Source organism: Hakea prostrata, chromosome 10, assembly GCF_041222555.1.
Source record: "Hakea prostrata isolate BN-2017 chromosome 10, UWA_Hpros_2, whole genome shotgun sequence".
Taxonomy (NCBI): domain Eukaryota; kingdom Viridiplantae; phylum Streptophyta; class Magnoliopsida; order Proteales; family Proteaceae; genus Hakea; species Hakea prostrata.
This window is the reverse complement of record NC_142609.1, coordinates 42,224,814-42,365,023: the sequence shown is the minus strand read 5'-3', so window position 1 is coordinate 42,365,023 and position 140,210 is coordinate 42,224,814. Positions and strand designations below refer to the sequence as shown.

General features: G+C 38.6%; 9 protein-coding genes and 1 pseudogene across 14 annotated transcripts in view; 8 read left to right on the top strand and 2 right to left on the bottom strand.

The window, feature by feature from the left end:
• Window positions 1-2,268: 2,268 nt before the first annotated feature.
• On the bottom strand, window positions 2,269-5,655 carry LOC149003127 (two-component response regulator-like APRR9). 2 transcript variants are annotated; one of them, XM_089138905.1, is made up of 5 exons: window positions 5,264-5,349; window positions 4,207-5,076; window positions 3,946-4,100; window positions 3,385-3,495; window positions 2,269-3,003 (listed from the first exon to the last, which is right to left on the bottom strand). In XM_089138905.1, exons 2-5 carry the CDS (start codon window positions 4,508-4,510, stop codon window positions 2,710-2,712), a joined length of 864 nt encoding a protein of 287 aa, XP_088995031.1. In that variant the 5' UTR covers window positions 4,511-5,076; window positions 5,264-5,349; the 3' UTR covers window positions 2,269-2,709. The 2 variants fall into 2 exon arrangements, with proteins under 2 accessions (XP_088995031.1, XP_088995030.1); XM_089138904.1 differs by having other exon boundaries at window positions 2,271-3,003; window positions 4,207-4,368; window positions 5,264-5,655.
• Window positions 5,656-16,618: 10,963 nt separating this feature from the next.
• LOC149003126 (two-component response regulator-like APRR9) lies at window positions 16,619-52,438 on the bottom strand. 4 transcript variants are annotated; one of them, XM_089137078.1, is made up of 8 exons: window positions 51,832-52,438; window positions 34,103-34,264; window positions 33,862-34,016; window positions 33,224-33,334; window positions 28,119-28,269; window positions 27,554-28,004; window positions 17,684-18,161; window positions 16,619-17,425 (listed from the first exon to the last, which is right to left on the bottom strand). In XM_089137078.1, exons 1-8 carry the CDS (start codon window positions 52,106-52,108, stop codon window positions 17,318-17,320), a joined length of 1,893 nt encoding a protein of 630 aa, XP_088993204.1. In that variant the 5' UTR covers window positions 52,109-52,438; the 3' UTR covers window positions 16,619-17,317. The 4 variants fall into 4 exon arrangements, with proteins under 4 accessions (XP_088993204.1, XP_088993205.1, XP_088993206.1 ...); XM_089137079.1 differs by having other exon boundaries at window positions 17,684-18,131; XM_089137080.1 differs by lacking the exon at window positions 51,832-52,438 and adding an exon at window positions 49,660-50,345 and having other exon boundaries at window positions 16,620-17,425.
• A 6,459-nt stretch (window positions 52,439-58,897) lies between these two features.
• LOC149003125 (exocyst complex component EXO70A1-like) lies at window positions 58,898-79,246 on the top strand. Its single transcript, XM_089136179.1, has 12 exons — window positions 58,898-59,164; window positions 59,350-59,445; window positions 61,379-61,584; window positions 63,219-63,479; window positions 65,658-65,796; window positions 65,876-66,088; window positions 73,750-73,955; window positions 75,575-75,775; window positions 75,865-75,964; window positions 78,491-78,603; window positions 78,682-78,828; window positions 78,945-79,246. The coding sequence occupies exons 1-12, from the start codon at window positions 59,024-59,026 to the stop codon at window positions 79,060-79,062; spliced, it is 1,941 nt and encodes a 646-aa protein (XP_088992305.1). The 5' UTR covers window positions 58,898-59,023; the 3' UTR covers window positions 79,063-79,246.
• Window positions 79,247-79,912: 666 nt separating this feature from the next.
• LOC149003124 (uncharacterized) lies at window positions 79,913-80,686 on the top strand. The gene has a single exon (XM_089138805.1). The coding sequence runs from the start codon at window positions 79,913-79,915 to the stop codon at window positions 80,684-80,686; it is 774 nt and encodes a 257-aa protein (XP_088994931.1).
• Window positions 80,687-88,375: 7,689 nt separating this feature from the next.
• On the top strand, window positions 88,376-89,041 carry LOC149003123 (uncharacterized). The gene has a single exon (XM_089138804.1). The coding sequence runs from the start codon at window positions 88,376-88,378 to the stop codon at window positions 89,039-89,041; it is 666 nt and encodes a 221-aa protein (XP_088994930.1).
• Window positions 89,042-95,153: 6,112 nt separating this feature from the next.
• On the top strand, window positions 95,154-102,324 carry LOC149003122 (NDR1/HIN1-like protein 10). The gene is made up of 2 exons (XM_089136757.1): window positions 95,154-96,011; window positions 100,522-102,324. Exon 1 carries the CDS (start codon window positions 95,200-95,202, stop codon window positions 95,980-95,982), a length of 783 nt encoding a protein of 260 aa, XP_088992883.1. The 5' UTR covers window positions 95,154-95,199; the 3' UTR covers window positions 95,983-96,011; window positions 100,522-102,324.
• A 7,245-nt stretch (window positions 102,325-109,569) lies between these two features.
• LOC149003121 (NDR1/HIN1-like protein 1 pseudogene) lies at window positions 109,570-110,744 on the top strand (annotated as a pseudogene).
• A 6,827-nt stretch (window positions 110,745-117,571) lies between these two features.
• On the top strand, window positions 117,572-118,667 carry LOC149003120 (NDR1/HIN1-like protein 10). The gene has a single exon (XM_089137866.1). The coding sequence runs from the start codon at window positions 117,788-117,790 to the stop codon at window positions 118,457-118,459; it is 672 nt and encodes a 223-aa protein (XP_088993992.1). The 5' UTR covers window positions 117,572-117,787; the 3' UTR covers window positions 118,460-118,667.
• Window positions 118,668-121,394: 2,727 nt separating this feature from the next.
• Window positions 121,395-126,362, top strand: LOC149003119 (Nuclear transport factor 2 (NTF2) family protein). 2 transcript variants are annotated; one of them, XM_089138349.1, is made up of 7 exons: window positions 121,395-121,516; window positions 121,609-121,743; window positions 122,112-122,195; window positions 123,034-123,073; window positions 123,965-124,033; window positions 124,158-124,267; window positions 125,787-126,362. In XM_089138349.1, exons 2-7 carry the CDS (start codon window positions 121,649-121,651, stop codon window positions 125,917-125,919), a joined length of 531 nt encoding a protein of 176 aa, XP_088994475.1. In that variant the 5' UTR covers window positions 121,395-121,516; window positions 121,609-121,648; the 3' UTR covers window positions 125,920-126,362. The 2 variants fall into 2 exon arrangements, with proteins under 2 accessions (XP_088994475.1, XP_088994474.1); XM_089138348.1 differs by having other exon boundaries at window positions 121,396-121,521; window positions 125,787-126,360.
• Window positions 126,363-134,360: 7,998 nt separating this feature from the next.
• Window positions 134,361-140,210, top strand: part of LOC149003118 (5'-3' exoribonuclease 3-like) — an 8,798-nt gene continuing 2,948 nt past the window's right edge. Inside the window, exons 1-13 of the mRNA XM_089137878.1 lie at window positions 134,361-134,907; window positions 135,169-135,274; window positions 135,367-135,443; window positions 135,527-135,718; window positions 135,921-136,040; window positions 136,135-136,197; window positions 136,303-136,488; window positions 136,601-136,765; window positions 136,878-136,955; window positions 137,041-137,202; window positions 137,301-137,396; window positions 137,735-137,830; window positions 138,026-138,121. Coding sequence (XP_088994004.1) covers window positions 134,725-134,907; window positions 135,169-135,274; window positions 135,367-135,443; window positions 135,527-135,718; window positions 135,921-136,040; window positions 136,135-136,197; window positions 136,303-136,488; window positions 136,601-136,765; window positions 136,878-136,955; window positions 137,041-137,202; window positions 137,301-137,396; window positions 137,735-137,830; window positions 138,026-138,121 — 1,620 coding nt within the window. The 5' untranslated portion in view covers window positions 134,361-134,724. The remainder of the gene's footprint in view (window positions 134,908-135,168; window positions 135,275-135,366; window positions 135,444-135,526; window positions 135,719-135,920; window positions 136,041-136,134; window positions 136,198-136,302; window positions 136,489-136,600; window positions 136,766-136,877; window positions 136,956-137,040; window positions 137,203-137,300; window positions 137,397-137,734; window positions 137,831-138,025; window positions 138,122-140,210) is intronic.

Sequence of the window (140,210 nt, the reverse complement as noted above, 5' to 3'; positions counted from 1 at the left end):
AATTGGGTTTAGCCCAAAAAGAAAAAAAAAATATTCACAGGCTTCAGATCTGCAAGTATCTGCAATCCTGAAGCTTCAAGAAGACAATTTACTATTACTGTGAGCATATCTCCTTGGGTAAAACCACCAACTTTGCTCCAAAGTCAGTACCATTTTGTAAAAGACAAGAATACAGTCTTCTCCATCCTTCTCCTTGACTCCATGTCCTGCAATCCAAAGCTCATGATTATATGATGAGTTCCATTGAACAGGGGATGGAAAGTTATGTAATTCTAGAGTCACATTTAGGCTTGGAAAGCATGTAGGGTTGAACAGCCAGTAGTTTATAGTTATCATAACAGATAGTGGGATTACACCTGGCTTATTTAATTTTAATTTCTTCCTATATTTGCCAGATACAGTAACAAGTAATCACAAAAACAGAGGAAAACCAGTTTGGCAAACGCTTTTTCCATCCCAAAGACTTAGACACCTTGATACAAAGTTTCAGCAAAGAGGGAGCAGACGAGTATTCTGTTCTAAGTCCTAGAGGGCCTGAAGCCCAGATATGTTTGGTACAGATGCCAAGAAGTCTCTTCAACTTTCTTGCAGAATGGACATAATGAAGAAGAGTAACTCCACTTACTGATGATACTGTTAGTGGAGATACCTTGATGAATGAGTTTCCAAAAAAAAAAATTTATACCTGGGCAAAATTTTCAGTTTCCAGAGTAAGTACCACCATTTTCTTTTGGTTCGATAGAACATAAGAATTAACAATCTTTATATACGCATTCTGGGTAGAAAATTTACCATTTGGGCAGAGATTACATTTCCAACTGTTTGCAGAATCCGAGATATGGATAGAAAAGATGATTTTCCGACAAGGTGGGAAGGTAAAACATCAGATAATTTAGGAATTACACTGTCCAATGCAAGATTGCAAGGTAGTGTTTTGTTTATTAGAATTGAGTTTCCTTTTTAATTTAGGACTTTGTAATTGGCTAGTTAAAGCCTATATAAACCCATCATGGAGAATAGTATTCAGGGTTATTAAATTTTCCTGTCACAAATAGGCTGCTGCCTTCTTCTCCTGTCTGTAAGTTCCCTTGCTGTTTGTTTGGTATTTCAAGTATAAATAAGCTGATAAGCTCCTTAGTGTTTCATGTCCAAGCTGCTGGAGTTTCTTTGGTGTTTAAAGTCCAACAAGCCTGTTAGAGTTTTGGTGTTTAAAGTCCAATCCTCTGAATTGGTGGTAAAATCAGTCTACAGCAGAATCTGTCCTAAAAGTCTCTGGAGAAGCTATTCTTGATAAAGAGATAAAACCCAGATCCCTTTCAATTTTCTGATTATTTTGTTTCCCTTGAATTTGAGCAGATCAAGAAGCCCCTGAAATCAAGAACTTAGATCTTCAAACAATTCCCCCACCAGCTAGCACCAAAACTTTAACCATCATTATCATTTTCATTTTCATTCACTCCCTCGATCCAAGAAACAGCCACATTGGACCATTAAATAAAACCATGAAATCCAGCCCTTTCTTCTGGCAAGTACCTAATTTCCAACCTAGAGATACTTCGATCCAACCATCATAAACCTCCAAAATTGTGACCCCATATATCATGTACTACTCCCTTATTTAATACAACCCCATTTAACCACTCTAACCTTGGTTCTTGTGTACTCCAAAAAACTGGTCTACACTGCAACACCATAAAACCCTGTGGTGTTCCATAAACTTACCTTCTAATAGTAAGTTACTTCCAAAGATTGAAACACCATTTCTCTCAACCATCCCTAGCACCCCTAAAATCTTGGAGCAAACATAAAATAGATTTTTATTTGTAGGAGCCGCTGCTGCATGCTGCCAAGTGTTAGGATTTAGCCAACTATTCAAAAATAAATCGGATGATTGTAAGAGAAACTGCAGAAGTATATATGTAAATACAAAATTTTATTTTCATATTTGAAGGTTTAAAACTTTTGAAATTTACAAAATCAAGTCCCTAACTTTACAAGACTCAATCCCCAAAATCAAGCCCTAACTTTAGACTCAATCCCCAAATTTCCCAAACCCTATGTGCTCTTCCACTCCTCCAGAAAACCCAAAACCCAAAAACAGATACCCCACATCAACTACTCTACACAAATCCCAACACCATAAATCAAAACATACCTTCAGTTCGAGTTAGCTCTTATACAGATCTTGGCAATAGGCCCTTAATCCTATTGAGGCTACATCATACCCTCCCCTTAATTGCTAGCTTTTACTCACTTCCCCTATAGAAACTACAACCCACAAACATGAGTTTAAAGCAAGGATTTTTTTCTTTTTTCAAATAGGGTTGAAGATATATTAGTTTTCATATAAGTCATTCTTAAATAAGATGGAATAATGTGTTTCATTAGCTTATAAGTAGAAACCCTCATGGATGCTAAAGCCATTTTGTCTGTTCCACTGTTAGTCTAGGATCAAATATTTACTTTTCAATCTTTGACCAAACCAATTGTTCCAAAACACAATTAGGTTCATGAAAAATATTAATGAATATAGAAAAATGTAGTTGATGCTTCCTTTAGCACATGAAGGAGTCAAATGTCCTAACTGTACAATCTTCAGGAAATAAACAGTATCCTTGTCAAGAACTGGATATCCATTGATGCCCATATTTCCATTCCAGGGTTTATTCTTTTATTGGTATTTTCTCACTACCTTGCAGCAGACACTATTTATTTACAATTTGAAATCTTTGATAGGACAAAGATTGGGGGTTCATCTTGATATAATTTGGAGGAGATTGCTGTTCTGGAGATGGAAACATCTAGGTTCTCTCTCGGTGGAAGCAATCCAGTTTCCAGCCCTTTTGGCAAACAGAAAGAACTACCCTTTGCTTTGTTGTTGTCATTGGACACATTGCATTGAAGCTTTGTTGATTCGAAGTCAATTTCTTGATTTTCACTTTCAAGATTCTCCTTTAGCTTCAATGAACCTCCATCTTTTACTTCTGTACCACCAGATGATCTCTGCATATATTGATCACAAAGAAGTTCATCCAAAAACATAAGTGATCAAATTATATTAAAATTCATTAGAACGTCGGACTAAAACTACATATAAACTTTGCCTTTTGCAAACTGCCTCAACTTTCAGATCATATCTATTTTATCAAGTACGTATTAATCATTGGACTTGAAATTTTCATAACTACTGGATCAGTTGATTGAAAGAGCGATGATCAAATGTTATTGACAATTTACAGTTCAAATTCCGAAGTTTTGGACTCAGGATCTAAACACCGCAGACCCATGACCTGTACACCCATTCCAATTGTTAAAGCATGCACAACAATAAAAAAAATTTCAAATAAATACAATTGTCTTACAACAACACATAAGGATGTTTACCTGAGAATCACTTTCTTGATCAGAACCATCACTTGTTCCAGATCCCGTACGAGCATCTGAACTTTCATGATTGATAGCAGGGATATTGTCAGACACAGTCTCAAGTGTAGCCTGATTCAAATTCATATTTTCAGATCCAAGCCCAGAACTATTAGATTGCCAATAAATATTCTTCTGTTGTTAATTAAATGTAGATGAATTACCATAATGCTTGAAAACTAGAGTAACACATGCAGATATTCATCGAATTATGCAGTACAGAAGCTTAATCTATTAGAGAGGCTCAACTGGTATATGAAATACTCCAAGGTCCCATAGTGTCTGAGATATTAGATTAGGCAGAAGTGGCTCCTTGTTTGGCTCTTTGGGTGTCTACAGAGGTATCCATACCTCTACCATAGTGGGTCTAACAACTCAATATAAAACTAGGCTATCCTACCAAAAGCCTAAGCTATCAGGTGGAGAGAAACCCAACTGGTATTTGAAGCCACCCAAGGTCCTATATTTATGTAGGTGTGAACAGTTCCCAACAGTTAATTGATAAGGGGAAAAATTACATACATGATACTTCCTCCAGACATGCTGCCATAAGTTTCTTAGTTCATTATTTCTAACAGGCTTCGTTAGGAAGTCTGCAGCACCCTTTAGCATGCATTTTAACACTATGCCGAGGGAGTCGCGAGAAGAAATCAGTAAGGAATTGTGAGAAGCCATCACTGTGAGAAACAAGTAAAAAGAGTTAATTACAAGCCAAATTAGTTTTACATCTCTATAACTCTTTGTTTTTTTTTGGGGGAGGTCAAATACTTCTCTTTTACTTACTGACTACAGGAACATTTTTGCATATCTGGTTGCTCATAATCTTGGAAAGAAGACAGAACCCGGACAGAGAAGGCAAATCCATTTCGGTTAAGACGAGATCAAAATCCTGGGATTTCCTCTTCAGGACGTCCCAAGCTTTACGTCCGTCTGCAAATGCAGAAACTGTTTTAAGCCAGAAACAGATCCAATCAGCAGGGAATTTTTTTGGCCAAAACAGAAAAAAACTAGCCATATGTTCATGAAAGGAAACAGAAAGAAGTTGAAAGATACCGTTCACCGTCCAAATGATTTTTAAAATTTTCATCCAACCGTTTAACAGGTTGATTGAGAACCCTTGACGGAATTTCTAGTATTAAAAAGAAGCACTGGTTCTTAAAAAAAAAAACATCCACGTGTCGTCTGGATTGAAGAAAAACCCATCTGTCGAATTGACGGAGCTTTTACCAGAAAAAAGAGAACGAATTGACGGAGGGATTGGGGAAGAGAAAATCGAAGGGCAACCCTTCAACGGACGCAGGAAACATTGAAGGAGGAAGACAGAGACAGAGGAGAGGAGAGGCAAAACCAGGACCAGAGAACGAGTGCAGTTGCAGGTTGAGGGAGAAAGAGAGAGAGACAGACACTTGCAGACATTTCGTACATGGTGATGGTGAATCTGATTTGTGGTGCTATCAGGGGGACTCCGAATCTCTGGCGTAAATGTAAACAAAAATGAGAAGAAACAAGGAAGAAGGGGATGAGAGTCATGAGAATTGTTTTAAGTTTTCATGGAATTGATTCTCTAAGTCGATCCAATCAATTAAGTAGATCGCTTTGAAGTTATCGACCAATTCCACGAGCAGCATCTCAATCTGGATTTGGTTTCGAATCCTGCCAAAAAAAAAAAGAAGAAAAAAAAACTAAAACCAAGATCAAACAGTACTTGTCCAATCTTTATAATCAGTCGTAATTATTAGTAGGCTCGAGAGAAGAAATCGTAAAAGTTAAAGTTATCGAAACAGAATCATTGTTTCTACAGAATCGAAACTGAAACTGAAACTGATGGATAGAGTTAAACCTTGGTAGCTACATTTTCTGAGCAGAGCAGTAAGAACAAGCCTAGTACAGTCGTCGTTCTCGACGAGCAAAACCGTAAGGAGCCTCCGAGATAGAAATCGATCCCATCGTATCACCTGCTCCTCCCCTCCTCTTATTCTCACCAGCTTCCCAAGCTTGGAAGACGACGATGCAACCGAATCATTCACCCTCAGAACCGAAAATACAGGTCTCTTCTGTGCCTTCATCTTCTTCTTCGGCAGTAACGATCTTCCATGTCCTCCAGCGATTCTCTTTCCTCTTGCTGCTGCTGCTGCTTGCTCGCTTCCATATTCTCCAGCGATTCTTCGTTCGTCTTGCTGATGCATGCCTCGCTTCTCGTTCCTGCTCCCATCAAACTCTACTGTTATTTATAACCTCATGAAGGAGAGAATAAATGAATCTGGATCCTCACTCATCCCGTCGGGTAGCACAGAGGGCTCCCCGACCGGGTTTCCCACCACACATTACGGTGGGGGCCTACAGATGAAATTTAAAATTTTCTTTTTTGTTTTTTTCAAAAAGTGTTTTTCACTGTAGGCCCTACTGTTTTGTGTGGCCGGAACCCATCGGGGGAGCTGATCCGGACTCAGAATAAATAGTGAAAAGAGGCGAAAATAAATAAAAATGGAACCATGAAAGAATAAATTGGGAGAAATTTTTATTTTTTTCGGTACAACCAAACGGGGTCACATACCCCAAGAAAATGAAAAACTAAGACAGAGAAGAAACAAGACCTGCCTGAAAGATCTCCTCTGGCTCTAGGGAGCATTATGAAAGAAAGTTCAAGCAGTCGAAATACTTTAGACATCCAATTGACAGCCTTATTCGCATCACGCCCCACGTTAATACATTTGATGCAATCCATACCACCAAGAAAATGACCAATCTCATCTTATAAGCCTGCCAACCTTGCCAACAAGCTAATTGTCTTGAAGAGTCAAATAACTCCTTTTTGCTGCCAACCACAAACCCTTATAAATTTCCTTCAATCTCTGCTTCAATCACACTGCTAGCGAAAACATGTCGAACAAAACCCCCCCTAAACACACCCTTCGAGTTGCAAAAACACCACCAATCTTCACGTCTACATCCCCAAGGGACATCGCAGCATCGACGTTAACCTTTGTCCACCCAGTTGGAGGTGGTCGCCTCTTCGCCACCCATTGACATCAACCTTTGTCCCCATGGGAAGAAATTTTAGAGATTATGACTTAGTTTCTAATCAGCCCCTATGTAGGTCCACCTCAGAATTCTTCTGAGGAGGTAGTCAAGGTACGCATAAGCTGGCCCAAACTAACCCCAAATTTGGAAAGATTTATTTTTATTTTCATGGAATGGGCAAGTTTATATAGAAAAATTTACACTAGGGTCCCTTTAGTAGGCCTTAAATTTGAGTTTTTAGTAGTCAATGCCATGTGATGGTGTTAGTTTCAGCTGATCTAAATATATTTTAGCGGGTAAAGGGAGCCAACCCAATTTTAGGCCCTATTAAAGGGACCCTAATGTAAATTTCTCATATACCACCAGAGAGAGTTCAATTCTAATCTCTTCACTAAGAGGTGTTAGTCATTACAAATTAAATCAACCCTTTAATGATATATTAAACTTTTATTTGCTTGCATTTAACACGAATGGTACCAGAAATTTTCAAATTAGATTAATTTTGGTAATAAACTACTCGGTTTCACTCTCACCGACTATCACATTCTCCTACGTCCAAACCATAACTAAATTGTCTTATGAATTACGTTCAATGTTTGTTGGAGTTATGTTTTTCTCTCTCTTTATGTGAGCTTAATTCCAAAAGTATACGTACAAGTATCATTCATTTGGGCTCAATTTCAGTGTTGTGCAATTAATGCGTAGCACTGGGCTGTCTACTGTCGGGTTCAAAGTGGTGGTTGAAATTCAATGTCGACCACCAGTTTTGCTTTTTTTTCTTTTGCAAGATTCTCCATCCATCATGAGAATTCCTTCACTATTAGCAATTTAGTGCTATGCATTAATTTTAAATGTAGCAACTCTGTCACATGGATATTAAGTTGACAATATCAAATGCCAACTTTAATCGTATATCTTTTCTATGTGGTTGTCGTTTATCTATGTCTTTTGAAGATCCCCAAAAATTGTTAAATCTTGCTTTGATTTCGATTTTTCATGATGCATTGGGTACCATTTGCTTTGAGAATTAAACAAAATTTTAACCTAATTCCTAGCCAATCTCCCACAACATGTTCCACCACACACTATTGAAATGGGCACTGATGAATATAAAAATTCATATGGTTTCAAATTAATAGTATGGGATTGATTTATTTGCCTTCAATTTTCTTAAGAAAAAAATTGCAATTGATATGAAACTTAGACCATATGATAACATAACATAAAATACCATGAACATAAAGAAAGGGTGTGGACCAGAAATTTTGTTTGAATTCTAAGAACATCATCTCATTAGCAGGCAAAGATACATTATGCATCTCATGGTTTTTTGAGTTCTTTCTTTTTCTTTTTTGACAAAAAAGTTTGGACTTTTTCATGGGAAGCATCATGTTAACTGCTAATTATTATACTAATCCTCGAGTATCAAACCCAAGTGGATCATTAGCAACTGGTCATAATCATTCTGCCTAATTTGTTACCCAACTTCTTGAACTATATCACTTCGTTTTTAGAACAAAAGCCAATAATTGGTACTAGGTTAAATTGTTGACAATTCAATTGTTAAGGCTAACCTAAACCAAGGAATCCATGAATTTTTTTTTTTTGGATACTTAGATGAAGCATTTGTGGCCACAACATATGGTAGGTACAAGGTTTGGTCAGCCAAATTTATTTGGTGCCACAACATGGTAGATACCGGCCCATGTTGAAAAATGTTGGCAAGAGAAAGTGTTGGGTATTGGCCTAATTTCCCTTACTAGATGGTGCATCACAGTGTGCTACACTAGTATTATGCTCAAGCTAAGATAGAACATGGCAAAATGGTAGTGTTCCCATGGGTGGGTAATAGGTATTCCCTCTTCAATTGTCAAACTTCCCCATCCCACCCCAAGTCTGAGTGTTGCGTTTAGACCTTCTTCACGTCAGTCGGATACTTGGACGACATCTTGAAGGCTTCTCCAACTCAATATGAGTAGGTGTGATGCTTGTATTCACAAAGGAAATTAGAGCGTCCGACCTTGTGTTTCTCAGGGAACCGCCTCCGACACCCAAGTTAGTCTAGGCAACAGTAGAAGGCTTTGAGAGGGTTCTCAAAGTGTAGAGAATGACAGTAAGTTGAATCTCGTACCTTGCCCATCTTCGGATGGAGGTTATATAGTGGTTACCTAGAGGCAGCCCCCTCCGTCAATTTCGCCCATTTAGTTGAAGAGTGGGCTAGTTGCCTTAGGAAGCATGTTCCTTTCTTAGTGGGATTAATGGAGCCGTTACTCCATCATCCACTTCCCCACATTTCAAAATGGGTACGATGGGTGGTTATCTCTAGCTGACCCTTTTGACTTGGTCGTCTTCAACGTTCCTCTTGGACTTAGCACTGGGCGTTCGCTTATTGCTCGAGCCTATCTCGACTGAATCTTGAAGGATCCCTTAGGGAAGGAGTTCTTCAACTCCCCGAGGGGGTGTATGTGGTTCTCCACGAGGGGTTCTTCAACTCCCAGAGGGTGTGTGTGTGTGTGATTCTCCACGAGGGGTTCTCGAGTTGCATATCCTCCACAACAGAGCCCCTCATTCCATGCGATCGGCTTCTCGAATGTGTGGAATGCTTTTCTTACATCACTTTTGATTCAAGCTTTTATCCAGAGACCCTCGGTTAGATGTTACCCAATAGACCCAAAAGTACTTTCTCCAAAAGCCATCTTCAAACGTTATGATTCTTAATTCGTAACCGTTACATTGATTCATTGTAAAGTTTCTTCGTTATGACTTGTGGTAGCCCAAAGGTTGTTTGATCTCAACCGGCGCATCCCTTGACACTTAGCTGTTAGATCACAACCTCTCCTCTTCTTGCCTTCACTATAAATAGCAGTGTTAGCGTCTGTCATTTTCGTTTGAAGCATTTGTTGCTCCGAGTCTCTTCAGTTGCCCGATTGACTTCATTCTCTTCAACTAGCTCGCCAATTAGTAAATCTTCTTTCCTTCCTTCTTTGATTTCCTTTCGCTTGGATTTGTTTGAATTCCAATTGTCTCTAGACTATCTCGTCGAGCCAAGAAGCCCCCAGCTGGGTTCTCTAAGAGATGCTTTTGCCTCTATTTAGGGTGTTATGCTCTTCGAGCCGTTCAACCCACTTGACCCTCAACTATATCGAGCCTCTTGAAGAAGAAGAAGTTGGAGATAGCTTCGAGAAGAAGACTTAAATAGTTCAGGAGACTCCAAATATTGATCGAGAAGCAAACGTGGTTGAGGTGATCCTTCGTCTGCTCGAGAAACAAGATTCTCCTCAAAATTAGACTTCAAGATCGATCTGTTTCGTTGATCTCTTGAAGAAAAACTTGTTTTGTTTCCTTGCTTTCTTTTTTGTAATTTCGGTCATCACGCCCAAATGCTTTGAAGTAAATGAAAAATTCTTTTTTGATGATGCTACCTTTCAATGTTGTGTGATAAATGGCTAACACTGAGGCATTATGGTTATTCAATTGTCAACGCCTTCCCTGAGTTACTCCCCGAGCATAATGCCTTAGTTTTTCATGTTCAAATGCTTCACTTGATTGAAGACTTCAACACTTATGTTCATCGTCCTTTTGAAGAGGTGGTTAGGAAGAATGCTCTTGGGTTCTTCAATCTCTTGAAGGAAGAACTCTCTCGGGTTCAAGAACTCTCTTGGGTTCTTCGATCACTTGAAGAAGCGCTAATCCATTCTTCATGCGGATACTTCACTATAAATCTCTTCATGGGAGAGTAAATATTGGAGGTGGAAATGCATATTTTATTGAAAATCAAATGGCTGCATGGTTTGCAAAGCAAGTACTACACATCTTGATTAATTATACTGATAGAATTTTTGAAGATTCGTGGAATTCAAAGATCGGTCTATTGGTTTTCCTGTGGCTGAACTCTTGAGCTTGTAAGTCCCTTGTTTTGCCTCCTTCTCGACGACATATGGCCCTTCCCAAGTGTGTGAGAGCTTTCCTTGGTTTCTTGGGTCAAAGGCTGCCACTTTGCGAAGCACTAAGTCACCTGGATGATACCTCCTGTTCTTCACCCGAGTATTGAAGTACCCGGCTACTCGACTTTGGTATCTTTGCATAGCTTCTTCATCTTGATCGTCTCGAACATCTATGGTCATTTTATTGCCCGCCCTCTCGGACCTCTTCTTTTGCTTGAGATAATTAACATAACATAGCCTTGAGACTTTTTGATCGGATGAGCACTCCCTGACTCCTGCTACTATTGGGAACTTCAATTTCATATGCCTTGAAGAGACCATTGCCCCCAAGGCACTTAGAGTTGGTCTATCAAGTATAACGTTGTATGCTGAGAGATCTCGAATGACCATGAAGGTCGATTGGATAACGGCATCCCGAGGTGATATCCCGATCCTCAAATCCAATTGGATAGTGCCTTTGGATATGGTTGAGGACCTGGCAAACCCATATAAATGAGTCCCACATGGAGTCATCATCTCATCTTGAAGCTTGAGCTTCTTAAATGCCTCGTACAACAGGAGGTCAGTTGAAGATCCCGTGTCTACAAGGACTCGGTAAACTTCTCGATTTGCCAACTTCACTTTGATGACTATAGCGTCATCATGAGGGGTAGTTATTCCCTTGAAATCTTCATCCGTGAAAGTTATTGGATTTGGACATCGGTCACTTTTTATTTTTCTAGATTGCATTGATCCTATGAACCACACTCTTTTGTTTAGCCTTCTTGATTGACTCTTCACTTGGATTTCCCAACACAACATAAATGGGAGTCCCTTCATGATGGTCTTGCTTCTTCTTGGGAAGCTTCTCCACACGCTCTGGGCTCTTCAACCTTGGTCTTTTGCGTACTCTTGCTGGAGATTTCTCTCGATCTTGTCTCGCTCTTTGAAGGTACTTCTCAAGATGGCCCGCTTGGATGAGTTTCTTGATCTCAATCTTGAGATTTCTACACTCATCCGTGTGGTGGCCGTAATCCTTGTGAAAACTGTAATATCCAGCCCTATTCTAACCTTGACCTTGACCCGGATCCACTATTGTATTCAGGTTCGAGGACCCGAAGCGGTGGAAGAAGAGATTTATGGACCATTCTGATTGATGATCATGATTCGGAGACCGAGCCCATGGACATTGACAATGATACCCCTTGCTTAAATGCATTGTCAGTGTTTAAGGAAAGTTTGCGCATCAGAGAAGATTAATATGGTTGATGTACCAAATGACCTCCTGTGCACAATCCGAAGGTATTCCCCAAAACTAGACTTCTTGATTGAATTGTGGAAGAAAACCTCACTCAATTTGACCTTGTATAGCCTTTCAAATCCCTACTTGAAGTTGCTGTTCTAAACCTGAGTTTTCTGCTTTGAAAACATTTTGGTCGATACCATCGACCAAGGACCATCGACCAAAATGTCCCAGTCTGCCAAGTTAATGATTCCATGGAATATTCCTTTTCTATTTAATATGACCTCGAGCCTTGAGCCTTTTGCAATCATTTTTCTCACCTGGGAACGTGGGGAGAGCTTCCCAAAGCAGCTCCTTGGTTAGTGTGAAGGGTATCTCATCAAAGACACTTAGTTTATCATTGATTCTTGCCTTCATCTTCTACACTAAGGTATGATTCTTCATTCCACTCTCTATCCTACCATTTCCTATTCTTTCCTATTGTCATCTTGCTGATGGGACATTTGGAATGGTGCTGCAACCTTGCAACCACCACTCCAAGTGCCTACTCATGCTCAATCCATGATTCCCTTAGCCATTCATTGATGCTAATGCTTATATCTCATGCCTAGCATATGTATTCCATGATTTACCTATTAACATCATACCATTTGATATCAAACTGAGCTATAGAGTATATTATGTTCATGTTTAACATTGCCATATGATTCCAATCGGATTTCTATTAGTCCCTCTAGCTATTGCATGCTATTCCTAATCAATGCAATCAATTCCAACTCATGCCATGATGTTATCACTTGAACTTGATAGCTCAAATTGGGGCTTTTTAATTAGACCATTGGATTGGGTTAATTCCTTGATTTATAGTGTCCTACTACTGTGGTTAAGTATGCCTCCAAGTTTCAGATTGATCCGAACACCGGAAGACTCATTTCGGACCAAAATCCCCAAAATCCACTATTCTGCCCGAGGATTATTTTGGTCGATCATTTTGGTCGATACCATCGACCAAAAACCATCGACCAAAGTTGTTGCTGACAGCAACCTTGGTCAGTTTTGACTTAAATGACATCCGATCTTCCCGACTTCTTTTCTAACTTATTATTGATGTTTGTTTAGGGCCTTAACACTTCTATTGGACTATTCTTGGTATTCTCAATTCATCATCAACTCATCCAAGGTAAGGATGGTTATATCCATAAACATATAAGTCATCAAATATTGAACTATGCTTTGTTCAAAGAATGAAATCCCTAAATTCTTTCAATCATTATGATATTGATACATATGTGTTAGAACAGTAACATTTAAATCTTAATACATTTGTTGTGTTACTCTATCATTTTGATTTGCTTATGTTTATAATGATTCGTTTCAATATCATGATTTGAGTACTATTATGAATATGCATTGGATGCATGAGAAATGATGAGATCTGATGTGTGATTGCTTATGTATGACTTGGGATTGGAGGGTGTCCTACTGACACTTCTGTCCTTGGGCATCGGAGGGAATAGTATGGAATGTTCTCCGATGATGCCTATCGACACTCTCCCGAGTTATTGGATGACATACATAGGAGTAGATGACTTGCATTGGGCTAGGCTTTACTGTGACATGCGCCAGTACTTGACCAAATGGTGATGTGAGAGAGCGGTGACCGATTCCCCTTACCATGGTTTTTGATGACTTTACCGATCTTCCCCGGGCATTCCCAAGATATGGAAATGGGAGAGTGACTGACGACCCGTGGGAAGTACGGTGCTATGACTTAAAGCATGTCTACCTTAGAGACCAACATTCATAGAGTCGGGCTCATATCTCGCATCATATGTTCCATATCACATTGCATTATTATATGTTCGAATGTGTATGATTTCTAATTATGGAATAACTTCCTTCTTTGAGTTCTTCGAACTCATTTCTTTTGTGCAAATGTTTTAGATTACATTCCAGTGACCGAAGATTACGATGGCACCTCCTATGAGGCGAACTATGATTCCACATACTACCCTCCGGGTAGTGGCGTCGGTGAGGATTCGTATATTGGAGTCGAGGAGGATTATTATTCGCACCGGGGTTAGCCCCACGGTTGTGCGGGAGCGGCAGCTGCGGGTTTACTTCATCCGTCTTGTTGAGGAGACTACCATTAGTATATAAGAAACCCTAGCATAGTGCCCCATTCCCCTGGTGTATTTGTGGAACCTTAGATTTTGTAATTAACTTGTCTTGAATTATTCCGGTGATACTTGGATATGTAACTAACTTGATTTAATACTTTTCCGCTGCTCTGAGAGGGTGACTACCATACCTTCTCACCCTTTATGACTTTGATCATACCTTATTTATTATCTATATTCCGCACTCTGATTTAGTTAATCTTGTCTTATTCATGAAACTTGATATTAGTTGTTTTTACCATTGATTATTACTGTTCATGATTGTGTTACCGTGTATGTGGGAGGCATGGACCTCAGATCATTGATCCTTGGACTGTGGATCACATCCCGGGTATTCCAAATGGGGTACCGGCTGGGTGGATGTGACAAAAACGACAATACTTAGTCATGTTCCTCCCTTCCGGACGGGAGCTTGCTCGACCACTTCAAGGGGTCCTTATCTCGAATTTACATTAAGATTTTTGACCTCCTAGTATTTAGAGGTGTATAGTCCTTGTCGGCAAGGCTACCCTTCCAATGTACTCCTTTGTCATTCTTCCTACGAATATTCGAGGTTTGACCTCGTTCTCCATAATTCTTCTCCTCCTTCTCTCCTTTTGTGGATTCTTCTCGGGCTTCAATAACCTCTGCAACCGTTGCTTGTTTTTGACATTTCTTGAGAAGGGCTCCATAAGTCTTGGGCTTGTCTTGAAGTAAAACCTTTAGCAAGCGTCGTTGGGTTATCCCACTCCATAACGCGTTGTACGCCACCATATCATCCAGCTCTTCGACTTCAATAGCCACTTTATCAAATTTCAAAGAGATAGTCTCGAACAGACTCATTCCGCCTTTGTTTGATGGCAAAGAGGCTATCCGTCGTTTTCTTACTCCCAATGCAACTTCGGAACCGGGCAATGAACTTCTTCCCAAGTTCTCTAAAGTTTTGGATAGATCTTGGCCTTAGGCTAGTAAACCACTTTATTGTCAGGCCCTTGAGAGAAGTCGGAAAATTCGGCATAGTAACTCATCCTCTCTCCCAAACATCGCCATGACTGACTTGAAATAGCTAATGTGCTCGCGAGGATTAGACTTGCCTTCAAAAGGAATGAACGTTGGCATAATGAAATTGAGTGGAAGAGGTGCTCTCATGACTTCTTCAGAAAAGGGCTCTCTATCGACCACATCATAGTTGTCATCTTGGTCCCGATCGTCAAGCTTCCTCTCCAAGTTTTTCAATCTCCTTCCGAGACCATGTGCATCTTGACGTCCTCCTTGTGGAGACCGAATACTTCGAAGATCTGAATATTGGGAGGTAGGCAAGTGAGAGGATCGTGTTTGGCTGGTTGACCCTCTCAGGTTACCCGACCTTACGTCCCTCCTTCCTTGGCTTTTGCCCTTTTATTCATGAACTCTTTCATCTGGGCGTCTCCTTGGTAAGTCTTGGGTCTGCCTAATCTCGATCAAATGATTGAATACACTTCCCCAAGTTTGATTTCCTTGGGGAGGTGGTTCTTCAATATGAACTCATTGATTTCTTTTTCCAACACGCTCGTTCGATTGCCTAGGCCTCCTTCAATTTTTCCCTTCTCAAACCTCATTCTTTGGACGTTGTCTAGCCAAGTATGTTGAGTGGCTTCATGCATTCTTCCTTCTTGAGTATTTTGAGTGGGTCATTGTGGCACCTCAACTTGATGAACTAAGCCTCGAACAACTCTTGGAGTTCCAACATTTGTTGTTGCACTTCCCTTTGCATATTTTGTAGATCGGCTCTTGTTGTTGGAGTTGGGGGTTGGTTCAAACCTCCTTCTCCAAATGGAGTTGGTATGATTCTTGAAGGAACCTCTCGGAATCCCCTCTTGATTTTGTTGATTAGGAGAAAGGGGAACCTACTCTTGAACACCTTGATTGTGCCCTCGTTCTCCATCACCCTTTCTCTTCCTCGAGTAGTAACTTGATTGGAATTCAAAACAGCATGGTTGGTGGTGCGTCTCACCATGACTCTTTTGTAACATTTCCCACAAACGGCGCCAATTTGTTGTGTCTAGACCTTCTTCACGTCAGCCGGGTAGTTGGAAGACCTCTTGAAGGATTCTCCAACTCAATATGAGTAGGTGTGATGCCTGCACTCACAAAGAAAATTAGAGCGGGCCAACCTCGTGTTGTCGAGGGACCGCCTCCAACGCCCTAGTTAGTCTAGGCAACAATAGAAGGCTTTGAGAGGTTCTCAAAGAGTAGAGAATGATAGTAAGTTGAATCTCGTACCTTGCCCATCTTCAGATGGAGGTTATATAGTGGTTACCTAGAGGCGGCCTCTCCGTCGATTTCGCCATTTAGTTGAAGAGTGGGCGAGTTGCCTTAAGAAGCACATTCCTTTCTTAGTGGGATTAATGGAGCCGTTACTCCATCATCCACTTCCCCCACGTTTTGGAGTGGGTATAATGGGTGGTTATCTCCAACTGACCCTTTTGACTTGGTCGTCTTCAACATTCCTCTTGGACTTAGCACTAGGTGTTCGCTTATTGCTTGTGCCTATCTCGAGTGAATCTCGAGGGATCCCTTAGGGAAGGAGTTCTTCAACTCCCCAAGGGAGTGTGCGTGATTCTTCAAGAGGGGTTCTTCAACTCCCAGAGGGGGTGTGTGTGATTCTCTACGAGGGGTTCTCGGGTTGCATACCCTCCACAACACTGAGTGTTTTTTTTCTTTCTCTTGGGTAGTTAATTAACTAAATAATTACGAGAAAGTTGTTTGAAGTGATACAATCACGTTCAACGGAAGCTTGTAAAGGTCTTCATACAAAAAAATGATTTAATCGAAATTGAATGAACTAAAATAACTAAGAACAAACCTAAGATACATTAAGAGAAGTGATGAGAAATGATATGCATTAGACTTTGTATCTAATATGGCTTCAGACAGAGCAGATTGAAAGGCAAGAATGCAACTGTATTCTTGTAATAGGGAGAATCAGAGGTTTCAAACTTAGAAACTTCTTAGGCCTCAAGTTTTGTTGCATGAGCCTCAAGCCAACTGCCAACAGTTACCTTATTATGAATGTTGTAATGCATAATCCATTATTGGAAATGTATGTGGTAGGTTAGAGAAGGATTCCTTAATATCACCATAGGATCAGTGTTGCAGGGACATCAAGCTAGCAACTCATCCACTATAAGGGCTAAGAAAATCTTAATTTTATCCAGAAAGGCTTTAAGGCCTGATACCATGCCTTTTTATGAAAATAATACAACAATTATTCAAATTATAAACCCCTCAGCCCCACCCCAGTGCTAAAAACTCCTACACTGTAAGGGCTAGAAATTATTATTAGCACATAAAGGTTTTATGGACTCATACCATGCCTGTCATGAATACAACACAATAACCATTGGATTCTAAAAACCCCATCCCGGAAGGCTAGCAATCCAGCATTGTAATGGCTACAAAGTATTAATTTGATATAGAAAGTTTCAAGGACTCACACCATGCCTTTCATTTTTCTATCTTGGATATCCAATCTCTCACAATATTTCAAATCCAGTAAATGGCTTCACTCAATCATCCATACCCGAATCATCTGGCTTGGTGACTGCTTGATGCACAAATCTCCCTTTCAAACGTGGGCGTTGCTCTGCCAGCTTCTTTCTACCATAATATCTAACCTGACAACCGAAAAATAATTCAAATTCAATAGCTGAAGACAACTTGTTAAACAAAACACAGAGAAGAGTAGGTGAATGGTATCACATAATCACAACCATTGTTTAAACTAGGCTCAACTGATGGCTGATGCAACCATCGTCATGTAGGGGCTAACTTCTACCAAAAGTCAGTAAAATACCAAGACTAATTCCATGAAACATTGTGGAATGAACATAGTCCTTCATTTAAAGTGCAATCAGAATATGTTTGTAAGTCACCTTTTCCCCCAAAAATCTATTCTTGCGTTTCAAGCGGAATCTGGTCAATGCAGCTTCACGTCGTGTACACCTATGGTTCAAACCTGTTCCCTTAATGTTTTGTAAACCATCTCTATTCCCACCATTAAGAGCGGTTCCTGTTTCAGTTGCACTTGTACCATCATTGCAGCCATTGCTCCCACTAGTATCAGTAACATGCAAGTTACATTTGCCAATTTGATCAACTCTCTCATAAGAAGTAGAGACCATCTCTGCAGGGTACGAAGATTTGATATTGACTTTCTGATCCTCCATTACCTGCTTCAACTGATGCGATTGGTGGTTCTCAACACAGTTAGAAGAATTTATGTGGTAGTTTGCACTATCAGAATCACCTACTCTCATGCATAAACTGACAGCAGAAGACCCTGATATTGGACATGAAACAGGGATTTTTCCAACATCGTACCTGTGAAAGAGTGAGGGAATAGATAATATACTAGAAGAGGAAGGGTCAGAAAGAAGGTCATGAAATTCTAATCCACAAACATAAATTTTAAAAAAGAATCCCCCTCTTCCTTTCGAGAGGTGAATATAGATAAGCTGTCATAATAAGTTAATCTTGAAAAAGAGAAATGGAATAATGCATTTCATGAGATTATAATAAGAAAGCAACACAGGTGTGGTACCTTGATAAATGCTAAATCATTTTGTCCGTTTGCGCTATTAATCTAGGATCGAATATTTACCATCAAACCTTCAACCAAGCAAATAATTCAAAAGACTAATGTTTGGATTCATGAAAAATATTAATGAATCAAATGTATACCATTAACTTCGACCAAGCCAATAATTCCAAAGAGAAATATTTGGATTCATGAAAAATATTAATGAATATAGAGAAATTTAGTTTTGCAAACAGAGAATCAAATGTTTGGTAAGTACTATATGAATCAGCTTGATGGCACTACCATGTCAAGAAAGAAAAAAAACCCAGAGATTCCCATTCTTCCAGATGTCTGAGGTTTCACAACATATGTAGTTGTTACAAAAGCACTATTCATTGCGCACATTTTCTTTTAGTGCTATTCCACCACTACTTTGCAGGATGTTATAAGACCCTGTTTATCAATGATTTTGGTCTTTGATAGCACAAAGATAGTTCTCAGGTTTATTTGAATTAAATTAACGAGAATTCACTGTTTAAACATTAGGAATTTTTCTCTTGAAGAAAATTATCCAATTTCTACTTTGAAGGACTCACTATGTTTTGAGTGCAAACTTGGACTCCTGGGCTCTTCGCAATTAGGAAATATTTTATAGGCTCATCCTGTCAATGTTCTTTTTTCTATTGATAAGACCCAAAATCTTCACCCTGTGCTCATTTTCTATTGGACAACCCCCAAAATCATCAATAGAATGTGGAACATTCATGGAGGAAAAATGTTATATTGTCATTCTGTTTTTCATGTCCCAATATAGTTATCACTGTGGTCACTGGTCATGCAGGAAAATTATCTCCTAATCTGCACGGTAGATCCTGGAACACACAATTGGGGTATGGCATGTATCCTTCTGCTTCAATCATTGTAGTCAAGCCTTGTAACATATAATAAAGGTAACTAATAACTAATACACCAAGGCTGAGTGCGATGAGCTCCGACGTCTCCCCCCCCCTCCTCCAGCCTCCATCCATCCCTCCTCCCCCTTCTGCCCCCTACAGCATCGTCCCACCTGTGATCTCCCCCTCCACAGAACCTTCTGATCCTGCTATCCCTTGCTCCCTTGCGTCCCTCCTGAAAGCCTGGAACTCCCTGTTTAAACCCTCCCACTCACCAATCCCTTCTCTACCTTCTCACGGCTGCAGCCTCTCATTCATCCCCCCCACTCCCTCCCCTAACTCACCCCCCCTGGTTCACTGCCCTTCTGAAGCCACTACCGATAGCATTAATCTTTGGAATCTCGCTGTGTTCGGTCCATTTCTTGGCACTTGCCCCCCCCCTTGGTATTGTTAAAACATCGCTAACTAAGCAATGGCGCGCTCAAGGATCAATGGAAACTCACCTGATCGATGCCAATACCTTCCTGTTCAAGTTCGCCTCTCCCTCTTGCAAGGCTAAATCCATTGAAGGATCTCCATGGTTCGTTGGTAAGTCTCCCATCTTCATCAAGTCCTGGGAACGTTCTTTGCCTCTTTCTAGGGTCGACTTCAACTCTATTCCCCTCTGGCTCAACCTCCCTGGGCTTCCTTTGGATTTCTGGAATCAAGAATGCCTTAGTAGAATCGGCTTTGCCATCGGACGGCCCCTCTGTTCTGACTTGAAAACTACAAATTTGGAGCGTCCCTCGTATGCTAGAATTTGCGTTGAAGTTTCTGCAACCAAACCCCTCCCCCCTCATATCATCATCGAAGACAACAATGGGTTGCATTACAACCAAATTATAGCATATGACTGGATCCCTGAAAGATGCAATGCCTGTGCCTCCTTTGGTTATATGATGTAACCTCCTGCAAATCTGGTTTTTCCACTGTCAACACTTCGGATGGAATTTTGCCCCTGCCAAACTCTGTGAATCCTCGGCTTCCCGGTGAAATTTGCTCCTCTCTGCCGCCTGAAGATAAAATGGAAGAAGTGCTCTCTAATCCGGCTCAAATCCCTCTGATTGATGCGCTGGAAAAAGTCTCGGTGACGGTCTTCCTTGCCGTTTTAGCTCCGGCCTCTGTTCCGACGAAAACCTACTGGAGAAACCAGAAAAAAAGAAAAAAAATCGAAGCTCTCCTGGTTCTACTCCGCTGGCCCCTCTGACTCTGTTCTCTGCAAACCCTGCTCCTCAAGGGAACGACGTTGCTCTCTCTGACAAGGACTTGCCAAAAGCTCCATCTCTTCACACCGTCGGCTCTGTTGACGAAGCTTCAGCCTCCAGGTCATCGCGAAATCAGGTTCCTTTCATCCCTGCCAACCGCGAAAGCCCTGGTGTAGCATCCTTTCAGCTTTCACCCCCCTCCTGCAACCGAAAAGCTGAGCCCTCCATTACCGCTTCAGCCTTTGTCAAACCTTTGAATCTTGCTCCTCCCCTGCTAACGGCTCTGGTTCCGTCTCCCAGTCTCCATCCTTTTAAAACCCTAGACGATAAGGATGCAGTGGGCCCCACCGACTTTTTAAAACCCCCTTCATCCTCATTGCCTTCTCTCACCACCTCCCCTCTTAATCCATCACCTCATGGGCCTATTTCTCAAGCCCATCTGCCACCTTAAACCCTTTAGAAATTTTAAAACCTTTAAATCATTCTAACCATCTTGGCCCAAACCACCGACAGCCCACTAAACCCATAAAAAAAGCCAACCCATCTAAAGCCTTTGACCCAACCCACAACCCCCAACAGCCTTCTAAACCCATCAAGAAAGCCAACCCATCTAAAGCTTTCGTCCCAAACCACAGCCCCCCTTCGCTGCCCTGCAAATATACATCCCCTGTCCTCCAGTGCCCTCTGAACCAAACTCCCCCAACCCCTGTTTCCCCTACCATCCTCCGTGAGCTCTCCCCAAACGAACACTCTAGTTACCCCCTTTGTCCCTTCTCTCCCAATTCTAACTCCTCAATAGACCCAAACCTATTTGAAACTCCCTCCCCCCTACATTCTTTATTGTGTGAGACTCCCCCTGCTTGGTCAACTGTGCCCCAGTACACCGCTTCTCACGCTGCCCTTTTGCCCTCAAGCAACTCAAATAGTTTTTCCCCTCCCCAACAGTAGCCATGTCCATGTCCAATATTATTATTTGGAATGTAAGGGGTTTAAATGCCCTTTCTAAGCAAACTGATGTGAAATCCTTTATTCGTGAATCCAAAGCCTCTTTTTGTGCCCTCATTGAGACCCATATTCAAAATGATAATGCCCTTCGGATTGCCAAGGCTATTGCCCCATCTTGGTCCTTCCTCTCCAATGCTAACCTTGCCCCCAATAGCTGCATTTGGATCCTTTGGGATCCATCTAAGTTCAAATTTCCCTTCTTTCCTCGTCCTCTCAATTCATGCACCTTCAGCTCATCTCTCCCTCTTCGTCCTTCCCCCTCCTTCTCACCATTATCTATGGCTTTAACCGGCCATCTGACCGCTCTCCTCTTTGGGATGATCTTCGTTCTCTTGCTCCTACTGCTGAGGGCCTCCCTTGGGGTATAGGGGGTGATTTTAATATCGTTCGATTCTCGCATGAAAGGGTTGGCGGAAACCTTCCTGACCCTACGGCTGCGGATGACTTTAATTCTTGCCTTGAGGATACTGGTCTCTCCGATCTTCGTTGGTCTGGCCACTTTCACACCTGGCAAAACCGGCGGATTGGGGAAGCTTGTATCTCCTCCAAGCTAGATCGTTTCCTTGTTAATGAGCCCTGGCTCTCCGCCTTCCCTGCTTCCCATGCCCTTTTCTCCCCTCCCGTCTCTCTTGACCACTCTCCCTGCACCCTCCATATTCTTGACCTCCCCTCCTTTGGCCCAAGCCTTTCAAATTCTTCGATATGTGGGCCTCCAGCCCTTCTTTTCTCCCTATGGTCATCGAGGCTTGGAATCAGCCGACCCATTGTACCTCTCTCCCCTTGATTGCCCTGGCTCGCAAGCTCAGGAACACAATGCTTGCCCTCCGATCCTGGAACTCTTGCACATTTGGAAATATCTCCTCCCAAGTCTCCTCTTGCCGTTCAGACCTCTCTAGAATCCAGCTCCTTCTCCAAGGGGATCCCTCAAACATATCTCTTGCTGAGGAAGAGCAAGTGCTCTCCCTTGCACTCTCTTCCCTTTCCTCCCAAGAGGAATGTTTTCTTCGGCAAAAAGTAAGAATCAAATGGCTTGAACTTGGGGACGCAAACACTGCATACTTCCACTGCTCCCTCAAGGGCCGTTTGAACTACAACTCCATTCCTGGATCACTGATCTCCCTAGTATTAGGAATGAAGTTGTCTCTTTCTTTTCCTGCCTTCTCTCTCCGCCTTCCCTCCCTCCCTCCTCGGCCTCCCATCCAATCCTCGCTCCTTAACAAGTTTGTCTCTCCCTCTAATTTGGATTCTCTCCGCTCTATCCCCTCCTGTGAGGAGATCCTCCTTGCTATCCGCTCTCACAAGGCTAATTGAGCCCCTAGCCCGGATGGTTTCAGTATGGGATTCTTCCTGTCTACCTAAGACTTCATTGTGGAGGATCTTGTCCACGCCATCCGGAGCTTTTTTCTCAATCCCTCTCAGCTCTCCTCCATTAACCAAACTTTCCTCTGCCTCATTCCCAAGAAGCCTGGAGCCACCTCTCTTTCTGATTTCCGCCCCATTTCCCTCTCCAATGTCATCTACAAATTCATTTCCAAAATCCTTGCTAATCGAATCAAGAAGGTTATTCCCTCTCTTGTAAGCCCTAACCAATCTGCATTTATTTCGGGCCGAAGCATCTCGGACAATATTCTCCTTTGCGCGGAAATCGTTCGGGGTTTTGAAAGATCTTCTCACTCCCCGGCTGCTCTTTTGAAAGTGGACCTTCACAAAGCCTTCGATTCTATCCGTTGGGATTTCATTAGCGAGGTCCTCTTTGCTATGGGTTTCCCTTCGACTTTTATCCACTAGATTGAGATCTGTATCTCCACCCCCTTCTTCTCCATCATCACAAATGGCTCCCATGCTGGCTTCTTCCCCTCTAGGGTGGAAATCCGCCAAGACTACCCTCTTTCTCCTTACCTGTTTACCCTGGCTCTTGAGGTCCTCTCCCGTATCCTCCAATCTAACACGGATCAGCTCCTCATCTCTCCCATCCACAAATGCCGATCCACTAATCTTACCCACCTCGCCTTTGCGGATGATCTCATGATCTTCTCCAAAGCTGACCATCAATCCATCTCCACCATTCTTTCCTCCCTATCCTTCTTTGAATCTCTTTCTGGCCTCCGTGTCAACCTCAGCAAATCCACTCTCTTTCTCTCTGGTGTTCCGGATTCTACCAGAGCCTCTCTTTTGTAGCTCTCAGGTTTCAATCCTGGCTCCTTCCCTGTGACCTACCTTGGTCTCCCCCTCATCCTCGACGGGCTCACTCGCCATCATTGCTCCCCCATGCTTGATCATATTAGGAAAAAGCTCCAACTCTGGAAAGGTAAGCTTTTATCCTTTGCTGGGAGAGTGGTGCTCATTCAATATGTCCTCCAATCTTCTTATCTTTATTGGAGTGACATCTTTTCCTTCCCCAAATCCATTATCCAGTCCATGGAGTCCCTCTTTTGTGCTTTTCTCTGAAAAGGCCAAGAAGTCTCCAGATGCCTTCATCCCATCTCTTGGGCCGCGATCTATCGTCCCAAAGCTGAGGGTGCCTAGGTATCCGTCACATCCTTGATGTTAACTCAGCCTGCCTCCTCAAGCTCATTTGGAAGATTGCTACCAAGCATGACTCCATCTGGGTCTTTGGGTCTATTCCTACATTCTCAAACAAGACTCCTTTTGGACAGCTTCTTGTCCCTCTAATCCTTCTTGGATTTGGAAGAAGTTACTTCTCCTCCGGCCCCGTGCTCTCTCTGCCATTTCTATCCAAGTCTCGACTGGCTCTTCCACCCTTTTCTGGCTTGACCCTTGGCATCCGATGGGCATTCTTTTCACTCTTCTTGCTCCCCGCTCAATCTATGAGACCCACATCCCTAAAACTGCCACCCTTGACACCTTCATCTCCCTCCGGGCCTGGTCCCCTCTCCCCCACCCCAATCTCACACGTCTAGAGCTCTCTCCCCCCTATCCTGAACCTCCCCCGTGATACTACCATTTGGTCCCCCTCGCCGTCCAAATCCTTCACCACTTCCTCAGCATGGAGCCTTCTCCGATGTCCCCACCCCCTTGTCCCCTGGTCCCATTTGGTTTGGTTCAAAGGTCACATCCCCTGCCATTCTCTCACCCTTTGGAGAGCTCTTAACCTTGCTCTCCCTATCCAATCTTTCCTCATTAGCCACCACATCCCCGCCAACCCTAGTTGTACCCTTTGCTAGAGTGGTTCTGAGGACATTGACCACCTTTTCTTCTCCTGCCCCTTCTCCCGCCCCCTTTGGGATAGAGTCCTTGCATCCATTTGGCCCCGCTCGAGACGCTCATACGGGTTTGTTTGTGATTGGTCTTGGATCTCTAGGAACTTTTCCGGTAACTCTATTTGCGATCGCCTTGGCAAGTTAGTCTTCAGTGCCGCCATCCACCACATTTGGTGGGAGCGCAACCTGCGAAGATGGACTCCTAAATCTCGCTCCTTAGATTTGATTTGGAAAGCCATCTTCGTTGATGTTTCTTCTAGATTGCTCTCCCTTCCCCATCCCCCTGTTGCCGACAACCCCAGAAATAGGTTAATTGTTAGTTTCTGGGGCCTCAGCTGCACTCTCACCCCCTCTTCTTGAGCTCCTTGCTCCTCCCCCCCCCCCCTCTTTCTCTTTCCCGCTTTGTATTTTCTCTTGTTGATCTGCCTGTTGCTTTAATATATTAGTTATTCATCCAAAAAAAAAAAACCATATTGCAGGATCACTTGCGCTCCTTCACGAGCTAAGGTATCTATGGGGTATGTTTGAGGACGTTGATTTTAGTATTATGTTCTGGTTATTAGCAGAACACAATCTAGGCTCCCTCCATAGAGTATTTATTTGTTTCATACTGGAAAATCAACTTTTATCTATTAAGACTTGTTCTATATCTACATAACAAGGAAGCATATAGACGAATGGGACATTGTGTAAAGTATCAAGCAATATGTTGAAGGTGACATCTTCCATGTGTAGGTATTCTATGATTAACCAACACAAAACCAAAATTAAGGGCCTTAAAATAACATTCAAAGAAATAATTGCAAGTTATTTTCCACATTTTTGTAGTAATAATCAGTTTCTTTCCAACATGCTGCATACTTGAAGAATCAAATCTCCATCTCAAGGTTGAGTTTCAACTGTTTATAGGAGCCCATAATTGGTTCGTCCCTTACACAGCACTTGGATCTCGTCTATAAACCATATATCACAAGTAGAGCCTTAGTATATATCATGTAATCTCAAGTAATAGAATCCTTTTGGAAAGTCTTAGTTGATGATAAGAGTCCTCCATGTGTAGAAGTCAACTGTTTTGTAAGTTTATATCAATCTTTACCGTCGTAGATTAAATTAAAATGGAATAATCAATCACAAATTCCTTGAGTTGACACTTCTCGAGCATATGACTTCATAGCACTTCTTTGTGGATGACTGGATTCTACATGATAGCCAATATAGACTACCGTTGTACCTCCCAAATTCTTATTAATAATAATTTCTTCATAATTACAGTTAGGGGAAGGTATTCACCCAGTAGAGATTTTCCAATCAACTCCATCATATAGGGGATACAAGGAGGTCTTTTTTTTTTTTTTTTTTTGGGTCATTCCATATTGACATTTATGCCAATCTGACTGCAACCTATACAACCAACTGTTCTCATTTTCCAACCCTGTCTAGGCTGTCATACCACTTTCAGTATTACAAATAAGACTCCTAGCTTCACCTATGCCTAGTGAATGCCACTTGGAAGTATTCATGTTGGTTCATGTGATTAAGACCATAAAATAAATTTTGGTCAAAATTGTCGAAATTTCAACCAAAATGCCTACATTTTTGAAAACCGAAATGAAATTCCAATTATTTTGAAAAAGTTATAGGTTTCGACCGAAATTTCGGAGATTTCGACCATTTCAATATTCCAAATTGTTTTCCCTCAGTTTTTATTGATTTTTATCCCATTTTCACCTAATTTCCACGACTCCTTTGCCTTCAAGCACCTCTTTTGCTCATCTTGTAACTCCAAACACCTCCTAAGCCACAACAGCTACAAAGGAAACTCTGGCAGCAATAGAATGTGAAGCATGACCCATAGCAACAATTCCAAACTTCCTTTTTTTTTTTTTTTTGTTCATGCCTTAAACGATTTTGTATTGCCTTGAAATTAATATATATTTAGCCTAAGACAATGATCTATGATTGTGTTTTGTTAAACTTATTTTTTATAATTTGCTACCATTTTTTTCTATTTTTTTATTTTAATAATTATTTTCTAAATTATGTATTTTGAAAAAAATACATGTATATATGATATATGGGCTTCAACATAATATATGTAAGACACTATCACTTGATCTAGTTGGTCATTTTATTTTGTTGACTTGTTATATATGTAACCATTCTATCAAACAATTTATGCATGTTAATGATTCTATGACTGTATGCAATACAGTTACTTGTCAAGACTAGTCATTTGTTAGTATACTCAAATGATAAATCTTCAGTGGTTTTTTTTGGCAAAATACTAGTTCCATTGTGTTTATTATGCTTTAAATAGGTAGGAGGCAATAACTTAGATGAAATGGACGTCATATAAGGCCCGAAACCTAGGGTCGAAATTTAAAAAAAACTCATATGTTTCAACCGAAATTTCGGTCAGAACTAAAAATTTTTGGCCCAATTCGGTCGAAACCTAAGAATTTCGGCATTTTCTTGGGTTGAAATCCTAGTTTCAACCGAAATTTGTTCCTTAATTAAGACATGCATCCATCTAAGTGGTAAAATTATTGCTCAAAAGGAGTAAAGTAAGTGATTCAAGCACCTTCAAATGCATGTAGGCTAGCTTATGAAGATTTAAACACTCACAATTATAGTTATATAGGTCCATTTTACATGTTGCTAAAATGAGAATTGCCCATGGTCAAAGTGAACACTGGAATCAGGACCTATCCACAAGAGGATTTAAGCATTTTGGTATCCTACTTTTCCCATTACAAAGGAAGATAAAAAGGGAAGAGAAGTATAAAGTCATAAAACCAAATAAATTAGTTAGACCTACAGGCTGAGCAGTTATGGTGATTATTAAGCAAAGGAAACATACCTCGAAAAATCTGATGCACGAGAACAACTCAATGCATTTTTCTCCTGAAAAACTTCATCATCACTGAATCTAAGCTGTGGTCCCCATAAAGAAAGCTCAAGCAATTGTGAGGAACCAGAATCAAGTGTGCTTCTCCTTATAACTGAAGGCTTCTCATTTTCACATATGATATCTTCTGCATGATCCTTGTTTTCCATGATGGGACACTTGCTCTGTTTAGTGATTGTTGCCCCAATGAAATCAATGATTTCTTTTGAAGGTTCATTTGTTCCCCCAATTCGATCAATATGCTCAGAGTCAAGACTGGCATCCTCCTTACTACCGGAAGAAAATCGGATTTCTGTGCTACATGGTGATCCTTTATAGAAACCATTGGGCTTCAAAATATTTGGGGCTAAACCTGGCACTCGAATTGATAGAGACAAATTGATTTCTTCCCCTGCTGCCTCCGCTGCATAATCGAGTTTACTATATAAATGGCAATATTTGTTGGCCTTGAACCAGAATGCAGTTGTGGTAAACAAATTAACTACCATACTGCAATTGTGCAAATAGGAAGCACTACCTTTTGCTTTGCCCTTGTCATTAAACACATAGCATTCAGGCTCTGTTGATTCACAGTCAAATTGTTGGACATAATTTTCATTTTCACTTTCAGGATTCTCCTTTAGCTTCAGTCCACCTCCATTTTTCACTTCTGTATCACAATAAGATCTCTGCATAAAACCAAAAAGAAGGTTAGAGATTGAGAGGTGAGTGACCCCCCTCCCCTCCCGCCCCCACCCCCCCGGCGACCACCACCACCTCCTCTCCAGCCACCCTCTCTGCTGCCATTCCCCCTCCATCTAACCCTGCACAACCTTCCCATCCACTTCCCTGGTCCTCTGTTTGCTTCCACCACCCAAAATCCTCATGCTGGCCTTCCCCTTCACCTAATCCCCCCCTCTCTGGTCAATGACCAACCCATGGTTTCCTGTCCGGCAGGTGTGCTTTGAGATTTAGTCTCTCTATGGAGGCAAGGTTATTAAAGCGGCAAAGCAACCAAAGCGATTGGGGCTACATATTGGCGATTAGGCGACTAAGCAACGCTTAGGCAGCAATAAAGCGACCAAAGTGGTTTAGTCAATATTTTTAATATAACTACTTTTTAATACAAATACCTTTTATAATAAACTAAAGTACTAAACAAACATTCAACAATCACATTCATAAAAATAAAAATAAAAAAACATTCAAGAATCACAATTATGAAAAATTATCCAAAAAAAGATTAAAAACATAACTTCATCTCATCAAGCGTCATAAGATTCATAACAATAATTATGCAGTATATACTATATCAATATTCAATGCGAAAAATGAAAATAAAAGTAGTAATTTTACATTCTTACTTACCTCTATGATAGTGTGACGCCAAATAAGTGTCTTGTACTCTTGTGCATAGATCATTAATCAGAATTGATGTATCCATTTTTCCCTTCTTTTAACTAAACAGTGCCGACATGATAAATTAAAAGATCTCATTATTCCGATTTCCAAGTCATTGTTTATTTAATGATTCATTGATTATCAATGTTGAATATGGCTCATGCTTCACATTCTATTGCCGACAGGCACTTTGGGCCTCGGAGTTCATTTGCAAATTGGGCCTCAATTCCGAAATGGCTCACATATTTAAATTTATATACAACATTGTAGAATAAATTATGATAAAATAATAATAATAATAATAATATGCACAAATTACAAAATGTAAAAAAAGCAGTTACTTTAGCATCTAGGCGGCAATATGGCGCAAAAGGCGGCAAAGCGGTGGTGCCTAAGCAAAAAAGCGGCAAGAAATCAGACCGTTAGTTAAGCGGCAATGATTTAAGCGGTTAAAAAACAGCTTTGCCGCCTAGGCAGCCGTTTAGGCGCTCCTAGGCGGACGCTTTGATAACCATAATGGAGCAACTGCATTGTTGGCCATTTCCTTTGCTCTTGGCCCCCATACCATGTCATCAAGTCTTCCTTGACCAAGCAATGGAAACCTTCCTCTTGTATCACAGTTTTTTTTTGTTCAGATTCTCTGTTGAAGAGGATAAGAGAAAGGTCCTTGAAGGAGGCTGCGGATGACTGGATGATGGGGAAGAAAACTGTATTCCTCCAACAATGGCACTGTGAGCTGCAGCTCACCAAGGAGGACTTCTCCTCACCTCTTTGGGTTTCTCTCCCTGGGCTTCCCCTTTAGTATTGGTGCTCCAAGAGATTGAGCCTAGTGGGTTCTGCTCTTGGTACCCCCCCCCCACTTTTTTTAGATTCAAGAATGCAAGCGAAAGATCGCCTAACCTTCGCGGTCTGTATTGAGGTCCTAACAAACAAGCCCCCTTCCTTCTATAATTTTTGTCAAGGAAGTGAGCAGTTTCACCTTCACGCCTACGACTAAGGGGGCCCTCATTATTTGCTCTACTATACTTTCGGCCATCCTCCTTACGTGGTGAAGCCCCTATGATTTCATCACAGGGGAGGTCAAGACAAGGTTTTTACCCAACCTCGCCTCTGCCTTCCCCTGCACATCTTCAACAGGCTTTACCTGCTTGATCCTGAAGCCCTTGCTTCTACAGAAAGCTCTCCTCAGCCCCTAGCTTCAATTGCCCCCTCGGCCTCTCGCTTCTTCTGAACTTGTTCTCCCCTACCTTCACCGTTGTTGGCGTCGGCCTAAGACATTTTCCAGATCTCTGTCTATACCTCCTGCCATCGTTGGCTTTACCCCCGCTTCCCTGGCTATCCTTGCCATCCTAGCTATCCCTTCATTAGACTACCCAAGTTCCTTCACCTTTGCAACCTCACCAGCTTGTCATTTCCTCTTTTGCAATACAATCCTCTGCTATTGCTGATTCCGCAGTCCCTCTCTCCTCTTTTATCCCCACTATCCCGTCTCTCTCCCCTTTGCTTGTTCACGTAGGCCAGCTGGAGCCATTCCTTGAACTGTCCACTCTCCAACGTTTCTCTCCTATGATTGGGTTGGGCCCAGCCCACCATCTCTCCCCCCCCCTTTTCTTGAACTTAACCCCTTTGTTTCCTCCCCATCCCACCCATCCCTTAATCCCCCCCCCCCCAATTGCATTTTAGATTGTAGGTGATGATGAAGACACTTCTAACACTTACACCCCCTCTCCGCCGCTTCGGGCTAATAAGCAAAGCATCCATTTCACTAAAGGATGTCACCACCTTGGTGATGACTTCATTTTTGAGCTTAAGTCCTCTAAGAAGAAGAAGAAGAAAAATAATAGGAAGCATTAGGTTTGGTTCTTGTTTTTGCCTTGACCCTCTGGTCTCGGCTTTTAGCGTATTGCTTTTTACCCACTGTGCTATTGCTTTGGGCCTTGTCAGGTTTGGTAACTTCGCACCTTGACAAATTCATTAACCAAAAGGGAAAAGGGGGGGGGGATCTACATAAATGATCATGGCCACATTTAAAAAAAAAAAGCTCACTCAAAAATTTAAATCATCAAATAGTTTTTTATATAGAAATCCGATCTTTTAGACTATAAACTACATATAATTTTTTCCTTTTACGAACCACATCAACATTAGACTTAATTATATTTTATCAAGGCTGTGTTGATCATCAGACTTGGAAACAGCATTTCCTGCACAATGGTTAAAACATGCTATTGCAACATGTTGGCTGCAGATTCAAAACTCATAAACAGCCTATCCTATGAAGCAGGTGGTAAAGCTCCATATATTAGCACCTCCAGACCCTGAAATAGCAGGACCTCATGCACCTGAATCCTTTTTTCTTTTTTTGGGAAGGGGTGCCAACTGGTTGTGCAGCACGACATGTACCTGCACACAGACCCTCCTGTGCTCACATGACCGGCATGTCCCATGTATTTTCCACCTTTTTGGGGGGCACACCAGTCACTGACAAAATGGCTGTGTCTGGGCACATGTACACACCATGTCAGTCGACTGGTTAGTATTCTTTCCCCTTTTTTATCATTGAACTTGAAATTTACATTAGGGGCGGGCCTTGATGCAACGGCTGGTGGACCATAGTTGCAGCCCCGAGGTCAAGGCATCGAAAGTCTCGCAGCAAAAATTGCTGGGGTAAGTGATGTGAACCAGAATCAAGGCCGAAATAGGGCCTAGAGTAGAACTACCATGCCCTACGACCCTCTAGTACCAGCATGTGTATTTTGGTAATTTTTCACTTTTTCAGTTGAGTCAACTTAGGGTTTCATTAGGACCAGTATGTTTGTGGGACCTTAGAACTATTTTTATTTTTGAAATTGAAGAGTCCTTTTTAGGTCAGGATTCCTTAGTTTGTAAGGGAGTCCCCTAGTCTTGTTCCACTTCTTGTAAGGATTACAAATCTACTCTTAGATTTCAGTATGGATACTTTTTATAGAGTGAAACATGAAAGAAACCTTGTGTGAGTACGAGTCATTAGTCTAAGTAGGAGTCTTAGCTTGATTTGCTTTCCAAATTTGAGTCCTAGCATGAGTTCCTTATAAAGGCTATAAATAAGCCTCTCTATAATGTAATATGCAAATTATGATTAACGAAAATAAAACTAACATTTGAGGGGTAAAGCCTGGACTCCTGGGTTCCCTAAGGAGGAACTTGCGGCAGCTTTAGAGAGAGAATTTCTGCAGAATTTGAAGAAGCCCTCGCATCCTTGCAACCTCCAAGTAAGTACAAGACCCCCAATCCCCAGCCTACCCTTCCTTCTTCTCCCATCGCAGGCCCTACCACATCCCCCTAACCCTAATTCTGCAATTCCAAACACCCCCTCCCAAACCCTTTCAGCCCCTATTTCCCTCCGTCAATCCTAATCCCTTAACTGCCTACCTACCCCAATCCTAGGCGACTAATCCCAGCCCCTCTCTTCTTCTTCCTCTTTCAAAGCTTGTGGCACTTCTGGAAATTCCAGAATTTAAAAAACCAGAAGACCTAACCTAAACCCTAGGCATCCCCTAATTCTCTTCAACCATTCATCAAAACCCAAAGCCCTTCTAGAATTAACTTCGCTCAACCCAAAACCTAACCCTAGTTCAAATTTTCAAACCCTAGAAACCCTAGATTCTCAAAAACCCTAATTCCGAAAATCTTGGCCTTTGAATTTCTGTCTGAAAATAAAATCAAAGCAAAGGAACAACATTGGAATTAAAAACCCTAGCCGAATATAATCCTACCCCTTTCCCAACCCTAGAACACCTTAACCAGCCTATTTCCTTCAACCACAGGGTACTCTAAAGTCTAAACCCTAATTGACAGCTGATTCACTTGAAGAGGAACTTGCGGGTGGACCTAGACCTAGGGGTTTCATCTATTTAACCCTTGATCCTGGTTCACATCAGTAAGACTGTGCAGGAAAATTGCCCCACACTCCCCAACTCTGCTTGTGCAAAAGCCTTTGGCTCTGGGTTGCCTTTTTTGAACTTGAATTTTATGTGACTTATCAACCATACAAGTATAATAGCAAATATCAAATATAATTAGCAGTTTCTTATAACTATTGAAAATTTTTGTCAAGGATCTAAACACTGCCAATTGGTAACGTGTATAACCAACCCATTAATTAAAGCATTCTGACCAATTAAGGAACTCAAATAAAGCCACCAAATCTTTCAAAATACAAGTGTCAAGCTTGAGAAATGCTTGAGGATGCTTATGGGTTACCTGAGAATCACTTTCTTCATCAGAATTATCTCCAGTCCTAGATCCCATCCTAGAACTTGAAATTCCACAATCGATAGCGGCAACATTGTCAGACACAGTCTCAAGTGTAGCCTGATTCAGATTCATTTTTCAGATCCAAACCCATAATTGATTGCAAAAAAATATTTATCTCTAGTTACTTAGAAATACCAAGATTGACTACCACAACCATGAAAGGAAGGGGGGGGGGGAGAAAAACAGTGCTTCTAGAGGAAGGGTTTTGGTGGGGCTAGGCCGCTAGGGGGTGAGAGGTGAAAGAATTAATAACAGAAAACAGAATATTGAATTATGAAATCCAAAAGCTTAAGCTGTCATATGGAGAGCCCAACCAGCTCATGACCCATTCCAAGGTCCCACAGTATGAGGTAATTAAATAAGGCAAAGTGGCTCATGTTTGGCTCTTTGGATGGCCGTAAGTAGACGGGCCATATAATGGGTCTGCTTGGCTCTGGTATAATATTGGATTATCCAACCCAAAAGCTTGAGCTATAGGTGGAGATGCCCAACTGGTATATTTAGCCTTCCAAGGTCCTAAAGGTAGTGGATGTGGAATAATGAAAAATTCCCAACTATTTATTAGTAAGGGATAAAAGACATACACAATACTTCCTCCAGACATGCTGCCATAAGTTTCTTAGTTCATTATTTCTAACTGGCTTTGTTAGGAAGTCTGCTGCACCCTTCAGCATGCATCTTAACACCACGCCAAGGGAATCATGAGAAGACATAACTGCAGCATCATGAGAAGCCATCACTGTGGAGACACAAATGAAAAGTCACAAATCCAAAAAGAAGGTAACACTAAGACAAACAAATTTTACTTCTATTTGTTTTACTTACTGACTACAGGAATATTTTTGCATCTCTCATTGTTCATTATCCTGGAAAGAAGATCGAACCCTGAGAGACAAGGAATCACCACTTCAGTTAAGACAATATCCACTTTGTGGTCTTTCTCCTTCAGGGCCTCCCAAGCTTTACGGCCGTCTGCAACTGCAGAAACTGTTCAAGCATCAAACAGAATACCAAATCAGTAGGGGGGGGGGGGGGGGGAACCATTAGGTTGTTACAGAGTTTGCTGGTCTAAAACCCCAAAATAATCATTAAGTGCATGAACCAGATCCAGCCATCTCAATATGTAATGTCTAATCCAACTTGTAGAGTGAGGATATCAACCTTAAACTCTAGACTGCAAACACAGTAGAGCTTAGAGTCATTTTGGATCCACAAAAGAATTACCCGGACGTCCCAAAAGTTGGAGCCACAGACAGTTTTCTCTTTGGGCCCCTAGTGTCCAGATGAGCTAAATCCAAGTTGTTTTGGATTAATCTCTGGTATTATTCTTTATACTGAGACATACAGTGAAGACACTAAAGTGGAGAAGCGCCAGGCCCAGGTGAAAAGAGGCCCGGGTGAACAATCCTAAGCAGAGCTGTGCTGACTTCGAAACTATGAAAACCCCATTGTGGAGAGAGGAGGTCCACTTGGGCCTAAGGTGATCACAAAACCCATTCAAATAATTGGTTCTTGTTATTTTCAGATATTCGGTTTCATTTCTGATCCTTATTGGGTTCTATGAGTTTTCAGTCCCTACATAATGCTTGTGGGATCAGACAGAAAGAAAAAGAAAAAAAAAAGAGGATCTCCTCGGCTAGAACAAAGTATGAGTTGGAGGACAAGGGAAGGAGAAGAAAGAGAAAAGAGAGATCCCAAACAAGAAGCAGCAGCAGCTAGGCATATTTTTAAGGCTGGGGTTGGTAGAATTAGGAATAAGTCTTTCAAACAAGATCAACAATGGAGAAACAGATAATGTTGGTGAGGTTTCATGGCTGTAGTTGTCTTAATCTTGATGTGGAGTTAAGGAGACACAGAAGTTCTTGGAAATGGAGGGAAAGAAGGGATTGAACCTGGGATTGGATTGAAATAGAAATTGGAGGTGACTAGAAAAAGAGGGATGAGGAAGCTGCCAGATACGGAGATACCTAGATGGGGAGCCTCGCAGATGGTTGGATTGAGTGGACATGAAGTGAAGAACAGTAGAAGCTGTCAGTTCAGCCTTGGCAAGGATCTATGATTGATCTCACCTTAAAACCTTGGTTTCTTCAATCTTGGACCTTCTGTGACCAAATTAACAAACCAGAATTGCAGCGGTAAATTCTCATAAGAGGAACTCAAAATCCATAAGAGATTAGTTATTCATACTGTTTACGCTCCCATCAAACTAGAGGCTTATTTATAATAAAATTTAAGTCCAGTCCGGATTGGAATAGGACTAACAAAACAGACTAATTAGGAATCTATACAGCAGCTAAGTAGGTCTCAAAATCGATCTTTACACGGACCGTGGACCCAATTAGTGGGCTCCTTCATTGAAATAAAACTGACTTAAAGAAACCCAATTATAAAAGGACTAGACTGCCCTTATGGTTGGGTAGAATTGCTAAACCACCCCTGCCCCAAGTGAATTTCCACACAGTAAAGAGAAAAACGAAGTACGGAATGTAACCCAATTATTGGGGTGCTGCTGGGGAGCAACTCTAGGTGCTTCTTTTGGCTTTATCCCTCCGCATGGTATGGGTCTTGGCTGTGCTACTGATGGCTGTATCTTGTGGCTCTATCCATGCTTAAACAGTCCTTAAGTGATGTCAGCTACCCCAGTTAACCAAAGATACAGAATTCCCTTGACCCCAGAACCACATGAAGCAAAGCTGGTGCTGCAGGGAAAATGAAGGTTAGGAACACAACAGGGTGATAAGTGCCTGAGCAGGGTGTCTAAAGGAAGAAAAATGGTAAAAGTGGTCTGTTGAGGATAGCAATTATGTGAGATATAACATGCTGATATTATCAGTTAGCAGGAATCAACCAATCCATTGGATTAAGATATGTTTTTTCATAAAAGAAGACTGATGTAAACTCCAACCCCCCCCCCCCTAATAGAAGCCATAGGCAAGCTGCCATTTTCTTGTGCACCCTAGGAGTATTTTGGTCATTTTCTTAAATTATAACCACTTTTAGTTTAATAAGTCTTCCTTAAGTAGGGTTCTTTCTAACTAAAAGAGTCCTACTTAAGTTGCTAGTAGTCTTTTATTGTTTAATTTCAGATTGTAGTTAGCAAACAGGAGATTGAGTTTTTTTTTTTTTTTTTTTTTTTGAAATAAATAGAAGGTTGATTCCAAGTTTAAGCTGTAGGTCTTTCTAGAGTAGAACTCCCTAGCATTGAGCTCTACTTGGAGTCTTTTATTGTTGGCTATGAACTTAAAGCCTTGGAATGTAGCAATCAGTTTATGAAATGAATAAAATTGCTGAGAATTCCTGGCCAAGGAAGTTTGAATATGTTTTTTTTTTTTGATAAATAAATAATATATTAAAAGAACAGACAAGCAAATACAAGCCCGAAAATCGCACAACTAAAGAGCACAGACGAAGCTACATGGGACAGGCCCCAAAGAAAAAAGGCCGAACCGAGGCCCAAAAAAAACTATTTTGCAACATTTTTCTTTTTCTTCTTGCGCTTGGAGGACTTGAGACCGACCAGGAAGTCTTCACCGAACGAGTTGTGCCCTTTGAGAGGATGATTACTCCTTCTACACTTGACGCGATCAATATCATGCACAGGAGGGGAGAGGGGAGAGTGGAGAGCTAGAATCGTGCTCAATAGGGATTGAGTCACAATTCAGAGGAGTAGAAGTGAAATTGTCAACAGGAGACCGGGATGAGGGGATGGAGGGGGAAGGGAGAGAGGTGGAGAGAGATTCAATGGATGGGCTAGGGGGAGGGGAAACAGGATCGGGAGGGTTACCTTGGATAGGGGAGGGGTGATGGGTTGAGGGAGAACAAACGGGATTTAGAACATTTGGAATAGGGCTGGAGGGCTTGCAGAGGTTGGGCTGGGTTTGGGTTAAGGACTGGGCTTCAGTACTGTGGATAGTGGGCTTAAGAGATGGGCTAGAGATAAATCCTCTATTAAAAGAGATAGATGGGCCAAGCAGGATGGGATTGATGTGGGAATAAGGAGAAGGGCCCAAAATAGAAGATGGGCCAGGAGAAGTGGGCTTGGGGCGAGAATAGAGAAGAGCCACTTTAGAGTTTGGGATTGAGAGAGGGTAAAAAGGGGAATTGAGAGGTAAAGGAATTAACATTAGGGTTAGAGAGGGAGGCCGATGGATATTGCAGAGAGGCAGCAGCGAGAATCTTGGCGGAGCTTACGGCGGCAGGAGCCTCTGATAGGCTATCGGTGTCGTGATCAACGGGGTTCTGAATGCCTTTTCTAGTTTCAAATGGTTCAGGCGAAACTCGGGCAGAGTGCAGCAGATCGTCGGAGATGGAAGCAGGCGGAGATTTAACAGATCCTTGAGATGCATTAGGAATCTCCATCATGGCTACAGAGTGATCAGGGAGTAAACTATTGCAGCAGGTATGGATTAGAACCTCCGGAGGAGAGTCGCAAATCACCCGCGAAAGAGATTTGGGGATTTTCCGTCTTCTACTGTAGGTGTTTGCTATCACCGGCGGATTAACCGTCACCGGAGAAGAAGCAAATGGCCCAGCAGTAGCAACAGGATCATCGATTGTGATTTTTTCCAAGGCATCAATCGTGGTTAGAGGAAGAACACTGTCACACTAAACAGCAGGATGAGAATGATCGCTTGGAAGGATCTCTTCAGTAGACATTCAAACAACCTGGACAAGGTTGCGAAGGACATTGCAGAGATGATCGGAAGAAGGAGAGGAGCAACATTTATCTTCATGTCCACATGAAGAACAAAGAGAGCAGCGAGGGGGAACCCAACAGTACAGTATAAGCTGTTCATAACGCAGGCCATGATCATCAGTGATGGTAATAGTCAACGGGAGGGGGCTTGGAGCAGAGAAATCTACACAAGACGTGCGTAGGAGAGCTTTTCCATCGAGAGGGTTTTGGCATCGGTTCGCAGAGGCTTTCCAATTGCAGAGCCAATGAGGCTGAGACAGTCGCTGTTCCAAAATTCAAGAGGGAGCCTAGGGAGGCAGATCCACAGGGTAAAGAGCTGAAATCGATCCTACTGAAAGGTGAGGAGGGCGACCAAGGTTTAGTGAAGATTTGAGACCTTCCAACTGACCAAGGTGAACCATCCAAAGCACGAGCTTGGCATTCCAAAGAGTAGAAATTGAAGAGAAAAGTGCTAGAATCTGATAAGCCCCTTATAACTCACCTCTACAATAGGAAGCATAAGGAAGGAAGCAGGGGATCAACACCAATAGAGAACAGGGGGGACCAACCAGCAGGGGACAAATGGCATAGTACTACTAGGAGCCTCCACGTGGCAGTAAAGGATAGGTGAGCAGTGAGAGTCTGTTAGGAAGGTAGAGAATAAGAGAGGGCAAGGGAGGAGGGGAAAAGAGAGGAGAAAATAGGTGTAGCAAGCAAAGCTTGCGGGGGAGAGGGAAGACCTCTGGGAATGGTCTAGCCATAGTATAGCTTCTGGTTTATATGAGTTTTATTCGGAGTTCAGTAGCTTCTAGCCATGGGGATGAACTTGTTCATCAGAGTCTATCTAGTCTTTTCTTTAATTCAGAAGTTGTAATCGGTTAGAAGGAGCAGTTTGTAATCATCCCTTATACACATATCAAAGAGGCTTTAATCGAAATCATCTGTTATCTTATTTTCATTCTATAGTTACTGCAGTTCCGAGTTCATAGTTCTCTGCCATTAATTCTTTGCAAGCCACAGCAGTAACAGATTAATGGGAGCTTAGAGAGGGTCCTAACAGAATCTAGCAGGTATGTCTCCATGAGACCATTGGCTCTCCATTGTTTAGCAAGTTCGAATATGTTGGTGTAGGGTTTACAAGGAGGGAAACCTTGCAGTAGCTGTGAGGGCATGGTTTGAGATCTCGCTGAGATCTTGCAAGATATCTTGTTTTTATAAGAAGGCAAGACAAGATGAAGGGTGAGATTCTTACACCTCGCTCAAGATCTCGCTGTCTTGCCAAAGTTCTCCCCAGATCTAGCCATAGCTCCCTAGTCCCTAGAACTCTCAACTTTCACTGGATTTTTTACATATTTTAGCTGGATTTTCACTTGCAACTACTTTTAGCACACCTACAACACCAAAAGGAAGATCAATCATTCTATGCTTGTCTTATGAACTTATGAGTTATGACTTATATAGAACTTCTAATGGTTGTATAATTTTATTATTCTATTATCGAGTGTTGAGATTATGATACTCATATTATTTTATGTATTTGAAACACTAGCTTTTCATTTATCTGCCTTAAAGGTTCAATATTACATGTTGTATAAGCTTGCATTCCCAATCCTGCATCATTTCAATTTCAAACTTACTATCGACTTAGACCTCATATTTAGGGTTGTTTTCTCACAAATCCAAGGCCACCAGCGTGTTCTGAAGGCCTAAATTAGACTAATTACCAAGTTTGAGCCCAATGTGGACCCTAAAACCCACCGAGATGGGCCATCAAGTTGGCCAAAAAATAAGACCATACCTCGACTGAGACCTCAGTATTTGTAAGGGGCAAGATCTTGCCCAAGAGCGAGATCTTGAACCATGTTTGAGGGTTCATCTTCTTCATTGATTCTTCTTCAGCAACAACAGCAGCAATATCCTTCTTCACATTCTCCTTGAAGAACAGCAAGTGTCCTATTCCCAGCCACGAACCAACCCTAAGCCTTCCCCTAACCCTGCGGCAATTTTCTGGAACCTTCTATTGCTGTAATTCCTGAAAACCACAGTCCCCCTCCTCTAAGACCTAACTCCCTATAGGAATAGCCTTCCTCTACACATTCTTGTGTTTTTGAAAAGTTTAACGTGCTTACATCAGCACTTTACTGTAATTTTCCAATGGCAAGGGATGGCATTGATATGTGTTTCCCCTATAGGGGGCCTAACTGATAAACTGGGTAACTCAAGTAGTGGCATTAATTTTAAGGGGTAACTCAAGGGTTGGCGCTGAAGCTTTCCCTATTGAATATCCAAAAATTTGACAGTCATGCAGGTTACTGCAATATTGATCGCAAATTGTGACAGAGGTAGACGTATGGAGGACAACATGGTGGTGGGTGATGGTTGAAATTGCACTGGAGACGATATTTTGAACCAAAAATTAATCATGTGAACATTAAGAGTTACTCTTTCCACCACAATTTCTCCCGTGTTCTCCAAAGGGAGAGTTTCCGAATAACTGACTCATTCACACGAAGAAAAAAAAACCTTTGACAGTAAACTGCTTAATTTTATTCTTCTCTTTTTTTCAATCAATAGAGAAACATAAGTGTTATTATTATTTTCTTTTTGCCATGACGTGGAACACCCTAACAGGCCAGTACAAAAACCACAGTTCGATGAACCCCACTTGATGTGAACCGGATCCAAGACCACATAAAGAAGGCCCAGGGAGGCTACCAGTAGCCTATTGTCCTGGCAGCAACCTACAGAACTTCACCCAGCATAGTGGTATTTCGGTCATTTTGGGTCCCCTAGTCAAACTCAATCTGACCTAGTTTGATTCAAAGCCCTGTTAGGATTTTAGATCTATTTTTAATTTTTATAAAAGAGTCCTAGTCTAGTCAGGAGTCCAAATTAAAGAAGGATTTATTTAGCTGAATCCAGTACGTTTGTGGGATCCTAGATCAACTTTTATCTTGAGTCTTTATTTGTCAAGTTATTGAAAAGTTCTAGTTAGGTTGGGATTTCCCTAGTTATAGTCTACTTCCTACAAGGATCCTGTATCCACTTTTATTTTTCAATTTGGATCATCCTGAAGTAAGATATGATAAAGTCAATGTTAGAGTGTGAGTCCTTAGTCCAAGTAGGAGTCCTAGTTTGATTTGTTAAGTTCTATTGAGAGTGTTTCTAAAAGCTATAAATAAGCCTCTCTAGACTGTAAAAAAGCAAATTGTGTTATAAATAAAATTTGAGAATCGAAGGAGCAAAGAGCCAGAAGTTGTGGGTTTCCATGGAGGGAACTTGCGGTTGTTATTGAGAGAGACTCTTCTACAGAAATTTGATGAGCAAGCTTCCATCCTCTTCCTCAAGTAAGTACCAAGGCCCAGCCCCACCCCTGCCCTCCCCCTATGGGCAGTCCCCTTCCCCATCCCTCCCAAACCCTAAAATCTGCTGTTACAGCCCCCTCCCCCATCGCATAGCATCCCCCCCTACCCCTACCCCGTGGCCGCAACCCTACCCCTCCCTCATCCCTATTTCATTAACCCCTCCCTCCCCAACTCTAGTTCAACATTCCCAAACTCTCTCTTCTTTCTTTTCTTCTTCTTCTTTTCCCTTCTAGCTTGCAGCATCCTAGGAAACCCAGAAAACCTAAAAACCAGAATTTACCTTAACACTCAAGCTCCTAGAATTCCCTAACCCCTTACCCAATCCACACCTTCTTTAGGAATCAAGTCCCCCTCCATCTCCCCTACCTTCGGTTCCCCATTCCAGCCTTTTCCCCATTCTTAAAATACTAGAAAAGCCCTGTTACAACCACTTCACTCGAACCCTGGGAACCTAGCCCTAATCTCAACCAAGCCCTCAAACCACTCATCCAAACCCTAAACCGTTTTAGAATAACCTTTCTTAAAAGCTAATTGACACTCAACCCTAACCCTGATTGATGCAGAATTGAAGATATAAGAAAGAAAAAGTCCAATGGGTCAGGCCCATCAAAAGCCTAAGGATATGACCCAAAACAGCCCATGGCTTTCATGGGCTAAGACTGTTTTAGTTGGTTAAAGTTAGCCCACATGTTATGACCTTCATGGGCTACACTGAAGCCCAAGTCTAGCTCTTAAAGTCAATAAAAAAGGACTTTGCTTTGAAAATAAAAAGAACTCATTGTCAAAGAAGTTTTCCTTTGTCAAGAATTAGGTAGTGGTTGAGTTATTAATAGGTAGGTGTCAGCTAGTGGTTGGATGTTATATTTAATGTTAATCTCTTTTAAAATGTTATATAAAGAGACTTATGTAAGAGGACGGAAGACATGCTCATCATTTGAAATCAAGATTGCTTTGTTAGCTCTTCTTTTCTATGGAGATGCCTTGCGTTTGATCAATATAGATTGGTGTTCAATCCAATCGATCCACCTTGCAGTGTGATGTCCGGGTGTTATTTTGCTATCCTTGTCGTTCTTCTCTGCTATATCATTTCCTCATTTTCTCCATTTAGTTCTAATTCTTCTATTTCAGTTACTACCCTTAACTTGAAGTATAAATATGTCCCTGTCATTCTAATGTTGTCCTAGAATTATCATTGTGATATCACTCTAAATATCAGCTTTGGTTCAATTCTGATTTTTGTATTATCCTTAACTCATTGAATCTGAAACTAATTTCCTGTGAAAAGATCCTACTGGCTACTATTTTGATTATTTCAAATCCAGTACTACATTACTAACCCTTGCTCAAACCCCATAAACCTAAAATTTAAGAAACCCTAATTTTCTAAACCCTAGAGTTGGAATTCAGTTTTGAAATTAGAAATACAGCAAGGTTTCAGGCTTGAATTTCTAAACCCTAGCTGAAGCCCTCCCTTTGTTGAACCCTAACTACAAGAAAACAGCCCTATTCCCTCAACTGTAGGGTATTACACGCCCTAGCTTACTGCTAAGTCACTTGAAGGGGATCCTGAGGGTGAACTGGACCTAGAGCTTGCATCAAATCAAGTCAACCCCAGATCCTGGTTCACATCACCAACGAGGAGATTCTCAAGGTTCAAACTGACGACCTCATGTCATTGCACATAAATCTTTTACCAACCAAACCATACCTTGGATATCCAGATCAGGGTCGAAAGGACCAACAAATGGCCAATACATATGTTCAATTCCAGAGATTAGGGAAATGAAATATACCATATTAGGGCCCCAAAAAGATATTTATGAAATAGGTTCAACATGTCTCCAACCAAATGGAATACATGCCTTCTCTCACTATTTGAAAAATTGTAGAGTGCAAAACTAGAAAGGGGGGGGGGGAAAAAAAAGGAGGAAATATGTTCTTTCTGCTTATGTATCTTTCTTTGAGTCAACACCATATTCTGATGATGTTTCTATTTCCATCCTTGATAATGATGTCTCTATCACTATTATTTAGAATACCATACCACAGGATATTGTTCGTCTATGAATTCCAGATAATCAGACAGATGCATCAATAGTGTACCAGACACTACACCAACAAAATGCTGCCCCTCCTACTACCACACCTTCGCCAAAGCCTTCTTCCTCTCCAGATCTGATGGTAAGTCCTCCCCCTCCTCCGTCCGACCTTGATGTTTCGGTCGCCCTTCAAAAAGGCACTCAAAGTTGTGTTCAGTATCTTGTGTATAACTTTGTGTCTCATGCAAACTTATCATCCACTTTCCATGTTTGTTTATCTACCACTGAAAGTTACCCTCTTCCTAAGACAGTTGTAAAAACCTTGTCCAGTAAAGAATGGACAGCTGCAATGGTGGAACAGTTGTTTGCTTTACATGACATTCGTACTTGGGATATAATGCCTTTGCCACCTAGGAAGAAGGCCATTGGGTGCCAATGAGTGTTTGTTGTGAAAGTCAACCCCAATCGGAGTCTTACTCGTTTAAAGGCTAGACTCATGGCAAAGGGTGTGTTCCCAACTTTATGGTGTGGACTACTTAGAAACCTTTACCCCATTGCTAAAGTGACCTCCATCAAGATCTTGATTTTTCTGGTTGTTGAGTTTCATTGGCCCTTATATTAACTTGATATGAAAAATGCTTTCCTTAATGGTGACCTCCATGAGAAAATCTATATGGAGCAACTTTTTGGGTTCGTCGCTCAAGGGGAGAGTGGTATGATTTGTCGTCTTAAGAATTCTTTGACAGTCTGAAACAATCGCCTCGGGCATGGTTTGGGCAGTTCACCTATGTTGTGCTTGACTTTGGGCTTCCTCGTGGAGACAATGACCATTTAGTATTTTTTTGGCCGCTCTAGTACTGGAAGTGTGTTTCTTACTGCCTATGTCGATGACATTATTATTACTAGAGATGATTCTACAAGGATTGATAAACTAAAGATGTATTCGCAACAACAATTCCAGACTAAAGACCTGGGGAGAATGAAGTACCTTTTGAGTATAAAAGTTGCTCAATCTAAGAAAGGGATCACAAAAAAAGCATGTGACTAATTTGTTGACAAAGACTGGGATGCTTGGTTCTAAACCTTCAAATACCCCAATGGATCAAAATGTGAAACTTATGCCAAAAGAAGGAGATGCTCTTGATGATCCAGAGAGATATCAAAGGCTTGTTGGAAAACTAAATTATCTAACTGTGACTTGACCCGGCCCTTCCACTCAGTGCTGTGAGTCAATTTCTGTCTACTCCTCAGACATCTCATCGGGATGCAGTTCTATGGATACAAAGGTATCTTAAAAAGGCTCTTGGTTGTGGACCACTTTACATATATAAGGGTCATAGATGAGTTAAAGGTTTCTATAATGCAGATGGGGCTGGATCACCAATCGATAGAAGGTCCACCGCAAGCTACTATAGTGGTAACCTTGTTTTTTGGAAGTGTAAGAAACATACCGTTGTGACTAGATCAAGTGCAGAGTCTGAGTATAGAGTAATAGCACAAGTTACTTGTGAGTTAATGTGGATTAGACAAGTGTTAAGGGAGCTAGGCTTTAATGATTGTTCATTTATGACAATATGGTGTGATGATCAGGCGACTATCCCCATAGCTACTAATCCTGTGTTTCATGAGCATACAAAACATATTTGAAGTTGATTACACTTTGTTCATGAGAAGCTCCAACAAGTGTAGATTTCTTCAAAGCATCTCTGTACAGCAGAACAGTTGGTTCATTTACTCACAGTCGTTAAAGGCTACTAGAGTTGATTATATTTGTAACAAGCTGGGCATGTTTAATCTATTTGCTCCATCCATCTTGAGGGGGAGTGTTAGAGGAGAAAGTGGAAAAGGAAAGAAAGAAAGAAGGAAAAAAGAATCACAAGCATGCTTGGGAATGGGAGTTTCCTTAGTTTTGTCTATCTCCAACCCTGGTTTCCTTGTTTCCTATTGTGAGCTGTAATGTATCTGCTTATATAAATAAAAGGTATTGGTTGTTGAAGGCTTACACGCATAAAGCCTCCAAGCCAAATCTGAAATCCCTTCTTCTTCTATCGCCTTCCTCTGGTTCTCTCCTACTTTCTTTGATTCTCTTCTCTGTTACTTCTTCTCTTTCACAAGAATAAAGGGAATTTCCCTGTTACACCACCCACTTGGCAAATAACCTGGAAACTTAAGCTCCATCAGAAGTCAAGCCCTTCACTGCTAAAAAACAGTCTTACCATGGGTGATGAAAAACAAAAATTCAACCAAAACCTTAGTCTATGTCCTTTCTACAAAAATAATTAAAAAAAAAAAAAAAAACCAGAAGAACCATTGAAACACTATAGTATGCCATTCTAACTTGTGATCCCCAAAAGGCTTTGGTCCACTGGTACCCCCCCCCAGCTTACAAAAGGAGAAACTCCAGGGCCTAGACCTCCCGACTGTACTCACAGACTTGCTCTTTGAACCAAACTCACCTAATCACGAGTCAAACAGATTCCTTTGCATCTTTGGCATCAGAGCATACTTCCTGTGTTTACATTTGAATTCTAAGAATGTTACATAACCACACAGTTCCACCACTCCATCTACCCCCCCCCCCATCAAATTAAACTGGGAGGAATCACTTGATTCCACTGATGAGCCCACACCTGCCTTGGGCTACCAAAACCAACCAATCTTTAACCCCATTATTTATAGCTTACTTCTTAGATCAAGGATCTGCTAACTCTAGTCCCATCATATAAAATTGGAGCTTTCACCACAATAGCAAGACTAGTGGCTGGGGATATCTAATTATTCACAAATATAATACTATAATGCCTATTTGCATTGCTCTCTCAAAGCGAGGAACAACTTCAATTCCATCACCCTCCTCCACCACCCTGATCGTCCTCTACCTCCTCTATTTCAAGATCAAATACAAAGCCATCCATCATTTGAAAAGTCTTTTCAGACCCCCATTTGTATCCTCCCTGCCCTCATCAATAAATTCATCTCCTCCTCCCACTAGGATTTCGTCCAATCTATACCTTCAGAGGATGAAATCTTCTCTGCTACCTGTTCACACAAATCCAATTGAGACCCAGGCATTGATGGCTTTAGTAAGGAGTTCTTCTTCTCCTGCTAGGACCTCATTAAAGATGACCTAGCCAAAGCCGTCAAAAGATTTTTCCTCAACCCAGAAAAACTTAGCCACATTAAACCTCTCTTTGTCTCTTCCCTATCTGTGCCGGTGCCTCCAAGATGTCAAATTCTAGACCTATCCTCCTATACAAACTGTTCTACAAATTCATTGCCAAATTCTTGCCAATCGTCTCCAATAGGTGATCCCAAGCCTTGTCAGCCACAAACAATTCACCTCCATCTCCAACTGCAACATACGAACAACATCCTCCTCTGATTGAAAACTGTCCGAGGATTTGATCGTAAGCACAACTCTTATGCTGTGCTTCACAAAATCAACATCCATAAAGCCTTTAACGGGACTTCCTCATTGATGTGCTCAATCAAATGCACCTCGGTTTCTCCCATTGGATCCATAACTGTATCTCTTACCCTTCTCTCCATTCTTGCGAATGGTTCCCGTGTTGGATTCTTCTACTCTCAAGTATCTCAAGTGAACGTTGGCCAACGCTACCCACCCTCACCTTACCTCTTCTCCATAGCCCTCAAGTACTCTCCTATAGCATCCAATCCAAAACTAACCAACATCTCATCTCCCCCTTTCTAAATGCAAATCCTCAAACGTCACTCATCTGCCTTTTGCAGATGACCTCATAATCTTCTCCAAAGCCAAGACCTCCTCATATCCAATATCATGTCCTCCCTCCAACTTTTCAAATCTCTCTCCTACCTACAAATCAACCTCCACAAATCTTAACTTTTCCTCTGCAGTATCTCTAATACCATCTCTTCCTCTCTTCTCCTCCTAGATTCACCTTAAACTCCCTCCAGTCAAACATTTTGTCAATGCTTAACCTCATGTCTAAGTAACTTCAGAAAGGCAAGTTCTATCCTATATCAAAAGAATTAAGATGATTAGATCAAACCTCCAATCTTCCTACATTTATTGATGTGGACTTTTTGCCCTTCGTAAATCCACAATCCAATCCATAGAATCCCTTATCTGGAGCTTCCTTTGGAAAGGTGAAAAATCCTCCAAATTCCTGTCTGTCTAGCTATTCCAACATCTGTAGATCAAAGGTTGAAGGAGGCCTCAGTATTTGTAGGATCAAAGATAATAACATCGTCAGTCTCCTGAAACTCATTTGGAAAAATTTTTCTAAAGAGAATTCCATCTAGGTCAACTGTGTATATTCCTATCTCCTCAAGAATGACTCCATCTAGATTGTCCCCCACCTCCCAACTCCCTCCTGGACCTAGTAATCCATCTCTCCCTCTGTCGTCGCTCTTTGCACCTCATACTTTATTGGCAACAACTCCAAGAACTCCTTTTGGCTTAATCTTTGGGACCCGCTTGGGATCGTCTACTTGGCACTTGGTGCTAGAGCAGTCTATTCCTCTGGTATCCCAAAAGACCCCCCCCCATTCTCCATCATCAATGAAGTCTAGTCCCCCTCCCCAAAAAAAAAAGCTCAACCCACTTTGGCCCCTTCTCCAAACCCTCCCTCCCTTACTCCTTACCCTAACAAACTTCTCTAGCTCCCATCCAAAATTGGCTTGTTTATCCATAGCCTCCAACCTAGAATCACATCTACACCCCCCTAATGTCTTTTTGGATAACCCATGTGGTTCAAAAGTCACACCCCTCACCTGGCCTTCACTATCTAAAGAGCCCTTTCCCTCTGCCTTCCACCCAATCCCTTCTCATTAGCTACTGCATCCAAGCTGCCCCCTCTTGCATCTTTTACCCGGAGACAAAAGATAATCCCACATGTTCTTGCCTCTTTTTTAATAAATCTAGTTGCACTTGCATCCATTTAGCCTTGTAGCAGATGCTCCCAACCCTTTGAGACCAGGTGCCAATGACTTACCTCTACTTTGGAGGCTTCTCAGTTGCTAACATCATCAGAAAGCTAACGGTTGGTGCTTGTATTGCTAATATTTGTAGGGAACAAGGTATTTGTAGATGGACTGCTGACCACATTTGGAAGGCAATATGCAAGAGTGCTAGCTCCAAACTCTCTCTCCTTGTGCCAAAAGCATTAATAGACTCCCTCAAGGAATAAGCCCTTGGATGTTACCAGGGCTTAGATAGTTCTTTGTTGACTCCTCCTAGGCACACTTAGCCTTGGGTGGTCCCCCCCCCCCTCTTTCTCCCCCTTGTATTTCTTCCTTTCAGGCTGTTTATCATATTTTTTGTTCACCCAAAAAGAAAACATTACAGCCTCTTGTATAAACTATGGTGGCATACGAGATGCACAAGAAGCAGGGGTTCGAGGCATGAAGGATGGTTGGAAGAAGCATGGCCATTACCACAGGGGTGCAAATCCAGTCATGTGTGTGAGAAAAAATAGAGCAAAAGCACACATAGAAGACAAGATTTTACGGGTTGCACCCGAAGGCTACATCCACAGTCAAGCAGATATGGTTTTACGCTATGAAGAAAAAGATGAACAGAGGTACAGCCTAGCCATTTTTCTACCCCTCTCAATCACGTTAATAGACTATAAATACTTATAGGTGAAAAACCCTACTTCAATGGAAAATTACCAAAATGGCCCTTGCACCCAAAAAAGCTCAAATAAAGCAACATAGAACCTCCAGAATGGTTTGGGGCCCATAACAAGTCCTTTGAACAACTTGAAATTCTGAACAAGACTGACATACTTGGCGATGGCCAACGTTGGAAAAAAATAAAATAAAATATGCGGGCAAATTTAGGCACCAAAATAGCCCTAGAATATTTTACATGGTGAAAATTGGTATACTTGGCGATGGCCAACATTGGAAAAAAATAAAATAAAACATGCGGGCAAATTTAGGCACCAAAATAGCCCTAGAATATTTCACATGGTGAAAATTGGTCATCACCACAACAATGTGGAATAACTCGATGGAGATCACCTATTGGATCAAAAATGTAGAAAAGCACCCTTGGCAATCACACCTTTCCACCTTCTTTGATATCTAAATTTCCTATAATCTTTTAGAACACAATAGTATTAAGAAATAGAAAAGGGATAGCTCCCGCCCATAATCTAGCATTTCTCAAGAGATCACCGTATTTTATCTAAACGGACGGAAGACTATACAGCTATCGCATTCCTTTAATATATACTGCTATGTAGTAAAAATATAAAAAAGTAAGGGAAATTTCCAAGAGCACTTCCTGAGTTTATTAATCTAAAAAAAGCATACCTCAATTTTGCCGAGTCTGTATTCTTCTTCTTCTCAGCTGCTGCAACACCTGCTTGACTTGTGCTCTTATTCAACAATAATTTCCAACATACAATGCAAGAAATAGGTTTTTGTCAAACAATTCACCAAGATTCCAGTTTTTCTTGCGACCATATGATTCCGGGGTAAGGCTGTCGCTGTTGTGGTCTTGAGTTGTGGTCTTGAGAAGTAGGATGTTAGAGTTACTGTGGTCAGTGATCCTAGCATACAAAATGTAGAAAGTGTTCTCCCAATTTCCCGGGAAAACTGCACAGCATTAGTCTGCCCCAATTTCTTAGTTTCTCTCACTGAACTTCTCTTCAACAGCCGCAAGTCCAAATCCAAATCATCGAGTCCAAGATAATTCAAAAATGGCGTTTGGTGTAACCTAGAAGGATCGATTTTTGTACAGTTCTTTACAACACTGATGCCCACGATCAGCGACCTTTGATATGTTGAGGAAAAAGCCTCTCGCTTCCTCCTAAAAGAGAAGTGGAGACGAAAATGTGTAATCCATGAGAATGCAAACGAAGTTGCGTTTCCTTCCTGAATATTCACAACTAGATGCTTCAATCGAGCATTTCTAATCGCCATTGACAGACGAGAAGATTCTTGAAATTTGAAACTGAGAAACTCAGACCTAAATGATGTCACCGGAGTGCGTCCGGTTTCTATACAAATTGGGGAAGACGGTTAACGGTTAACCAACCTATCTGTTACCGTTTGAAACTTTTTCGAAACTAAGGTGTTCTTTTATATTTCGATTACTATAAGGGGACACGTGAAATTTTCCCTGATATGGTAATATGGATGCGTATCCATATTTGATACAATCAACAAGAAAACGTAGAAGACATTTTTTCCCTTGGGCCATCACACGCCAACCTATAAAGGCTATAATAGCGGCTTCAAGGTAATCCCTAGCCAAGTGAATCTTCTCATTTCGTAATCATTGTACTTTCCAGGCTATCTATCGAGATCTACTATTGCAAGTGAACCTCGTAAGGTTTTCTTTAGGAGTGTTTCGATAGATTGTTCTTCTGCATAGAGAAACGGTTAGATTGTTCTTCTGCATAGAGAAGCGATAACCACTTCTACTGAAATCCACCAGATATTGCATAAAGAGAAAAAAGGAGGTGGGTTACCAGGAAAGAATTTGGTGATTTAGGCAATTGGATCTCAGTTTTCGTGAAGTTTGGCGATTCGCTTGTAATTCAACAATTTGCCGAAAATCAACGATTTTTCGACAATTTTTAGAAAATATCCCCTCCTCTTTATTTTGCTACGCACCAAACCAAGCCAATTTCGCCAAGTTTTGGCCTAAATCACCAAAACTTCCTATTATGGTCTACCCTCACACATGGGTATGTTTTCCCCCTCCCTTTCTTTTTCATTTTTCTAACCACCAAACAGAGCAAATTTCGGCAAGTTTTGGTTCACCAAAACTTCCTACTATGATCCACCCTCACACATGGGTATGTTTTCACCCCCCCCCCCCGCCTCCCCAATTCTTTTTTATTTTGCTACCCACCAAACCAAGCAAATTTCGCCAAGTTTTGGCCTAAATCGCCAAAACTTCCTACCATGGTCCACCCTCACACATGAGCCCACCCATGTACCATAGGCTTGTATCAGACCCATTGCGAGAGTGAGATGATAGGTAGACATTCCACCTAAGTGGAAAGAATCTCGACTCATACTTGTCTCTATTGAGTTATACTAAAATACATCCATTAGTATATATACGATACAAACGATACGATATTTGAATACTGCTACTTTAAAATTGGATTGAAGAGATGAAAACCTAGGTGGTGACTCAACATTGTTGCGTGCAATACTAATGGAAAACCCAGCGGTCAACCACGAGGGAGAAGGGGAGCAACACTTCGAGGATTTGGATTTCCACCACCTAACTTTATGACTCACGCACACGCATCTCGGCCAACCTATTGTCAGGTGCTAGGTGGGCTGTGAGACGAAATTCTAGGTGCAGATGAAGCGGATAGCGAGAACAAGAATTGAAAGCTTTTGAAACAGGAGCAGGAGCAGTTAAAAAAAAAAAAAGAAGAAACAGAAACAGAAACCCTAAACCCTAAAAAGAAAGAAAGAAGAAACAGAAACAATTGATAGATAGTTTTACGCAGAGCTGACCTTGGTAGCTACATTTTCTGAGCAAAGCAGTAACAAGAAGCCTGGTGGACTCATCGTTCTCGACGAGCAAAACAGTGAGGAGCCTCCTTGACAGAAACCGATCCCAGTGTATCGGTTGCTCCTCTCGTCTTTTTCTGCCTACCTGCTTCGAAGACGACGACGACGACGACGACTTCATCTCTTGAACCGTAAGTGCAGTAGTTGAAATTCCATGTCTCTGTTTCTCACCTTCTTCGTCGACACTACTGTTCTCTCCTTTCTTCCGGCGGTTCTTCATTGCTCACTTGCTGCAGCTCCCAGTACCCCAGCCTATATTCTTGTTGGCCAACAGCGTTCTCTCTTCTTTTCCGGGGGTTCTCCCTTGAGCTCTTAGCGTAGTTTCCACCCCATGATGATCTCTTTTATAGAACCATCGCCGGATTCCACTTCCTAGGCTATTGTTTCTCCATAGACATTCATTGTTTGGAAACCTAACATGTATCTGAAATTCGGTAAGTATCAAAATGGATTTGGATTTACTCCCATCATCTCCCAACCTTCACCCAATTTTGTCTCACACTCATCTGCCAACTTCTTGTCAGGTGGGTTCTGGGATAAAGTTTTGGTTGCAGAATGCATTGCAGTAGGCGGAGAGATTTGAATTTTTTTTTTTGGATATTTGAAATCTTCCCTTCTAACAAAAGTATGATTTTTTTTTTTTTTTGGAAGCTAAGGTTCATCTGGGCCAGTTTGTTCGCACCTTGATTACATTCTCGGGAGAGCCACTATTTGCAAGGGTCAAACCCACGACCTCTCCACTAAAAAGCATGAATCTCTAATAAGAGAAAGCAACACCTTCCTAATTTTATGAACAATTATACTAACCAGCTAGTTAGATTCAAACCGATGGACCATTGGTCACTTGTAGCAATCATAACTCTAATCCTCTATTCAAAATGAAATCTTAACCCCTAATCATTTTGCCAGATTTTTTTATCGAACTCTTTTCTTTTTTTTTTTGAAGAAACTATAATTTATTTTTATAGATGAAAAAACACAATGCATACATTATTTTATTAGTTTCTGATTCATTCATTCTCATGGAGTTTTGAGCAGATGTATACATAGTCCTAAATTTAGCTAGAGGTAAGCATGTATAGGCCAACAGTTTTTTAGGACTATGGTACGATTCACTGGTCACTCTCTTTGTGGGTTCCACTAAACTAAAAGCCATTCCTACACTTAACTTTGACTTAACATGACTATGGTATGGTAAATGGAGTCTAGATCATTTATATACAAGGGTAGAGGATTTACTCTTTTCACATCTTTTCATCGCACACTGAGATCATAGATCCAAGATAGTCTTCTTTCCTAAATATATAGTGAATGGATGTTGAGAGAGTACAATCGTTTATTCTCGTAGGTATAGAATCCCAACTCTTATAAATATTGGACTCTTTCAGCAAAATACATCCGTGGCCAAGATGTCATAGATAGACAACCAATCTGGCCAATTTTCACTTGACAAACCTAAAAACCATAATCTAAAGTATCGTATTCATATTTCATGAGAGATGTTGAAATGGAACTGTCGGGCATGGGTATGTTTCCTTTAATCATTACATTGTGTACACTTCTATGGTACATGGGGCTTACTCGTATGGTTCTACCCAAAAAAAATAAAAAAAATAGTACATAGGGCTACCCACCCAATTTATTTGTGAGTCCAGATCATCTCCCTGTTGGGGGAGCACAGACAGTTTTGCAACCACCTAATCCTATGGGGTCCACTATAAAATAATAAAACATTTAAAAAGAAAACTCATCACCTAATCCTATGGGGCCCACTGTATTCTGTGGTTGCAAAACCGTCGGGGAGATGATTCGGACTCTTTATTTGTGGCCACAAAATGGTAAACACAAGCCTACCCATCCAATGTCATTATGTCCATAACATGTAGATCCAGATTTGCCTAGGCGAACATAATTTGACTTCATAAACCTAAGAACAAGGTCGGCATCAGTCATGTTCGATCTCTAAAAAGCTGCATCATGTTGGCTTACACTTGTATTCTTACCAGAAAAACAACAAAAAAAGGTTACACTTTTTTTTTAAAGGATTCTCTAGCTATTAAGAACGAAGCAAAACAAGAGGCTGAGAACATATTCTCCCAACCATAGAGTGGATGGTGGTCAATCCATCACTTCCTCTAGCGATAGGGCCTCCTTGGCTAGGGAATGAGCGACCTCGTTGGCCTCACTAGGAACAAACAAAAACTTACATGAAATAGAATATGTTGTCATATGACAAATATGTTGAACTAGCCAAGAAACATATATTGGGGGATGAGAGTCCTGATCTGGAATCCAATTTACAACACTTTGTAGGTACCCTTGTCGGTGCCTCCCATTTCCTTTCCAATTGAAGTTGTTGACTGGTTGCTTCTATTAGCTTTGTCGTTTGCAGAGACAAAAATTCCATTGTTGCCTTCAAAGCTTGGTGAATAACATCAAGTGGTTGCCACTTTGCCTCTCCAAAAGTCATACATGCAGTTCCTTGCCTTTCATAAGTACCAGAGAAGAAAACTAATAAGACAAGTAATTTCTTTGCATTTCAGCTTCCCCCGTTCATCATAGAGCTTCCATTCAACAACCCAATCAGAAAATGAAACATCTCTTGATTAGAGAACAAGGTTTCAGAATCTCCAAGTGCACAAACCTCTTGCAAAAATTGCCAGACCCGCTTCTTTACCCTTAGGACTGACAGTGAACACCTCATGCATCCATCATTAATTTCCTTCTTAATTCTTCTAGCTTTTTGTCTGGACTCATCGTTTCCATCATAAAAATTATGGCAGGTCTTTTTTCCTTTGAAAGGTGCAGTAAATGACGAATTATAAGTGCTAAGATCCTCATTGCTCCCTGTGGGGCTGATTCTCTCCAGCCACCATGGGAGTATATTCAATAAAAAATGATCAGGTTCCACAAATTGATCTTCTGATTTTTCTCCAGTTTCCACCGCATCTGCACTTCTTCTCTTCTTGGTTGCTTTCTACAACAGGGATTCTCCTGCCTTGTTCTTGCTGGGTTTTTGAATCCTGTTATTTTGAGCAGAAGTGGGGAAGGGACACTTGAGTTAGTGTCACATATCCTTCAAAATTACTCTTGTTTGTATTCAATTTTTAATGCTATAATTATTTGTTCAATTATTTCGATCACTGTCTTCAATTATTGGATATGATCTAGCTACTTTAGCTGTTATGCGTATGTTTTTTTTATATTTTCATTTGGGGTTCAAATTCAATGATTATACATGACTCATGTATAAGAAAATTCTTAATTTGATTGCTGTGGTAGAAAAATACAATGTGACCAGGGTTTTTGAAGATTTGTTCATTAGAACAGAAAGAAGGTACTCTTTTCATGTATTTTAAGGTTATTTTGTGTGACGGACTCTATTAGGTTTGGATGGATATGAAAAGAGAGTAGAACCGAGACTAAATATTTCTCTTTATTTATTTTCCTTGTTTCGGGTAGGAATTTAATATTAATGGTTTTGTAGAGATCCTTCATTTTATTAATAAATTGGTATGTGGTGATGAATTTTATACGTTTTTACGTATACTATTGTAATAATCTGCACTGCTGTGAATAAAATCAAAATTCGGAAGTTTCATATCTGTTACCAACCAAAACAATTCAAGGAATAATAGGCAGGGAAGACACTTAGATTCTCTAATAACATGAAGTTGCCGCAAAATATACTTAGATTTTGATTCTATTTACAATAGTGCAGATTAGAGTAGTCCAAGCCTGTTGCTTTGGCTTGAGGGGAAGATAATGTCCAACTTCCCATGATTCTTCTAATCCCTTATTTTAGTTTTCCGTTTCTAAATAATGTTCATTGTTGTTTTCTTTACCATCTTTTATCATTTCTCTTTAACTTTGTTTATGGAATGATTTGATTGCCCAAACAATGATAGATACCAGTTTTATTTTTTATAACAAAATCAAATTTCAAATTGCAGGGACGGATCAATGAACGTCAAGGAAAAGGCAAGGCTGGGCATTCATTGTAGTGTGGAAGGGAGGATGCATTGCAAAAAAAACATGGAGTTGTGCGTGGAGTTGAACAGTATGATTGATGCTATTTTGAAGGCTTGGAAACAGGGTTTAATGTTGTTACAAAAGCTTAACATTTTAGATTTCTCATGGAGTTTTATTTATTTATTTCCTATTCCCTAAGAGGAAGAACATCTTTTATTTGTATAATGTGACCTAATGATCGGTTTAGATTTCAATTGGGTTGCTAATAGAGTTTCATTTTGTTCATTGGGTTCCAGTTATCATAAGCTTCAGTGATATAGAACTGTATTTTTATATCCTTATTAACAGTTATTTGTCAGAGCTTTCTTAGGTACTTTATTTCATGCTTTAACCTTCTTAATCTGATCTTTATGTTCAATTCTATGAATTTTCATGTATTGAAGTTTGGCAATCATCACTGTGTTTGGTGTCATCATTTGTTGAAGAATGTTGGAGAGTGGAGAGGGGAGGTTTAATTAATGTTTGTGCCTTGTGTAACAAGTTGAATCATACGCCTCTTGTATGTTGTTGTGCTTGCTTGCTTGAATCATGATTTCTTGGCCCCGTAGGTGAAGTTTAGGTTTTGAGGTGAAGAGATCACACCAAACCCATGAATAATTACAAACAGCTACTTGGTTTTTAGGAGTAAATTATGAAGTCAAAATGATAAGTTATCGATCCAATATGATTTTAGTATTAGGTTTTGAAAGATAAGACCATGCAGGGCCAAACGGTCAGCTACCCTATTAACACTCTTGATAACAAAAGAGAAGACAACTTCAACGGGAGGTGCAGCAAGAAATAAAATCCCTTCAGAGAAACCTTGGGGAAGATCATCAATGGCAACCTAGCAATCGGATTCCAAAATAATTCGAAAGAAACCATTTCCCAGAGCACTGAGTAGTGCATCCTTAAGGTATTCCTGGCTAGCCACATCGACCAGAAAACAAAGGAAGCCAAGTTGAACCATTCTTCAGCTAACTGCTTATCCACCCTTTGTAACTGACACCAAGGAGAAAACCAACTTTGTATAGATATTCCCTGAGAAGGATCCCAGTAAGGAGCAACTTGAGCACCAAACCAAACAGCCACAGCGAATGGACATTCAAAGAAGATATGCGAAGCAGTTTCTAGGGCTTTTTCCATATAGTAGTGCAGACCTGCAGATGGGCATTGTGTGATGAGATAGAACACAAGGACTGGGTCATTGAAAGTTTGTCTTGGTACAACAATCGATATGCTGACTTAACTGATCAGGTAGAGTGAAAAAGCTTGGATCCTGTGCATTAAATGTACAAGATCATCAAGCCGAAATTTTGGCCGTAGGATCCAAATTCGACAATCGAGATTGAAATTTCGACCGAAATTCCGATCCCACAGCCCAAAGTGAATAGCTTGATGGTCCTGCGCATTTATTGCATAGGACCCAAGCAAGGTCGCAGGTAGAGAGGCCTTGAACTTGAAACATCTAAAAGGAAACTTTACTATTTTAGCTTATGGAAAGTAGGCTTTAGTACTGATCTACCTTGTGTTATGATTACCAAAACAAAAAAAAATCTACCTTACGTTATCATGAATTACCCACTGCGTTCAATGTGGCTTGATAACACTTTTTTCTTTTGGTAATCAAGCTTTCATTAAGAAACAAGGGCAGCGATAGAAATTGAGCATAAGTTCAATAACCAATCAGAGGAAGATGGCCAATAACTCAGGCCCTACACCGAGTAGGCCTTCCGTGCTAGTTGATCTGCAACATTGTTAGATATTCTAAGAACATAAATAGGCTTCTAGGAACATAAATAGGCTTGAAGCCTAGGAATCTACTACATAATAGCTTGATAACACTTAGCAGTGTTCAATCATTTTTTTTAAAATTTTTGGGTTTGGGGTGAGGATTGGATTAGAGAGTTAAAAGGCTGAATTATTCCATATGAGACAAACTAGATGGTTGAGATTGTACGTATCACAAGCAAACAATGGAATTTGGTCAAACTATCAATGTCTCATGTGATAGGCCTCTTGGACTAGTGAATTTTCCTTCTTCTTGATACCTAACGTTTGAAATAGCCTTTGAGAATTTTCTCTGTTCAAACTTTGATTTGAAGGTGGGGGTAATGGTGCTTTTTTTTCTTTTTTCCCCGGATTGACTGATTTATAGGTAAGTGAAGGGACAAGATGAGTGAAGGAAAAATCCCATATTAGTTGATCTCTTGCATATAATGGCTGATGGTGCATTCTTAGGAAGTAGTGTTCCCAATCTTTGATCTCATCTACAAGGCTCATCACATCCCATACAACCTGATAGGGACATGGTGTAATTTTATTTCATCCATTTAACAAGGGTGGCACATGTAATTTAAGAAGTTAAATTGATAAAAATGAGATCACACCATGCGTTAAGGGAGGTACATATAAATTTTCCTTGTCTTTTCGTTGAAATTAAAAACAAAAACATTCTCACAGTAGAAATTGTTAGTCTCTCCACCAACTCGATGGGAAGGTGGCTATGGTGATCATTTCACCCTTCTCCAATTCTCCATGTATTCTTTATTCAGGTAAAAGGCAGAAATACAGTAAACAACACAACTACTACAGAGTTTGGTATGGCCATGGCGATCATTTCACCTCCTCTCTGGTAGCATTTGGGTTTGTTGGGTATGGGAATGACCATCGTGTTTCACTCCTGAGTGTCAAATCAGCAATCACCACTCAGATTTTTTCTCATTAATTTGTTCTCAAAGGGTGCGTTCGCGTTATGGACCAGCAATCCTTAGCGCCAGAGCTTTGCGCCATGGGACCATGTTCTATCTATGGTAACTGGTTCATAAAAACGCACGCACTGTCCAGACGCAGAAGCGCCCTCAAATTTTGACTTTCGTACTTAACGACTCGCGTGGCAATCATTTTGGTGGCGTCAGCGATCTGCCTCGCTGTTCAAGGTGGCTTTCTGCAAAAGAAAAATGCAAGCAATAAATAAATTGTCGGACCCACAGAAGTGGAAGTGGCATCTTGGCATGACACCTAACACAGGCATTCCAAGCCCGGAGAAGAGGAGTTTTGGCTCTCCTTCCTTAGCTGTACGCAGAGAGATTGTCGGTGCCGGAGATTTGGGGTTTCTCTGGCCATGGAAACCCTAACTCAGAAAGCGGCCTTCATGAGGGAGTCTCTTCAGAAGAGCCAAACCATCACCGACAACATGGTAACCATTCTCGGCTCCTTTGATCATCGTCTCTCTGCTCTTGAGACCGCTATGCGTCCCACTCAGGTATCGACATTGATATGCCTTTCCGATTCTTGGCGTTTCTGAATTCTCCTTACTTGCCTTGCCTCGAGCTCACGAGATTTGTCTTGATCGCGTATATTTGAAAAAATTCAGAGTTCTGAGGGTTTCATGTTTTCAACAGTGTTTTTCGTTTGATTTATGCTGACCTATGGATGTTTGTGGTACAGATAAGAACGCATTCTATTCGGAGAGCACACGAGAATATTGATAAAACTTTGAAGGCTGCTGAGGTTATATTGGCACAATTCGATCTTTCTCGGCAGGTTGGTCATTTTTGGTCATGTTCTGACGCACTGAATTAATTATACGGTTACAACCTTTTTTTTTTTATTTCATTTTTATTTTGAGTTTGTTATTGACTTTCCCCTTGCATTGCGGTATCAACGAGTCATTGTTTTTCGTTATTTCAGCTCATTCCTCTTTTGAAATTGTATTTTTGTTGCTTTCTTCTCTAATGCCCCGTTTTCTGACTTTACTGTTATAGTTCTGTAAAGTAGTTCTCCGAACTAGCGTTGCTGCTACGTGTTTCTACAATAACCCTGTTGAAATAATTTTTTTAGTTTGTTATTTTCCCCCTTTGTTGGGTAGAGAGCAGGAGAGATAGTTCAATGAACTCAGTAGTTTATTCTCAAGGAGAAATGCCTGCTTGCTTTTGGTGATTGAGAATTTACCTGTGTCATTTAAAGCTGGGCGCCTGAAAAGAACAGTAGTTGCTTTCCGCAGCTTCCAATTTCATCTATTCAATTCAAAATGCTCAACTAAAAATGCTGATGCACAACTAGATTTTTTAAACTATTTGTAGCAATGACTAGATTCTAAACCCCCCCCCCCCCCCCCAAGTTTTTAGATGTGAAGACCATATAGCAGTAAGATAGAGCCAGGACTTCTTGGACTGAAAAATGTATATGTAGAATTGAATTCAGCCAGTTGTCTCGATAGTTGGATATCATTGAGAAATAGGAGTCAGTATCAAACTTTATTTGCCTGTGATTATTTGTAGTATGGAATGAGTCAATCATCCACTTTGGTTCTTATTCAACAAAAATAAATATGTTCTTAGTGAAAGAATGACCAATGACGATCCAACTCTGAGAGGGGAGGAGGAGGACCAGAATCTTGCTTAGACATTCTAAATAAAAATCCCATGTAAAAAGTAAGGCTAGCACTCGATTGTGTAGCAATTATGTAACTTCCCAACTTGTTAAAGGTCACCTCCTTATAATCATTCCGTGCCTATGTTTTCTAATTTATTATTTTATTTTAAAAGTATCTTACGTTTTTTTCCCTGAGCCATACTATTCCCGTTTGTTAGGTCCCTTGGAATTTCTCAAAAGGTCTAGCATTTCCCAAAAAAAAAAAAAAGAATAATTTATTGAATTCTTGAGGTCATTACTTTGGAAAATTTGTAATTCTCCAATACAAGCTTAATTTTAAAACCTGCTTCTGATACTTCCTTTCCGCTGTTTGCCAACCAAGTAGAAAATAGTTTTGAAATGGCCATCTATAGTTATGTGCCACTACATCTTGAAGCAAGTTTGCACCACGGAGAGGGGTGAGCGTTAATCCTCTCACCGATAAATCTTGCCTAGTAGATCTCTTAATCCCGACTGGTGGCCCATTTGGGAGCCATATTAACATCTGTTCCTCTACTCTTTTGGTCTTATAACAGATTTGTTTGTTAATACATGCATGATTACATTGAAGAGGGCATAAAGCTGCATTCCCTTGGATGAAATCTGCAAAGTGAGGCTTTTAGTGCCGATTACAATCTTTTACTTGTTATTATCATTATGCACATAGTTTTTCTCCAGTAGCCTCTTTCACCAGCATGAACATCAAATTCAAAAAAGTTATTGAGCAGCAGGTCTCACAAGGGGTTGCTGCAACTCCAACATATGTAGAACTGACATTCTTAATTAGATACTACGGTTGTTCTTTAGATTTCCACACTGCAGTTGATGACTGAGATGGAATGCCCTCCCACCCTCGTGACAACAACAACAAACCCCCCCCCCCCCCAAAAAAAAAAAAAAAAAAAAAAAGAACGGAATATTTGTTAGTACTTAAGTTTACTTTCCTTCTCTAGTTTTTTATTAGTAGCATCTTCGCTACATCTATGCCTGAGGGGTTGTACCATGCTTTGTATTATATGTCTGAATTGTCAAATTCTGATTTAAGCAACTTTTATGTGTGTAGGCAGAGGCTAAAATACTCAAGGGGCCACATGAGGACCTTGAAAGTTATCTAGAAGCAGTTGATCAACTTAGAAGTAATGTCCGCTTCTTCAGTAGCAACAAAAGCTTTAAGAGTAGTGATGGGGTGCTTAATCATGCAAATAGCTTGCTTGGAAAGGCCATCCTCAAGCTGGAAGAGGAGTTTAAGCTGCTTTTAGCCACTTACAGGTTTGCTTCTTGATGTGGGACTTTTGTCTTAGAGATTATGCATAAAACAATCAGCTTTTTGATGGTTTTGTGGTTTATTGGCTTGGTGACAGTTCTGCGGGAAGCAAAATTTCATTAACATGTGTGTGTGTGTGTGTGTGTGTGTGTGTGTGTTTTCTTCTTTTCTCCCTCTGTTTGGTAAATATTATTTTATAGTCAGGCTGACTTGTGTAAGAGAGCAAAGGAATTGCTGTTGGTGGGCTCTGCATACACAAGTTCTTAAGTATTGGTACATATTTTGGGGTCTTATCATCTTGAAAAAGAAGTGAAGAAGACCAAAATCCATAGTTGCCTAAATTTTAGAAGCAATATTATAAGTTGTCAAAATGGAATATAAGTATGAAAATTTGTGTAAAATTTGGTAAGAAAATTGAAGCGTATCTCAGTTTCTGAGGTTATAGAGGAGTAGATGTAGGGTCGATTAGGTAGAACCACTATAAAACTGTGTGTTGATTTTGGTTTTGATTTTATTTCTTGCTCTGTACTTGCTTTTGTAATATCTAAAAAGAGGTAAGTGTTCACTAGGTCAACCTCTTCACCCTCCTCTAGCTTGATTTAAATGAAATTCCATAATCATCATTGCTGTAGCAAGACCAACTAATGGATGCACACCAGTTTGAACTTTGAACCATCTCAGTTAACCTTGTATTTTGTTGATACTAATCAAAATTTCTTCTTGTAATTTTTCTCCTCCAAATGAAATTCAATGGATTCCATAGAGTTTCGTTCAATGGATTCTATAGAAATCATTTCTTCATCATGGTCAACTGAAACTTTGATTCTCTGTGTTTTCTTGTCTTAGATACTAAGGAATGCGCTAGCTGTGGGTCAATAAATTTATTTGTTTGCATTTTATTTTGCGTGAACATGGATACATTACATGCTGGATGACTGGCTTAGAGGGTATAAAACTTAATTTGCTTAGTTTGCTGTGCACTGGTGTGTCCAAATCCTGGAATTTGGTCCTGCCCATCCTTGGATGTCATATAGGGTTGGTTCTGAGTCTCTGTTTAGAGGCCCCTTGTAAGTTTAATTTCTTGAACTGACCTTCACCAGGAATTAGCCTGAAATTATATATGTGATCTGGATGGTATTTTATTTATTACAACTTATGCCCCCCCCCCCTAAAAAAAAAAAACCAAAAAATATTAAGTTTGATTATGTATAGTAAACTCGAGTTAGTGATGTGTACAATATCATATTGCAACAAATGATACACCATGTTCTAAATTACTTCCTTCAATGCATTATATTAATAGTTTATGTGTTAGTAATTTACCCTTAATATCTCCTTCACATAGATCTAAAAAAAGAAAGAAAAAGAGAGAGAGAGAGAGTTCACTTACGAACTGGACCTTTGAAATTTTTAATTGTCTGCACCCTATCTGAGTTTATCTAATTGGGCTGGTGCCATCCATGGTTAATTGTGAAATTCTATATGCAGAAGATTTCCCGTGATTGAAGGAAAAAAAAATTACTTATTGTTATTCATTCCACATGCTCTGTGATTCTGGACAAGATATTACATTTATCGTAATGTGCCGGTTCACTGCTGTTTTACATCCTAGTAAGTTTCATTTTTGTTTCTTTTTCAGCAAGCCTGTGGAGCCTGATTGTCTTTTTGAGGGCCTACCCAACTCTCTGCGGCCATCCTCAGGATCACCTGGGCACCAAGCTGATTCCACTGGCAAGAATCCATCTACCAATCATCATTCTGAGCACCCAAACAAAAGCTTAGAGACTGCTGTTTATACCCCTCCAACTCTCATTCCACCAAGGGTTCTGCCATTGTTGCATGATCTAGCCCAACAAGTGGTTGAAGCTGGAAACCAGCAGCAGCTACTTAAAATTTATAGGTAATGAGCTCTATTTCTGTCCTTCAGATTAAGATGTACATGATTTGTTTACTTACGTATATTTTAGTATCTATTATACTGCCTTCTTATTCTGTTAGAGTAGATTATCTTTTGAGTAACTAAACCCCCCCCCCCCCAACCCCCAAAAAAAAAAAAAAAAAAATTTCAACCTTTCCCTGTCTGATATGACACTACTTACTAAGCACCTAGTGATTGTTCAAATTTCTTGCCTTATGCCTGATATTAGGATCCATGTCCATAAATGTTTTTGTATGCAATGAGCTTTTATGGAACTAGAATCACAAGTACCACTTGGTTAGGAATTTTTTTCCCGGAGGAGTACCATCCCACTTGAATTGATGTCATGTTCAGTTATGGAATTTGGACCTAAACTGTCCACTCTGGAGTTTGGGTCATTTTGTATTAATAGTTCTTTGAAGTTAGCTAATTGGATTGGTCTTTGTGATTCAGCAGCAAGATTATACTTTATCATGCTTGCATCAATAAAAGTGTCCAATTTGAATGGTGGAAGAAAAACAGCGACTTCTTCGCTGAGTTAGATTATCTGGATTTAACAAACAAAGCTCATATAAACAGTAATCTATTATCCAATATTTTTTTATTTTCATTCTCCCACCAGACGCAGGTGTTGTAACCTTATTGCCAGATGTGGAAACTAACTGTTTTTGTGATATCATTCAATTGACTTATATATGGTTTTCTATGAGTGGGATTTGTTGTGAATAAAACTATATCTGTTATTCAATCTTTTTATTAATCTGGAATCAAATATGCAATTGAATATCTTCAGCTATGAAGCATTTGATTCATATCGGCAATGGACAAACCATGGAAAGTTGCATATGGATATCAAATTTCAAACTGAATATTGAAAAAGTGAGATAGTGGCATCAAATCTGTGGCATAAAAACAAATAGATAAAGGAACCTTCTCTGTTGTTTTTTCACATCATATCCATTGTCATTTGTCTAAAAGTACAATAGTGTGAATGAACACATCAAATACCTGGAAAGCGATAGGACCCCTTTTACTTAAGCTGCAGAATTTACCCTCAGAAGACCAACCGCAGAAATGCTACGTTTGAATCATTTCATTGATATAAGATGGCCATTAACAAAGCTTACATTAACTACGAAACAATAAAAACTGCAATAAAAACCACTGCTGCTATCAACTCGACACAGCACACCTATAAGCAATAAACCTGAAAATCCCACTCGAGAGACCCTGCTCTTCCCCAGCAAACTTAGCTTGCTTTCCACTCCATTCCCCCCCCCCCCTTCACACTTCTCACATTCCTTTTCTTATGTACCACAATCCTAACAAACTCCCCCACTATCTCCAGTCATTCCCTGCCATGTGGTGTTTCTTTTGCATGCCCCTGTTTCAGTGTGGTTGTGGATGCTGCCCCATACCATCCTGCCATTTGTCACTTGCTGGTTGGATTGTCCCTGATATTTGCTGATGATGATCTGATGCTTCCCCTCCTATTCTTCCAATTGTATACTCGAGTTATAAGGGGCCTATCAGAAAGCATCCAAGGAAACCTACCTTTTGAATCCAAAATTAAAGAAGAAATTGAAACATCTATCTAGGTTCCTGACTGGAAAGAATCTACAGGGCATTTTACGCCAATAGCCAATAAGAAGAAATCTTCTCATGTGCTAACCTGACTTTTTGATTGGAGAAGACAAACTACTGAAGTACTGCTATCCAGTCTTTTAAAAGCATGCAGAAATTGAAAATTGTAACTTTTGAACTGCAGGAAGGGTTGTGATGAGTTTGAACATAGTTATAATTAAAGTACAAATTGAAGCTGCTCCATGTCATCATTCTTAAACTGTATGTTGGAAGTTGTAACTTCTTCTCACTGAGGAAGTGGACGTGCTATTTTTAGATATCCAACTGAATTAGAAAAACAGATTAACAATTGGATCTGCCTGGACTGGTCAGCACAGGCTTAAAGTTGGTCAAATTCAGACGTGAATCTGGATACTGTCTGGTTCATTAAGAGCTGTAGTTATTTATAATATAAAATAATAATTTAACGTGAAGGAGTACATGGTCGTCTCTTGTTGCATATTTACTTTTTTATAATGCACCATCTCAAATGGCAGAACCATTTAAGACTCATATCATTTGTTCATTGACATTTAGGGAGACTCGTGCTTCTGTTTTGGAACTAAGCCTTCGTAAATTGGGTGTGGAGAGACTTAGTAAAGACGACGTGCAGAAGATGCAGTGGGAGGTCTTGGAGGCTAAGATTGGGAACTGGATCCATTTCATGCGAATTGCGGTTAGAAAATTTCGGAAATTTGTTTAGTTATTTTTTTTTAATGTTTGATCTTTAAACCATCTCTTTGTATTTGAATCAGGTCAAACTGCTGTTTGCCGGGGAAAGGAACGTCTGTGACCAAATATTTGACAACATTGACTCCCTTAGGGATCAATGTTTTGCTGAAGTCACTGGAAGCAGTGTAGGAATGCTACTAAGTTTTGGCGAGGCTATTGCCAAAAGCAAAAGATCCCCAGAAAAGTTGTTTGTACTTCTAGACATGTATGAGATAATGCGAGAGATTCAGCCAGAGGTATATTCATCCAAATAACTTGAAATAAAGATTTTCTTGAATATCATATATTGATGATTTAAGCTTTTTCAAAATTTAAGTTGATTTTTAATTTTTTTTGGGTTAAATATGTTCCCACCTATTACCTGGATATACCAATAGGTGTACCATCTAATGCAGCTACTATGATTTGCTTGTACCATGATAAAGGAGTAGCCCTTATCGTGGTTTCGTTTATTGCTTTATATCTTTTACTTTTGGTAGGAGCTTTGTCAGTTTTCTGTCTAGATTAAATTTAGTTTCCTATTCAGATTACAATTATATTTACAAGATTATGAATAAAGGCACAATCTTTGATAGATCTCTGAAGAATGAATATTTTATGGTTCAACTCATTCTCTTCCATTGTTCTCTCTTTCTTCTCTTCATTGGTATTGGTTTGCTTCCAACTTGGTTTTGTCACACTTTTGAAAGAACTGGTTTTTATGTAGACAGAATTTTAGTGAGGTTAAAATCTGTGTAAAGAAAATGCTAAATTCCCTGGCTCCTGTGATCCAAAATTCTATCATCCACACAGATTGAGAAAGTAATTTCAACTCCCCCCCCCCCCCCCCCCAAAAAAAAAAAAAAAATCCCTCTCATTTACAAGGTTTTTGATGCAAGACATTACATGCAAAGGGTGTTCTGTTAGGCGAGCAGAATCCACTTGAGTAATAAACCAATGAGAAATGCTTTCCCCACGGGGGAGGCTGCACCCAGACAGATGGGGGTGGGTGAGAATAACCATCCTGCCCCTTGAATGACTGAGATGACTGTTCACCTGGTTCCATATGTCTGTGCGCAGCCTGCCCCGCATGCGCTCCCGAATAGAGAACATTACTCCTAAACTAAAAATGCTACTCAGTTGCAAATGCCTACTATTGCTGGTTTCACTTCATACCTTTCCTGATGTGTCTGGGGATTTGGTTTTGCATTTTTATTGATGAAGGGTGGGATGAGTTGCACAACAGACTTTCTAATGACGCTTAGAGTCTGATCAGTAAAACAAAATTGAATTCAGGACTGTGCAGAGTCATTCTAACTCCTTTAACTTGGCAAACCAAGACACTATTGTTCTATATGCAAACTGTTGAAGCCCTGCAGTAGCTGGACTTTCTAATCCTAGCAGCAACAGCAGAAAAAGGCAGAATTGTCCTAGAATTTCTATAATTAATTTAGGGTTGTTTTTCTTATTTAATTATTGTATACTGTCATTAACCAGGGACAGAATAGACATAAGCCTTTGTTTTAATTGTTATAAAACAACGCCTGTGATGAGAGGAAAAATTGTCGGATCGCAGGCCCTCTTCTTGGCTTACAAAACTCCTTTTCCTTCTTCTCTGATCTTCTCTTGCTTCTGTTTGTCTTTTAGCTGATTACGGACTTGGGTTCAGATATGGTATCAGAGCTCCTGTAATCAGCTCATGGAAACTTTCTTTCTCTCTCGCTTAATTAAGTATCCGCTGTTTTTTTCTTCTTCTTTACCCGGTCCACAGCTACCTATTGCTGCATTAATTATGTTTTAGATCCTTCTTCAAATATATAAAGTGCTCCTATACTGCTGCGTTTGGAGATCTGTGAAGTTGCTGGTCAAGGAAGACGCCAGTTGAACCTGCCCAATTGCCCATGCATCACCAAAGCCCTGTCAAACTTGCGCCAGCCTAGTACCAATTGCCTTGCTCTTGGTTATCTTTTTTTTGGCTCTCTGGATTGCATTGATTATTCTACTTCTGCACTAGCTGGTAACTTCAATGACAAACTCTCTTTGGTCCTAGAACTGCTACTAGACTACCTCTATATGGTTTGCTACATGCTGTTTTTTCTGGCCTGTGTCTGCTCCTGCCCTATCTACCAGAATCGACTCCAATCCTTAATTGTTCTGGTTGATAGGATATTATGCATTGATATTGCCTCTGTTGTTTGCTGCATTACTTCCTACTATTGCTGCCCTATTTGCCAGAAACAACTTCAGCCCCTTTTCTTCTGGTAAATAGGATATTTTTTCTGCTGTTACTGCTGAATTTTTATTCCTGCTGGTTCTGTTATTACTGCACTTGAAAACACTGCTGTTATGATTCTGTTATAGCTGCACTTGAATGCTTCTACTGCTGGTCTGCTGGTTTTGTTATTGCTGTACTCGAACACTAATGCTGATCTACACTTTTTGGATCCTAAATTGTCCTAATGGCTACTGAGGCTGCTGCACCCTCAGAAAATAATGCACCTACATTTTTATCTGAACAACTTAAGAGATAACTTCCATTAAGCTTAAATGCAGCTCTAACTGCCTTCTATTGCCCAACTGCTACTTATATTGCTAATAATCTTGTGTTCCATGAGCACACCAAACATAGAGAGGTGGACTGTCATTTTGTTAGAGATGCTGTGATGAAGAAACTGACTGTCGCTCTGTTTGTGTCCTCTTCTGACCAACTAACAGATATTTTTATTAGGGAACCGTTCGCTCCTAGTTCGTTCTAATTGTACCAAGTTGAGCATGGTTGACTTGTATGCTTTACCAAGTTGAGCATGGTTGACTTGTATGCTTCAGCTTGAGGGTAGTGTTGAAGCCAAGGTATGAATTTCACCAATACAAAGGGGTTCACCCCCAGGTGAGACTGGCGAAAACCCGAAATGTCGGCAAAATTTTGCCAAAATTTGGGGTGGTTTCAGTTTGGAAAAAAGTTGTTGGGATGAACTAGATGGGAATGTTTGGGTTGGGCTTGGGCAATATTAATTGCCTGAGTAGGTGGGTTCAATTTCATATTCGGGGTGGGCCGTTGGCCTAATTGAGTTAAGGCCATTTGGATTATGAACTTAGCAAGCTAGGATGGGCCTATGGGCCTCGTGATATTTTGAATTTTTTTTGCGATACATGGCCAAGTTAACCAAATTTCACGATATTTTGGGTTTTTTTTCTCAATATATCGCTTATTTAATGCAAGTATCATTTTGCCCTTTACCGAACCACCGAAATATCGAAAACTTCCTACCATACTTGAAGCTCTGCAATAGTAGGACTTCTAATCCTAGTGGCGACAGCAGAAAAGGGCAGAATTGTCCTATGCTTCTTCAATTAATTTACAGCTGTTTTCTTATTTAGTTATTGTAACCATGCCATCATTAAACAGTGCCTTTGTTTTAATTGTTATAAAACAAGGCCTCCGAGTAGAGGAAAAATTATCTAATCACAGGCCCTCTTCTTGGCTTACGAAACATTCTCTTCTTCTCCTTCTTCTCTAATTTTCTCTTTCTTTTCTTTGTCCTTAAGCTGACTACAGGATCTTGGGTTCGAACAAAAACTTAATTTCCCAAGCATGGCTTATAGATTAGGCTTGTTGAATGAAACTTATGCAAATTGTTGAGATTTGTGCAAGTTATCGATCTGCTGCCTTGGTGCGCAAGTTAGAGTTATCAAGCAGCAACCTTACTGCACAAGTTTACGTGTAATGCTGTACGTGAGGGGCATATTGGAGACTTATTCTATATGCACGAAGGATTTGTTGAAGAATATTGTTGGTCCAGATCTTTGTCCTCCTAAGGTGGTATTCTACATTAACACCTAACTATCTACTTCGTCTGTAGTAATCCATACCTACCTACTTGGTCTGTGGTTACATATACTACCTTCACCTACGTACTTAGTTTGTAGTAACCCATACTACCTGATGTAAGAGAAACCTTAGAAACTAGGGGACCTACAAAGTGGGCTACTAGACTCTTAGAATGAAACACCTATTCTTTACAGATAGTATAGAAAAGGAATTGCAGCACTTGAATTCTGATTAATCATGCATATAAGACAGCTAAAGTAGAGAAAGAAACACAATAAGGCCTAACTGATAAGCACAACTAAACAAGAATCAATAGGGAAACAAGGGGATGGAGATCTTAGCACCATAACACTAAATTGAATGCAAGGGGATTAAGAAACTTAAAGAAGATAGAGCTGTCCTAATCAATATCAGATTTCTAACAAGGAATTCAGCAATTAACAATGTAAAGGGAGTCTTAGGAAGTTTTGTTTTAAAGAAAACTGCTGCCAAAGAATAAATGAGAAATATTTAGGGAGAGATAATGTTACCTGCTGATCCTGGCTGCAAAACAGGGATTAGAAAACATCTAGGAACAAAAATAAGAGAAAAAAATATTTTTAAGTAATGGTGAATCCTAGGAATCAACAGTAGGTTAGAATGGAGAACCATAGCAAGATTGTTGTTCTAGGGGTGATAATAGAGAAGGAGAGAAAGAAAAGAAGAAATAAAAAAAAGAAGGTACGGCAGAGAAAAAAGAAAATTCTAACGGACAGAATAGTAGGGAAAGAGGAAGAAGGAAAAAAAAAAAGAAAACTGAGAGAAGAGAAGAGGGATAGAAATAATCGATAGAAAGGAAAAAGAAAAGAGAGAATAAAACAATTATGCAGAAGAAAAGAAAAGAAGAAGAGATAAAACTGATCCACTCAAGAGAGGAAAGGTAGAAGAGGAGAAGAAGAACTTACTAGAAATCCGCGCCAAGAAAGAGACTCGCACAAGAGAGAGGAATCTTTTAATTTTGCATTCATTCATTCATTCATTGCCAAAAACGAATTCCGTACAAGGTTTAAATGAAAGGATTGATCCCTCCCAACCCTACATGTTTACTTCCCAAAATAACCCCAACTTAAGTAGTAAATATAACCCAAACCCAAAATAATTTAAAATTGAGCCAAAATAGACTCTAGGCCCAGCCCATAAAGACTCAAACATGAAATTAAAATATTTCAATAGCAAACTACTACCCAACCACTAAGACTAAGGAAAATAACATGACAAACTGCCTATGAGCAGTGTTTCTCATCGAACCATAGGATCCTAGCAATTCGATAACCTCCGAACTCATCATTCATCCACATAGATGCTGGTGTGGGATGATCTATACGTCAGCGTCGTCGGTAAACTTGGAATTGCTCACTGATGTCCTCATCACTACCTTATCTACTTAGTCCGTAATAACCTATACTGCCTTTTACGTACTTACTTAGTCCGTGGTAATCCATACTACCTTACTTACTTGGTTTGCAGTAACCTATACTGCCTTTACCTACCTATTTGGTCCGCAATTGCCAATACCCACACATACCTTTGCTTACTACTTTGTCTTCTTGCAAGAGGTTTTCTGTGGACATTGGAGTTATAATTTTTATTTGTTAGTGTGAAGATTCCTCCCTATTACTGGCATTATTTGGATAATACCTTAGATGCTACTATACTTATGGATTTTGTTCATCTTCAATGTTGTCAATTGTTCTCATTATTTGATGGTTCACTTTTGATATGAAGAATTAAAGTTTTTTTTTCTTCAGTTAATGTTGATTATCTCTTGGGTGATCTCAGTGTTTATCGTTGTTTGCTATTGCTACTTGTGTTCAAGATGATAGAGCTTTAGTATATGTTCTTGTTATTCTCCAAGCTGGAGTCTTTGATTTGAATGCTCCAGCTTGAAGGGAGTGTTGAGATTTGTGCAAGTTATGGATCTGCCTTGGGGTGCAAGTTGAAGTTATGGAGCAGCAACCTTAGTGCACAAGTTTCTACTTTACAGAGTTTCTATTTTGGAGAGCAAGCTTAGTGCAGAAGTTTTGGAGAATCAAAGTTTCCTTTTCTACGTAGTTATTATTTTCAGATTGTTACTAATTTTCATACTTACTATTTTCTTGTTGCTTGGTTGACAAGTAATCTCCCTAGGATAGTTTCATTTTTGTTAGATTTGGGAGATTCTATACAGTATGTAATTTTTCTTTCTGCTGTAACTCACTTTCCTAAACTATGACTTGATTTTACATTATAAATAAAGTATCAGGGGAGAGGCAAAACTTACACATGCAACCTCTCTGCCTTATCCCTCTCTTCTTCTTTTTCTTCTTCTATTTTTCTTCTCTCTGAATTTGTTCCAATCCCTAGGCTGATTACAGGTGCTGAAATTATAACACAAATAAAAAGCCTAACCTATAATATGACCATACATAAAGTGTTTTCAGCCCATTGGACTTCCACCAGGCACCAGCACCTCGTGGGCCTCCCAAGCTTACACCTTCGCCTGTATCAAGGGTTAATATTGATCTAACCAGTCTCATGTAGCTGCATCAATAAGAGGCATATCACACAGCATATTCTAAAACAATAGAAATTTGCCTTAACATAGTACTTATCTAATTTTGAACAGTGATACCAGGACATTTGATTTACTTAAGAAAAGAAGGAAAGTATGAATACATGTACATGATATTCTATATGTCTATAGTGACTGTATGCATTTTGTGAAGTACTTTTTTGGTGTTTCTACTTTTAATCTTTGTTCCCAAAAGTCTTTTTCAGATTGTTTCTCTTCAAGTCCTCTTGTTGATGGAGTATAAGAGTACTGAAATGAAAGAAAGCATTTTCTGCTGCATTTTTGAATAATTGGTCCAAGTTAAGGTTTCTCACAATTCCATACATTTCAAGGCTAATTTGACCTGAAATGGCTAGAAGTTATTTTGATTATTGGAATTTGTTATTTCTGTGTGTAGTTTGAAATTTCACTCACTTTACTTCTACCTTTTCTATTGAATTTTCCATATTCATTTAGTTTCTTCATATATATTACATTTGACTCCTAAGGAAGCATTGTTCAAAGTTTTGAATGTCACTATCAAAATGTTTGGATCTTTAGTAGTGGGTTATGTGGCCAACCTCCATCCAGTCCATTTTTCCTTGTAGGTTTCCCAACCTTAGCCTATAATCAAAAGCATGCACAATGCTGCACATAAATCACTGGCAGTGGGTAGGTTCATGAGTTGGATTGATTTTAGCTGCGCTAATGTTTTCTGTAATGCCTTTTCAGTTACCCTTGCATTTTGTAGGGTGTGGTTGTTGCAAGAATCTTCAGTAAGTGTGTATTATAGTTAGTCTTTTGTGGACCCATCAAGAGGAAGACCGGAAGGAAGAGGAGAGACCCCAGGAGCTATCAATAAGCCTAGTCCTTGGGGAGTCAACAACAGGGGGGTGGGGGAGAGATAGAAGTCTAGAAGAGACATCAAAACAGATGGCATTCCAAATTGAGTCTAGAGAGCGAGATTTGAAGGTCCATCTCTTAAGGTTGCGCTCCCACCACAAGTGTTGGATTGTAGCTCCAAAAACTAGCTTACCAATTTGGTCACAAATAGAGGAGCCCAAAAAGTTTCTCAAGATCCTTTTGTAGGCATTTACGCCCCATTTGTTGACGCTTGCATCCCTTGAGTGTTACTCTTGGGGTGAAGTACTGGAGTTGCATCAGCAAATTTATAGTTTTATTTTGTAAATCATGATGAAAAGGTTTGGTCTTTCACTGATTTTGACGAGCAGGGGTGCCTGATAATTTTAGTATTTGAAGATCTTAATTCCAGTCTATCTCAAGTTTGGGTTTTTCCAAACTTTATATCTAATGTCCTGGCAATTTGGCAACTATTTGCTCACCTTTTACACTGACAGTTATTTCTTTTATAAAAAATGGATGTTGGATTCCTCTGATTTGATTTAACGATTAGTGCCTGCCTGTTGGTTATTCTATTTACTATTTTTTCATTTGCTTTAACATTATTCTCATTTTCCAAAATGTACTTGGTTTTACATGAATACTTGTCCATTGAGCAGATAGAGACAATTTTTAATGGAAAAGCTTGCACTGAAATGAGAGAATCTGCATTGACATTGACAAAGCGTCTGGCCCAGACAGCGCAAGAGACCTTTGGTGATTTTGAGGAGGCAGTTGAAAAAGATGCTACAAAAACTGCTGTTCTGGATGGAACTGTGCATCCTTTGACGAGCTATGTTATTAACTATGTGAAGTTTTTGTTTGAGTAAGTCATTTTACCCTTTTTTGGTGACCTAGAATCATTGGTTATGGTTTCTTGATAACCCATATCATTTGTATAAAAGGTGAGCCAAGTCTAACCAATACCATGTATTCTGTTGGACTATGATCTTTCATCTTGTGCAACTTAATTGGTTTTAGTTACAGTTGATGATTTTTGTTTTGGATGAATAAAAAATTCATTACCAAAGAAAAGAAGGGGAGGAAAATATACAATAGAACCAAGAAGGCTCAACATGCAGTACTAAGCCTTACAGTAAACCTAAAATGATGCACAAAGAGAAAGACGATACATATCACCAGGCAATAATGGACCAAAAGACAAGGCCAAGAGGCCGAGCTTGACTAAGCCAAACCTAGAAATCTCACTAATCTTATTCTTCTTGACTCAGCGAGGATTGTTGGTGGTAGAGCAGCAAACTAGAGGGATTTCTTGACCTAGATGCTTCTGTACTGCCTCAAGCAACATTGCAGGATTTGAAAGTTACAGTAGCATGGATGAGGAGAGCTCAGCTGTTGTGGGGCTGGCAAAGGATTCTCAGAACCAAAGCACCAACAGGTTGTAGCTCTGCAGAATCATCATCAAGAGCAGGGTCTTCAACGGAGTTGACTTCAGAAAGCTTCACATTGACCAGCGGCAGCAATGGTAACAAGGAGGCCAGGGAAAAGCACAACGGAGGTGGCATGGGCAGGGAAAGAGGGCTTGAAATGGCTCAGAAAGGCAAGAAAGAAGCAACTAGAAAGGAAGCCAGAAGAATAGTAGGTGGAAGCCAGGAGGGGTCTCCTGCTCTTGCTCCTTGCCATCTTTAGATTAGAGAGAAGGAAGAGAGGGAGTGAAAGAGAGAGCATTTGGGGGGGGGGGGGGGGGGGGAGAGAGAGATGAGGAGAGGCAGAACGAGAGAGAAGAGGAGGAAAGGAGAGCGAGAGAAACAGAGAGAAGGCAATGGAGACTCACCGGAGAGAAAGAGATTCTCCTTCTCTCGCTCCTTGCTATCCTTGGATTAGAAGGAAGGAAGAGACGGAGTGAAAGAGAGAGCAGGTAGAATGAGAGAGGAGGAGGAAAGAAGGAGAGCAAGAGATAGAGAAGAGAGAGAGGGAGAGAAGGCGATGGAGACTCACTGGAGAGAGAGAGGTTCTCCTTCTCTTGCTCCTTGCTATCCTTGGATTAGAAGGAAGGAAGAGATGGAGTGAAAGAGAGAGCAGGTAGAACGAGAGAGGAGGAGGAAAGGAGAGCAAGAGAGAGAGAAGAGAGAGACGGAGAGAAAGCGATGGAGACTCGCCGGTGAGGGAATGAAGAGAGGGAGAACAAGAAGGGCGACACCCCCTTCTTCACCCTCCCCCCTTCAACCAACTCTTCATACATTAGGCGCCTTTTCCTGCTCCAATCCTGTTGTTGATGACTTATGGACTCTTCTCTTTTGGTTTGAGTTTGAATACTAGTATTTGCATCCAATGTTGAAAGATACTATGAGTTCTGTTATCTAAAACTACACCTCTTGACCTACCTTCATATATTTTGGTCTTGAAGTTTTACTCTTCATGCTGACTGATTTATAAACATATAATTGATATACCTTTGGTTTGTTTTGCTCTTAAAATGTGCAGTTATCAGTCAACATTGAAACAACTTTTCCAAGAGTTTGATAGTAGTGATGAAGCAAACACTCAGCTGGCATCTGTAACAATGCGTATAATGCAGGCTTTAATGACCAACCTGGACGGAAAGTCCAAGCAATATAAGGATCCTTCTTTGACTCAACTATTTCTCATGAACAATATTCACTATATGGTCAGATCAGTCCGAAGGTTTGTAATATTTATTTTAGGCAATTGAAACTTGACTATCTATTTTCAGATATACATCATGGTAACAATAATATGTAATTTCTTATCAGATCAGAAGCAAAGGATTTATTGGGAGATGATTGGGTGCAACGACACCGAAGAATTGTGCAGCAGCATGCAAACCAATATAAAAGAGTTGCATGGGGAAAGGTTTGTCTTTATCATTTCAACACACTTATGGATTTTATGATGAGAATTGTGGTTTACCTTTTTTTTTTCTTTTGTTTTTCTTGTGTTGTTTGGGGGGGGGGGGGGTTATATATGCAGCCTATGATTAGTGGCTCATTTTAAAGGCCATGACAAATAAGGTGAATTTTAAAGAAGAAACTATTGGAAGACCATGAATAAAACCACGTGGATCGATAGTCTAAAGAGCTCGTGCCTTGGTGTGACAGTGAAGTTTGCTCCATTTTGACCAAGTGGTCATGGGCTTGAGTCTGAAGACAGTTTCTCTGCAAAAGCAGCAGTGGTATGACCTCCCCAGAGCCAGCGGTGGTGGGAGACGCACTGGGGATGCCCTATTCATATTGTTAATACCACGCATGGATGGATAGTCCAAGGTTTAGTGGAGGAGGAAAGTTATCATAGGAGCTGACCTGAATGCAAGGGGTTGATGTAGAGACTATGAAGACATACATGTAGGTTCCCTTCAGTGGTTTTTCCAGGATATGTATTAACATAGCTGTTTTGTTCCATTCCACTCATCTCTTACCCTACAAATAAAGCAATTCATTAGGGTCATATTGATGAATCAGTGTGCCCTGAGAGATCATCTAAAGGGTCAAGTGCACTTATATGGAACGGCCTGGCATTAGAGAGAGGAACGAGGAGGGGATCTTGGTTTTAGATTTTCTGTGGGTTACAGTCTATCCATTATAAACACTTCGATAAGAAAGAACATCAAGTGAACTACAAAAGTGGCATCATGTTGAACAAAGAGATTTTTCCCTAGTTAGGTTTGAAATATTGCTTTGTTTCGGGCTGTAACTTATACCTGGGGAGAGCTTAACAACTCAGCATAGATTGGTGATCTTGGATATGTACCTCATTACATAGAAGTATAAGATAGAAAAGCCTATTTTCTGTAAGATAAGGTGGTGGACACTTGGAGTTTAAGAAGGATATTCCCTAATTTTCTTCTCTTTTAAATGGTAAAACAAGGAAAGTGGGACTTTGAGGGAGGCACTAATACGATGTGGAGTGAGATCCCAGGGGAAACGAAAGGAAACCATGTCCCTAGGAATTACTTGGTGGTAGATGATGAGGTCCATGCAGCCATCAAGTCTGAGGAAACTACTTTTATGACATGGCAAATGACTAAGGAAGGAGAGGATAAAAAACTATAAAACTACTGGAAAGGAAGCTAAGAAGATTGTGGGAGAAGCAAGAATTATGAAGTTTTTTTGAAGTAACGATCTGAAAACAGAGGAAGGGAAAATATCCTACTTCTGTTATTTCAAACAAGTCCATTGCTTCTTAAAGTTGTATTTCTTTGTTCAGTCCTTTGAAAACATGGTCCTCTTCAGCCCCTGCTTTTGTCTACCCCTCCCAGTAGGGTTCTGAACTTCTTTTTGATTCAGAAATTGTCATTATCTTTCTGATTAATTTATTTAGGTTAGTTCATATGTTTGATGACCGCTGAATTGACGCAATGTTGTAAGTTTTCTTGTGACAACCCTAGCCTTCCTTCGATTAAAGTTAACGCTTGGTCTGCCCCTGTGGATGGATAATACTGCTGGTTTTAATAGTTGGTTGTATGTTTCTATTTTGGTTTAGTTAATGGAAGATTTCTTTCCATTGGGTTGAGCTGATTTTGTTGTATTGTTCTACTAATTGAATGTAACTTCTGACTATGACTTTATTCCAATATGTTAATGTGGATGTGAAGATATTGGTTTACCCACTCATACCTTTGAATCCAACCACTGGATATCTACAGGGTTATTGGAAGTTGTTCCTTCACCCCATTGCTATGCCAAACTTCAAGACTGAACAACCCCATGATGAATGCCAGGGAGACCCAGATGAAGGTTCAAGGGAGATGATGAAGGGCTTTTTGGTCCAAGACCATAAACCATGGGCAAGTCTGGTGAACACCAGCACTGCTCCTTTTGACCCAATTAATGTTTCCTGTTAAAAGTCCAGGGGTCTTTTTTATTTATTTAACACTGTTTCCAACCCTTTGTCAACATGTTGAAGTGAACTATTGAGTGAAACAAAAGTTGGAGCCTTGGTGGCCAGACCTTAGTTGAAGCAGTTCCCTTTCCCTCTCCTCGATGTCTCCTCTTCATTCTCTACTTTCTGTGTCATTACTTATCCTTCCCATCATGATACTCCTCGCCATTTCTTCTTCTATCTTTATCTGTAGCCATCTGTAGCCCTCAACTCTCTCCTTTTTTAAATTGCCTTTTGGCCCTCAATAATCAGATTTAAATCAAATGCTCATTGTTGGACAGATTCTGCTGTGCTTGTCCTCCCAGGCTGGACCTAAAACCTTTTGTCCTTCTTTTCGTTAGTTGTGACACTTTGTCACATTTTGGCCTGATCTTAGGTTTTAGTTATGTAGTGATGGTTTTTTGCTTCGTTTTCCTCTCACTAAAGAATAATACAGAATACTTCTCTGAACTGTAATTAACATTTCCAAGGTGTAATTAACGTTTCAAAGTTTGCCTGCAGATTCTGCAAGTTATGTCTGTTCAAGGTCTAACTTCCTCTGGTGGTGGTAGCTCAATGGGTGGTGCTGATGGACCTAACAGCAGTGGGGTTTCAAGGGCTTTGGTGAAAGAGAGGTAAAGATACTTGCATTATTGCTCTGAATTTCTTTCTTATAATTAACCACTTTAAGTAGAACTGCTTCATGTAATCAGGTTCAAGACATTCAACATAATGTTTGAGGAACTTCATCAAAAACAAACCCAGTGGACGGTGCCAGACACTGAGCTGCGAGAATCGCTGAGACTAGCAGTAGCTGAAGTCTTGTTGCCCGCATACAGATCTTTCATTAAACGTTTTGCGTATGTTTTTTCTATAAAATTTGTAGCACCCGTCATCTCTTTTTGTTTTTCATATTTTCCAGGTCTCCAAAGTTGATATAACATTAGGATTTTCTTGTTGATGTTGTCTTGGACAGACCTCTGGTGGAGAATGGTAAGAACCCACAGAAGTATGTGAAGTACACACCAGAAGATCTTGATCGAATGTTGGGTGAATTTTTTGAGGGGAAAACTTGGAATGAGGCGAAGAGGTAGACTGTACAAGTAGAACTTGCTCTGGTATGTGGTTGGCCTTGTCTGTATTCATTGTTGGGGTTAACTTCTTCGCTGGGGAATAATAAACCATGTGTAGAGCAGTGTATTTTCTTCTCTCACATAAATCTTGTAGCTTCCTTCCGCATTTTTCGATTCTGTAAAATATTTTTTCTTTTCTCAATGATATGATTGGATTTAGTCTTTAGGTCAGATGTGGATTTCTATATTTCTTTGACTTCTATCCGTGTCTGGGTTGGGAGTGTAAGCGAGCTCACGAGTAATACTTACATGGTTGAGGCTTGTGATTTGTTGAAAGTTGAAGCAGATTGACCAGCAGATGATAAATTGGAATAAAATGGTTTAGAGTGTCATGCATCTATTTTATCAAGCTATATTTGTTAAATGAAATCATACTTAAAAATCTCCTATTTTTGACGATTTTTGACGATTAGAAGAGTCATGAGAAGCTATAAATGGCTAAACCCAAAAGTCTCCTACCCTCTTGTTTCTCTCTTATCTTATCTAACATACAAAAAACCGTTAAAAGCAGTTAAATAAAGCCCATGGCAGTTGGTAATTTTCATGAATGGTCATTCTTTACGTTCCCAGTTTCATCCTCTCTTTGATTTCAATATAGAGAAGCAGCAATGGCAACATCGAGGAGTTCCTGAAATCAAACACTGGCAGGCGTCATCGCGGAGACGAAGACGAAGACGCCTGCACCCTCATCCTTCTTCCTTCTCTTCAGTGTAATCTCCTCCTCGAGACATTTCCCTCTCAATTTCACATTCATTAGCAAGCTCTATCTGTCTTCTCTCTTTCATTTTCACTACAACACAAAGATCTTCTCATGGCTTCATCAGATGACAACAAGAGCAACATGGAAAAGGGTTATCCTGCTACTGGTTACCCTTCTATGGTTTCCTCTCATGGCGATCATACTAACATTGAAAAGGGTTATCCAGCCGTAGGTTCCCCTGCAATTGGTTATCCTCTGCCTCAGAAAGTTGCATATCCAGGCTACCCAGTTGCAGACTACGAAAGGAGTCCTGCCTCAATTGTGAGGAATGTGATTCTTGTTATGACCGCAGCAGTGTTATTGACGGTTGTGTTACTGTTCATGCTATTTTTTGTCATTCATCCAAATCGGCCAGTCATCATTGTTGAAAATTTTGCTGTATCTAATTTCACTATCAATGAATCAAGACTTGATGCTGATTGGGATTTGAGGATTAAGGTTCACAATCCAAACACCGGAGTGGAGATTATTTGGGAACAGATTCAAATCAGTATCTTTCACAAGAATAACCTGCTGTCGAACGATTCAATATCAGAGCCTCTTGTGTTGAAGATGAAAGATTCGACGAGCTTGCGTGATAAGTTGCAGACACGTCAAAAATTTGTGGACGATGACATGGTAGAAGAGAGAAAGATGGGATTTCTGGATATGAGGGTGAAGATGAGTATGTTACTAAGGATCAAGAGTAGGAACGAAGATGTATACATGAAGGATACAAAGGTTCATGTTCTCTGTGAGAATTTAAGATTGGACATCGAAAAGAATTCCATGAATGGGAGTTTGGCTCCTGGATCTTGGGTTTGTTTGTTGTTCTCTATAAACTGATGCCTGATGGTAGGTGTGATGAACGGAGTCGGTTTTTGCTTCATGAGATTGGGTAGCGAATCGTATCAAACCATTCATGAAGTGAAGGTCGGTCAAGTTATGCGTAAGCTGACCCAAACCAACCTCATATCTGAAAAAAGAAAATATACAAGGACCATACAGGTCAATAGTGGCTAGAAGTTAGTGTTGCAATCCCAAAGGGTGGAATGTCAATTTTCCAGGTGCAGACTTTTTTGCTTTAGCATCGTAGATTTTATTGTCCTCTTGAACTTTACTTGTGCGAAAACCTTCGTTCGGTACAGATTCGTTTTTAGATTCTATAGTTTTCAAAATGAGAATTGTAACCTTATCAAGATCAATCAGATAGTAGAAAAAACTTGTTTAATTTTTTTTGCCCCCCACTTCTTCAAAGTTTTCACAAATTTTGTGAATGTATTTCATGTTTCTTGCTTATGTATTAATTCTAATATATATGGATGGCTTGTTTTCATATTGCCATGCGATTGATCTCCCACGCATTTTCTCTCAGGACAACAAATTCCATTTTAGGTACCCAATGCACAAGAAGAAAATTAAACTTTTAGATTTCAGGTTTTTAACTGAAGGAAATTGTGAGGTTCTCAGAAGAAAGTTTTCTCCAGAAATTGAAAAAGAAAAGAGAAGAGCATGAAAGGAAAGCTGCTTGCCGGTCCCTCCTACATAGGGATAATATCGTATATAAGAATAAGCTTTTATTTTGTCAAAGTTCTGCAAAATTTGATGAAGAACACCTCCCCTATATGGTTGTTGACGAATGCTGATTTTCCTGCTCTCTTATTTTTTTCTTCTTCTTCGGATTTAAGGTTCATCTAACCCAGCTTACGCGCATCTTCATGGGAATTTTAAATAATATAGGCGGGGCTCTACCCTTTGCCCAGGAACTTTGAACTTCGACCTCTTACTGAAAGTGTTGGTCTTTTCCTGTTTAATCAATGGAAAGACGCTTGAACATACTAATGAAGGGCAGCAGAAAAGCCAACTTTGATAACATGTGGCTTGAAATTTTGATGGTTTGCAAGCAATTTGAAATTTGTTTTTGAATTAGAGACCAAAGAACATGTGAGAGCTAATCTGTAATTCGCCCCTCTATTAGTTGTTGTGAATCGATGGGTTCATTTCTTAGTTCAATCTCATCTGAATCGACATCTTTTGTGTTTGTTGAATAAGGGTATATATACTGTTCTCTCAGTTCATTGGGTGGTTCATGACATTTCGATTTGAGGTTTTTCTCTCTTATCTCTCTCTTCCTCATGAAGGCGATTCGAGGGTTTCCTGAAAACCTTGTTTCTTCTCTTGGTTTCTCCATTGTTACTCTTGCTTTTACAAAACACTGTTTTTTTTTTTTTTTTTTTTTTTTTTTTTTTTTTTTTTTAAAATTAGTTCCCCCCGTTTTTTTTTCCTTTTTTGGGGGGTTTTTTTTTTGGGGGGGGTGGTTTTTTTATTTTATGGGGGGGGGGGGGGGGGGGGGGGGGGGGGGGGGGGCGGCCCCCCCCCCCCCAACCACACCGCAAAAAGGGGGAAGAAAGGGGGGGGTAAAGTAAAATCTATACTTCTCAGTGGAGAAATTATGGATTCGACCAATGTAGATGGCATTTCTAGTATTAAAAAAAGCATCGGTTCCCCAAAAAAAAAAACTCAATTCTTCTCAGTGAAGAGGTTATAGGTTTGATCCAATTAAAGTTAAATGCTGATATAAGCAAGTTAAACTTTTCAAAAAAAAAAAAAAAACCCTTGAACGAAAAATACACTCCACTCCTCTTCCATTTACAACCGCTTTTCTTCTGTTCTTGCATCTTTATGATTTTTATACTTACATTATTATTTATTATTATTATTTTTTACTCTCTTTCGCCATCTTCTTCCCTTAAAATGTGAGGGTATTATTAGAAACGAAAAACCCTATGGTTGACTCCTCTTCCGTTTGCAACCGCTTTTCTTCTGTTATTGCATCTTTATGATTTTTATACTCACATGATGCCATCTTCTTCTCTTATAATGTAAAGATATTATTAGAAATGGATAAATAAAAATTAACTGAGACTAATGTATTAGTAATAAGGAATCTGATTGATAAATTGCATTACTTAGGGGGTGGTATTAATATTAAGAGTAACTCAAAGGATAACGCTAAAATTTCCCTATTTGTTTTACTACCATCCATTTCAAAGCTAGATATTCCATCAAGTACCAAGGGTTTTTTTTAGCATATAGATTAATTAGGTGGTTCTCATTGGTTCTCAAACCTCTTTTACCATACATTTAGGAGGAAAATCTACCTTTAAACACTAACAAAATAAACTCTTTGAATAGAGGGTGATAGAATTAGGGTTTAGGGCTATCCTTTACCTTCTACCTCCCCATCCCCATTTCCTAGAAAGGGAAAACAAATGGTCAAAATAGTTGACTTAGTCTTATGAACATTCCAAAAATCAAGCACAAATCCATAACATTGCAAATTCTATTCAATCCTTCATGAGAATCCATGTCATAATAAATCCCAATCTCCGGATCAACTCCCCATTTGGGAAGAACAATATGTTCAGCCGAAGCTTTTAAACCACACAATAGGGGGTGGGGCCAACATGGGATCCATTGAGATTTTTGCTTCTATTTTTTTCTCAATATTTACAAGGGGTTTCACAATTATTGTGTGGTGGGAAAGCATCAGTAGGGCACGCTGATCTCTCGTGATGGGGAAGTGATATAGACTCTAAATCCCACTCCAAGAGAGATTCCATGTGATGGGTTGCGAGAGTTTCTTGAAAATCCTTTTACAAGGGAGATGTCCCTTTTGACAATTTTTAGAGGGGAGCAGATGAGTCATGGTAGGCTACAATAGGCCGGATGCAAACTACCTCCAATCCTCTTATCTCTCAGAAAAAATACAGTTAGAAACGGTTAGGTAAACCCCATGGGCCATGGCTTATGGCAATTTACAATCTTCATCTCTTCTTTTCTTCCATTGCAAGAACCTGAAACAGCAACAGCAGCAGCAAGTGATTTCTTCCCAGATCATACATTAGCAAGCATCCTCGCAAAGATGAAGAGGAAGACGCATGCACCCTCATTTTCTCTTCTTTCCCTTTAATATAGATGCCCTCTTTACGATTTTCACATACATTAACTCCCTCCCTCCCTCCCTCCCTCCCTCTCTCTCTCACGCATTTCTACGAACAGAAAGTGTTCAAACTGTGGGTTTTCCATGGCTTCGTTATTGAAAGATGATCAAACAAATATGAAAAATGGCAGTCAGGCAATAGGGTACTCTACAATCGGCTATCCTGTGCCGCAAACAAGGGCATATGCAGGTTACCCAGTTGCAAGCTACGACAAGCAAGCTAAGGTTAGGCCTTTGGTTATTATTATCACCACAACAGTGGTGATGGTAGGCGTGTTCACCTTCCTTGTATTTTTCATCATTCATCCTAGAAGACCCATGATGAGTATCAGCAACCTCATTGTATCTAATTTCACCATTGCTAATTCAAAGCTTGATGCCGATTGGGTTTTGGGCTTCAAGATCTACAACCCAAATAGGAGAGTGCAGATTGGTTGTGAGGAGATCAGAGCCTTTATTCTTCATAGAAGCACTGTTTTGGCGAACAGATCAATAGAGCCTATCGAGTTGGAGAATCAGAATGTGACCAGGATAGGTGGTAAGTTGCAGACGCGTCAACAATTTGTGGAAGGTGATGTTAAAGAAGCTTGGAAGACTGGAATGTTGGATTTGGATGTGAAGATGGCCATGACCCTAAAGATCACGTTTAAGAATGGAGGTATGTTTATGAAGGAACGGAAGATGCATGTTCTCTGCGAAAATTTAAAACTTTACTTTGATCATATTGCCAGTAATGGGAGGTTGACTCCTGGGTCTTGGCTCTGTTTGTTCTCTGGAGCTTCGGTGTGAGGATTGGGGAACCAAGTATGTAAAACAGAGTTTGGGATTAGCTCCATAATGTTGGGTGGTGTTCAATCTTAGTTTTCCATTTGTTACCTCACATGAATGAAGGTCCTACACCTAGTGACATGGGTCCCACATCTTAAAGGTGAGTGTCAATTTTGTTTTTGGGTAAACATAGGTGAGTATCATACCCCATGGAAGATGGAGATGTATTCCCATTGATGATCTTAACCCTTATGAGTAGTTGATCCCATGGTATTAAAGCAATAGATTCAAATTTATCAAGGTTGAGAGAAGAAGCAAGATGGATAGCATCCCGAATGGCTTCAAGTTCCACAACCTCAGCAAAAAGTGAAGAACCATTTTGGTTAAGATTTCATAGTTGAGATCGCGTCTTCTAGGAAAAAAATGAACAAAACAAGGAAAGTAGCTTGTCCCTCTCCTTCTAATTCTCCCGTCTAGGATTATGTGCCTTGCTCTAACACTTGCATATTTTGGGTTAATGCGCTCAAGCAAGGGCAGAGAGCTCTAACCCACAAATCCAAGGTCACCATAACTTTCCTTCTATTTTTTAGGTAAAACATCAGCTATATTAAAAGGAGGAAATAAGAGAGTTTTACAATGAGAGCATCATAAAATTGCAGCATCCCTACCTTAGGTGTTGGTCAAATGTAACACATAGCTTACTTTCTATTTCCTTAAGTTTGTCTTCAAGCGTATGCCTGTTCCATCGCAGCAAACCTTGCCAAATAATCAACAACTCTTTGTTTCTCCATAATAATGCATTATTTTTTAATCTATCAAATCCAAGTAGGACTGCAATTCCCACCACTTCTATAACGCCAACCATTGTAACTTTTCTCCCTTGTATGTAACATTTACAAGAATTTTAAAATGGATGAGATCAGTTTGGAGTACGAAGGATCACATTGGACTTACATAATGGTAATCTCTTTCTTCCTCATTTTGATCTGTCACTAATTCCTAGTGTCCATCCAAATACCATGATGACCATTAGGGAAGCTTCCTCCTTTACGACCCACTTCCTGCAATGTCAAAAATTACTTGTAAGTTCCCCAAACTTGAAAACTTTTTACGTTAAGCTCCACTCCATCAACAATGCAGTATTCCAACTTTCTATCACCATCAATTGCGATTGTTGCCTTTTTTTTCTTCTTGCTAGTAAAAATGCATTCATTCAACAAGGCAAAAGTAACCCAAGGATTCCAAATTACAAACATCAGAAAGACAAGGAGTGGTAATGGGTAAGAGGGTCCTTTTTGCTACAAACCTACCCATCCAGGCTAAATAATCGACTATGGTATTAGCATCTCTAGAAAACAAAGGAAAAAGCCAGTTTGCATTGAGTCTACTAGATGCTTAATATCCTCAAGGATCCTGACTAGGTTATCGGGAGGGGGGGGGGAAATAAGCTTAGTTTCATGAAGAAAGTTATTAATAGGGGGGGGGGGGGAGAATAAGCTTAGTTTCGTGAAGAAGGCCAATAACCTGTCCATTATTGGATTCCACAACTGGGGCTTTGAAGCCATGCTATTGCACCTCTTGTAGACCCATTTTGATTGCCAAGGCTTCATCAACATTGCCTCTATATGAGTCAAACATTCCATGTTGGCGAAGACCGATTTCCCTACTATTCCTCAAGCTAGCGCTTAAACTCCATAGGCCCGCATTACAAATGAGCTTTAACACTTCACCAATTGGTAGGGACCATTTGCTCGGAAGAGGGTAGAGGTTGCCTCCTTGGTGATCTCATAGGTTGCACGAAATTCATTGTAGGCTTGGTGTGCTAAAGTTATTAAATTTGGTAAGTGATACATCCCCTAGTTTGAAGATTCGAGCATTCCTCATAAAATAACCATCACCATTCTGAAAAGGGGGGGGGGGATAAGCTTAGTTTCACGACGAATGCCAATAACTAGTGCATTATTGGATTCCTCAACAAGGGTTTTGAAGCCATGTTATTATGCCTCTTGTAGACCCATTTGATTGCCAAGGCTTCACTAACATTGTCTTTGAATGAGTCAAACTTTTCATGTTGGAAAAGATCGATTTCCCCTACCATTCCTCAAGATAGCGTCCAAACCTCTTAGGCCCGAATTATAGATGAGCTTCAACATTCACCACTTAGGGACCATTTACTCAGCAGAGGGGCAGGGGTTACCTCCTTGATGATCTCCTAGGATGCAAGAAATTCATTGAAGGCTCAGTGGGCAAAGGTTATTAGCTTCAGTAGGTGATGCATGTCTCAGCTTGAAGATTCGAGACATTCCTCATAAAATAACCATCCATTTTGAAGGGGTTCGAGGGGGGAGAATAAACTCTATTTCATGAAGAAGGCCAATCACCGGTGCATTATTGGATTCCACAACTGGGATTTTGAAGCCATGACATTGTGCCTCTTGTAGACCCATTTTGATTGCCAAGGCTTCACCAACATTGCCTCTATATGAGCCAAACTTTCCATGTTGGTAAGGATCGGTTTCCCCTTACTATTCCTCAAGATAAGTGCCCAAAACCCTTAGGCCCGCATTACATGTGAGTTTCAATACTTCACCAATTAGTAGGGACCCTTTACTTGCAAAGGCTTACGGGTTGCCTCCTCAGTGATCTCCTAGGTTGCAAGAAATTCATTAAAGGTTCGAGGGGCTAAAGCTGTTAACTTTGGTAGGTGATGCATCCCTCACCTTAAAGATTTAAGCATTCCTCATAAATCATCATCTATTTTGAGGGGGGTGGGGGGAGAATAAGCTCAGTTTCACGAAGAAGGCCAATCACCTATGCATTTTCAAATTCCAACTTAAAGTGATGTTATTGCACCTCTTGTAGACCCATTCTGATTGCTAGAGCTTTACTAACAATTGCTTTTGTAAGAGTCAAAACTTTCCATGATGGCAAGAGTATTTCTTAAGATAGTTCCCAAACCCCTTAAGTCCACATCACAATTGTGCTTCAACACTTCACCAAAAGAAATGGACCATTTACTAGGTAGAGGGGTAGGGGTTGTCTCATGGGGCATATGAAATTCATCGAAGACTCGGTGGGTAGAAGTTAAACTTCGGTGGCTGATGCATCCATCTACTTGAAGATTTAACTTATCAAGAATCTGTGGTATCGTGGGTCTAAAGATGTATTTTGAGCGATTGGTGTCTGAAGTGTCTTTTTCATCTTTTAAGATATATTTGGTATTATAATCTTTACATAAAAGGCTGTCACCACTATGCTTGAAGCACGCCCACAAAGGCAGAAGACTTAGATAGGAAAATTGATCTTGTGCTTTTAGACAATTTTCAACAAAGAACAGGAGTCATGAGAAGCTATATATAACTTGCTTCAATCCAAACTACCACCAGACAAAACCTCCTGACCTCTGATCTCACACCAAAATAACCGTTAGAAACGGTTTTGTAAAAAGCCCATGACAGCTGGCATAATTTTCAAAATAACCCCTGTTTATGATGCTGTCATCATCATCAATTACATTTCTTTCAGTTTCAACACAAGAAGAACCAACAACAAAGAACAGGGGATTTGCAGGTGTCGCTGAAGCTAGAGGTGAAGACGCGCCTGCGCCCTGATATCACACTCCTTAGTCATGATACTCATTCATCCTTCCTTCAATGTAATCTCTTAAACGTTAGAGATCTTAGAATCTTGCCAACATCAACCATTTTCACCCTCTCTGTTCATCACCATTAGAACAGAGAGGGGTTGTGATTACAGTTTTCATCATGCCTTATGGTCAAGTCAATACAAGAACAGCTGGTCTGGTGGCCTATGCTCCGTCGTTGAAAATGGGTAGAAGCAGCTACCCAGTTGAAAGTTTGGATTCTGAATCAAAAGGCAAGTGTCTCTGTTTTATGATCACCGCTGGAGTGATTCTGCTCTTGTTGTTCACTTTCCTTATACTTTTCTTCATTCAACCTCGACAGCCAAGCTTCAATATCAGTAGCTTAGCTGTACGTAATTTCACCTTCGTCAATTCAAAGCTTAATGCGGATTGGGAAATGAAGATTCAGATTTATAACCCAAATACGATGACGGTTGATCTTGATCATATCCAAATCTATGTTTTTTATAAGCACAATATATTGGCGAACAATTCATTTCCGCCGGTGGTGTTGAAGGTGGAGAATAGGACGTTCTTTGGTGGTATCTTTGAGTCGAATCAATCGTCGGTGGCAAGCGAAATGGAGACAGATTGGAAGAAAGGAAAGGTGATTATGAGTGTGAAGATGAAAATGTTTCAAAGGATCAAGAACAAGCATGGAGTAGCTGCGCTTCTGAAGGATCGTGTAGTGCATTTAGTTTGTAATAATTTAGAGCTGATGTTTTACGGTGATACAGGAAATGGCAGATTGCCTCCTGGGTTGTGGCATTGTCAGTTTCGTGTGTGAGAAACCCAGTTATATAAAACAGAGTTGTTGTTTTTTTGAAACAGAGTTTGGAAATTTAAGAACTTCATTCATGTTGGGTAGTGAATCAAATCAAAATCTCAGAGTCCATGAGAGAGGAAGGTCATGCAACTCAAAGGTTGAGTCTTGCATTTCTTAAACCTTTAGGCTTTGATGCATATATGAAACTCTTAGTCTCTCTTCTTTGTTGATGTTCTTCATCTGGTTTTCAAAACTCAAACTTCTGAAGCCTCACATTAAAGTGCATCTCAGCACCCATAAGCATAGAATCAGGTTGTTTTCTCTTAAATTTCTTCCAAAGTTTTCACATTTTCTGGTTGGGACTATGGGATAATGAGTTCAGATTTACATTCCTCATGGATTGTTGTGTTGTTAGTAGTAGTCTTGTTGTTTTATAACTTCAAAATTCAAAGGAAGATTTTAGTTGGTGAAGAGAATGAGAAAAATACATGAATAAATTATACAAAACAAAAAAATTGTATTTAATTAATAATGCTCAGGGTTCCATTGCATGGCAAGTTGCTAGACGCTTGGACCCCATTTTCCGTTTTAAGAGATGCCCTGGGTTACCCTTAAAATTAATGTCATCCTTCGAATTACCCAATATATCAATCAGACCTTCTATTACTAACACCGTCTTAATTAATTTTTATTTATTTGTTTTCAATATTATCCTCACATCGTAAGAGAAGAAGATGGTAAAAAAAAGGGGGGAGTACTTGGTGGAAGAATAGAAATTTTGTAGAGGATGCAAGAATGAGAAAAGATGAGTGGTTGCAAATGGTAGAGGGAGACAAGTTGAGCATAGGGTTTTTATTTTTCGTTTTAGGTATTCTTGTGTTTTTTGAAAAATTTAACTCGCTTATATAAGCAATTAACTACGATTTCCTAGCGATAAATGGTGTTACTGATATATATTTTTCTCCATTTGGGGTCTAACTGATAAATTAATTACATAACTCAAGGGGTGGCATGAATTTTAGAGGTAACTCATTTGGGGTGGCCGTAAAAATTTCCCTTTCCTTTTCCCTTTTTAGGTAAATTGAGAGGAAAGAAAATTAACAAGAGAAATAATCTGGCTCTTCGATTTAAGGGTGTCAATTGCATATCAAAACCGCTTAACCATACCGAACCGCACCTTTCAAAATTCGGTATAGTACATATCAAAACCGAATTTTAACGGTACGATACTGGTTTCAGGTATTCATACCATCGGTATGTACTAAATTGGTACTAGACCAAATTAAGGGATATAAATGTAATTTTATAATTAAACATTTCACCTTTACCTTATCCCTAATTCCCTGTTTCAGACTTTCATTTTGCCTTCCATTCCTGTTAGATTTACTTGCTTTGTCTCTGTTAATATCAGATTTCTTAGGATTAGAGTGATCAATCACACACATTCGAATATAAAAAAAGGAAGAAGGAGACAAGGATTTTACCTTGGTTCATCTCAATGTGAGGCTACGTCCAGCCATAGGTTTTTTTCTATATTCTTCTCAAAAACAACAACTTGCAATGTTCTGTTACAAGAGAATATATATGCGCTTAGAAACCCTAAGTCACAACTATTCATGTGCCCAAACCCAATCTATAAAGAAGCTTCGAGCCCCACAGAAACATGGATCCTCTACTGGCTATTGGGGCGTTGTCCCTCCACCCCCACCTGGGCGGCCTCCCCAGACCCCGACAACTCATTAGGGAGCAGAACCCTTGTGTCTATCGGCAATACAATGTGAAGCATGAGCCATATTCAACAAGATTCTATCAATTGTTTGATCACAATTTCATTGGGATCTTAATGAACTAATAATAAAAGTGGCATGAGTTCGTTCGTACCAAAATTGTACTGCATTAGATATCGTGTTTAAACTGTTTTCCGCACTGATTTAATAATGAAATTGTACTGAATCATTTTTGCAAATACCGAAACCGTATTGTACCATTTAAATTAAATACGGTACTGTTCTAATTTTCTATATTCAAAGTTGATATTGTACCAATTGACACCCTTACTCCGATTGCATCATATATATAATATCTTTTCAACACAACATAAGTTATCGAAAAGATCTCAAACAACCCCATCAAAGCACAAAAGCCAAGAAAACGTTGGAATACCTGAATTTTTGAAGGGTTTAAAGAAAATTTGAAGGATATAGTTATAAATGAGAAGCTATAAATAGCGGATCCAGATCCTCTCCACCCAAACTGTCTGCAGCCAAAAACACCTGGCCTCTTACCTCGTACACGTAAAATACATCAGAAAATTTTCCCCAAAAAGCAAAAATACGTTTGAAACTGTTGAGTACAGCCCATTTCTTGCTCCATCAATTTCATGGCTTCTTTCATTTGAATTCCAAGAACCATCATCATCAACAACAACAGCAGAAAACAGAGGAATTAACAGGCGCCGTCGTCGTCACCTGCATTCTCTTACTCTTCTTCCATGTAATCTCTTTAACATAATCGATCCTCTAACTGTTTCTCCATGCATTAACTTCCTCAATCATCAGCAAAACAGAACAAGAAAAGCTCTTAAATTCCTTCTGGCTCTCTCTCCCTTCCTGGGTTTTATTATGCCTCTGTTATTCGATGGACAAATCAATTCAGCAAATTATACTCAAGTGGGTCATCGTCTGCCACAGCAAACATGTTCAAACAGCAACCCAGATGAAAACTACAAACAGAGTTTACTCTCAAAAATCAAGCCTGTGGTGATTGTCATCACAACCGTGCTAGTGATGATGGTCTTGTTCTCCTTCGTTCTAGTTCTCTTGCTTCGCGCAAGACGGCCTCGCTTCAGTATCTACAGATTAGATGTGTCTAATTTCTTCATCAATGATTCAGGGTTTAATGCAGATTGGAAATTCCAACTCAATGTTTTTAACCCAAATTGCATGGAACTCAAAGTCGAACAGATCAATGCCTCTATATTTTACAAGCAGGTTTTGTTGGCGAATGGTTTAATGAAGCCAACCACATTGAAGCAAAATGAAGTGACGAATTTAGAAGGTGAGTTGCAGACACGTCAAGGGTTGGTTGACAGTGAAATGCAAGAAGATTGCAAGAACAGCATTCTGGAATTGAGTGTCAACATGAGTTTGTTGATAAGGCCTATGCGAAAGGTTCAAGATCTTTTGATGAAGAATCATAGTTTTTATGTTGTCTGCGAGAATTTAGAAATGCTCTTTCATGGTAATTCCGGGAATGGAAGATTAGCTCCTGAGTTTTGGAAGTGTTACATCCTTGAGGGGCAACACTCAATTACACCAAACTGAGTTCCATGAAGTGGATTTTCTTAGCCAATTAACACACATCGATGTAACAGTTCCAATTAGTTTCAATACCGATGATGAACTGCTCTTGCTGTTGTTTTTGTTGGAAATATGTTCAAAACTTTATGTTTACTAATTTTTTTATTTATTTAAATATATGTTTTAATCATGTTTTATCCTATGAATTCTATAACGGAAAAGTTTAGTTCCACATCCGGTAAAAATGAGCTGATTTTATCATTTATATATAATAAGAACCTATGTAATATATCTTTGGGATTAAAGATCGGACGAGAACCAAGCCTGAACCCTAGTGTGACACTGTCGTGGTTATATAATTATAGGTCCGGTCAGGGTTGTCAAACTCTTCGTAGAATTTGCCATGTCATCACAAACAGATTAAATGGTTGAGATTCAAGCTTTGTAAATATTGATTTTTTTAATTTTCTATTTACTTACCAATTCAACCACACAAAAAAGACTTGGATTCAATTTTGTTTTATCTTACAAAAGATCCACATTTCAATCTAAGAATTGCAGAAGAAAATCCAAACAAAAAGAATTTTCCCTTCACTGTTTCTACAATTGCTCAAAGCAAACTAAAGACTAAAATCTAAAACGCAAGAAGTAGAACACTACAAAAATTGAGAGAAGAAAGTAGCAATCAGCAATGAAACCCTAAGATGGATCTGTCACTGACGGCAATGGCTACTTTGCAACTGGCATTCCCCTCTACGTGATGAGTGAAGAAGCGTAGAACCCTAATTTGGGATCATTAATGTTTGTGGACCTAAATACAGTTTTAGATGAGAAGTGATGGCGAAGGTAACATTCTAGACATATAGCTATCATTTGAAAAATGGATGGTAGTCCACGATCAGATCTCTTAGTTGGTAAAATCGCTTGGGTACTGTGCAATTATCAGATCCCGACCGTCCATTCCCAAAAGTGTATTATCACACTTTTAAGAAACTTATGACTATTCACAGCACAATGTTACGCATTAATTGCACAACATTGAAGTCGAGTTCTTTAGCTGGTGTTCAACGCGGGAAAACTTTTTCTTTATAAACGTATAATATATTTAATTAAAGACGAATGCTACAAGCCTACAATGCTTCATGGCTAAGTTATCTGAAAAAATCACCAGACAGCTTAGAAGTAAGAACTTGTGCTTTTCTATTCCTGGGAAAACACTCTTAAAGGAATGGAATCAGGACCTAACTTCCATATAAAGCCATATGAAAAAACTGGTTTTAAAAAAGTGATTCTGATTAAAGAAAAAAAGGAAGAGAGGTGGAATATGCCTGGAAGGTCACTCACACGGTGAGTAAAGACAACACCACTTATTTTTCTTTGTGGAAAAGAAAACAAAAAATTTGTTCTGAATGAATTAATAATTTCATGATCAGAACCCCAAAAGGGAAAGGAAGAGAAGGGAGAAAAGAATGAAAAGAAAGGAAGTGGTGGGTGTTAAGTTTTCGCAGGAGAGACGTCCAAATGGAATCTAAATCTTAGGTAACAATAATAAATATGTTTTTTAAAGTGCTTTTTGACCAAAAAAAAACATAAATTAACAAAAAAGAGGGGGTAATTACATTAAGAAAATACAACATGGATTTAAGCCATGTAATCGCACACTCAAGTCATACAATGTGGAGGAGTTGGCAAGGAAATCTGCTATTGCATTGAATTTCTTAGGAACAACCACACAAAAATATCTTAAAAAAATATAATTGAAGTTTCTGTTCAATGTCTTCGTCCATTACATTTAATATATTTGTAGTACACGTTTTCGTAAAAGTTCATCTAAACATTTTTTTTCTAGTAAAAGTTTTTTCCTTTTGGAATTAAAGTTCATATGGGACAGCTTACTCGCACCTCAACTGCAACTTCACGAAGATCGCTTTACGTATAAGCCTTTTTAAGTAAGGAGATAAAGAAAATCCTCTACCCAACTGCAACTTAATGGGTACTAGTAATTGAATAAACCCCCCCCCCCCCCCCCCAAAAAAAAAAAGAAAAGAAAGAGAGAAGGTTAAGTGAGTGTGTGTGTGTGTCTGTACATGTACTAAGAACTCCTCTACGAGGATTTTGCTTCCGTAAATCACTGAACCGTTCAACGTGATATTTTAGGTCATCGAATCGCACATCTCGGTCCAATTCTAGTTTTTCAACTGTTGAGAGCCTGATATTTTAGGTCATCAGATACACATCTCAGTCATCGAAGAGCATGATTTATTTTTTTTAATACTGGAAATGAAATGCCATTTGCAAGGATCAAACCTACGACCTCTCTACTGATAAATATGGATTTTACCACTCAACCGACCCTGCATTGGCAAGAGAACATGATATTTTAGGTCATTAGATCCCACATCTCGTTTTTCAACTGTTGAGATTGATATCTGGAGATGTTGATCCGACGGCTCAAGATATCTCACATTGTTTAATGTATTTACATAAACAAAATCAAGCGTACCATACCGTACAGTACGGAACGCGTCTACGTGAACTCCACTCGAGGAGACTCTTCTTGTGACTTCGTCAGAAGCTTCTCGGTGTGGTTGCGGTTCAACCACTTTGCCTGGTTTCACCAGAACCGGAAATATTGACCGACCGCAAAAGCAAAGATGGGCGGCATCAGATTTCGGAAGTCTAGTTTGTGGTTGAACCACGGTTGGGATATCCGGTTCGACCATCCACCCGAGGCGGTGAGTGATTGCCACGCGTGAAGCGAATAGTCTTGACGTAGATCGTAAGGAAAACGCGCTTCCATTTAAAATCCTTTATAAGCAGTGAGAAACCTAATCACTCACTCGTATCGCTGAAGAACTCTTCGTTGCAGCAGAAGAACAGATGACGTCAACAGCAGAGAACCAATCGAAACCTGTGACAGGGTATCCGACAGGTTACCCACAGGCGGCGCCGGCGACTTCAACCTACCACGCCACCACCGGCGGTTACCCAAACTCTAACGCCGGCACAGCTTATCCATATGCAGCTCCACCACCAGGGCCTGGTCCGTACTATAATCCATCATCTTACGGCTATGACCAACAACGGCGACGCGCAACCTTCCTCCGCCGCCTGATAATCATAGCCATTTCGGTGGTGATCATCATTGGTTGCGTCACCTTCATCACCTGGCTAGTCTTCCGCCCTCGTGTTCCCGAATTCCAACTCGATTCTGCTTCCGTTTCCAGTTTGAATGTTTCGTCAACTGAGATAACTGCCAATTGGGATCTGGCCTTCACTGTTCGAAACCCTAACAAGAAGTTAAGCCTTTATTACGACAGCTTCGACAGTGGTGTGTACTATGGGCGTACGCAACTCGCGGAGACGTTGCTCCCGCCCTTTGATCAGGGAAAGAGGAACGTGACCACGATGAAGGCGAAGTTCGCTGCCGCCTCCTCGTACGTTGGTGACAACGTTGCTAGCTCCATTTCGGGGGATCGGAGCAAAGGATCTGTGAGCTTCAATGTGAAGCTGCTGACTCTGGCTAGGTTTAAAACTGGGATGTGGAGGACGAGGAGGCGTTGGTTGTCTGTTGTTTGTAGAAACGTCAGGGTCTCGTTTTCATCAAACTCTCGGGTTGGATCCTTGTCCGGTGGATCCAGAGAATGTGATGTTTATATGTGAGGTCAATCGGTTAGGGATTTCTCTGATAGGTATGTAGTAATACTTTTAATTGTTCAATACTTGCTTGTTCTTCCTCCACCAAATCACTTTTTAGTGGACAAGGGACTTCTGTGGATATGACACTTGAATATGGTAAATATAAATTTAGGGTTTATCCGGATTCCAATTTGTATAACTTCTGTGTGTAGGAGTTGCGCCAATCTGGAGTGTTCCATGTTGTATGATATTTTGGTAATCATTCTAGTTTGCGTTTTATGATTTTATTGGGGTAGTAGCTTTGATGCAATTTGATTTGCAGTCTCATGAAATTATGTGAGACATTTTTTGCATAGCGCTGATAGAAGGTCACGAATATAGTTTACATTGAAATAAATGTATGAGTCCTTTTTGTGAAAAAGTAATTGAAATAATTCCTACTTTATGCTTGTGGTATCTTTTTACGCATTCTGTAATTTGGATTCTTGATGCCTTTCACATGTTTTGGGGGCAATGCAAAGTATTGCCTACTACTTGCTACTTTTAGCAAAGATGTAGATTGAGTAAAATTCCCCCTCATTTATAGCATAAGAATAATACAGATAGCTAGAGGGTGTTTCCTTCAGTTTCGGGGAAGCATATATTTGAAGTGTTGCCTGCTTGTATAATTTGATTCTTTTTTTGACATGGGTCCTAAACAGGATGAAAAGCTTTGACTTATGAGGAAGTTAACGAATCCTTCGACTTCCTCTGTTGCTTCGTTGTTTCTTTGGCTGTCATTTGATCATTATTTAATTTTTTTGAGGCTGCCCTTTGTTTCCACGCTCAATTTTTGAGTGAATGCTGCCTCTTGCTTAATTGATGATTGTGAAAAGATTGATCTTGTAAGCCAATTTTGTTGATTTGGACATCTTTCTTGCAATAAGTGAGGGTGAGGAAGCAAGCACTCATGTTCATGAAGTATCACAAGCTGAATTCTTCCTTTTTCTTTTATTATAAATGTGAAAAAATTACACATTCATGCCTATGCATGGCAAATCTCACTTGGGATATTGCTTTTTTACTTAAAACTAGCTGTTTATATAATACATACTTTATATACATTTAAAGAGAGTTATGTATATAACCTAATTTTCCATTGGTAAAATGTATTGAATTAATTTTTTGTTATGATAATATTTATGATGGCACGTAGGCAACCCAAGGGGTTGGAAGAAAAGAGAAAGATAAGACAAGGGTGATTTCTCTCTTTCTTTCTTTTCTTCTTCTTCTTCTTCTTCATTTTTTCTTTTGGGGGGGGGGGGGGGTTGGGGGTGTAGGGAGTGTGTGCAATGGACACTGATGCTTGCATAGGCAACCTAGGTGACACTAGCTGTCAAGGTGCCTGAATGCCAAGGCAGTTACCTAATAAGCCCCTTGGCAAATCTGATTATGACTATGTTTATTTATGGATTTAATGCTAACATAATAATTAGGGTCGCCTGTAGCAGGATGTACATGTTATCTTGACCATGGGATGGAATAAGTCTCACCTATTTAGTATGGGTTGGGATTTCAAACAGTGGGACCTTCCCCCATCATATTCGAGGTTGGAATTTATTCTGTTTCCCTGACATGGAAGACTTACATGACACATCCAGTGTCATTTTAGCCTGATCCAAATAGTTATTAAATTTAATATATGTATATATTTGTTCTAAATAATTAAATTTGGGGTAGATTAGAGCAGATCGAGATAATTTTTGGATCGTTGATAGCCCTAGCTACATTTGTGGGGGGTTCTTTTACACTCTTTGTTCTTTTAGTGCATTTTGTCTCCGCGTATGCACCTGAAGAGACTATTATTTTGTTCTTCTCTTTTTCTGACCCTTATCCTTTGCTCTTGTTTCTTCATTACTTCAATTCTACTGCAAAACCTTTGGTGATACCTTTGTCATGTCTGAATCTGGGGCATGGTTATCAAAGCGTCCGCCTAGGCGGCAAAGCGGTTTTTGAACCGCTTAAATTGTGACCGTTTAACTAACGGGCTGATTTCTTGCCGCTTTTTTGTTTAGGCACTATCGCTTTGCCGCCTTTTATGCCATATTGTCGCCTAGATGCTAAAGTAGCCGGTTTTTTTATGGTTTGTAATTTGTGCATATTATTTTTTCTTCTTTTTTTAATCATACTTTATTCTACAATGCCGTATATAAATTTAAATATGTAAGCCATTTCGGAATCGAGGCCCAATTTCAAATGAACTCCGATGTCCAAAGTGCTCTCATCGGCAACAGAATGTGATGCATGAGCCATATTCAACATTGATAATCAATGAATCATTAAATAAACAATGACTTGGAAATTGGAATAATGAGATTTATTAATTTATCATGTCAACACTGTTTGGTTAAAAAAAGGGAAAAATGGATACATCAATTCTGATTCCAATTCAAATATTATTCATGAATATTTAACAAAAAAGTCATGTTAAAAATAATTTGTGAAATAATTTCACTAAACTATATATGAATAATATTGTTATTCATAATTGTGATTCTTGGATGTTTTTTATTTTTATGAATGTGATTGTTGAATGTTTGTTTAGTACTTTAGTTTATTATAAAAAGTAGTTTAAAAGTATTTATATTAAAAATATTGACTAAACCGCTTTGGTCTCTTTATTGCCGCCTAAGCGCTGCTTAATTTCCTAATCGCCAAGACGGAGCCCCAATTGCTATGCCGCTTTAATAACCATGATCTAGGGGAATGCTAGTTTCCTTTCATTACCATAGTTTCCAAGTAGCCAGTCGAATCAGTTTACCAGGTGGAGATTTGTTTGGTAGTTTGTATCATTCTCGCACTTAAATCAGATGCTGTCCTGACTGAGTTCCTCCTTATATCTTATGAAAACTTTTGCTTTGCTGAAACTTATTTGCAGAGTAGGAAGCGGAATTCTTCTTTCTGTGATTTACAGGGAAAGAATACTTCTTTCTCTTCAATGTCAGGCCCTATGCTCTCCTGTGAATAATTTTTCTCTTAAAAACTTTCACATTTATGTAGGCTTTCCTTTATCGTGTGATGAACTTTAAGCATAATCACCAAGTTTACGGTACCTGTTTGTTGAATCTTTTGAATTATCGAAGAGTTTGGGGAGAACAGGAAAATAATCTCTGCATTTATCTTCTGACCTAATTATTTTGAAAAGAACGAAGTTGTGGAAGATGTTTAGTGTGGTAATTCTTACAGAAAATGCCAATTGCATAGGACCTTGTGCTGCTTGATGTTTCTATGCTGTGGTTCAATATCTCATTATTGTGATTACTCAATTAAGTTTGACATGTGTCTGGATGCTTGATGGAAGCTGATGCTGCTTGCCGGTGTCTTTATTAATCATGCAGAAATTAATCAACATTATAGGAAAAAGTAAGGACCAGAATCTGAATTCTCAGCAGCTTGTGATGCTGGATTTTCTAGAATTTCCTTATATCCTGGTCTATCTGGGAAATGCTAACTCGTAGTACTATAGAGTTTGTTTTGGTGTCTTCTCTTTTTCCTCAAAGAATATTATATATTCTGATTGTGATTAGTTGTCCATATGTATGTGTGATTAGTAGTGAGTAATTTCAGGTTCTTTTTTCTTTCTTTTGATGTTCCAAAGAAATTGAGCTCACGATTGAACCAGAGGGAAGTACTATCATACATTGTATGAACTGACAGTTTAAAGAACAAGGAAAAATCTGGTATTTAACCTTTAAGTTGAAACAGAATTAGCAAATGAAAAGGAGAACATGAACTAAACAAAAAAAATTAGGAGCAGTTCTATGAAGGAAACAGAGTAAGTAGAGACCGCAAACAGAATACAGAAATAACAATTTTAGAAGATCTGACCTCAGACTTAAATAAATCAAATGATTGACTTCTAGGGTCAGAATGTTAAACTGATCATTTCAATTAGTAGGTGTGCAGGACAGATTTAAATAAACCACTAGACAGGAGTTTGGAGAAAACCCACCAGATCCAGTCTGTTGGTTTTGTCAGAGCTACTGACTTGCCCTTTTCAGCTGAAGTTGTAGAGAAAGGAGAAATAGCTAAATAGAGAAATGGAGAAAGAAAGAGAGATGAGTGTTGTTAGGGGTTCTGTGAACGGTACTGGAGGCTCTTAGAGGGTTAAGGGATTTCCTATCATGAATTACAATTGTTCCTCCTTGTTCCAAAAGATAAGCATTAGATAGTTAATTTTAGGGTTAGTCATTTATACATTTCAGGTTTTTTTGGTGCTAACAGTAACTGTTAATTAGTTTTCTTAAGAGTAACAACTTGATGGTTAGGATTGACTACACTGTTATCAACTAACTAGGATGATCAATGCCAAAACAGAATTACAAAATTTCTGTTCTCTAGAACTATTAATTGCAACCTTGTTCTGTTTAACCATTACTTATATAAGCTGCCGGAAAATACACGAGACTTATTATTAGAGTCATCTGATGATCCTTGCTGAACAGAACTCTTGCTTAAGATTGTCATCTAAAGAGAACCTTAATGACAAATTGCAATTCTGTTGTTGCCAAAATTATGTGACAGGCTCCTAACACCTCGACTGAGGCTCTGAATAACTAGAATGAAGGGTGGTTCAGGCGGCAACTATGCACAGTCATCTACATAAGAATGTTGACATTCGATATGGTACCATACGTGCTCGCAAATTTTTAGCAATGGGTGAAGTGTTCTCTACTCAGTTTTTTGTGCTACTATGTGGTTTCACAAATTCTCTTGTGATGTAGATTCCTAACTCCTGCAATTTAAACCATGTTTTTTCATGTCTTTTTTTTAAATCAAACACTTGGTTTTTTAAAAGTTACATTGTGTATTAAACTATCACCAGATTTCAATTACAGCCTTCTTTCATCAACCTAGCTTATCCATTCATGCACCACACCATCAGACTCCTACCTTTGAATTTTTCAACCCAAATTTTTTTCCCCTGGACCTTTATTCTTACAGAAAGTTAGAAACCATCTAACCTTAAAAATTCTTGTCGTACTTTGCCAAAATCCTGAAATTTTTAAGCCTAAGTTGTCCTGGTTGTTTGGTGTATTGATCCTATATTTTGTTTTAGTCCTTCAAGTGACCGAACATGTTCAGTGAAATTTGCAACTGTCGGATCGAGATCTTGGTCGAGATTTCGATTTGGACTGTATGTTTTCAATGGTCGAGATTGAAAATCTTGATTGAGATCACGATCCAACGGTCATTGTTTCAAGCTGAACAGTTCAGCACATTTATTACGCTAACTGAAGCAATTTCAAACTCTCTCTTCGGAAGTCAGTGGATTTGTTACTGAACTTTCACTTGGTTTGACTAGTTTTATGGTTTTGCGGTGTGACTAAGGCTGGTTTCCACTTCAAATAGTTCAGTTAGTTATATCTGATCCTGTGTGAGGAAAGAATACTTAATCACACAATTGTTGGCCATGGAGCAAATAATGAACTGCTGTGTGTGTTTTCTTCACTTCAGTTAATCAGAAATTGGTCCTTACAACATTTAACACAGTGTAAAAGCTTGCTTGAAGCACAAGAAGGTTGAATTCAGGTTTAAAGGTTTTTAAATGATACTCATTACTGGGGAGTCTTGTTGAAGTGGTGAACCTTGACAGAAATTATATTCTGTCCAATTGAGTGTGCTTTCTTCCCTGAATCACCCCTCTTGTCCATCCCTTTAATGCCTGTGGCTAAATCAGGTCAGAAAAGAATGGATTGTTGAAAAAAAATTGATCTTCAAGCACAGAAAAGAACTCTTTACAGACAGTGAGATATCACTGAGATGGAAAACTGCCAAGTCAATTATGGTTGTAGTGATAAAAAAATCTGGGTTATCATTTAAAGTTGTTTAGTTGGCAATCACATTTCTTAGCGAAGAGGTCATCTTTGGGTTTTTTTGGGTTTTTTCGATAGTATTTGTAATAAATCTTTGAATGGGCTGAAGAGAGGAATGGATGGTGGATGGAGTAGAATATTTTAATGTTGAAGCTTAGCTAACTTGATTCATTCAGAGGCTTTACAGATTCAATAACCAAATGATATTTGAATTCTAGAAACTCGGGGGGCTGTGATACCATAGCAGGTGTTTCCAGTATGATTTGCCAGGGGTTCTTAAGTTTGGTCACCGACATTGATAGTGATGATCAGATCTAATACTTTCTTTTCCGAAATGAAATTTAAAAACAGATCATTCATCTGTTCAGATGGACATGAATTATACAAGATTTGGATTTGGAATATTAAAACCAGTGAAAGGAAAAAATAAGAACAATGGTGGATTAGTAGTTAAAAGTCCAATCTCTCACGGGGAGGTCTTGGATTTGTGCACATCCGGTGGTCCTTATATTAGTAATATTCCCTCAATTCTTCGGCTTCAGAAAAAAAAAAAATTAATAAGAACAATCATTGAATCACAGTTCACACATTATTGACATGTCCACCTAAATTATGGAAGAATCAATCACGTTATCAATCCGATTAAATACCTAAAATATTCAAAGCAGAAGAACAAAGCTGTTAATTACTCTTTAATTTTTTGGGTTAAGCCAAGCCTCTCTCAGTTTTTTTTTTTTTTTTTTTTGGGGGGGGGTAAATCTCTCTCAGCTTTGTTGGCAGTATCAATTTGCTCATTTCTCCAAATTCTCTCTGTTTTTCTCTAGGAATTAAAAATAATAAAAATAATAATAAAGAAGAATAAGAAGGGCTTAGGTAGGTCTATTTAAAACCCTAATCTTGTAAACACTAACCTAACCTTAAACCTTAGTTGGGCAGAGATAGGTCAAGGTCAGGCACTCAACTCTGAAATCTAAACTTGACTTCAGTTATAAAATGATAAACCAACTTAAAACTTTATGTTATTATGTCACATTTACTAAAAATATCTTATAAATAATTGAGCCAACTGCCAGTTTTTCGATTCACTCACTCTAACAACAGAATTCTGAGAGATCAAACTTGAAGTGGGTTTCATTAGGTCAACGGAATTGGTGATTAGGTCAAACACTTAATCTTGACTCGATCTTAATTCGCTGCAACATTGACCGAGCATTGGCCCGTCCTCACTAACACACTAACCTCATTTGGACTCAAGACAATCTAGGTGGGTTTACATCATTGGTGCCAAACTTACACCTTTAGAAGTTACTGCTTATTGTGAAATCTTTTGATATTTTTGGTCTATAACAGAAGCTTAAAGACAAAGAAACATCAACACGACACTTATTTTTCTAGTGTGATGGCGACGAGGTGACGACCTATCTTGTTAATGTTTGAAGGTGGATATGCTTTAAGCATGGTAGTGACAGTCTCTTACATAGACACAGTTAAAAAAAAATCACAAAAGCCTTGGGTTTGAAACTTGTCCCTCCACCCTTTTCCACCCCTTCTCTTCTTATTTCATGAGCTTATGGCTCCCATTTCTTTGTGACTGGCCTAATGATGACTTGAGAAAAATGTCTAAGGGGTTTGGCTAGTAAGATAACTTGTGATGTTATAGTTTTAAAAATATTTTTGTATTTTAAAATAATTTTTTTAATAGAGTGAAAATATTATCATTTCACATGAATACTTAAAAAATATGTATCTCAATAATATCATCTTTTGATATGTTATTTTCAAGTTATTTTCAAAACCCTTTATACTTTCAATTTGCTTTCTTTTCTTTAATCCACAATTAAGGACTTTTTTTATAATTAAAAAAGAAAAAAAAATTACTATATCCTTTAGGTAGAGAATATGAACCATAACACAAATTTTGGGTAAAAAATAAATTTATGTTTAAAAAGAATCATAACCCAACTTCCATCAAATCAAAATTGTTAATAAGTTATTAAAAGAAAACTTGGTTCTTAGGTGAAACTAAAGTGGAGATCAAATATATTGCTTAAGGTACACCCAATGAAGTTGATCACTTGGAGTGATGCATACATTAGTTATGGCATCATGTTCAAATTAGTCTAGTTTATTAACTTTTGAAATTTTGTGCATGTTAGGTTGGTGGGTCGCATCACATCATAATAACACGTAAGAGTTCTGGTACTATCATGAATATTTTTAGATCTAGATGTTTAGATCTTTTCTACGTAAGTTTTCGTTTTCTTTATGAGAAAGACAAGTGATGAAATCTAGATAATGCAAAATGATTCATCTACTCATATCAGATTGTCAAAAATATAAAATAAAATTCCCCATTTTGCTTAGCCCTATGACAAATATGTTCACCATTAAAAAGACTTACCTTAATACAATCATGCAAGTAATATTTTGTTATAACTTTTTTTTACAAAAAGACTACCTTAATACAACCTTGCAAGTAATATTTTGTTATAATTCTTTTTACTATGTCTTTATTTAAATCCTCATCAAGAATGACTGCATTTCCTCTATTCTAATGTTTAAGGTCTATGCTTTCCTCACATTTCTTTATCATATATTAGAAGTGAGACTCACTGAGAGTCCATTTTTTTTTTTTCTTATCAGAATTAGAGGTGGGTTTCCCGCTTAATGTCTTGTAGAGAATTGCGAAGAGAGAACAAACTACTCATTTCCATCATCTACTGCCACAAGGGCATTGGCCATCCAAATAGAGATTCGACAAATCCAACGGTGGATCGTGTTCCCTTAAATGACTCTTTATTACACTTTCTCCTTATCATTGCCTTATTTTGAAAAAACATGTTCCACTATTGGATCGATCAACATCTATATGACAAACTCTCCTTAAAAGATTGATGAATGAATGATGCCCTAATGGTTATAGGGCAAAGAATCCCAAGTCATCAAGGTAAGTGAGAAGGAATAAACTTTTCTCTAGCATTACATTGCTGATTTGTCTTCTCCAAATTGTCTGTTCTTCTTTTTATTTTAGTCAGATAGAGATCCAACCAGATCCCCTTATCTTCTCCTCCTTGTCTTCCCAACAAAGGATCGATAATGGCAAAACCTAAATGATTTCTAAGACGAAAAGCCCCACCATTGATGTCTCATCATTCATACCCACTCAAAACAATTAAGCTCTAAAAACCATGGTTGATTGTATTTGAAAGAAAGGAAGTTCCTTTAACTCCAAGCTATCACTCCTTCCCTTTTCTTCTTTTCAGTTTTTGGGGTTCTTTCTCATCTTCAAGAATCTCCCACCAATAAAGGTTTCTTTTCTTTTCTAATTTCTTTGCTTTATGCTTTCTCTACTTTTAGTTTTTGTCTTTCTAATCAGTTAGCTGCCAACTGTTTGTGCTACAAGAAAGAGGAAAGCAAAGAGATAAAAAGTCAATGATGAATATTCATGAAACTTGAAACAACTTCAAACATGATCTTCTATTGTTGGAGCTTTATTACAACACATTAAGCTAATTATGAATCGGCTAAGTAGTCTCATCTCAGCTACAAGAAAAGCTAATCTATTTTTCTGGGTTTCAAGCTATGTGTGGCATCACTGGAATCTTATACTTTCTTTCCTTCTTCCATGGAGGTGTTAAAAGGAAAGAAATCCATTTAGATCTCCAGAATAACATGATCAGGCAGAGCTGTGCAAAGCTGTTCTGAGTTCATTGAATCTTTTCTAGTTTTTCATTCTTCTGGGTTTTCATATTGGATTGGATGTTTTGAGATTTGAATTGTTTATATGAAGAACATGTATGTGGTCTCTACCTATAAGGCTATAACCTGTGTTTGGATGTTAAAATTGACCACCGTCCTTAGAAAAAGAAGTTGAATATTCGCTCACCCTTTATGAATATGGAGGTGGTTGTCATCTCCTTTTCTTTTTTACTTATTGAGTGGCCATTCTTTATTAATTCTATAATGTTTAATATTTCTAAAATGGGATGTTGTAGCTAATGAGAAAAAACAAAATAAATGACTGTTAACAATAATAATAATTGTGCAATTTATCTCATGATTAAATGAAAACTATTTTTGATTAATGCTTAGGAGAGATCTAAGAGTTGGAAAAAGATGCAATATTGTTCCACATTTTATCAGGTCCATTTTCCTCTGGATGAAGGACATATGTCCATTAATCACATCTAAGGGTTAAGACTTAATTAAAATAAATAAATTATATTCTAAATCTTACCTTAACCATTGGATGTGATTGATTAACATGTGTCCTTCATCCAGAGAGAAATGAATGGTCTATTTCCTTGTAAGAAATAGACCTGATAAAATTCCAGTTCGAAATACCATTCTCGATTCTATGAATAGTTGATAAATGATTAGTGTCAATGGGTATTCTAAATAATAAATGTAACTTTACTGTATTTGATTTCAAATTTTATTTAATACAAATGAATCTTTTACCTACAAAAAAGGATAATATATTTTTTATTTTATAAAAATAAGATAACTTTTTCTGAAATGGAATTGGAACCTTGTAATTTCACATATTTAATGAGAGAGAGAGAAAAATACAAGACATTGACACTTTTTAATAATAACATAATAGAAGCACCTTCAAATTATTTTTGAATGTCCTTTGAAAAATAAGGGCCAATCAAAGAATTTCCTTATCAATTGAAAAAATCAATCATGCATGGAAGATAACAATAGAAACACTTCCATTCTAATAAAAAAAAAATAGCTTCTTGGCATTAAATCAACACTAAAATAAATATAAAACAAACACCAACAACCCATTTTAATTTACTGTTTTTTTCCCTTACAACCCAAAGAAGCAATACCCATAAAAGATTCTCATTTCATATTTGCATTTAATCTGTTAAGATTAAGTTTAAGGAGGTGTGAGAAAGTTGTTGAAGCCAAATGAATCATTTAAACCATTGAATTAGCTTTCTTACTTTTTATCTTTCTTTCTAGCAATAATCACAACTGATTTTATGAGTTAAAGCGACATGGGTCTCTCTACAGTCCATTCTTTGTGTGTAATTTCTTTTGGTAAAGTTCTTTTTTTTATAAAATTAGAGTGAGAAATATAGTGGTGGTGGTAGTTTTGTGTATTTAATACTTTATAGGTAGAATGTCCATTTCAATCTTCATTTCTACGTCAAATTGTAGTTGAGCTCCTCATGGACTTTTGTGGGCCATTTCATTATGTTTTTGGATTCCATTTTGGGAAAAGTTGGTGCAAATATATATAATAACACAAAATAGATTATTATATTTACTGTTTTTTTCAAATTTTAGATTCATTTGATAAATCACCAAGTGTTTTTATTCCAAAAACGATAAAAATATATAGTTCTGAATTACTTAATATTTCAATGAGCAAAAACATTTTTTATGTTTTTGATAAAACTTGCGTCTAGAAATAATTAGAAATGGTATTAGCAAGTGCTTTATCACAATAATTGGAGACAAGAAAAGTGAAGAATTGAGATCTCTTTTGCAAAGATAAGGGTTTGTGTTACAATGGAGATAGAGAAAACGAAAAGAGAAATTTTTGTCACCAGGAGTAGAAAAGATACATAACTGAATGAACTTTATTATTAGGGTTTAAGAAAGAAAGAATTTTGTCTCAATATAAGAGGATTTTAATAGAATTTTTATGTTTAGGATGTCAAATTTAATGAATACTCATTTCTAATTGTTATTACATCCGAGATATTTTTCAAAAAATAATTTTTCTTAAATTTTGCAAAAAAATACTACTTATTCAATAGGTTATCAATCTATTTGGATCAACCCCCCCCCAGGAGAGTGCAGCTTCTTCCCCACATATTCATGTGGGATTCATATCAGAATAATAATAAAATTTTAAAATAAAACATTCAGTGGGTCCCACATGAGTTCACTCAAATTAAAAGCGAAATACTGCTCCCTCGATGGAGAGTTGACCGTATTCGTTATCAACTAATTTTGCTTGGGTCATGCGCATTAAATGTGCATGACTGTCAAGCCAAGATTTGGACTGTTAGAACCGAAATCTCGGTCGAAATTGAATCTCGAAGATTAAATTTTGATCGAAATTTCGATCTAACGATTGACTTGACAATCATACGCATTAAATGCACAGGATCCAAGCAAAGTCCGTTATCAACTGGGTCCTTAGTTATTAAAAATCTTCTTTTTCCTTTTCTTGACATCCAAACAAAGCTACAATTAACAATGAATCAAGCGACAAGCATACCGCCGACAACCAGTTTCCCACGAAAAGCAGTTATCCTTTTCCCAGCCCTTTCAAATTCCATGGCCTTTGTTTGTTTCCGGTTGGTTACTGTTTTTAATTTTTCATTAATTAAAGGTCAATTCTGTAATTTAATTGCCGAATTAATATTTTATTATGACTTTAAATGTCATTAGTTCTCTGATTACTTTAACGCGTCGGATCCAGCACATAGTTATTGGGTGTTGTACCGTTTGTCGCACCGCATTTAATAAAGGTGTATCCGACGGTCCAGATTCACCTATATTTTAACCAGATCGCGTTTCGGGATTCATCTAAAGGCTGAAAATGCGCTTCTCCAGTTACAAAGTACTTAAGAAGCTGCGCTGTGACCCCACATCCACATGCAATGGGAACTCGAGAAACTACCTTTATTTTAACTTATTTTTAAGAAAATTTAATTAATTAATCGTATTTAGTAGCCTCTAATGACCTTTTAACCCTTAATTACTCGCTGAAAGATGAGTAACCGACGTGAACCCGTTGACGTTGACTAAACTCACCTCAGATCTATTGTACGTTTTACAAAATTGATTCTGTTGAGAAAAATTAATTACTTTGTAATTAAAGCGTTGGAATTCAAATAATAAATAATAAGCTCTAATATTTTTAACAGAATTTTTTTTTTCTTCCCAAACAAACGTTAACGTTAACAAGAGACAGAGCCAAGATTCAACATGAAATGACGGAAAGCAAATTGACTTTAAGCTTCAAGACCTTTTTCTACTCTTTCGCCTTGATAGTGACAAATTTTGTACATTTACTAAAAGAAGGTAATTATTTGTAATAATTTTTTATCCATTGTCTTTACCGTTAAATTTTCCTCGAATTAGAGGACACCAAGTACTAACATTTAATCACACATAAAAAGAGGGTCAAGTTGGCATCTCTACGAGAATTTCCAAGCTAACCACAGAAGGCCTAGGGGGTAGGGGGCACAACCCCTTGGCCTGGGAAAGTTCTATCGTTAACCTCATTGAACTACAGGTGTCTAAAAATTACCCAATGTACTCAGCAGTTCGTATAATACTAATCTCTATTTCTATTAAAAGAAAATACTAGATTTGATATCAAATGATAATTAAATACTTGATCACGTCAAGAATTGAAGAAATAAGTTGAGTCAAGCTCTTTAATCGATCTTATATTAAGAAAGCTATATTCTTTGGAGATCTTACAAATAGAATCTTAACAAACTTACTGTATCTTGGTATGGGTAGTAGTAGTTTTCTCTTCTAGGTGGTTGGCTCATTATTGGATTTGAAGAACGGGAATTTTTTTTTCCTTTTTTTTCTCATATTAATATAATTTAAGGTTTTTTTCATAAAATGTTAAAAGAAAAAATATCATGCCACCCATGCTTAGCTCATCCACGTGTAACAAGCCAATCACATGAAAGAGAGATGAAGAAAGAAAACAGAAAAAAGAAACATTTCTTTTCCATTCTATAAAGCTCTCCTCTCACAGACATCGAGTTCTCTATTCTTTCTCAGTTTCTCTTACTTTCAGATCTTCACTCTCTCTCTCTCTCTCTTCTATCTATTTTCTTCTTCTTCTTCTCCTCTGGTTTTTCTTCTAGCTATCAGATCACAGCCATGAGTGAGAAAGACGGTGAAGTGAAGCGCTGTGAGAAAGTCTGCGAGGGCGATTGCAGGAGAAAGAAGCTCATAAGAAGACTCTTCTCTCTACTAATCGCTTTCGTGATAATAATTCTCATCATAATTCTCCTGATATGGTTGATCCTACGGCCCACATCGCCTCGGTTCACTCTGCAAGACGTGACGGTGTATCAATTCAACGTCACTGATCCCAACTACTTAACCTCCAACATACAGGTAACCGTTCAGTCCAGAAATCCCAACGATAGGATCGGAATCTACTACGACAGACTTGATATGTTTGCTACATATCGAAGCCAGCAGATCACTCTCCCAGTTCTTCTTCTACCCACCTATGAAGGTCACAAGGATATGAACGTCTGGTCTCCTTTCCTGTCCGGCAGCACAGTACCGGTAGCTCCCTACATCGCCACTGCACTGACCCAAGATCAGAACTCTGGGTTTGTATTGATTAATGTCAAGATCAATGGGAAGCTCAGATGGAAAGTGGGTACCTGGACTTCTGGTCATTATCATATCAATGTCAACTGTCCTGCTTTTGTTAGATTTGCTAATCCAGGAGAAGGAGGATCCATTAAACTCGGTATGAAGTACTCTCTGTCTGAGACTTGCAGCACAGACATTTGATTGATCCTTAATTTCTTCTCTGTAATGGGTAATTAATTGCTCTTCTGTCTTCTCATCTCTTCCTCTAAAGCCTCAAGGGGTTTTCTTCTTCTGTAATTATATTAATTACAATCTCTATTATATCTGTAATAATGGAAAAGCTAGAGCTGCGAGAAGGGAAATAATAGACAGAAATGAGGAAGGTTAATTTCTATAGTACTTTAAGCAGGAAAAGAAAAAGGAAATTGTATCAGTATTAATTTTTGTAATTGCACTATGGGTCAGTTTAATTAAGTTGCTTTAATGAAAGCACGAGCTTTTTATACTTAATAATGGAGAAGTTTTCCATGCTGGCAGCGTGCAGTTTCCCACTGAAATGGATATTTTTTGATAATTTTCTCTTTCTTGTTTTGAATATGGTGATTATGTAAATGATAAGTTTTTTCAGAGATTCATTGGTTTTGGATATATCTTTAGGCGGATTCACATCCTTTGTAATTCATTTCCTTGTAATTCCCTCATAGGATTGTGCCATGTGGCATTTAAGTAATCCAACGGTTACCCAACAAACTAGAGTTTAAATAAAATTCAAATTTATGAGTGGGTTTAAATATAATTTAAATATAATTATAATTGGGTAACCGTGAGATTACTTAAATGCCACATGGCACAATCCTAGAAGGGAATTGTAGCGAAAGAAATTACAGAAGATGTAAATCCATCTTTAGGCACATTTCCAACCAGTAATATATGGATAATGTTGTCAATTATTGGGCAAACTCTAGGTGTGAAACCATTTGTTTGTCTTTCCATCTTTTCTTGGGTTTCTATCAATCTCTGTGTGCGTTTCTGTGTTAGAAAAGGTATGCACGGCTATGAATAAATCACACTTATAACAACAAATTGTCAAATGCTAGTCACATCTGTCTGAGTGAACATAGAGATTTTATAATATCCTGAAAATTCAACCATTCACACCTTAGAAGAGGCTATTATTTACTTGTCTTATTCTTGGGATTATCTTAAAAAACAATATTTATAAGAACGGCAAATCTATATATACCTCATGTGTTTGCAATCAATTATATCCACTACTCTTGGCCAGAAAAAAAAAATTGAATTACAAATGTTCCCTTACTGTTTTAACAGAGTTGTTCATATATAGCTTTCAATTCTTAACAGTAAGGAAATCTGTAATCGATTTTTTTTTAAAGTAATAGATGTAATTGATTACAAATACAGGGAATTTATATGTAATTTGCCTTTATAAGAAAACTCAAAACCCTAATCCCTCAACAAGTACAATTCCGTCTTTATACCAGTAATTAATCTAAAATTCATTACAATTATAAATATAGCCAAACTCTAATTATATAGATGCAAGCCCAACAATATCAATGCTATTAAGGGCAAAATGCACTTACTGGTCCGAGAGTTAGTTTCTTGCAGTTTCCTTTCTTGCATAGATAGAGATAAGCACACATCAACAAACACGACTACACTTCCTGTCTTTTAGTTTGACAAGACTGTGATGTAAAACTTCTCTGATTCCCATTGGTAGCTACTAATATTTATAGAGATCTTGGGTTATCATCTTGCACGATTCTTCAACTTGAGTTATCTGGTGAAAGACCCATTGAAAGTGAGATTTCTTTAACCAGAAAATGCTATCTAGTTAAGATAAAATAATGAGTTGATCACTGAGACTCTGTGGGTAATGGACGGATTAAATGAAAACTCACCTACCCAGTTCAATTCAATTCGGGTGGGCGATGGTTTCCTGGAAAGCAAGTGATGGTCCCTAAAAACTAAACTTTGGAAGGGTGGCTTACTGTGCAGTTTCTTCCTTGTGGGCCAAAGAACATTTTATTCCTTCCGGGTTACCTCACATTTCCCAACTTTGATCTGATCTGATCTGATCTGATGTGTTGCTTACGTTATGTTTATCTGATTTGCTTTCTTTCTTGCTTCAATAATTGAACGAAGTTCTCTTGAATCTGAATCTTTGAGATCTTCATGTAGTTTGGTTATAAAGTTAGGGAAGGTTAGGGTTTGCTTGTATTCTTGCCCATCATTCAAGTTTCAGCACTGCACTATTGTTGTTGTGTGATACTAGACTTCCACACCATGGAGCATGTGCCTTTGTCTTGATGGGTTCGCTTCATTTGTCAATACATACTATGAATGAGGTCAAGCTATTTTTGGATTTACTGATAACATAAAATAGGAAAAAGGATAATCAGACAACTCAACGTCTCTTTCTATCTTAATCAATAATTGGGTTGGCTCTCTCTTTCTATCTATTGATATTTTGGTGATGGGTGTTGAATAAGAGCATTATAAGAAAAGTACAAAAAAGGGCTCTAAGATAAAATATCTTTCATAATGGAGGCAATTTCTAACGAGGCACAGCCAGCTTGACTACAGAAAAGATGGATTAGTTCTTTGCAATCAGAGTAAATAGTAACTTTGGATACATGATTCTGAAGGACACACCAAAGAGCAACTTTTACCGCCAAAGCCTCACCTGTAAGAACATGTTCAAGCACAACGGGTTATGGGAAGACCTTCAACATAGATAATTGCTCATAAAAAATCACATAACCCACACCACCATCAATGTTTCCCGGCCCTGGGAAGCATCACAGTGAATCATAAAACATACCTTATCCTGCATCTGTAGAGGAAGCGAGCACTGCTGAATCTCTCTGTCAAGTCCTCCATGATTCATTTGTCCTATTGTAGCTTCTAAAAACTCGGTTGCTGCAATTTGAGCGCTTCCAATAGCATCCTCCAGTTGCCACTGCTTTCTATTAAAAATAAGTTCATTCCTTGCAACCTATAGGTACCAACAAATATTGGAGCTGCAACGCACCGGTGCCTCTCTTTTTTTCTTGTTTACTGTTGAACTTTAATTCATGTAATTTATCCAGTCATTTACACAATAAAGGAACTTCATCCATTGTAGGACAATAGGAGAAGGCACTGTCAAACCAAGTTGCATTTGTAAAAGAACATGATCGATAGACTCAACCAACTTCCCACATCTTTTGCAAGAGGGGTCGACTTTCAATTGTCTATCCCTCATTGCTTCGCCCTGTAACTAGGCCTTGTGCACACACCTCCATTAAGAATGAATTCATCTTTGGCATAGTTTTGCAGTTCCCAATAAGCTTCCAAGCTCTCAAAGTAACAATTTTCAATTCTCTCTCATTCATTTGGACTTTGGAGGTTATAAAAATAGCTTTTGATATCCATTCTGGGTTTTATGGGCTTTGGGATGCGAGAGATGGCTCCATTTTTTTAGTATAGAGTTTGGCCCATTTGGAAAACCCAAAATAGCCCATTCCACGTTTTAAGATGGATCAGGTAAAGAGCATCATCCTTTTGACGGTTACGTTGCTATATTTATTTTTGAAATTTTCACATGAGCCTCCTCTGTCTCCATTAGAAACTCGCCGCACCCCTTCAAAATTCAAACCTTACAAAGCAAAGTGCCCTTCCACATTTAACACAGTTAGTTTTAACTTTGACTTTATAATTTTATCCTTATTTAATAAATTTATTTGAAATCCTATAGATTTTTTACACGAATCTCTTCACTTTCTATTAGAAACACTCCACACCTTCCCCAAAATCAAAATCATACAAAACCCCCCTCCACATTTCACACCGTCAGTTTTCTTTTAATTGTAAACATGATTTTACCATTTTAGCCACACTTAATAAATTTATATAAAATCTCAAATAATTTTTTAAATTTTATTTTAAATCCTAAATTTCCTCCAACTAAAAAAATTATTGTATGATCATTTTATCACTCTATGGTCAATATGAACAAATTAATTTGACCTTAATTAGTTAACTACATACCTTCACTAAAGGTGTGAAGTGTGAATGGCACTTTGTAAAGTTTTGTTTTTGGAGGGGTGCATTATATTTCCAATGAAAACAAAAGTTCTGAAGTAAAAAAATTCTTAGAAATATTATTCAGGATTTTAAATAAATTTGTCAAGGGTAAAATTGTAAAACCAAATTTAAAACTAACAAAAACCTAACAGTGGTAAATGTGGAGGGGGGCTTTGTAATGTTTCAATTTTGAGGAGTGCGCCAAGTTTCCAATTGAAATAAAAGGGGCTCATGTAAAAAGTTCTTTATTTTTCCTACAACATCGGATGTTGTTGCCACCATTGAAGTTTAGTTAGAGTTTTTAATAAAAGTAGCAGTTCTTAGCTTGATAGTCTTTTTTTGGAACCGATAGTTTTTCATATCAAGAGGTGGAGATCATTACACATATCATTCGGGAGAGTCGAGTCCATACCATCTTTACTAAAAAATATTGATCATTGTCATTTATCAACTAAGCAACAGCAGCTTCAAAATTATTCAACATGAAAATAGTCTTATGCATGGTGACAACTATCCTATCGGAATCTTTAACTCCCCGGGCCCTTTATAAAATTTATTAATCCATCAAGGGAAGTGCTAACATTGTGAGAGAGAGAGTTTGGATCATTTTCTCTTGCGGAGAGCACTTTGTGCTCTTCTTACACTTCTCAACCATAAAATGGATAAAGGCCATAAGTTAAAAGAAAGAAAAAAAAAATTTGAGAGGAGAATGACCCACGGCAGTACTGTGTGCCCTTTTTGTATTCTATGGTCGAGAAGTGTGCAGGGAGCACTTTGTCAAGGTAGTAGATCCAGACTCTGTGAGAGAGAAAACAATGATAGTCCCACCTCACTTCCCCCCTCCAATCCGGCCAAGTCAGCACTTTACATTGTTGATGCCAAGGATCGAAATGTCGCCTATACTTTGGGTGTCGGTGGCCGTCGACACCACCGACACCTCGAAATGTCAGCAACATTTCGACGACATCTATGGGGTCTACTGGATATAGAAGGGAGCCGTGAGAGGATTATCGGAGGTTGCAGGGATAGTACTACGGTTCTGCAAACAAAGTCTACATAACCCACTCACTCATAGTGCTACGGTTCTGCAAGAGTGAAGAAAAGATAAGGGGAAAATGCCGAGGATGAGCAATGGCCAGCATCTCCCACTCCTCTACTATCTCCCACAGTCCCACTAAGAAGACGGCGGTGGCCTGGAGGAAGAGATTCAGGCTGCCGGAGCATCAGTTCGAGAGGTCAAACGAAGACATCTTCAAGAAAAAGAAAATGAAAAACGCAAAAAGCAAATCCAGATCTAACTTCTGAGAGAGCAAAGAGCTTGGGTCAAACGAGGATTTGATTGCAGAGGCGATTCCAGAGCAGCTAACGTAGGCAGTAGGTCATCGCCGGTTGAAGCATAGCATTTGCCGTTCTCTCCTTTCATCACCTTCATAGATGATGAAGTCTGGAATCGATAAAGCTTGTATATCTCGATTTTTTTGCGACATTTAGAAGTAATCGGCGATGTATCAAGAAATTTCGACAATTTATCGTCGACTTTTGGCAAATTTTGTATCAACTCCTCATTTCGTATTGCTCTATTCCGACAATGCCAATTTTTCGCGTCATTTCGGCGACTTAATATACTATGGTTGATGCTACATGTGGAATGTAGAAATCGATCGTTATGTGTGTAGGACCCACCTTTGGGCTGTGGGACCCAACCAACATGGATTAATGTGGGTACGTAATTTTGGCCAGATTGCCAAGGTACGGCAAAGAACAATCCCGATATCAACTCCATACTGGTATCAGCGATTCAGCATGGGGTAGAAGTGTCGTGTACGGTCTGAATTTTCACCATTCTAATCCAATATCCAACTAACAAACTGGGTCTTACAGTAGCAATTCTAGGCGTTAATTAGCAGATCAATTTGACTTGACTTGTTATATACTTCTAATTCAAATTTATTTAGAAGAAAAAAAAATTCCTTGGTCCTCATAGTGAGAATACAAACTTTGCTTAACATGGAAATGGAAAGTTAAAAGAATGAATCAGAAACCTCTAACCCTAAGTTAGCCTATATATCCTCCAAATCTAGAGCACCTATAGGGTGTCAAACTCAACATCTAAGGGGTGTGACCCATATATGCCCTTAGAATTGGACCTATCCCATGTCTGTAGTACAAATTTGGAGTCTGGATATTCTAAAAATGTTTTTTTTTTTTTTTGGGTAAGAATGGATATTCTAAAAATGTTAGGATAGAATCAAATCTTTGCTCATTTCACATTTCTCTACTTACCCGCTTTCAACATTTCTTGAAACAAATAGGGTAGGCCAGGGAAGTGATCCAGCCCTGTTGCTGCTGCATAATGTTCAAAATTCCTGATGATAGAAAGACTCGGGGGCTATCTTGAATACTCTACTATATATTAAATGTGAGGTCTCCTTTTGGGTTCTAGCAAAAATGAATCATAGGTGGATCTCAGTGGTCCTCAGTGAACCCTTCTTTATTTAAAAAATATGAAAGAAGCACACATCTGTACCTTAATGAATAAAAGATTTGGCGAATAACATAGGCTACCTAAAGTATACTACTTCTTCTTAAGTTCTTCAAAATTAACCCACCTATGCTAATGTTAGTTCTGTCAGGCATCATGAAGGGTAGCTGACTCCAAATCAGATGACTCATAAGAAGTAGGAGTCCAGATCCTCACCCCGTCGGGGGGAGCATAGACTGCTCCCCGAAGGCTTCCCAACCACACAAATACATGGGGCCCACAGGTGAAAAACACTTTTTGAAAAAGTTTAAAAAAAAAATTCAAATTTTTACTTGTGGGCCCCACGTGTTTGTGTGGTTGGGAAGTCGTCGGGGAGCAGTCTGTGATCTCTCGACGGGGTGAGGATCCAGACTCAAGAAATAAGTCCTATATGTCGATGCAAGGCTTTGATTTGATGGTTGACTACCTTGGGGTAGGACATCTAAGTCCATCAATGCAGATGAATAGTCATAGCTTTGTACAAAATATTACGATCCAAGAAAGTTTTAAGTTCAAACCTCTGTCCGCACTTTCCCACTCTCCTGTAGGCCATGGACCTCCTAACCGTTTGATGATGAAATGAAAAAAAAAAAAATCCGCCAAATATGGCTAGACTGCCCCTTTCCTTCCTCCATCCTCGAAGTTTCGCATGTTGCATCCATATCAACCAAAATAGTCCAACATGTGACGTAAAATTCTAATTAAAGTGTCCACTTCAGCCCACACGGTGACGCCTTCTTCCATGAAACATTCAAAATTTCTCAAACGCGCAGTTGGAAAATTTGATAAAGTCTTTCAATTCCATGCAAGATCAAACCACACCACACACAACGCGTCCATTCTCATTACCTAAGCAAGCTCCTCTTACCGTGTCTCAGCCGGAATTTTCATCTTATACTCTCACCAATCACAAATTCAAATTCACATATCACCTAATCTTCTCCAAACTTCTATATATACAATCAATCACTTCCTTCTCCTTCCATCACCTACCCATCACAGAAGAACAACCCAAAACCCAGAAACCAAAACCAACATGGCTGAAGCAAAGCAACCCCATCTGAATGGAGCTTACTATGGCCCTCCAATCCCACCCCAAACCTACCACAGGCCAGGCAGAGGTCCTATCGGCTGCTGTGGTTGTTGCCTCTTTAACTGCCTTCTCAAGATCATCTGCTCCATCATCATCGTTCTGGGCATCATTATTCTTGTTGCATGGCTTGCTTTACGCCCCAACAAGGTCAAATTCTATGTTGTAGATGCTTCTTTCACCGAATTCAATCTCACAGGTAACACTCTTAAATATGACCTCACAACCAATATCACAGTCAGAAACCCAAACAAGAGAATCGGTGTTTACTACGATAGCATCGAAGCGAAAGCATACTATGACAACACACTGTTTGGCACGGACAGTTTGGCTTCTTTCTACCAAGGCCATAAGAACACGTCCATGATTAATCCTGCTTTCCAAGGAGAATCTCAGTTGAGCTTAAGCAGTAAAGCTTTGTCAGAATACAACACAGAGACGAGTGCTGGAGAATATTATGTTGATGTGAAGTTGTATCTGAGGGTGAGGTTCAAGGTTGGAAGATTTAAGACAGGTCGTATGAAGCCTGAGGTTGAGTGTGATTTGAAGGTTCCTATTGTTTCTAATAGGAATTCTGCTGGTGGGTTCAGTACCACCAAGTGCGACGTTGATTTCTGATCATCATCACATTCATCTTCATCGACCCATCGTTCTCTAGTTTTTTCCATATTTCCATAGTTTTGGAGTTTCAGTTTCATCCATGGCGGCTTCATTGATTTCTTTGCTTTGTATTTATTTATTATTATTATTTTTATTGTCCATTTCATTATTTATTATATTATATGATTTTTCGTCAGTTGTGGATAAATAAAGACGTGTTGGTTCATTTTCTTGTCTCTGATTTCTTATGGGTTCTTGTTTGTTTAATTTTAAAAAATTTGACCGTTTAATGGTCAAGTCATGGATTAGTTAGGGCAGTTCTCTACCACACGATGCCGAGATCAAACGGCCTTAAAGTATTTATTTTTCTTTGGAACCTTCCTGTACAGTTACACCTGCTCCATCGATCTTTTTAAGTTGGGCCCCGCAATGTTGACGTTTTAACAGTATTGTGATTTAAGAATCCTAATCTGAGCTTATCATCTACGTGGCAAACTCATTAAAAAGAAAAAAGAATAAAAGCGTAGGGCGGCTCTGAAAACATTTAATTATTCAAAAAGAAATTCAAATATCAAATTGTGGATTTGATTGTGTATCACAGCCATTTAACCTTATGCTGCCATTTTCTTTGTTTTATACCAATTTTCGGAAGAAATATCTTTTAAATCAAAGGAGCTTGGATTTCTCTAATTATATTTAACTATTGAAGTTAATGTTTCATCCAAGGTTTGACATATATGCAAAATATCGTGTGTTGCTGGCTATCGACATCGGCAACATGGCGACATTTTGCCGACATGTGGGGATGACTTTTGGCAAGGTGTCGACAAAAATTTAACCCATAGTTTGGAGAAGTATTTAGAGTCGTTTTGAGTTTAATTTTGTTGTGTAGTCTAATGTAAAGCCAATAAACACACTGTGAGCATTATTTTGGCCTAAAACATCACTTAATTTAAAGTTCCTGATTGATACATGTCCGACTATAAGTAGGCAAAGCTGAAAGCCTGAAAAACTAATATAAACTAATTTAAACATGCAAATAAAACACAAGTACACAACTAGTGAAGAGAAATACTAAAGTCTACAATTCATTATACAATTATGTTGAGTATGGCTCAAGTTTCGATTCTGTTGTCGACAAACATGGGTGTCCCACTCACTTTGGCAAAAATAGAATGAAAAATCGGTGAAAAACCGAACGAAATTTTCTAAATATTGTGAATTTGGCCATATATCATCGAAAAATTGATTTTTCACAATTTTTCAGTCGATTTTTCAACGATATATGGACGATTTTTTGAATATGTCGTTTTAGGTGGGGGGTTTCGTGTCACCTATAGGCAACATGACGATTTATCACCTACACATTGAACCTTGGTTTCATCACTGTTTTAGTTCATATAAAGTACCAGTTCTTATATATTTTGAGTTTTTTATGTGTGGATCCTCTTAGTGGACCACAAACTAATGTTGAGTTCCCGTAGTGCAATATAATACGTATGGGTCCTAACGAGACTAATATCGTTAGTCGCCATTAAGTATATTCAAATTTCAAACATGGAGGGACCAAAATGTCCCTCAAGTTATTTAACACATTGTGTTATTATATTTTCTTCCCCCATTTTTTTGGATATATATATTTTTTAACTATATAATTAAACACTTAATGACCATTATCTTCTTTTAAAACTATATATTAATACAATATATTAAATAATCTAGAGACACATTGACCCCTTCAGATTTGAAATTTAAATATACTTAACGGTGGCTAATGGTGTTAATCTGCTTGGAACTCACACATAATATATTACATTAAGGGAACCCAACATTAGTCTATGATCCACTAAAGGGACCCACGTGTAAAAAACCTATATATTAAAATTGACACCATCATATTGATTTAGTAATGCTGTGTATCGAAGATATTAAATAGATAATCTTTTAAAAGAAGTAGAATTTCATACTCTGATACCTCTTGTTCATATTTTGCAATCCATATAGTATTGATTTGATCAATATCTACATTAACTATATAACAATTGAATACATACCAACAATTATTTTCTATGTAATATCAATATCTTGCACTGAGTCTCTCATCCATCCCATGTAAAGTCGATTTGATCATCACTAGGTTAGCACTCTGTGCTCTCCTGACGGCTTTACAACCACAAACTATGTAGGTCCACAAATAAAAAATAATAAAATATTAAAAAAAATATCACCCTAATCCTATGGGCCCCCTATAATTTGTGGCCAATAGCCGTTAAGGGAGATGATTGGGCCTCTGTAAAGTCTCCTTGGAGATTGGTTTTTGGAGCTATGATGGGTGCAAATTCAAAACCTTCCCTTGAGAGTTTGGGTTGTTAACCGCTCGACTAACCTATCATTGGCAAATTTTTAAGGTGAATTGACCTTTACTTATGAATTTTTTTAGATATATACTTGAAAAGTTTCATAAATTTAATTTAATAATAAAAAACTACCAAATAGTATGTTAAATGTTAACCTATCATCACATTAGGAATTTGGAACTCAGAACTTCACTCAGAGCATAGTTGCAATATTTTCATCATTTTCTTTTTTTATTTATTTTATTTCTGGGGTTAAAATAAAAAAAAGGTAATATTGAGAATTTGAAAACTACAGTCTTAACTTTTTTAATTATTCTAACAACAGGAATAGTTATATACAATTTACAACAAAAGTATGTATAAATGTGATAGAATAAATTTTAAGGTTGTAAACATAATTACTTGCAATATACCAAATTACATTTGCTTTTTTTTTTTTTTTTTTTGGGTAAGAAAATAATTTGCTCTTCAACGAACAGAAAAATAAAAAGAAAATCTCGTGGATAGAAAATCTCAGGAAAATTCGTGTGGATAAAATTCAGAGAAATTTAGAAGACTTGCTGGATACACAAACTCTAAACACGTGGCGTGCCAAGTAATCGTTTTTGCGGTCGCGACGTTCCTTGTTCTTACATCTCTCTCTGTCTTCGTGCTTGGGGTGTTTTAGTTTGGTTCTCCTGCTTCTTTGTTGCAAACGCCATTGTTGTAGACTTATTCTGTAAGGTGGTGACCTCTGCAACTTCTCAGTCTCTTCTTCCATGGAATCATGTTATCTCCTGAACCTTCAATCCTTCTCTTTATTATTTGCAGGGTTTTTTGTCTGCTGGGTTGATTTTAGAAATCAAAGGAGATGGATGAAGTCAGAGAACAACAAGCCAAGGAATCAACTGACCAGAAAAAGTTTAACAGACTCTCTGATGACATAATTCCTCATATCCTCAACCTGTGAGTTTCCCTTCAACATTGCCCTTTTAAAGTTTACATTTCACTGATCTGCATTCCCATCTTGTTCAATAACAGTAAGTATTCAGCATCTAATGTCCCATCTTAATCTGCTGTTTATCTCTGTTGTATGTAAATTGATTTCTTTGATTATTTATTACTGGGAAATCCGTAGATATTTTGATGTCTATGCACTTCTATATTGGGCGGCTAATGGTGGTTGTTTTTGAGTTAGTTAACCATGTTCTCTACTTGTCTTCTTTCATTAAGTTTTTCTGTTATCAATTGAATATCTGCGAAGTTATTTCTTCATGAATTTCTGATCGTCTTCCTACTAATTATCAGAAACCTGTTCTTTTATTTATTTCCAGATATGGGTCCTCTGCAAAAGCGCATGACTTTGAAATTTATGCTCCAAATGCAACTTTTGAAGATCCTCTTATGCGTGCTCAGGGGTACGTATGCGGCTGTACCTTCTTGGATGAATTGTTGTCTATGTTGTGGAAACCAACCTGGGAAAGAAGATTCCTGTTTGATTGATACTAACCAGAATAAGTAAATAAAAAGCTTACCAGTGTGGTATTTGAAGCCATTTACTCTATTTCACTGCTTATTTTGAGATCAAATTTGTGAGATTTTCCGGTGGCTTCTATTACAATAGATTGATCTGTATTGTGGTGGCTTATGTCACTGGTAATCTTATCTGGGTGAAATCCTACCAATGGCCCGGAGACCAAGAGGGATGACAGCCCAAGAGGGCAGCCAGGGTGGTGTCCCAGCTCCAAGAGGAGAGGGCTGTCAGGGGTGGGGGAGAGGGGATTAAGATACCTAAAATCTGGGGAAGAGTTTGTTGAGTATGGCTCATACTTCACATTGTGTTGCCGACGAACCCAGGGTAAAATCCATGTTTCTTTGAGGTGAACAAGGTAAAATCCGTGTCTCTTTCTTCCTTGTTTTCTATTCCATGTGTGATTGATCGCTCTAATCCTAACAGAGTTGAACCATTTGAACCCCCCCTCCCGCGGTGGTCTTAGGTGAGCTTTTTTCTACTGCACTGGGGGCTAGAACCATGCCAAGAGGCTCCTCCCCCCAATGTATATATCTGGCTTCATGTCAACTAAGCCATTTATAGATGTTATTTTGCTCTTATCTTTACTTATATAAATAGCTTTCTAGATAAGAAATTGAGTTGTGATACCATTTCCAGGTAACCATATATACTAGTTTGTTTTGTACATCAATGCTGGCTTTCTCTAATGGTAGTTTACCCAAGACTCTGGTTGTTGCTTGCAGAGTGGAGCAGATCAAATCAGCGTTTTACTCACTGTCCAAGGTTGTCTTAAACTCATTGTCTTTAATCTCTATAAGCATTTTGTATGCTTATGCTGAAACTACCTTGTTGAATGCATGGAATGGATTTGACGTTTGAATAACTGCAAGAATTGGACGATTCAGCTAAGATTACCCTTCATGAATGCAGAACTCGTAGAATTATGCTTATGGTTGTAGAGACTTTTTATTTTTTTAAAGATGTAGATGCAACTGTTCTATTATATTCTATGAATAATAGGGGATAAAAATCTCCAAGCAAGTGGTTTAGGAAGCAAACCCAACAGGTCATTTCCTGTGAGAAGGTGAAAGAGTGTGATAGTGTACCCTCTATACTTAACTCATAAAACTTCCCCTGAAGATAAATAAATAAAAAAGGCTGCAGTGTGTAGTTTTTTGTTGCTACAGGTAAGCTATACATAAAACATTTACAGAGCTACTGGCAAATCAATCAATTTTAATCCAACAACTGTTGTAATGGGATAATTTTCCTTTTGCATACATATTTAAACACTTCTATACATGATTGTAGATACAACGAGCTTTGAAATTGTCACTTGGCGGGTCTAGGCTAGCTCTCCTGTCTAGAATAGTCTACTTGGTACTTTGGTGGTTCTATTAAAGATGCCCTCTTCTGCTTAAATTGCTTGTGACTTTACGTTTTGGAGATACCGATACCCTATAGTTGTATCAGACACTGGCAATTTGCCCTAATCCTGCATGAGCTCCGAAAAGTTCTTTGGCATTGGTGGCTTGTGTAGCTGTTTCCTCAGTAATAATCAACACTTTATTAGAGTTATGTTTCATGTGGGAACTGAATAAAAAACAACTACTGTATGTTTAAGTTGGTTTCTTACATTAGTTACTGACTCTGTTTCCCATCTACATGTTGCAGGTCTTTGGTGAATCCAAAATTGTGGAATACAGTGTAGAAGAAAATGCAGTTGGTCCTGGGAAAGGCGAGGTTAGAACTGAAATATCTTCCACAAACCACTAGATTTCAATATGTCTTGAACCCTCTTTTTATCCAGTTTTTCTTCTGTTTTGATTCTTAAAAAAATCTTTGGACCTGCATAAATTGTATTCAGGTACTAATTGACAACAAGCAACATTATAAGTTCCTGGGGAAGGATATAACTATGATCTCACTGATCAAGCTGCTCATTGAAGAGGGGAAGGTTGTCCGCCATGAAGATTGGTATGTACTGGCTGTTGCTCCTATTTTGTCTCCATTTGGTTTGAAATATTATGAGAAAACAAATAAAACTGAGAAGGTGAGGGTTGGATCATAGGTGCCTAAAACTTGGTTCCGTCTGGCTCTCTTCTCATCCTTGTTCAAAATATTCTCTCAGTCCCTTTAGACATTTATAGTCTCAGTATCAAATCAAGTAAAGTTGATATTGGTTCCATGGGTTTTCTTATTGATGCAGCTCAAAATAAACTAGAAAGTTCGGAAGAGGTCTATTGTGAAAATAAGAAGCCTAGTACAAGATAACTAGAGTTACAGAAGACCACTTAACTCTGGGGATTCACACACCATAAGAGAACGTCAAAACTCAAATGGGGACTCACGAGTCACTAGAGATTGCAGTGGAATCATACCCTTGATTGTACTTCATAATACAAATATTTGTAGAGGGAGAGAGAATTAACAGCCATCAACAGAGACATTGTTGGGATGAAATGGCACTTCATTTTGATGAGAGGGGGGGGGGGCAGGGGGAGCAAAGGTGGTTGTTAGGATCATGGTTGATGATGTTATTACTTGGTTAATGGCTATTCAACCTTTAGGATCACATTTTTCTAGTTTCTTTTATTATGTGGTCCTTAAAACCCTAATACTTTAAACTCAATGATACACAGTCACATGCTACATCAACCTGAAGACAAGTTTATCAGTATGCATCATGGCAAGCAATATTTCCAAAGCAAATAAAATTTTTCATGAAGCTAGAGATTGATGGTTAAGTAAATTAGTCAAAACATGGAGTCTCTTCTGATTTGCCAATATATTCCAGCTTCTGGGGTGAACTGAGCTCGAACCTTGGGAGATTTGTACTCTTGAGAAATCCTGGACTTCTGCAATCCAAACCAGCTTTTGATAGATGATTCTGATGGTTTCTTCAGAGCCTATTGACATTTCTATAGGAGATACCTGTGAGAAAATGTCCCAGTGTATGAGATTGCCACTACTATATGGTTTGCGAGGGGAAAATGTACACAACTTTTACCCTGTTTCATTGGAAGGCTCCTTTCATGTCAACTTTCATGTTCTAGCTGTTCTGCCTTGACTTACCCAGGTTGGGATGTCTGTATTTGATCTTCTTGCAACCTACTAGACTTTGGCTATGCTTCTCAACAATGGAAAGTAGGAACAAGATTAAAGGCACCGGGTAAAAACGCTAATATCATTTGAATTTGGGAACAGTCTGGCTATTTTGTAATGATGCCAAGGTAAGTTATTGGTGTTCTGAGTAGATCTAGATTAAAATTATCAAGAGAACCAGTTTTGATTGAAAACTATCAATTCTTTTAAATTTATCAGTAAAACCATTCTGTTGTTGTCTGAATTAGTTCCTTGCTATGTTTGTTTACTTGTAGTTTTGTAAATTTGTGAAGGTTGTCTGATTTATCACTTGATCAATGTATGACATCATTTTTGAGGTCTTGATGTGTCAAGATGAGTAGAGGTTGATTTCTATATGAAATGTATACAGGTGGGACAAGAAACCACTATGGAACAGAGAGACAGTGAAACTACCTCTGCTTGGTCAACTTGTGGAAACAGCCCGCAGGGGTTCAATGCTGGCGACTCATGTGATGATGGGATTTGGAAAGGATCCAAGCTAGTTATCATTTCTCCCAACAGAATATGGAAGAGGTGGTGAACTCATGTGTAAAGCCTCTTTTCAGGTGTTGCCATCCCTCTAAGTCATGCATGGTATCAATACTTGTATGTGCATTTTGGCGATGAATTTTTTTAGTTTGGTGTGTTTTTCTCTGAGTAGTTACTACTGGTTACGTTTTCTTGTACGCACACAGTATGGAAGAAGATCTTCACAATGCCAGAGTGAGAATTACTTTCCATGGAGGTTGTCTGCAACTTTCCATGGAGGTTCTCTGCAACTATCTGAATGTTTTATGAATTGTTAGTAAAAATCGATGTGTATGTGCTAAGTTAGACGTCATAGTTGTTGAACAGTGCTGGGATTTCAACAATATGAAGAGATTGATTGTCCATGAAAATTCTTCTATCTTTTAAGATGCTATGCCAGACCAAGGTTGGGCTCCTACCTGAGCTTCCAGAAAATGAGTTTGGCAGTAAATTGCTTTGGTGAAGGCAACCCAAAGTGATTTTTTTGTGTGTGTGTGTGTGTGTTTGTGACTTTGTGTGATTCATCCGTTGTGTGTGTGTTTGTGACTTTGTGTGATTCATCCGTGCCAGCGTGCGTGCACCTCGATTTCCTTAAAGGGAGCTTTGTCATCGGCAAGGGTCGAACCCACGACCTCTTGAGAAGTATGGATTTTACTACTCTACCAAACCCTGTTTGACATCAATTTTACTAAGTATGGATCTTACTACTATACCAAACCCTGTTTGACATCAATTTTACTCTTGTGCGTATAAATACGCAGCATAGTGCAGTCTATGGTCGAAATCAGAATCGAAATCCGAATCGAAATCAGAATTTATGGTTAAGACAAAATCTCGATCACTTGTTTTGCAATTAAACTTTATAAAAAAAATTATTTATGCTTAACGAATGGTTGAGATTCGGTCTTGATTATAAGTTTCGATCCCAACCATAGGCTGCACAGATGAAATTTCAAAAGGGGTTAAAATTTCACTAATGATCATCCAGCTCGAAGATGAATAGATTATTTTTTTCCCAAGGGATTGGGTTGTCGGAAACGATAGAGATGATATGAACGCGCGAGAGGAAGAGACCTGCAATTGGCTTTATCTCTAAAACCCTAATCTTCTCTACTCCTCTTCTTGCCAATTAGGTTTATCTGATTCTTTTGCTTGTTAGGTATTGAAGCTGTGGACGCCCTTTATCGTTTATCTTATGGTTGGATCAACGAAACCTCCAAAGCTTGAACTTTCTTCGGTAAAACCTCCAGTGATCTTTGGATGTTGATTCCAATAACAGAATTTATAAAATCAAGCGAATATAATAATGAAAACTAAATCGATTGAAGGGTATAAATATTATCACCGGCAAGCCACCGCAATCAGCACAAAGAGATTTAGTCTCATAGATCCAAGAAAGGATGGAAACGGAATAAGCTCTCAAAATCCTTTCAATTGATCGGTAGCCTTTGCTACCACTGGTTCAGTTGAGAATCTGGATCATCATGACCGTTTTACCACTACAAAATCGACCACCACAAAATCGGTGAGCCCCACAGGTAAAAAATAAAAAATAAAAAAACTCCCATCACCCAACCCCTAGTCCCCTGTAATTTGTGGTGGTAAAGTCGTCGTTTGTGCTCCCCCGACAGGTTGAGAATCCAGACTCGTTTAGTTGATCCCTCTTTCAGATTTTGGGTTCACCACAAAAACCCATAGTTGCTGCAAGAGGAAGCTGATGTAGAATTTAAGCGATTTGGGTTTGTTATAAGGGCTTTGAACCGGTGAAGGTGGTCACCGGTGGTGGTGATGGGATTTCCTGCGAGGTGTAAGAAGAAGATAGGTCACCCAATGGGTACATAGAGTTAGTGAGAGGAGCATTTTGGTCATTGATGAGGGTACTTAGTATTCTTGTTTATTAATAATTAAAGTGGAAATAACATTTATGTCTTTTAACACATTTCAAAATTTGAAACTTACATCAAACCGTTAAAAAGTAATGTTGGGTTCTTTATAATATTTCAAATTTATTAGTGTGGGCAAGAAATAATATTTGGCTACATAAGTGGGCAAACCAGGGTTAAGGCCCAACTTAGCAGGCAGCATGAAAAAAAAACTCAAAAAATAATGGCTGTTGTTATCAATATTATTAGGAATAAATGCTATAGCCAAATGTATTATGGTTTAATTACTAATCAACTCCTATTCGTTGTAAAATTAGTGAGTGTGAATCATCTCTCTTGACGGAGAGCACTCTGTGTTCCCTTGACAGCTTTACAACCACAAACTCTGTGGGGCTCGCAAATAGAAAATAATAAAACATATTTTTTTTAAAAACCCCATCACTCTAATTTGTGGTCAATAGCCGTGGGGAGTACTATGCATTCTCGGTCGGAGAAGATGATCTGGACTCAAAATTATTATTATTCCCTTACTCGAGGTTAATAGGGTGCAAAGTTGGGAGTTTAATATCAATCTTGTCATTCATTAGAATTACTGATGCCCCTTTATTATAATTTAATTACTATTAATTCTTTTGTATTTTCTGAATTTACTAATCAAATCGTAAATGTTGCTCAAAATTATTGATGTCCATGCCATTAAGCCCTATTAATTAATTGACGATATGACATCTTTATATTTTTTAAACCCCCTCCCTAAACTAATCTTGATATTTGTTATTACTTAATTACCTTTTATGTCATATTATCACGATCTAACTATAATCAAGGGAAAAATTGACATCTCACACCCAATTTTAATAATTTATTTAAGGGATAATTATTGCCCCCCCTTGTACTTTGATTTTATTACTACTTTATCCCCTGTACTTTTTAAAATTACTATTCCAACCTTTGACTTTGTCAACAATTACTAATGCCTCCTACCGTTAAGCTCCATCAGTTTACTATGATGGGGCATCTATATATTTTTTCAAAATTCCAAAAATAACCTTGCAATTATCTTTTTACTTATTTGCTCTTTTTTCAAGTTATAATACTACCCTTAATAGGAAAAAATTAACTTTAATTTCATTTTTCTTTTTAAAAAATAAACCACCAAATGAAGATGTAATTAATGAAACTAAATTTAAAATGGGATAATTATCCATGAATTTTTGATTTTATTACTAATAAGACCTCCTATTTTTTCAAATTTTTGAGGTTCCTTATAACGGTGTTAAGTGCTTTAAGTTTGAATTTTTAATCTAATTTTTCATTTTCAAATTTCATTTAGATTCTTATCCTATTTTAAAAATATTAAATGTCTAATTTTATAACTCATTTATTTTGAATTAATGATCATTAAATCCGTTTAGTTTCCCACCTTCACTAAACTTCATTTATTTTCAATTTTTTTAGGTGATATTCAAATTTCCAATTTGAGTCTGAATTAATTTCCCTTCCTCTTCGACTATTTAGTCTTATTCTAATCGTTATTTCTTTATTTGGTATTTTTTGTTTTTCACTTTTTCATTTTTTTTTATCAAGAATCAACGGGTTATAAATTTCATTTTCCCCTTTTCAGGCTAATGCCATCACTTGACGAAGAGCTAAATAATGAGTTAAGTATATATTTTGGAGTTTTTGTGTGAGAAATTAGAGATTTGGAGTTGAGGAAAAAATAAAAATAGAATTATCAATGTTGATTTTTGAATTAGTATTCCAACAATTAGCCAAGTAATAAAATCAAAGTCCAAACCATTAGGATCCTAAAAATATCAATTTAATCCAAAGTTGAAAATTGAAAATCACCTAATATAACCATTATGCATGTTACCAAATTTTCTATCGATCAAATCTTATATGCTAATTTGTTTGTAAAAAATCCATCATAGTGATTATGAAAAATTTAAGTGGGATGTGAAAGTTTCAACAATCACAAGTATGTGGTCCCACCAAATCCAAAATTAATTCTAAAATATAAGTTTCAAGGATATAATTGACATCTCACATAACTTCTATAATTTTAATAATTTTTTACTTCTAATTTTAAGGGCAAAATAGACATTTCATATTTGATTTTATTACTACTTTATCCCCTTTTGAAGTGAGGAATACTATTTCCAACCGGGTTTAACTTTGTCAAAAATCAAAAATGTCTCCGGACAATAGTAAGCATCCATCATTTAACATGATGGGGGCATCTGATAGGATTTTTTTGCAAAATCCCAAAAATAACCCTGGCAATTATCTTTTTACTTATTTGCTCTTTAGATTAAAAGTCAAGGGTGATTGTTTGTGTTTATAATACTAATCCCTTAATAGGAAAAATTAACTTTAATTTCATTTCTCTTTATTAAACCACAATGTTCTCGGGAAAGATGTGATTTTTTTTCTCTAAAAATAAATCACCAAATAAAGGAAAGATGTAATTAAATAGAAATTAAAATATTAAGAAATATCAATTTAATTCACAAGTTGACTCCCCCGGTTCAAATTGAAAATCAACATAATCAAACTCCACATTTGAATGCATGTTACCAAATTTGTTTCTAATCGAACTCAAATCTTATATGGTCTAATTTGGGTTTGTTCTAGGCTTAATGATCCATCATGAGTGATATAACTAACCCAAATTTTAAGTGGCATGGTTGGAAGTTTCCAGACCTTAATCACAAGGATGTGGTCCCACCAAATCCAAAATTAATTCTAAAATGAGTTTGGTGGAATTTTGATGCCTTTGATGGAGAGATATAATGATGAGAACCATGTCAATATAATTGTCTATAAGGATTATGGTAATTGTCATATTGTTTTATTGCTTAATTGTTACCCATGACCGTAAAATAGACATTTCAGATTTGATGTTGTCGGATATCAGCCACGTTAACCACGGGCTTTGATCGATAGTGAGGGGGACTAAGTTAGTAAATTTATAAACTCTAAGAAGGGGGTTTGATTAGTAATAAAAATCAAATTATATTTTCAGTGGACAATATTGAATTTATCGACCTTTAAATATAAATTGATCAGTAGTAAGTGAATCGACGTGGCGCTGATAGTCCAAAACAATCCGGCCTTGGAAATTTCATCATATTATTGAAAAGTGCAAGACTCTTGTTCATCATTTTTAATATTGTTTTTAGGGAAGCAAATAATGTAGTTGATATTCTTGCTTTCCATTCTGCGAGAAAGAGATAGGAAGAGAGAGTACTGGAGAAGTTAAGAAGAGAAAGAGACGGGAAGAGAGAGAGGATGAAAGGGACAAGATGAGAGACAGTATAAGGTGGAAATATTGTTTGTAGCTTTGTGCCTGAAAAGTGGAGTGGAGAGGAGAGAGAGAATGTAGAGAGAATGTAGAGAGAAAAAAGACAGAGAGGAGAGGAAACAGAAAGTAAAGAGAGAGAAAGAGAGGAAAAATAGGTTTGGTTCTTGCGTACTCGAAAATAGCTCATAATAATCCTAAATAAAGGAAAGAGAGCGGACTTTAACAAAGTCAGGATTAAGAAATACTCATGGAATAGGAACAGATAAGTATATTGACCAACTTATGTATGTTATAAGTGAGTGATTCCATTTAGTAGACAGGTGACATTCATATGTTAATATAAAGGGACATTCATATGTTAATATAAAATCTATCTTTTCCTTCCCGGGGCGGTTGAGGGCCGATTAACGTGTCTCCTTTAGCCTTTGTCTTCCCTCTCTTTTTGTTAAGTGGGTTATCTATTCTTTTGTTTTGTTTTCTTTGGTTTGTTTTTCCTCGTTTTTGTTTTTTTTTTTTTTTTTTTTTTAGTAAACGGTTATAATTTTTCTCCCGTTGGGTCGCTTGGGGTTGTGTGTTTGTTTTTTGGGGTTTTGTGTGCCCCGGAGATGTGCGTCGGTTGGTGTTTTGGTGGGGATACTTATTTCGTTGGGGTTTTCCTATCTATCTTTTTTGTATATATTGTGTTGCAAATAAAATATAAATGCATGGGATCAAATGACAGCTTAAGAACTTGATTGAAATGCTAATAGTATTCTTAAACTGTTAATTAAGAATTTGAAATGATGCTTGTGCTTGTTAAATTGAAAATCATTATGCATGTTTTCTTATTTAAATGATGGGATTGTATGAATTGTATCAAGTCTTATTTAGATAAAGCCAAGTGATGATTAAAATGAATAAAATGAAAAAAAAGTACATTGAAATAGACAGGGTATAGTAATGCAATACTGAAATTGAATATAAAGAAGAAAATAAAATGTAATGGCATCTGTAAGTCCTGGTACTTAGTGTATTCCAAATGGAAGGGCATGAAGTAAGACTGAAAAGTGAAAAGATTGAGTCCGTCCCAATGATGACAATCCACAAGGTGTACAAGGCCTAGTGCCTAAAAGCCACTTCGGTGTAAAGGGATGGAAGCCACTTTGGTGGTGAAAAGATGAAAAACCTTTTTCTTTTGTTGCAATTGATATTTGCTTAATTGGATTGTGAATGTATATATTTCTTTTAGGACTATACGTATTTAACTAGATACTATTGAAAGCTCAAATATAAATATAACAGGACTTTATATTATATACATATGTTTATGAGTCAAACTGTCAAACATTTTATTTGTTTTTGTTTTTGGAAATGCTTAGTTTAGCATTGTTTTTAATGGCTATAAACATGTAGATACTGAGAGGAACTGTCACGTACCCTGATTGGATGTCTGTAATATGGGCTCCACCAAGCCTGTGAAAACTAGGGTCCTGACACTGTAGATCTTGAAGCCTTGTGATTCGGTTAAAGCTCTGCCTTCCAAGTCAGCATTACATTACAAAAATCTCAGTCATATTTTCCTTAATCAAAATTTGCCCCCTACTCTTATTAGACCAAGAGAAAGGTAGTCCCATAGCAGAAAGAAAATCAGATGAAGCAACCATTAAATCCACAAAGCCATTGCAGGTATTGAACTGTCAGGGGTTGGCCACACCCTTTGCAATTCCAGCTTACGATGTTCATGATCCCCTCAGGAAGTTCGGAAAGGGCAGCCTACCTAACCCTTGATGTAGAAGAATAGGTTGATAAAGGAGATGATGACCCCTTTCTTGAAATGATTCCAAACATTTCAATTCCAAGCTAATTCATAATTCATAATCGGTGGAAAAGCAAAGTGCCATTGATGCCTTATCAATTGCTTTAGTATTTGGTACCCGTGTTATCTCCAACCTTTTCATAAGGCTGCATTTGTTTGTTGGGATAAAGGTGGGGTGGGAAAATTATTAAAAAAAACAAAATTTTTCTACTTTTCCTTTAAATCTTAAAACTGCATATTGTTTGGTTTCTTAGGGTTTTTCACTTTCCAAATCTAAAAAGAAAAAGGGATCCATTAATATTTTCCACACTTCCTTCCTTCGTTCTTTTTTCCTCATCCCACTATATATGGGGCCCACATTTTTCCCACCCCACCTTTGACCCCCCGTTGTTTGTGGGTGGGGGAAAATCGAAATTGAAATTTCTTACTCCTTACTGGAGTGTTTGGGCGGGGTGGGAAAGTGGGAGACAAGGTTCCTTGAGGTCGGGCAACCTTTCAACTTTCCCACCCATGCTATTTTAAAACCCCACATATTGGTGGATTTGGAAAGTGGGAAAAGTAAAAAGTGGGACCCACCTGATCACTTTTCCACAAACCCTTTCCTTTCCTTTTCTTCCCCTCATCCCACTATATGTGGGGCCCACATTTTTTTTTCCCACCCTTTTTTTCCCACCCCACCTTTGCAAACAAACGCAACCTAATAATACATGAATGGGAATCGTGAGCAATAGCAAGTGCCTGACAACTTTTCAAAGGAGAGATCAATCCATAGATAGCCTAATAATGTCAAGGAAGAAAAATCAAGAGAGAGAAATTATTAACAATAAAGAGATTTCTAAAATAAAGGGAAACTTGATAAATCAATGTCAAGCAAGACGTAAAAACCAAAGAGAGAGTAAATTACCTCAGTTGCAAGAAGGAGATTTTAAGGCACTGTTTATTTGCTGGATCTGAAATAGTGTAAAATTTCTATAAAATTCTGAAGTATAATTTATTTGGTTTACTAGAGCGCAAAAGTTAGCAGCTTGTTTGCTTAGTTGGCATGTTAAATTTCTTTTCATATTTTTTAAAAACCTACATAATAGATAGAATTTTGTAAGAAATTATTAAAAATAATAAAGTGAGACCTATCTTTAAAACCGTTTTATAAGATTCCTTTCGTTTTTTGGTTTGATTTTTGTTCTCCAATCCCAGAGACATTTATTTATTTTTTAAACATTTCACCTTTTGCACGCAAGTGGTGCAACACACAATTTATAAAGTGCCAAAAAAAAAAGTAAAGGGATTTAAATAAGTAGATTCATCAACTGCAGTTGAAAGTAAAGCCTACGATCAGATGTCACTGTCTCTTCCAAGTACCTGTTTCAAGATGTAAAACACAATGGAAAGGATAAGACGACAAGCGACCTTATTGCCAGTAGACTCTGGAAAGTTAAAGGAAGCAGGTGGATCAATCAATGCAAATGGGAACAATGGAGAAGCACACAGGTACAGCCAACCTAGGAGAAATCAAAGGCCAAACCTGGGGAAGTAAGGCAGTGTTGGGCTTACTTAAGAGTTAAGATATTTCAACTCACAAGTGTAGCAGTAAATACTGGACTTTCCACACACATACACACAAGACGACCCTTCTTCTTCTCCTTCAAGACTAGCAGTAAAGACTGGACTCTGCAAACACAGACACACAAGACCACTTCTTCTTCTTCTTCTTCTGCTGCTGCTGCTGCTTGTGCGCCTGGGCCAGTTGCAAACAAGAGGAACTACCGGTACTGCTGCAAACAAGAGAAAGAGAAAGATGGGAGTTCCATCATTCTACCGGTGGCTGGTGAACAAGTACCCAAAAGTGGTTGAGAATGCAAAGGAGGAGAAGGGAGAGATGGTAGACCCAAGCCTACCTAACCCAAATGGGAGAGAGTTTGATAATCTCTACCTTGACATGAACGGGATCATCCATCCATGTTTCCATCCTGATGATACTGTAGCCTTCTTTTTACTTCTTCTTACATTTGCTTGGTATTTAAAGTATTTTTTTCCCCTTCATTTTGGAGCATCAGATACGTTTGGATTTAGTATGTGTTAGGGTAGATTTTGCATTCTTTTGCTATAAAACGAAACTATTTTATCATCAGAGAGTATAACATCTACATAGATTGCATAAAATTTATTTTTCAAATTTTATGTATTTTATTTATGGGCATTTTATAAATCGTTGTTTGATAATGTTAAATTGTGTCTACAGTTGGACCCTCCGACCACATTTGAGGAGGTTTTCAACAGCATTTTCAATGAAATCGATAGGCTCTTTTCGATCGTGAGGCCTAGGAATCTTCTGTATCTGGCCATTGGTGGGTTCTTTTTCGACCTTCCCTCTTCTTCTTTTGATTACTAAGCTCTGTTCTTAAAATTATGTCTTTTGTTGCTTATACATTATATGAAGATGGAGTAGCTCCAAGAGCCAAAATGAATCAACAACGTTCAAGACGTTTTCAGGCAGCCAAAGATGCTGAGCTTCTGGTAGAGTTTTCTATACTGTTAGTGTTAAAAATTATGTGTTAGATAAGAGTAGCATTCATGAATCTCATGCCTTTGGTCTATAGGAAGCTGAGGAACAAAGATTACGAAAAGAATTTGCCATGAAAGGAAAGAAGCTTCTTCCTAAACTGGAATCCCAAGTTTCGGATTCTAACATCATAACTCCAGGGACGGAGTTCATGTTTGAATTGTCCAATGCATTGCAGAATTATATTCGCTCAAGATTGAAGAGCAATGCTGCGTGGAAAAATATCAAGGTCTCTGATGCTCAACTCTCTATTAACCACCCTGTGGAACCAGATGGTTGGACCTGTTGGGCCATCGGTTCTTCAACTTTGTACCGGAGTAAAACCGGGCCGGCTGACTCGGGTTTTTCAGACCCACATTGATATGTCACATACTGCAATGGGCCTTGATCATCTTCTATAGCATAACATTATATATCTTATCATTTTGAAGGTCATTCTCTCGGATGCAAATGTTCCTGGGGAGGGTGAACACAAGATCATGTCATTTATACGTTTGCAGAGAGGCCTTTGTAATTACAATCCAGATACATGCCATTGCTTATATGGTCTGGTATGAAAAGCTTCATTCTTTATAATGTGTTGTGTCAAAGTAGAAAAAATATAGAATCTATTTTGAATGAGTTTGGTTCATTTGTTCTCCACAGGATGCAGATCTCATAATGCTAGCTTTGGCAACCCATGAAGCCCATTTCTTTATATTGAGGGAGGTTTGTCTATCCAGTCATTCTTTTCTTGTGTGTGTTTTGCAACCCATTCTATAGATACAGAACATGAAAACCAAGGCATTTACTTTTTTTCTTCCCTTTATATAGGCTGTTCTCAAGCAAGACATGCCACCAATTTGTCTTGATTTAATTACAAGCCAGCATTGTAAAGCTGAAAACAATTTGGTGAAGTCAAGAGGTTGGTTTTGTAATGTCAAAGATGGAAAGCCTTATCAGGTAGACAGCAACAGCAACAACAACAAGTACAAGTGTTCCAACAGAAAGCCTTATCAGGTAAACATTCTTATTTTATCTACAGTTACTTGTGATAATAACACAGTATGTAAGTATCAATAGTTAGGTTTTAGTTTTAATTAATTCTTTTTGTGGATTTCATTCTTTGCAGTTCTTGAACATCTGGACTTTGAGAGAGTATTTGGAGCTAGATATGAAAATAGATGATCCTCCAACTGAGTTTGATATTGAGCGTATAGTCGATGATTTCATTTTTATTTGCTTATTTGTTGGCAATGATTTCTTGCCTCACATGCCTTCGTTAGAGATTCATGAGGTTTTCAAATAACTTTATTTTTCATGAATATATATTTTTGTCTGTTTAGTTTAGTTTAGTTTATTAAACAGATAAAACTAATGAATTTCTGTGGTTTATTCAACTCTTATAGGGGGCAATAGATTTGCTCATGAGTGTCTACAAACAAGAGTTCAAGAAGCTGGGTGGCTACCTGGTTGATATGAGCAGAGTAATAAAAATTTCCCTAGATAACCTCCTAAGTGTGAACCCATTGAGGAAGCACTAAAGTCATTTGGTTTTATTTCCTTGACTAGGTGTCTGAGAAGAAAGAGCAATATGCAAAATTAAAGCGATTTGAGAAGTTCATACTTTCAGTAGGTGCATATGAAGAGAGAATATTCAAGAAAAGAACTGAGATTAGAGAGCGTAAAATCAGAAGAATTTTGCAGGAGAATTCTCAAATTGAAGCTCCGGAGGTACTGGATACTGTGGTGGGATCAAGCATCCTGTTTTCACAGATGAACTTTCTTGTTCTGTCCTCACTGAAATGATTTTGAATTGTATCTGTCTCCAGATAGACGAATCTTTCGGAAACATGGTTATCAATACGAGAGATGGATTTGTGGGGACTTCAAACTCAATTGGGATGAGTTGCAGTGATGATTTTGATGTATGAAATCGCTTTCTCAGGAATTGATTTTGTTTTTCCATTTTAAAATTTTATTGGGGTGGGTGTTTTTGGATTCTTTTTCCTGGGGGGGGGCTGGGTGGATAATCAATGATGATTTTCTTCATTAAACACTGTTGAGTAATAGGTCTTGGATAGACCAAAACAGTGATTATAATGTCAGCTGGATGCTGTACCTTCATTCAAGAGATTACTTGACATGTAGAGTTCTATACAATTACAGTGTGGAACCATTGAAATGATGACTGAACCAAATGTGATATAAAATTGCTACTAGAAATATCTTTTCTTTGTAATGAATTTTCCATCTGTTATACCAGGTTTTGGAGAATACGAAGGAGCTCAAAAGGATGTTAAAAGATTACAGTCAACAAAAATCAGATATGTTCAGATCCGGTAGATTTGGAAATGATAAGGTTTGTGCTGCTTCTTTTTCTTCCTCTCTGTTCATTGGTTAGTTCTTGATGACAACCCCCCCCCAAAAAAAAAAAAGAAAAAAAAAAAAAAAAAAGAAAAATAAGGAAAACACACACACATACAGACTCTTTTAATTTTGTTTTAAGGTTTGGTAGAGGCAGAGATCTTAAAATTGTGTTCTGACTGTACATCAGATAAAATTGGGAATGGTTGGATGGAAAGAAAGATATTATAAGGAGAAATTTTCTGCAGAGGGCCCTGCAGAAGTTGGAAACATCCGAAAAGAAATTGTAAGTTCATGTTCCTTCTTTATAATTTTGTTCCTTCTGTTGATGCACATTTCCATCTTATTGGCAGATATAGATAGGTGTGTTTGTTTTGAAGCTTTAATGAAATGTGTTTTTCTCAGGTTACTATTATTGAAAAACTAGTTGCCCAAAATTATGTTGGAATTATTTTCCATTAATTAGGCACGTTCGGTGTCTTGAGCTATTTCTGTGTCAAGGGTTTAGGGGTTGCAGAAAAGTAAAAGAATTGACTTTGCAGCTAATTACTTATTTTCCATCAGCATATTCTACTTGTCCAATTTATCATGCTTTCTAGAGCGAGCTTGTTATGAAGTACTAGAGTTTAATTTTTTCAAAGTATCTATTGGGTTTGGGTGTCTTGTATTCTGTGGGTCTATGTAATTATAGTTTGGGTTGTATTTGTAATTGAAACAAAGTTTGGGTTAATTACTAGTACTGGATTAAAATTATAATTATATTGGGATTATGGTTTAGGTTTCCCTATAAATAGTTTTTGTGGGATAACTTAGATGTATTAATCGTTGCAGAGGATTGGGGAACCCATCCTGAGGATAGGGATTGGGGGCAAGCAAAAGGTAGCACTTGGTGGGTATGAGAATGGTGTGAGGTTTCCTGGAAATAGTGAAACTTTTCTCTGGTGGATGTAGGCATGGTTTTGCTAAACCACATTAAATTCCTCTTGTGTGTTTTGTTTGTGTTCTTTTTATTTTGTGTTTGTGCATCCACATCCCCAACAAATGGTATCAGAGTTAGGTTCGGTGGATCATCGTTAGGGGTGTGTGAAGATCTAGGGAGGAGATGATAGGTGCTAGGAGAATAGAGAAGGCTTTGATGGATTGATCGAAGGTATGATTCTAGATCTAGAATCTTGGAACCAAAATGGGAAAAGTAATTTTTTTTTTGTTTTAGTTGGAGAAAAGACAAAAAGGATGATTTTTTATTATTGGAGAAAAAACAAAGAGGATGAATTTTTATTTTTTATTATTGTTTCCACAAGATTTTGTGTGAAAGTGTTTTGTATGGGGATATGTGTTCCTAGGGTTTTTGGGCATTCCATGCTAAGTGGAAGTGACGGATCGGGGAGATTTTGCTTTGTTGGTATTGATCTAGTGGGTTCATACAAAGATCAACGATTAAGTTCTTTAGGTTGATGAAGGGTTCAAAGGGCATAAATTAGATTGGTATTGATCTTGTGGGTTTGTATGGAGATCAACGGTCAGGTTCTTTAGGTTGATAGATGGGTATGAAAGGCAAATATCAGGTGAATTGTACAGGCTTGTAGGGAGTGTGGAAACAGATGGAGCTCTAGTTGGCACTTGGGCAAGGGGTACAGGTAGACAAAATTTGCAGGTTGTTCAGGGGTTGAACAAGGGAAAATCTGGAAAGGAAGCTAGGTGACTTTTGCTTCAAAGTTGGTGATTGGCAGGGATCTCTCGGAGTCGGCTGCAACAGCAAGAGAGGTGGAGTCATGTCACACGTATGGCGGTGATGAGTTGTACGGGACACCTTGGGTGTGGGGGTGTGTGCCAGGCTGGTTTTAATGATGGCATGGCACATAGGAATTGCATCCTTGAAGGGGATGTGGGCCACACGGTAAGGTGTGGTGGATACATAGAAATGAGTGATTGCAGAGAGACATCATCAACGGTTTCTTCAAAGTGGTTTGCAGAATTGAAGCCAAGGTGGAGATTGTTGGGTGTCTTATATTTTGTGGGTCCATGTAATTATAGTTTGAGTTGTATTTGTAATTGAAATAGAGTTTGGGTCAATTACTAGTACTGGGTTAAAAGTATAATTATATTGGGATTAAGATTTTAGGTTTCCTTATAAATAGTCTTTGTGGGATAACCTAGATATATCAATCCCTGTAGGGGATTGGGAAACCCATAATGAGGGAACACTTTGTGGGTATGAGAGTGGTGTGAGGTTTCTTAGAAATAATGGAACTTCTTTTCTCTCTAGTAGACGTACGCATGGTTTTTCCGAATCACGTTAAATTCTTCTTGTATACTTTGCTTGTGGTTCTTCTTTATTCGTGTGGTTGTGCATTCATATCCCTAACAGTATCAAT

Coding starts and splice junctions, on each gene's coding strand:
- LOC149003127 (XM_089138904.1), bottom strand. CDS start 5,609: ATGCATCAGCAAGACGAACGAAGAATCGCTGGAGAATATGGAAGCGAG. Junction 4,369..5,263: donor CAGAAAATGTAGCTACCAAG/GTTTAACTCTAT, acceptor GGCTTAAAACAG/TTTCTGCATTTGCAGACGGA. Junction 4,101..4,206: donor CAAAAATGTTCCTGTAGTCA/GTAAGTAAAAGA, acceptor TGTTTCTCACAG/TGATGGCTTCTCACAATTCC.
- LOC149003126 (XM_089137078.1), bottom strand. CDS start 52,108: ATGAAGAACCGCCGGAAGAAAGGAGAGAACAGTAGTGTCGACGAAGAA. Junction 33,335..33,861: donor ATGTCTGGAGGAAGTATTGT/GTATGTCTTTTA, acceptor AATCTGAATCAG/GCTACACTTGAGACTGTGTC. Junction 18,162..27,553: donor CGTGCATCAGATTTTTCGAG/GTATGTTTCCTT, acceptor TTCCTCTTCTAG/TATATTATCTATTCCCTCAC.
- LOC149003125 (XM_089136179.1), top strand. CDS start 59,024: ATGGAAACCCTAACTCAGAAAGCGGCCTTCATGAGGGAGTCTCTTCAG. Junction 59,446..61,378: donor AATTCGATCTTTCTCGGCAG/GTTGGTCATTTT, acceptor TTATGTGTGTAG/GCAGAGGCTAAAATACTCAA. Junction 75,776..75,864: donor ATGGTCAGATCAGTCCGAAG/GTTTGTAATATT, acceptor ATTTCTTATCAG/ATCAGAAGCAAAGGATTTAT.
- LOC149003124 (XM_089138805.1), top strand. CDS start 79,913: ATGGCTTCATCAGATGACAACAAGAGCAACATGGAAAAGGGTTATCCT.
- LOC149003123 (XM_089138804.1), top strand. CDS start 88,376: ATGCCTTATGGTCAAGTCAATACAAGAACAGCTGGTCTGGTGGCCTAT.
- LOC149003122 (XM_089136757.1), top strand. CDS start 95,200: ATGACGTCAACAGCAGAGAACCAATCGAAACCTGTGACAGGGTATCCG.
- LOC149003120 (XM_089137866.1), top strand. CDS start 117,788: ATGGCTGAAGCAAAGCAACCCCATCTGAATGGAGCTTACTATGGCCCT.
- LOC149003119 (XM_089138349.1), top strand. CDS start 121,649: ATGGATGAAGTCAGAGAACAACAAGCCAAGGAATCAACTGACCAGAAA. Junction 124,034..124,157: donor TTGGTCCTGGGAAAGGCGAG/GTTAGAACTGAA, acceptor AATTGTATTCAG/GTACTAATTGACAACAAGCA. Junction 124,268..125,786: donor GTTGTCCGCCATGAAGATTG/GTATGTACTGGC, acceptor AAATGTATACAG/GTGGGACAAGAAACCACTAT.